Source organism: Chiloscyllium punctatum, chromosome 21 (assembly GCF_047496795.1).
Source record: "Chiloscyllium punctatum isolate Juve2018m chromosome 21, sChiPun1.3, whole genome shotgun sequence".
NCBI lineage: Eukaryota > Metazoa > Chordata > Chondrichthyes > Orectolobiformes > Hemiscylliidae > Chiloscyllium > Chiloscyllium punctatum.
This window is the reverse complement of record NC_092759.1, coordinates 791,600-922,824: the sequence shown is the minus strand read 5'-3', so window position 1 is coordinate 922,824 and position 131,225 is coordinate 791,600. Positions and strand designations below refer to the sequence as shown.

The window sequence follows — 131,225 nt, the reverse complement described above, 5'->3', positions numbered from 1 at the left end:
AGTCAGTACTCCAGATGTACCTAAACACGTGCGCATTTGTATGCATGTGTGTGTGTGTAAATGAGTGCGTCTGTCTTTGCGTGTGTATTTCAAGGTGTTTCAACTTTTGGGGGATTTATATGTGTGATTCTGTATTTGGGTGTTTATGTCTCTGTGTATATCTTACTTGCAATGTTTCTGTGTGTCACTGTATGCGTGTGTGTGTGAAAGAGAGAAAAAAAATGTGTCTGTTTGAGAGAGCGTGTGTATGTGTGCAAGATAGAGTCTATGATTAGGTATGTGCGATTGACATTGTGTGTGAAAGAGAATGCAAATGTGTGTGTAGGAGAGAGAGAGAGAGGCGTGTCTGTGTTGTCAGTGAGTTTGTGTGAACATGACATTGAGTGCATGTAAGCATGAGCTTATGTCATTGTGAACTTGTGAGTGTGTGTCAATGTGAGATTGTTTGTGTTTGTGTATTTGTGGTTGTGTGTGTGTCTGAGAGTGTGTGTGAGAATGTGTTTGTGTATAAGATTGTGTGTGTGCGCATGTGTGCGTGAATGTAAGATTGTGGTTGTGTATGTGCGTGAGTGAGTGTGTAAAATTGTGTGTGAATGTGTTTGTGTATGTGTTAGAGTTGGTAAGTGAGATTGTGTGTATGCATGTGGGTGTGAACGTGAGATTGTCTATGTTTGTGTCTGTGCATGAATGAGTGTGTGTGTGAATGTGTTTGTTTATGTGTTGGAGTGGGTGTGTCAGATTGTGTTCATATATGTGTGAGAGATTGTGTGTGTTTGTGAATGTGTGTGACATTCTGTGTTTGTTTGTATACGTGTGTGTTTGTTTACGTCTGTGTGTGAGAATTCGTGTCTGTGCATGTGTGAGACTTGGTGTGGTAGACTGTGTGAGTGTGTGTGGAAATGTGTGAGAATATGTGAGTGAGTGTTTCTGTCTGCAGTATTGTGGTGATGCAATCTACCAACATGTTCTCAGGGCAATTAGGGTGGGGCAAGAAATCCTGACCCAGCCAGCAACACCCACACCTTGTAAAAAGCAGAACTTGAAATTCTTCCTGTTAAATTCAAACAAATCTCAGACGAGATGTGCATACACCCAGACTTTCAGTTTGCCTGCAGCATTGGGTTGTCACAGATTCCGGCCTCGGGCGCCTGTCTGTGTGGAGTTTGCACGTTCTCCCCGTGTCTGTGTGGGTTTCCTCCGGGTGCTCCGGGTTCCTCCCACAGTCCAAAGATGTGTGGGTCAGGTGAATTGGCCATGCTAAATTACCCATCGTGTTAGGTGCATTAGTCAGAGGGAAATGGGTCTGGGTGGGTTACTCTTCAGAGGGTTGGTGTGGACTGGTTGGGCCGAAGGGCCTGTTTCCACACTGTAGGGAATCTAATATCAGTTTGACCCAGCAATGGGAATGGTCACCTATAAAGTCACATTCCAGACTGGGATAATGGAGTATGCGGGAACAAACAGCCCTGTTTAATGTATGCTGGTCGGAGAGTGTGGGGAGAGCCAGAAAACCCTCATGGACAATTGGCTGCAAGAAGACTTGGAGTGAGGAGCTGTAAGTAGGTTGTGCAGCTCAAAACCTGCACTCAAAATAACCATTCAGTCCTGGGGGCAGTGGAGCTGATTTCTTGGAAGAGGAAAGAATTTCATAATCCTGGAATTAATCCAGAAACTCCTACAAATAGGCAGAGAGTCTGATGAGCACCAGAAAAGACAGCGGACAGCTAGACCTTCAACCATGCAGAAGCACACTAAGAACAGCCTTCCATAACTTGTGATCAGCTGATCTTTTCCAGGGATTATCCTTTCTTAGAAAGTCTCTTCTCTGTGTGCTTTCTGTACCCATCTCTTACCTTGTCTTGCAGAAAAATGACTGGGAAGCAGAGCAGTGCCACAAGACCATTGGGTTACAATGTTCTCACTTCCCCCTTCAGGTTTTTACACAGTTAAACTTTGTCTTTATTCAGCAACATCCATCAAAATCCTTTACATGCTGATTCCATTCAATCGGTTTTGGTTAGTGCCTCTCCTCTCCTTTGGCCAATTCATATACAGTTCAGGGCCTCTCAATCTGAGAGACTCGTCGCTTACTATACAATCTGTGCTCATGCCACCCAGATCTGCAGGAGGCAGAAGATAGACAAGAGGTGGAGGTTCTGGCATGTTAAGAATACATTCCCGGCAGCAGTAACTGGCAGTGGTCAGTTAGCTCAGTTGGCTGGATGACTGATTAACAGTACAGAGTGAAACAAGCAGCACAGATTCGATTCCTATCCCAGCCAAGGTCAACTGTGGTTCTGTGGAAGAGAGACAAAACAAGAGTTAACGTTTCGAAGCTGAGATGACACCACGTCAGAGCTCAATAAACAATGTTTCTTGTTGCTTTACTGTAACATGGATGTTTCTGGGCCTCCATTGGACCTGCCATGGTCTGTGTGCATCTTCTCATAGTAGGTGCAGTGCTGAACATTGGGCATCCCAGTGCCCATCCTGTCTCATGCTATTACAGTCCGAGAAAGGGAGGGACTGATGGCAGCTCTGTCATCTCTGGTGTGGGCAGGAGAAAGAGTCACAGAGATGTACAGGATAGAGACAGATGCCTCAGTCCACTTCGCCCATGCCAACTAAATATCCTAAATTAATCTTGTTCCATTTGCCAGCACTTGGCCCAAATCCCTCTTAACCTTTCTTATTTATATACCCATACAGATGCCTTTTAAATGTTGTAGTTGTAGCAACCTCCACCACTTTCTATGACCGCTCATTCCACACACGCACTACTCTCTGTGTGAGAAAGTTGCTTTTAAGGTCCCTTTTAATCTTTTCTCTCTCACCTAAACCCTGTGCCTTCTAATTTTGGTCTCCCCTACCCTATGAAAAAGACCTTGGATATTCACCTTGTCATGCCCCTCATGATCGTATAAGGTCACCCCTCAACATCCAATGCTCCAGGGAAAATAAAGCCAGCCAATTCAGCCTCTCCTTCTGACTCAAACCCTGCAAACCCGACAACATCCTTGTAAATGTTTTCTGCACCCTCTCAAGTTGAACAACGTGTGCAATGTAAGAGCTGGGAACAGGAGGAGGCCATTCAGCCTGTTCCACCATCGAAATATGGTCGTGGCTGATCTGATTCCAGCCCCACATTTATTACAATCATGGCTGATTTCATTCCAGCCTCAACTCCACTTTCCTGCTCACGCCTTTTAACCCATTTGTCTTCTCCTTAAGTTTACTCCGTGTCCCAATAGCCACCACACTCTGGGGGAGTGAATTCCACAGGTTCATGACCCTTTGAGAGGAGTAATTCCTCCTAATCTCTGGATTAAATCTGCCGCCCGCTATCCTAAAACTGTGACCTCTCGTTCCCCACATGGAGAAACATCTTCTCTGCATCTCCCTTGTCAATTCCCTTTAGTGTTTTCTAGACAATTAGATCATCTCTCATTCTTCTGGAGAGTATAGGTCTAAGCTGCTCAATCTCACTGCGTAAGACAAACCCCTCAATCTCTGGAATCAATCGGGTTAACCTGCTCTGAACTGCCTCCAATGCAACTTCATCTCTCCTCAAGTCAGAGGATCAGAATTTTTATGAAATACTCCAGATGTACCTGTACATGTGTGTATTTTCATGCACGTGTGTGTGTGTGTGCAAATGAGTGTGTCTGTCTTTGCGTGTGTATTTCAATGTGTTTCAACTTTTGGGGGATTTATATGTGTGATTCTGTATTTGGGTGTTTATGTCTCTGTGTATATCTTACTTGCAATGTTTCTGTGTGTGACTGTATGCGTGTGTGTGTGAGAGAGAGAGAGAGAGAAAAAAATGTGTCTGTTTGAGAGAGCGTGTGTATGTGTGCAAGAGAGAGTCTATGATTGGGTATGTGCGATTGACATTGTGTGTGAAAGAGAATGCAAATGTGTGTGTAGGAGAGAGAGAGAGGCGTGTCTGTGTTGTCAGTGAGTTTGTGTGAACATGACATTGAGTGTATGTAAGCATGAGATTATGTCATTGTGAGCTTGTAAGTGTGTGTCAATGTGAGATTGTGAGTGTGTGTGTGTGTGAGAATGTGTTTGTTTATGTGTTGGAGTGGGTGTGTCAGATTGTGTTCATATATGTGAGAGAGATTGGCTGTGTTTGTGAATGTGTGTGACATTGTGTGTTTGTTTGTATATGTGTGTGTTTGTTTATGTATGTGTGTGAGAATTCGTGTCTGCGCATGTGTGAGACTTGGTGTGTGAGACTGTGTGAGTGTGTGTGTGGAAATGTGTGAGAATGTGTGAGTGAGTGTTTCTGTCTGCAGTATTGTGGTGATGCAATCTACCAACATGTTCTCAGGGCAATTAGGGTGGGGCAAGAAATCCTGACCCAGCCAGCAACACCCACACCTTGTAAAAAGCAGAACTTGAAATTCTTCCTGTTAAATTCAAACAAATCTCAGACGAGATGTGCATACACCCAGACTTTCAGTTTGCCTGCAGCATTGGGTTGTCACCGATTCCGGCCTCGGGCGCCTGTCTGTGTGGAGTTTGCACATTCTCGCCGTGTCTGTGTGGGTTTCCTCCGGGTGCTCCGGGTTCCTCCCACAGTCCAAAGATGTGTGGGTCAGGTGAATTGGCCATGCTAAATTACCCATCGTGTTAGGTGCATTAGTCAGAGGGAAATGGGTCTGGGTGGGTTACTCTTCGGAGGGTCGGTGTGGACTGGTTGGGCCGAAGGGCCTGTTTCCACACTGTAGGGAATCTAATATCAGTTTGACTCAGCAATGGGAATGGTCACCTATAAAGTCACATTCCAGACTGGGATAATGGAGTACGCGGGAACAAACAGCCCTGTTTACTGTATGCTGGTCGGAGAGTGTAGGGAGAGCCAGAAAACCCTCATGGACAATTGGCTGCAAGCAGACTTGGAGTGAGGAGCTGTAAGTAGGTTGTGCAGCTCAAAACCTGCACTCAAAATAACCATTCAGCCCTGGGGGCAGTGGAGCTGATTTCTTGGAAGAGGGAAGAATTTCATAATCCTGGAATTAATCCAGAAACTCCTACAAATAGGCAGAGAGTCTGATGAGCACCAGAAAAGACAGCGGACAGCTAGACCTTCCACCTCAGCAGGAGGCTGAGTGGCCGACCTCTATGGAACTGGTTCCAAACAAAGCAAGCAGAGAGCTGGGGGAGGGCAGATCATCCAGGATGCCCAAGCCTCGTTGGGGAAAGGGCTGCTTCACTTGTAATTTCGCATGGCAGGGTTCAAATCCCTCCTTGCTCTCAACATCACCCTCCTCCCTCGCCTCCCTACCTCCTGTTCTCTCCTCTAGTCCGACAATCTCTGCACTCTGATTCCGGCCACCTCCCCATGCCCGATTCTTCTTTGAGCAGCCTGGGGCCCTAATCTCTGGAGCGGCCTTCCTGAAAAGCTTCATGCCAATCTCTTTCTCCCTCTCTCTCTCTCTCTCTTTCTCTTTCTCTCTCTTTCTCTCTTTCTCTTTGTTTCTCTCTTTCTCTCTCTCTCTCTCTCCCTCCCCCTGAGTCTTTGAACGTTTTCTGGGTCAGCCAGCCCCAGTAACCTCTGACACTGCGTTGGTGTCACTGTCGAACATGTCCCTATGAAGCACCTTGTGGTACCTTTCACCACCTGAAGGTGCCAGACCATTGCAGGTTGCTTTTGTTGCTGGACTATTTGACTTTGGACAGCAGTGCAGCCCAGTCTTGCTCAACACGGTGTCCACGGAGTGCCAATTCAAGGCAGGAAGCCTAATAATACATTTCTTTATAAGTCAACCCCTTCATTCCAGGAATCAGCCCAGTGAACCTCTTTTGAACTGCCTCCATTGCCAATGTGTCCCCTCTTAAAGGCAGGGACCAAGTGGGGAGGTCTATGGCCAATTGGTATTATTGCTGGACTCTTAATCTCATGCCCTGGTAATGTCCTGGGGACCAAGGTTCAAATCTTGCCACAGCAGGTGGTGGCATTTGAATTCAGTAAAAATCTGGAATTGTCAGTAAATCCCATTGAGTTCACTCATGTCCATTAAGGAGGGAAGCTGACATCCTTACCTGGTCTGACCCACATGTGACTCCAGACCCACAGCAATGGGGTTGTGTTTGAACTGCCCTCTGGGAATTAGGGATGAACAATAGATTTTGGGCCCAGCCAGTGATGTATTTATCCCATGAATGAATTGTTAAAAACTGTACACAACACCCTAGATGCACACCTGGTTGTATCCCAAGACACACAGCATAGGATCCGTACAAGTGTGCACGATCATTTGGCCCATCGAGAGTGCACCAACCCTCCGAAGATCATTCCACCCAGACCCAGCCACCCACCCTTTCCCTGTAACCCCGCATTTACCATGGCTAATCCACCCAAACTGCACAAAACACGGAAAATACTGAAACTCCATTTATATCAGCTGTCTTACATTAATCTGTTACACTAATACACAGACTGAACTAAGTTTTAGTTTGATCAAGAAGGTTTCTAGCAATTTAGGTTACATTTGTAACAAGACTTTCCTATTTTTAAACTCCAACCCACTGCCACAGTTTTTTGAGTGTTGTTGGAGGTGCACCCATCCAGGCAAGTGGGGAGTATTCCATCACACTCCTGACTTGTGCCTTGTAGATGGTGGACAGGCTCTGGGGAGTCAGGAGGTGAGTTACTTGCTGTAGTGTAGCCTCTGACCTGCTCTTGTGACCACTGTGTTTATGTGGCTAGTCCAGTTGAGTTTCTGGTCAATTATGACCCCCAGGATATTGATAGTGGGGGATTCAGTGATGGTAACACCATTGAATATCAAGGGGCAGTAGTTAGATTGTCTCTTCTTGGAGATGGTCATAGCCTAGCATTTGTGTGTCACAAAAATGTTACTTTCCATTTGAAGTCTGGATACTGTCCAGATCTTTTGTTGCTTTTGTATTCAAAATACTGCTTCAGTATTCCGTGGAGTTATGAATGACACTGAAACATCAAGTAATCATTAATGAGCATGCCCACTTCTGACAATATGGTGTAAGGATGGTCAGTGATGAAGCAGCTGACGATAGAGTCATAGACTCATAGACCTTGTGGTCCAAACTGTCCGTGCCGATCAGTTTTTCCAAACTAAACCTGTCCCATTTGCCTGCATTTGGTACATATCCCTCTAAACCTTTCCCATTCTTGTACCTGTCCAAATGTCTTTTAAATGTTGTAACTGTACCCGCATCTACCACTTTACCTGGCAATTCATTCCACATATGAAACACCCTCTGTGTGATATAGCTTTCCCTTATGTCCCTTTTAAATCTTTTCCTCTCACCTTAAAATTATGTGTTTACTTTTGAATTTCCCCTAACCTTGGGAAAAGATCTTTGCTATTCAGCTTAATTATGCCCCTCGTGATTTTATAAACCTCTAAAAGTCATCCCTTGACCTCGGATATTTGGGCATAGGACACTACCCTGTGGAACTCTTACAGAGATTTCTTGGAGCTGAAATGACTGACCTCCAATAAAGATCTTAATTTGTGCAGGCTATTACTCCAACCAGTGGAAAGTTTTCCCATTGATTCCAGTTTTGTTCGGGCTCCTTGATGCCACACTCAGTCAAGTGCAGACTTAATGTCAAAGGGATAAACCAGAAAAAAACATGGAGTTGATGGAACTAGACCCGAACCTGACTTCCTGAAAATGGAGCTCAGAGCAGCAATGTCACTTCCACTGGAATTTTATCATGGTTGCTCCTTCTACTTCTCCCCAATCCTGGGGTGGGGGCACAAAAGGTGCTGGGAAAGTGGGACTTGGTATGAGGTAGAATTTGGAGCGAGAGTGTAATCCCACATCCTCCCTAAGTGGAAGGACTGGATCTCTGCACCAACAGGAGATCCAAATTGATGTCTGGTATGGAACAGCTTGGATATGAAGAGAAGCTGCAAAAAAATCATAGATTCCCTACAGTGCAGAAAGAGGCCATTTGTCCCATTGAGTCACAACTCAAGCATCCCACTCAGGCCCCACATTTTCCATGGGTAACCCACCTACCTTACACAGCCCTGGACACTACAGGTAATTTAGAATGGCCCTTCCACCTAACCTGCACATTTTCGGACTATTGTAGGAAACCCACGCAGACACGGGGAGAAGGCGCAAACTCCACACAGACAATCGCCCAAGGGTGGAATTGAACCCGGGTCCCTGGCACTGTGAGGCAGTAGTGCTAACCACTGAGTCGCTGTGCCACCCACAGCGCTTGAGTTGTTTTCTTTAGAACTGAGAGGATTGACAGCGTGGCGGAACCTGACTGAGGTATACAAGATAATGAAGCATTGGACAGATGTTTAGGAAACAACCATTGTCCTTAGTTGAAGCGACATTCATGAGGGGAAAAATGTTAAGGTGAGGGGATTTGAGGAAAGTTGGTTGGTGAGAATCTAAGATGCATTGCCTGGGAGGGTAGTAGAGGCAGGAAAGCTCACAGCCCTGATCTGGGAGTACTTGATTCCCCACAGTGTGGAAGCAGGCCACTTGGCCCATCAAGTCCTCACCAACCCTCCGAATAGCATTCCATACTATCCCTATATTTCCCGTGGCTACTCCACCTAGCCTGTACACTGTGGGAAATTTGGCACAGCCAACCCACCGAACTTGCACGCTTTTGGACCTTGGGAGGAAACTGGAGCACCCAGAGGGGGACCCATGCAGACACGGGGGAGAACGTACAAACTCCACACAGACAGTCACCTGAGGGTGAAATAGAACCCAGGTCCCTGGCACTATGAGGCAGCAGTGCTAACCACTGAGCCACCATGCCACTCTCATACCAACATAACATGGGCCAAGTGCTGGAAAGTGTAGGTTTTGAGTAGTTTTGACTCAATGGGCTGAAGGGCCTCTTCTGTATGATTCTAAGACACTGTAGTTGGATGACCCCGTGATTGTTCAGCACTTGTCTTGGTGTCTTTCCATGTCCGCTGCAGGATGGAAAAGTCTTCATCGTGAATTATGGGATGCTGGACCGAGGTCCAGCCAATGTCATCAATGGCATTCAGCAGGACCTCACAGCAGCCCTGTGCCTGCTTCACCTTGACCAACAGAACTGAATGGTGCCAATCGCTATCCAGGTGAGTAACAGCAGACCCAGGCCATGGGCTAGCCCGCCGATATCACTGTCACCATCCCACACCCCTCCCATGGCCTTGCAGCAGCCCCTTCCAAAACCTGGGCAAAGCACCCATCCCACCAAACCTCTTGGAGCATTCCCAATTTTAATTCCTGTCCAATGATCCATCTAAATTGCCTGCTTGTGAAACCGCTCCGATGTCTCTTGCTGATCGCAGCATTGACTTTCCGGGTGGACAAGGGCCTCTAACTCCTGCAGAACCAGAAAGAATGTAAGAGAGAATGCTGCGGTCTGTCTCAGAGGGATTCCAATAAATCGGAATGCTGCGGAGGCTGGAAACTTCAAACCCAGAGACAACTTGCCTTCATTGGTCAAAACATTGAGTACAGGAGTTGGGAAGTCATGCTGTGGTTGTACAGGACATTGGTGAGGCCACTTTTAGAGTACTGCATTCAATTCTGGTCTCCCTGCTATCGGAAGGACGTTGTGAAACCTGAAAGGGATCAGAAAAGATTTACAAGGATGTTGCCAGGGTTGGAGCGTTTGAGCTATGGGGAGAGGCTGAATAGGCTGGGGCTGTTTTCCCTGGAGTCAGAGGCTGAGGGGTGACCTTACAGAGGTTTATAAAATCATGAGGGGCACAGATAGGGTAAGTAGGCAAGGTCATTTTCCCCAGGGTAGGGGCATCCAAAACTAGAGGGCCCAGGTTTGAGGTGAGAAGGGAAAGATTTAAAAGGGACCTGAGGGGGCAACTTTTTCACGCAGAGGATGGTGTGTGTATGGAATGAGCTGCCAGAGGAAGTGATGGAATGTTTAAATGACAGTTGGACAGGCACATGGAAAGGTTTTGGGGGATAAGGGCCAAATGCAGGCAAATGGGATTAGTTCAGTTTTGGAAACCTGGTCAGCAAGGACAGGTTGGGCCGAAGGGTCTCATTCTGTGCTCTATGACTTTATAAGATCTGGCAGCCATCTGCGGGAGAGAGAGAAGCAAGAGTTTTGTTTTTAATTTAACCTATCCTTCTAACCAACCTGTTGAGTAAGATTATTACATACCCCTGGAGCGGGGACACCTGAACACAGGCCTCTTGGTCCAGGGTAAGGACACTACCACCATGCCACAAGTGATGTAGAGTTAACGTTTCAAATCCAGTATGACTCTTCCTCAAACTTTCTTCTTCAGAGTTAGGCAGAAATCGAAACGTTAACTCCATCTCTCTCTCTCTCACGGATGCTGCTGGACCTGCTGAATTTCTCAGGCGTTCCCCGTGTTCGGTCCACGTGGATTTTCAGCTGGTTCAAGTTGCCGTGGCAACTTGCAGCGGATTTTCCCTCTGCTGACCCGGGGGGAAGAAACCCCGCTCAAGTAAAACACTGGGCAGTGAAGGTGTAGAGTGTTGGTAGGTCTCCGGTGCACAAGCCCAGTCAGCAATGGGTGCCATGTTCACGAGAGGTGGACGTTGATGCCTTGGTGGCTGTGCGCACACCCTCACAGGGTCGGACAGAATGTTGCACACAACTGCTCAGGAGTGCTGGGACTTCCACGTCCGCGAGCACCCATCCCCCCACCAAATGCACCTCTCCAATGTTAATAGCCCCAGTGCTGGGATGGAAGCCAGGAATCTTCTCCCTGAAACGTTTCAGCTTTCTCTCTTCTGGTCCAGTTCCAGACCCCTCCCCACTCCACTCCCAGAAGCCTTCAATCAGCCACTGCACCCCCCCCCCCCACCTCCCCCCACCACATGTGACATGGCGTCAGATTTTGATCAGGGAGGGGGTGGGCGCAGGTTGTTGTTGCTGCGCGGGTCTGGTGATGCCCCACCTTGACGTCTCTCGCAGCTGAAGCAGATGCCAGGAAGAGCCAACCCCACGTTCCTGCCTTCGGACACAGAGCTCGATTGGCTGTTGGCCAAGATCTGGGTGCGGGACGGCGACAGCCAACACTTCGAGCTGGTCTCCCACCTTCTGTAGACTCACCTGCTCACCGAGACCTTCTGCCTTGCCACCGTCCGGCAGCTGCCATCCGTGCACCCCATCTACAAGGTACACTGCGGGCCCAAGGAGGCATCCCCTGGGAAGCGTTGCTTGTTTAAAGAGGAGTGCAGGATCTCAAGGGTTTTAATACTGCCCTCTTGACCTGTGTATCTTCCTTCCCACATAACTGCTCCACCTTCCCCTTCGACCTGCTCCACCTTCACACCCAATCGACTTCCCAGCTACCTTCCCCCCAAGCCCCATTCAGCCATCTCTCAGCACCCTATGCCCACAAACCTCATTCCTGATGAAGGGCTTTTACCCGAAACATTGATTCCACTGCTCCTCGGATGCTGCCTGACCAGCTGTGCTTTTCCAGCACCACACTCTGATCTCCAACATCTGCAGTCCTCACTTTCTCCATAGAATCCCTAGAGTGTGGAAGCAGGTCATTTGGCCCAACACGTCCACACTGACCCTCCAAAGCGTATCGCACCCTGAACCATGCCCCCCTCTACATTTACCCCTGACTAATGCACCTAATCTACACATTCCTGAACACTATGGGCAATTTAGCATGGCCAATCCACCCTAACCTCCACGTCTTTGTGATAGTGGGAGGAAACCCACGCAGACATGGGGGAAAACATGCAAACTCCACACGAGGCTGGAATCAAACCCTGGCCTGTGAGGCAGCAGTGCTAACCACTGAGCCACCTCTGAGGGACAAAGGTTCCACCATCTGCCGTGACGGGATTTGAAGCCAGCTTCCCAGCGCCTGCAGGAATTTGTTCCTTCCCAGAACATTACATAATTCTGAGAATATTAATCTCCAGATTAATAGCCCAGCGATAAGCCATCACCTCCCCCAGTCAGCCTCGTACAACTCACCTTATGATGTGAAGGTCTTTGTGTCCTTTCAAATCAGTTTAACTGTTTGTTGTCACTATTTGGTGGTGACTCACTTCCCCCTGCCTCCAGCTCATTGAGTCTGCTCCACCATTCAATGTGATCGTTGGCTCATCTGGTAAACCTCAACTCTACTTTCCTCTGAATTCTGTGTTCACGTTTCAGCTCCTGGCTCCTCAAGTGAGAGACACGATGCACATCAACGTCAAAAGCCGAACGGACTTGTTGGGTCCAGATGGACGTATTAACAAGGTGGGTTGAGTTTCGTGTAACTCCTTCAGTGTTGTACCAAAGCATTTTGATCAATTTGTTAAGATGGGGAAAATTCATAGAATCCCTGCAGTGCAGAAGGAGGCCATTCAGCCCAACAGAATCTGCACCGACCTTCCAAGGAGCACCCCAACTTTCCTGTATCTGGTACATGTGACAATAATAATGTTGTTTTTATGTCTCCATAGTCTTACCAGACCATAGGGCTGCTCTCTCATCAAGGACAGGCGACTGAGAAGTGGTGACTTAACCTGAGGACCACCAAACCTCAGTAAAGGGTGAGGTTGAAAAGGAGAGCCCTTCACTGTAACCTCAGCCAGTGACGGGAATTGAGCCACTGCTGTTGATATCACACCGCTTTATAAACTAACCATCCAGCCAACTGAGCTACATCAACTTTCGCAATAATAAGGATCAAATATCTCTCACCTCACATTTAGTATAGTTAGCCCACCTAGCCTGCACATCGTGAACACTACAGGATAACTTCCCATGGCCAATCCACCCTAATCCGCACATCTTTGGACTGTGGGAGTAAACCAGAGCACCTGGAGCAAACCCACGCAGACACAGGGAGAATGTGCAAACTCCACACAGACATTCGCCTGAGGGTGGAATCGAACTGGGTCTCTGGTGCTGTGAGGCAGCAGTGCTAACTCGGGTAACTGTCTGTGTGGAGTTTGCATATTCTCCCCATGTCTGCATGGGTTTCCTCCCACAGTCCAAAGATGTGTAGGTTAGGGTGGATTGGCCGTGTTAAATTGTCTCATAGCATCTCGTGATGTGCAGATTAGGGTGGATTGGCTGTGCCAAATTGTTTCATAGTGTCCAGGGAGGTGCAGGTTAGGAAGGATTGGCCATACTAAATTGTCTTATAGTGTCCAGGGATGTGCAGGTTAGATAGATTAGCCATGGGGAAATACAGGGTTACAGGGATAGGGTAAAGGATGGTTCTGGGTGGGATGCTCTTCAGAGGGTCGGTGTGGACTCGATAGGTTGAATGGCCAGCTTCCACGCTGTAACGACTCAATGATGAATTGATTCTACGTTGTGAAGATGCCTCTGATTTAAAACAGCAAAAGCCCAGAGGTATTCGAAGTGCCTTGTGAAGTAACAGGAAGAGTACTGGGCCTGTCTACACCCTTCCCTTACCCTGCCCATCTTCTCCCAATAGCTCCATGTCACAGATAGCAATGCATTCTGGGTTAAGGAAATCTGCTCACTGCAAGACCAACAGTTCACTGCTCTGGCCCTCTCACTTTATAAACAGAAGCATAGACAATATGAGCAGGAGTAGGCCATTCATCCCTTCAATGCTGCTCCACTGTGGGGGGGGGGGGCACAGTGGCTCAGTGGTTAGCACTGTTGCCTCACAGCACCAGGGTCCCAGGTTCAATTCCAGCCTCAGGTGACTGTCTGTGTGGAGTTTGCACATTCTCCCTGTGTCTGGTCTCCTCCCACAGTTCAAAGATGTGCAGGTTAGGATGAATTGGCCATATTAAATTACCCATAGCATTAGGTGCATTAGTCAGAGGGAAATGGGTCTTGGTGGGTCACTCTTTGGAGGGTTAGAGTGGATTTGTTGGGCCAAAGGGCCTGTTTCCACACTGTAGGGAATCTCATCCAACTCTATTCCCATTTTCTCCCTTTGGCCCTATGGACTATAACTAACTCCTTCTTGGAAAAAGTCAATGTTTTGACCTTGATCCTTCTCTGTAGCAGAGAATTCCTCAGGCTCCCACTCTCTGGGCAAAGATATTATTCTTCAACTCCATCCTAAAGAGCCTACACTCGTTTCCTTAAATTGTGATTCCCTGGTTCTGGATTCCCCTCAGTCATCCCTCCTGCCTGTCAGAATTTTATGGGTTTCTGTGAGATGCCCCTCTCATTCTTCTAGACTTCAGTGAATATAGTTCCTCATCTCAACTCATATATCACTCCTACCATCCCTGGAATCAGTCTGGGACGCCTTTATGGCAAGTATATATACCTTCACTTCCAGCTTCCTTACCAAACCTTTGCCTGGCCAATCTCTCCACACACAACTTTAGGACACTCATATTTTTAATATTCAAGCCAGCCGGGCCCGATTTGCCTCACCCACGTCCAACCCGTGTAGCAGTAGTGTGTGCCGTCAACAAATCGCACTACAGAAATTTCACCAAGGCTCCACCCTGAAGGTTTCTCTCCAATGTGTGAATGAGTTGGCATGGAACTTGCAGGGGGCAGTGTTCCCATGTATCTGCCGCCCTTGTCCTTCTAGATGGAAGTGGCCATGGCTTTGGAAGGTGCTGTCTGAGGATTTTTGGTGAGTTCCTGCAGTGCATCTTGGAGATGGGCATGCACTGATGCTACTGAGCGTTGGTGGTGCCAGTCAAGTGTGCTGCTTTGTCCTGGACTGTATTGAGTTTCTTGCATATTTTTGGAGCTGTACCCGTCCAGGCAAATGGTGGACTATTCCATCTGACCCCTCGAGTCTGCTCCGCCATTCAATAAGATCATGGCTGATCTTTTCATGGCCTTAGCTCCACTTACCCACCCGCTCACCCTAACCCTTAATTCCTTTGCTGTTCGAAAATCTGTCTAACTCTGCCTTAAAAACATTCAACGAGGTGGCCTCAACGGCTTCCCTGGTCAGGGAATTCCACAGATCCACAACCCTTTGGTTGAAGGTATTCCTCCTCAGCTCAGTCCCCCCTCGTTTTCAGGCTATGCCCCTTCGTTCTAGTTTCATCCGCCAGTGGAAACAACCTCCCTGCTTCTAGCTTCTCTATCACACTTCTGACTTGTGGATAGTGGACAGGTTTCAGTAGTCAGGAAGTGAGTTACTCGCTGCAGGATTCCTAGCCTCTGACCTGCACTTGTGGCCTTTGTATCTATACGGCTGATCCATTTCAGTCTTTGGTCAACGGTCTATTCTGCCAGGATGTTGATAGTGAGGTATTCAGCAAGGGTAACACCATTCAAAGTCAAGGGGTGATGGTTGGAGTGGGGGGGTCCCATATTAGAGATGATCCCTACGGTGTATCCAGTTAGTAAGCATCTAGGTTGGGCCCAGGGGCTCTTGTGGTGCAGTGTTAGTGTCCTACCTCTGAGCCAGGAGGTTTGGATTCAGGTCCCACCTGTTCCAGAGGGGTGTGATACCATTTCTGAACAGGTTGATCAAAAAGCATCGATATTTTGGGCTCACAACAGAACGGCAGTAGAGTGAGAGAGTTAGAGAGAGCGTCGTGCCTGTTACTCTCCTACATCGCCTTGGATTGTACCATTCAGGGAGATAGCCCCAGTCGATATTTCACTTCTTTTGAGTGACATAGAACATAGAACATAGAAGAATATAGCGCAGTACAGGCCCTTTGGCCCTCGATGTTGTGCCGATCCAAGCCCACCTAACCTATACTAGCCCACTATCCTCCATATGCCTATCTAATGCCCGTTTAAATGCCCATAAAGAGGGAGAGTCCACCACTGCTACTGACAGGGCATTCCATGAACTCACAACTCGCTGAGTAAAGAATCTACCCCTAACATCTGTCCTATACCTACCACCCCTTAACTTAAAGCTATGCCCCCTTGTAATAGCTGACTCCATACGTGGAAAAAGGTTCTCACGGTCAACCCTACCTAAACCCCGAATCATCTTGTACACCTCTATCAAATCTCCCCTAAACCTTCTTTTCTCCAATGAGAACAGCCCCAAGTGCCTCAGCCTTTCCTCATACGATCTTCCTACCATACCAGGCAACATCCTGGTAAACCTCCTCTGTACCCGTTCCAGTGCCTCCACATCCTTCCTATAGTATGGCGACCAAAACTGCACAAAATACTCCAGATGCGGCCGCACCAGAGTCTTATACAACTGCAACATGACCTCAGGACTCCGGAACTCAATCGCTCGCTCTTTCTGCCAGTTTCTGAGTAGCTTAGAGAGGATGTTGCTTGCAGTCCCGTGTTGCATCTTTGACCCCAATCTCTTGTGTTCACTCCACAGGCGTTTGGCATCAGAACTGAGAGTTGCTTTGCACTCGCTTGGAAAGAGCTCGATCCCTTGACCTACCAGTCGCTGTGTCTGCCAGACCGCTTGCAGCAGTATGGAGTCGCAGAACTCAACGGCTACTAATACAAGGATGATGGCCTGTTGATATGGTCTGCGATTCACAAGTAGAGTACAAGTCGCCACAGTCTCACCAGGCCACAGGGCTGCTCTCTCGTGAGGGAGGCGATTGATGACCACACCTCAGGCAAGGGGAGAGGTTGAGCAGGAGAATCCTTCATAGTGACCACAGCCAATGTGGGAATCAAACCCACGTTGTATGTTTTTTAATTCATTTGTGGGACTTGGGCATCGCTGGCTGGCCAGCATTGATCGCCCATCCCTATTTGCCCTTGAGAAGGTGGTGGTGAGCTGCCATCTTGAATCGCTGCAGTCCACTTGCTGTGGGTTGACCCACAATGCTGGTAGGGAGGGAATCCCAGGATTTTGACCCAATGACTGTGAGGGAACAGTGGTATGTTTCCAAGTCAGGGTGGTGAGTGGCTTGGAGGGGAACTTGCAGGGGGCTGGGGTTCCCAAGTAGCTGCTGCCCTTGTCCTTGTAGATGGAAGTGGTCGTGGGTTTGGAAGGTGCTGTCTGAGGATCTTTAGTGAATTTCTGCAGTGCATCTTGTAGATAGAAGACACTGCTGCTATTGGGCGCTGGTGGTGGAGGGAGTGGATGTTTGTGGATGTGGTGCCAATCAAGCGGGTTGCTTTGTCCCTGGATGGTGTCAAGCTTTCTTGGGCGTTGTTGAAGCTGCCCCCATCCAGGCAAGTGGCGGGGGCATTCCATCACACTCCTGACTTGTGTCTTGTAGCTGATGGATAGACTTTGGGGGGGGTCAGGAGGTGAGTTACTCACCGCAGTATTCCCAAGTCTCTGACCTGCTCCTGTGTTTATGCGGTGTTACTCTGCATAGCAAGCCAGCCAACTGAGTTAAGTAACCCCCTCGTTCATAAGTGAAAAATAGGGGGTCTCACAGTGAGGCAAGGAAATTGGAAGCTCCCTGTGTGTGAGCAAACCTCACTAATATAACTGAGAGATTAATGCAACGTGTGCACGTGTCACAAAAGGGACAGGCACGCAAAAGGAATGGAGGCTGATTCCCCCATTGGGGTAAGGTTCAAGTCAGACGGTATTCAGAAATAACTGCATGCAGCTCCGAGCACCTCTGGTGGAATGGTTCCAGGAGTGAGACACTTGTGACAAGAGATGCTGGGGCTGCCATCCTTGGAAAGGGGAAGGCTAAGAGGAGATTTGATGGAAGTTTTCAAGATCACGAGTCGATAGGGGGCTACTATGGCCCCACGGGAAAAGGATCGACAACCAGAGGGAGCTTCAAAAGAAGCAATTGTGGGGTGAGAAAAGCATTCAAGGCTGAGATACAGAGAGAGATTTTGAATCAGTCAGGGGATCATAGGGTGTGTGCAAAGGCTGGCAGGTGGGGATGAGGATATTAACAACCACATCACTCAATGAAGAAGGAGAAAGGGCACAGCATTTTGTGTTTTTGCAATCCGCGCTGATTGTTAACCTGTTTTAACATGGCCTTTAGGTTTGTAACTAATGTGGTAACATTCTACTACCTAAAGGATTGGCAAGTCCTGGATGACCATGAGCTTCAGGCCTGAAGTTGGATTTCAAGACATTAAGATCTCTGGTAATTAGATGTAAACTAGCTCTTGACCTGTGAAACCGTAGTAGCTCACTGAATCACAGAAGGCCATTCAGCCTCTCCTGGCTTTTGGAAAGGACTTTCCAAAATTAATTAATTAGGTTAGATTCCCTACAGTGTGGAAACAAGCCCTTTGGCCCAACAAGTCCATACTAACCTAAGGTTTAGATACATAATTCTTTGAACGGTGGCTCAGAGGTTAGCACTGTTACCTCACAGAGCTAGGGACCCAGGTTCGTTTCCAGCCTCGGGTGACTGTCTGTGTGGACTTTGCCCATTCTCCCCGTGTCTGCATGGGTTTCCTCCGGGTGCTCCAATTTTCTCCCACAATCCAAGGATGTACAGGTTGGGTGATTTGACCATGCTAAGTTGTCCCACAGTGCCCAGGGATGTGTAGGTTAGGTGCATTAGTCAGGGGTAAATATACAGTAATACGGTAGGGAAATGGGTTTGGGTGGGATACTCTTCGGAGGGTCGGTGTGGACTTGTTGGGCCAAAGGGCCTGTTCCCACACTGTAGGGAATCTATGATTCTGTTGTACAAGATGTTGGTTAGGCCTCTTCTGGAGTATTGCATCCTGTTCTGGTTGCCCTGTTATAGGAAGGATCCTATTAAACTGGACAGGGTTCAGAAGAGATTTGCCAGGCTGTTGGAGGGTTTGAGTTAGAAGGACAGGCTTGATAGACTTGGACTTTTTCCACTGGAGCATATGAGGTCGAGGGGTGACCTTACAGCCATTTACTAAATCACGTGGGGTATATATAAGATGAACGGCAGGTGCCTTTTCCCTAGAGTGGGGGTTTTCAAGACTAGGGGACACATTTTTAAGGTGAGAGAAGAAAGAATTTAAAAAGACATGAAGGGCAATTGTTTTTCCACCGAGTGTGGTATGAACTTGGAGAGAAAATGGTGCATGTGGGTCCAGTTACAGTGAATTGGTTGGAGGGATGACAAATAAGGAAACACTGGAGAGGCACATATAGACCTTGCCCCCACTCAAAAATAAATAGCAGATATGGTGTTGGGAAGAATGGAATTCAGGATACAGTACACGGTTCTGGAAATACATCTTATAGGAAGGATGTGATGACGGTGGAGGGTGCAGAGAAGATTCACCAGGGTGTTGCCCTGGGCTAGACAGATTTACGAGAATGTTTGCCTGGGCTGGAGAGTTTCAGCGATGAACAGTTTAGGGCTGTTTTCTCTGGAGTGGAGGAGATTGAGAGGAGACATGATTGAGATGTGGAAAGCTGTGAGGACCATGGACGGGGCAGACAGGAAGAACCTTTTCCACCTTGATGGAGGGAATCATTGATCAGGGGCTTGACTGCAAGGGGCAGGAGGTTTACAGGGGATGGAATGTTTACCCAGGAGTCTGGAACTCAGTGCGTGTAAGGGTGGTCTGGGAAGAAACTGCAGAACATTGAAGAATTCAGGGTGCATTCACAATGCCAAGACATTGACCAAGTGCTGGAAAATGGGATTAGAGTAGTGAGGTAGTTCCTTTTGATTGGCACAGACTCAATGGGCTGAAGGACCTTTTTCTGTGCGGTAGACCCCGACAGCTCTGTGAAGCTGAGGTGCTTGTCATTACTTCAAAGCATGGGAAACCTCAAACTTCTTTCGAACTGCCCAGATCCATATTCGCAATGAGCTGATGGAGGATTGACTCATGGGATATTACTGAAGCTCATTTTTCCCAGATCGGTCTATCACCGGAGTGACTAGCGAAGGAGGAGACTGGAATCGAGGACTGCGCTGTTAATGCGTCAATGTTTAACAGTTCCTTGATTCACTCCTGCACTTGAACGTGTAGGCTGTAGGTGCAGGATGTAAATTTGAACCCATTTCAGTGGGATTCTGGAGCACAATCACCTGATGAAGGAGCGGCGCTCCGAAAGTTAGTGCTTCCAGTTAAACCTGTTGGATTATAACCTGGTGTTGTGTGATTTTTAACCTCTGCTGTAAGCAGCAATGACCTGGGATATTGGAATCCAGTTCTGGGAGAATCCTTGATGGATCTGTTTCAGGGCAGGGAGAGCTCCCACTGTTGAAGGAAAGCCCTTCCTGTCTTTCTGCTTGACTGAGTCTGGTTTCCTTTCCTTTTTCGAACAGGAGGATTGGGGCGCCCATCTCCATGAGGAAGCCCCCTCCGTCCGAAAAGGGGACCGTGTCGATGGAACACATCGTGGAATCTCTGCCAAACATCAGCCAGTCCTGCATCCAGATGGGCTGTTTCCTTGACCCTCAACCGCCCCCAGCCTGGAATGGTGAGGAGCTACCCAGTCAACTTGGAACCAAACAATCTGCATTTAAATAGCGCCTTCTATAGTGTAAACAACCCAGGAGAGTCTAGCAAACAACGTCCGGCCTCGAGGCACATAAGGAGCCATTGGATCAGGGCCATTTAGTCAAAGAGGTCAGCTTGAAAAGGACAGGGAGAGGGTTTTGGGAAGAAATTCCAGAGCGTAGGGCCCAGGAATACATGAGAATATAACTGTATTTGAACAGAATCCCAGTCCACACTTAGAACCAACAGCTTTGTTAATCACATTCCATAAAACTCACAGCCCAATATGTACTAGCCCCTGGTATTTATACAAAGAATTCACACATAATTATCCCAAAACAGATATCGCCATCAGCTGAGGGCTCTTCAGCTGCAGCGATATGTCATCTCTTTCCCCTTATTGCTTCTTTTAGTTGTCCTCTGCTGGTTTTTAAAGACTTCCACCACATTAGGCAGGTTTTGTTTCGGTTTTATGCTGTTCCTGACTTCCCTTGTCAGCCACGCTCCCCTTGTCCTCCCCTTAACACGTTTTTTCTTCCTTGGGATGAATTACCCCAGAAGCCATTGCTGCTCCACCATCTTCCCTGCCAGGCTCCCCTTCCAATCAACTCTGGCCAGCTCCTCCCTCATGTCTTTAGAGTCACCTTTTACCCAGTTGTCATACCATCTGATTCCAGTTTCTACCTCACAAACTGCAGCGTGAATTCTATCAGGATTATCGTCACTGTCTTTGGGGCATTAATGTGGATTTCACCAGTTTCCTCATTTCCCCTCCCCCCAGTCTCCACCCTCCAACTTGGCACCGCCCTCTTGACCTGTCCGTCACCTTTCCCATCTATCCGCTCCACTCTCCTCTCCGAATTATCACCTTCTCCCCTACCTACATCTACCTGTTGCATTCTCAGCTCCCTTCCCCCCCAGCCCCACCCCCCTCCCATTTATCTCTCAGCCCCGGCTCACAAGCCTCATTCCCAATGAAGAGCTTTTGCCTGAAGTGTCGACTCTCCTGCTCCTCGGACGCTGCCTGACCTGCTGTGCTTTTCCAGCACCACACTCTCGACTCTGATCTCCAGCGTCTGCAGTCCCTTCTCCTAATAGCATCACTGCCCCCTAGAGGTTCCTTCACCACAAGCTCCCTAATCAAGTCTGCCTCATTACACATCATCATATACAGAACTGTGGCTTCTATCACAAGCTGCTCCAAAAAAAGACCATCCCATAGCCATTCCACAAATTCCTTTTCTTGGGTTGCACTGATTATCTCAGCCCACCTGCATATTGAGGTCCCTCAAGATTATTGTAATCATGCTTTTCTCACAAGACTGGCCTTTCTCCCTAATTTATTTTCTTCCCCACATCCTGACTCCTGCCAGGAAGCCAATATGTAACTCCCATCAGGGTTTTTTAATCCTCTGCGATTCCTCAACTCTGCCCAGATAGATTATACTCCTTCCAATCGTGTATTGCTATCAATTTAACTTCATTTCTTACAAACATGGCAAACCCTCTGCCATCTGTCTGTCCTTTGAAAGGACACGTATCTTTGGATATTTAGTTCCCGGACCTGATCCCATTACAACCACGTCTCCATGATAACCACAACATCATACGTGCCAAATTCAATCTATGCTACAAGCTCATTTACCTTGCTTCATAGACAATATGCATGTGGCTTGTTGGACTAGGGGTATGACTCTTGCTTTGGGTCTTCGACTACGCAAGCTTGCGATAGATCAAATCCCGGTTGAGCCTGTGTTTCCGAACTTGACTTGTGCAAAAATGCCTGATTAATTTTGGTTCCATCGTGGTGGGTCAGTGGTTAGCACTACTGCCTTACAGCACCAGGGTCCCAGGTTCGATTCCAGCCTCAGGCGACTGTCTGTGTGGAGTTTGCACGTTCTCCCGGTGTCTGTGTGGGTTTCCTCCCACAGTCCAAAGATATGCAGGTCAGGTGAATTGCCCCTGCTAAATAATGTTAGTCAGAGGGAAATGGGTCTGGTTGGGTTACTCTTCGGAGGGTGGACTTGTTGGGCTGAAGAGCTTGTTTCCACATTGTAGGGAATCTAATCTAATCACTTGTGGACAACACTTTCAGTCCTGCGTAGACTGCCTCCCTTTCCTTATCTGCTGTGCCTGAAGTTAGATTCCTGACCCTTTTTGTACTCTCTGTCCTATTACTTGTTATGGAAACATTAATAACCTCTCCTGAGCCTTGCCCCACCTAAATCACATTAAAGTGGTGATTGCCTTGTTTGGCCTTTCTGCTAGGATCCTGATACACTGGGACTGTCACCCCATATCCCGTTGTGAACACCCAGCGCCTCCCACACCTCCCAGAGCTGCACCCAACTGAACAGAAACCATTCGATTGTCACCCAGAGGAAACCTGGCGGCTACGGGGAATATTTCACCGAGGAGGCCACGAAGACCGTCATCGAGAAATCTCAGGTGGAGCTGAGGGCGATCGATCGCACGATCCAAGAGCGTAACGAGACCCTGGTTCTGGAATACCAATACCTCCCGCCCTCGAACATCAAGAATAGTGTCACCATCTAATGGGCAGAGTGGCCTAAATCCAGGACGAGTGTGTGGTCTTGATGACCATCTTGTGGGGGGGGGGGGGTTCCATCATTTGGGGACAGGAGAGGAGTGGGGAGTGACTCCGGTTTATTTTTGGTGCGGCCAAACGTGGTGTCCACTGGAGGATTTAAAATCCGAAATGATTAGGATTATTACATTGCAATCAGTGGCTTGGTGTCTTCCAAAGCTTCAGGACAATGTCTCAATATCCTACACATTTCCAGGAGGTAACAGACAGAGTCTTACTTCGCACTTCCAGCACAGGAAGAGGCCTTCAGGCCTATTGTTTATGGTCTGTCAGACCCTCCTTACAGCCCACTCTTCATCTGAACTCAGCAGCATAAATCCCAATTCCTTTTCCTACTTCCCTTTAGAAGCACTGATGCTATTTGCTCTGTGGTTGTGGCAACATGTAGACTTTGGTTACGTAAAGTACACCTATTGGTGAGTTTAACCTGAGGGTCACCATACCTCAGACAAGGGGAGAGGTTGAGAAGGAGCATAGTGTTTGATACAGAGTAAAGCTCTGTCTGCACTGTCCCCATCAAACACTCCCAGGACAGGGACAGCACGGGGTTAGATACAGAGTAAAGCTACCTCTACACTGTCCCCCCATCAAACACTCCCAGGACAGGGACAGCATTAGGTTAGCTTCAGAGTAAAGCTCCCTCTACACTGTCTGCCATTAAACATTCCCAGGACATGGACAGCACAGCGTTAGATGCAGAGTAATGCTCTGTGTACACTGTCCCCATCAAACATTCCCAGGACAGGGACAGCACGGGGTTAGATACTGAGTAAAGCTCTCTCTACACTGTCCCCCCATTAAACACTCCTGGGGCAGGGAGTTAGATACAGAGTAAAGCTCTCTCTGTACAATTACAATATTTAAAAGACATTTAGGTAAGTACTGTACATGAATAAGAAATGTTCGGAAAAGTATGGGCCAGGAGCAGGACCAGGACAGGGACAGCACACAGTGTAAAGCTTCTCTACACTGTTCCCCATTTTACACTCCCACGACAGGGACAGCATGGGGTTAGATACAGAGTAAATCTCCATTTGCACTATTCTCATCAACATTATGTTTGTAAAAGAGCTGTGTTTTCCTTTTCTCAGCTTTTTACATTTTGCCATATTTTCACAAATCATAGAACATTCAGATAAACATATTCAGAGGGTTTTTTTTGGAAATAGTTTTGATCTTTATTGACGTGACTCCAAGTTTTCCAAAGAGTTCTGTTAAAGACTTACTCACCTTTCTCTGTCCAGGCAGATCCTGTGGCCCTGCTGATGCCTCCTGCAGTGTTGAATTAATTCAGCCTCTTGCTGAATGCCTTGGTCGTGTCCGCTCTACTTATGCAGTTGCAACCCCCGATCAGCAGAGGGTAGCATTGTATCACTTTCATCGCAAGACAGTTTCGAGGAAGGGAAATTTACATATTTTTAAAAGTTCAGTTCCACTCGAAACCCCAGAGAAAAGATGCCCAAATGCAGCAGACAACTGCTTCTGAATCACTATAGGCCTTTACAATCCAAAAGATTGTAAATCCACAAGTCCACACCGACCCGCCGAAGCGCAGCCCACCCATACCCCTAACCTAACACTACGGGCAATTTAGCATGGCCAATTCACCTGACCTACACATCTTTGGACTGTGGGAGGAAACCGGAGCACCCGGAGGAAACCCACGCAGACATGGGGAGAATGTGCAAACTCCACACAGTCAGTCGCCTGAGGTGGGAATTGAACCCGGGTCTCTGGCGCTGTGAGGCAGCAGTGCTAACCACTGTGCCACCGTGCCGCCCAAAACGTACCTGTACAGGTGAGTGCAGGGAAGTACAGGATAATGTACCTGTCCAGGTGAGTGAGGCGGACTACAGGATAATGTACCTGTACAGGTGAGTGCAGGGAAGTACAGGATAATGTATATGTACAGGTGAGTGAGTGGGTTTGTAGGATAATGTACCTGTACAGATAACTGAAGGGGATTCTAGAATAATGTACCTGTACAGTTAAGTGTAGGGAGGTACAGGATGATGTACCTGAACAGGTGAGTGCAGGGAATTACAGGATAATTTACCTGGGTACTGAGGTACGCCCACATCCCTCAGGTTCACCTGCCTAGCTTCTACTCGGCTGATATCCCCAGGGTTGTCAGAGACAGTGTTTCCTGAGAGGATGAGACACTGACACATTCCTGCAGCTTCCTTTTTGCCAGCCAATGCAGCCTGAGGTAAACTTTCTCCCATTCCATCCGGATGTAACTGAGGAGTCAGAAGTTGCAACCACGGCCGGGGGCTGAGTGCTGCTTGAAGGGGAGGGTGAGAGTCTGAGGTTTCTGCACACCCGTTCCACTGATTGCCCTTGTCCTCACAGATGGTCCAAATGGATGTTTCTACCTTTGTGAATGGTTCTTCTCCAGCTTGGACCAATCTTGGGCAAGGGATTCCCTGGACGTTTGCTTTGCCCTCCTGATGGAGCTCGGAGTACAGAGTCTGTTTTCCAGGCCTTGTGTCAGGCACATGGACAATGTGGACTGCTCAGTGCAGCTCATCAACCCTGACCAGTGCCTCGATGCTGGGGATGTAGGCCAGAGAGAGGATCACACACAGAAACACACACAGGCATGCACAGAGTCAGGCAGAAACAAGATGAGGCACATCCACAATGACACATATGCATATACTCACGTGCGCGCGCACACACACAAATGCAACACAGACACACATGTACATAAACTCTGATTCCTACTCTTACACACAAATATACAGACACTGACACATACATTCTTTACATGGAATAGAATCATAGAGATGTACAGCATGGAAACAGACCCTTCGGTCCAACCCGTCCATGCCGACCAGTTATCCCAACCCAATCTAGACCCACCTGCCAGCACCTGGCCCATATCCCTCCAAACCCTTCCTATTCATATACCCATCCAGATGCCTCTTAAATGTTGTAATTGTACCAGCCTCCACCACTTCCTCTGGCAGATCATTCCATACCCGCACCACCCTCTGTGTGAAAATGTTGCCCCTTAGGTCTCTTTTATATCTTTCCCCTCTCACCCTAAACCTATGCCCTCTAGTTCTGGACTCCCCGACCTCAGTGAAAAGACTTTGCCTATTTACCCTATCCATGCCCCTCATAATTTTATAAACCTCTATAAGGTCACCCCTCAGCCTCCAAGGCTCCAGGGACAACAGCCCCAACCTGTTCAGCCTCTCCCTGTAGCTCAAATCCTCCAACCCTGGCAACATCCTTGTAAATCTTTTCTGAACCCTTTCAAGTTTCACAACATCTTTCCGATAGGAAGGAGACCAGAATTGCACGCAATATTCCAACATTGGCCTAACCAATGTCCTGTTCAGCTGCAATATGACCTCCCATCTTGTGTACTCAATACTCTGACCAATAAAGGAGAGCATACCAAACGCCTTCTTCACTATCCTATCTACCTGTGACTCCACTTTCAAGGAGCTATGAACCTGCACTCCAAAGTCTCTTTGTTCAGCAACACCCTCTAGGGCTTTACCATTAAGTGTATAAGTCCTGCTAAGATTTGCTTTCCCAAAATGCAGCACCTCGTATTTATCTGAATTAAACTCCATCTCCCACTTCTCAGCCCATTGGCCCATCTGGTCCAGATCCTGTTGTAATCTGAGGTAACCCTCTTCGCTGTCCACTATACCTCCAATTTTGGTGTCATCTGCAAACTTACTAACTGTATCTCTCATGCTCACGTCCAAATCATTTATGTAAGTGACAAAAAGTAAGGAACTCAGCACCGATCCTTGTGGCACTTCACTGGTCACAGGCCTCCAGTCTGAAAAACAGCCCTCCACCACCACCCTCTGTCTTCTACCTTTGAGCCAGTTCTATATCCAAATGGCTATTTCTCCCTGTATTCCATGAGATCTAACCTTGCTAATCAGTCTCCCATGGGGAACCTTGTCGAATGCCTTACTGAAGTCCATTAGATCACATCTACTGCTCTGCCCTCATCAATCCTCTTTGATACTCCTTCAAAAAACTCAAACAAGTTTGTGAGACATGATTTCCCATGCACATAGCCATGTTGACTATCCCTAATCAGTCCTTGCCTTTATAAATACATGTACATCCTGTCCCTCAGGATTGCCTCCAACAACTTGCCCAGCACCGACGTCAGGCTTACTGGTCTATAGTTTCCTAGCTTGTCCTTACCACCCTTCTTAAACAATGGCACCACGTTTGCCAACCACCAGTCTTCCGGCATCTCACCTGTGACTATCGATGATACAAGTATCTCAGCGAGAGGTCCAGCAATCACTTCTCTAGCTTCCCACAGAGTTCAAGGGTACACCTGATCAGGTCCTGGAGATTTATCCACCTTTATACATTTCAAGACATCCGGCACTTCCTCCTCTGTAATCTGGACATTTTGCAAGGTGCCACCATCTATTTCTCTACAGTCTATATCTTCCATATCCTTTTCCACAGTAAATACTGGTGCTTGTTTAGTATCTCTCCCATTTTTTGTGGCTCCACAAAAAGACCACCTTGCTGATCTTTGAGGGGCCCTATTCTGTCCCTTGTTATCCTTTTGTCCTTAATGTATTTGTAAAACCCCTTTGAATTCTCCTTAATTCTATTTGCCAAAGCTATCTCATGTCCCCTTTTTGCCCTCCTGGTTTCCCTCTTAAGTAAACTCCTACTTCCTTTTTACTCTACTAAAGATTCACTCGATCTATCCTGTCTATATCTTACATATGCTTCCTTCTTTTTCTTAACCAAATCCTCAATTTCTTTAGTCATCCAGCATCCCCTATACCTACCAGCCTTCCCTTTCACCCTGACAGGAATATACTTTCTCTGGATTCTTGTTTTCTCATTTCTGAAGGCTTCCCATTTTCCAGCTGTCCCTTTACCTGCGAACATCTGATCCCAATCAGCTTTCAAAAGTTCTTGCCTTATACCGTCAAAATTGGCCTTTCCCCAATTTAGAACTTCAACTTTTAGATCTAGTCTATCCTTTTCCATCACTATTTTAAAACAAATAGAATTATAGTCGCTGGCCCCAAAGTGCTCCCCCACTGACACCTCAGTCACCTGCCCTGCCTTATTTCCCAAGAGTAGGTCAAGTTTTGCACCTTCTCTAGTAGGTACAACCACATACTGAATCAGAAAATTGTTTTGTACGCACTTAATAAATTCCTCTCCATCTAAACCTTTAATACTATGGCAGTCCCAGTCTATCTTTGGAAAGTTAAAATCCCCTACCATAACCACCCTATTATTCTTACAGATAGCTGAGATCTCCTGACAAGTTTGTTTCTCAATTTCTCTCTGACTATTGGGGGGTCTATAATACAATCCCAATAAAATGATCATCCCTTTCTTATTTCTCTGTTCCACCCAAATAACTTCCCTGGATGTATTTCCGGGAATATCCTCCCTCAGCACAGCTGTAATGCTATCCCTTATCAAAAATGCCACTCCCCCTCCTCTCTTGCCTCCCTTTCTATCCTTCCTGTAGCATTTATATCCTGGAATATTAAGCTGGACGTGAATTCCTACTATTTCACACAGCAACTCTCACACACACACACGCACACACACACACACACACACACACAGGCATGCACAAAGTCAGATAGAAACACCATGAGGCACACCCACAATAACACATATGCATATGTGCACATGCACACACGCACAAACATGCATACACACATAGTGCGATTCCAACACACGCACAGACTAATATACAGAGATTGACATATAGAGTCAAATTCTTGCAGGCTCAGGAGCTCACATACATGCATCCCAAATCATATCTAAGAGACTGACACCCGCACATAGGCAGGATTTCCCATCAGCGTTAGCTTACTCATGTAGTCCAACACTCTGCTTTCTGCCTGTTAACCAATCCATGCGGGTAAATTACCCCTAATAACTTACACTTTTATTTTGCTCAGTAACACCCTGTGTGGGATTTTAACAAAAGCCTTCTGAAAATCCAAATACGCCACATCCACTGGTAACCCCTTTTTGATTCTGGTGATAAAGTCCTCAAAAATCTTTACTAGTTTTGTCAAACATGATTTCCCCTTCAAAAATCCATGTTAACTCTGTTATGATTTAAAACGGTGGTATTTATATGTGTAATTTTGAATAGTATTTGTTGTGAGCTTGGGTTTAGTCCTTGAGTTAGTAACCTGTGGGCTTTCTGTGCAATTGGAGTTGATATCACTTTGTAGGTATTTCTGTGACCTGGTGATTTCTATTAAAAACTGTTTTTGAGGCCTGGTTTTAAAGTAAGTGCACCATCATTAGACTTTTGTTTATTTTTGAATCCAAAAAGGTATGCTTCAAGATATGGAGAAAGCAAGGACTGCAGATGCTGGAGATCAGAGTCAAGAGCGTGGTGCTGGAAAAACACAGCAGGTCAGGCAGCATTCGAGGGGCAGGAGAGTCAGGAAGGGCTGATGAAGGGCTTATGCCCGAAATGTTGATGCTCCTGCTCCTCGGCTGCTGCCTGACCAGCTGTGCTTTTCCAGCACCACATGCCTCAAGGTATGTTAAACTTTATCAAGCTTTTTTTTAAGATAAAGGGAAACACCCATGTAGTTAACAGGAGAAAACTTCCAGACGTTTTAAAAATTTGAGTAGAAAAGTCCTTCGAACAGGATGGTAATGTAGAAACATGCTCCTGTGAAGGGAAGGTTGCACAGTGAACTCGATTACCTTAGACTAAAGAATTGCATTAGTCCCCAAGCTGAGGTGCTGGAGTAATACCCTGAAGAGGTTTCTTAAAACAGCATACATTGAAGCTGAGATGTACAATAGTTCCAGGAAGAATCTATCTGCAGTTCCAGTTGAAGTCACAGTTGATTTAAACCTATCCAGGTTTTATATACAGGGACTCTGTGTGAGAACTCAGTGAATGCTATTTTCATTGCTATACAAAGGCTAGTTTGTTTCATTTCAATTTACAAAGTGGTTTGGAGATTGTACTTCTGTGAATTTTTAAATTGCTGAATTTGTGTTTTAAGCAGGTAGTTTGGATTATTCTATTTTATATTAATATTTTTTGTAACAATCTTATATTTTATTGTTCTGCAACATGATGTGTTTAGGTTTCAATGAGAGATCAATTTGTGAAAACCAGAATACATAAACATATGAACTATCAAGCCAGCTTCCTTTCAGGGATCTGCCTTGTCTGTTAATAGCTTCATAATGGATTAATTGTGCTGGAAGAGCACAGCAGTTCAGGCAGCATCTAACGAGCAGCGCAATCGACGTTTCAGGCAAAAGCCCTTTATCCCTTCCTGATGAAGGTCTTTTGCCTGAAACGTCGATTTCGCTGCTCGTTGGAAGCTGCCTGAACTGCTGTGCTCTTCCAGCACAATTAATCCAGTATTTGCTTTCCAGCATCTGCAGTCATTGTTTTTACCCTGTTAATAGCATCAGCTGGGATTGTAACACTATCCAATCAGACAATTATTTTCTCCTAATATTCCTAATATTCACATTGTTTAGAATAGATTCCAATATTTTCCCTACTGTTCATGTCAGGCTAACAGTTCTGAGGTTCCCACTTCCTTTCTCCCATCATCCTTAAACACATTGACAATCTTCCAATCTGTCGGCACCAACGCCGAATAAGTAGAATTTTGCAAAATGATTATGATTTCGTTCACTTGCTCTCTATCCATTACTTTCAACACACTAGGATGAAGGTCATCAGGTACCAAGGATTTATTTACTACTGGTCCCATTAATCTCTCCAATCCTATTTTCTTTATGTATATTAATTTCTTCCAGCTCCAGGCCCTCAGTAAACCTGAGGGTCTTGATTATTTCTGGGAGACGTCTTGCGTCATACAGACACACAATACATACATAGCTTCCTCCAATTTCTATTTCCTTTTATATATTTTCCTGTCTCTCCCTGTAAGAATCATACATTTGTCTTTTCACATATTTTCCTTTTTTGCATGCACACAGAGGCTTTTATAATCTACTTTTATGCTTCTTGATATTTTACATTCATCTTCAACTCTCTGTTTATCATTTTAGTAGTCCTCCGTTGTTGTATTCTAAACTTGTCCTAATTCTCTGACTTTTATTATTTTTTGGAAACTTTATAAGCGTCTTTCTTTCATCCAATACTATCAGTGACTTCTCTCACTCAACGTGGCTCTCTCATTTTTTTCCTGTTGGATGCATTTGCCTAAAAGAAATGCACGTTGTTTTGTTTTGAAAATCAAACATTATTTGAAGAAATATTTAGTAATTTTCAATCCACAGTCAATCTTTTTCCTTTATTTCTCTAATCCACTGCAGTCTACTTCCTCCTCATCCCTTCATAATTGTCCTTGTTTAGACTGAAGGCCCCAGTTTCAGATTGGATTGCATAATTTTCAAACTTAATGGAAAAGCCCAACATGTTAGGAGCACTATTTCCTGAAGGTTGTTTTGTGATAGTAAGGTTATTAATTAGCCTCTGCTAATTGCATAGCACTGCATCTAAAATAGCCTTGTCCATTGTTGAATTCTCAACACCTTGCCCTCGAAACCTATTTTGAACACACTCCAGGAATTCTTCCACCACAGTCGTGGTTGATCAAGTCTACATGTAGATTGCTATCACCCATGATTATTCTATTCTCCTTGCTGTATCCACTTCTATTTTCCCGATTCATAGCATGCCCATAACTGTTTGATAACTTAAAATCCACTGGTACCAATGTTTGTTCCTTCTTGCTCTTTCTGGGCTCCACACATCCAGATTTTACATCCTGATTGGAGACCAGAGAATCACAGAATGATTACAGAACAGAAGGAGGCCATTTGGTCCATAGTATCACAGAATCATAGAATCCCTACAGTGTGGAAGCAGGTCAATTGGCCCATCAAATCCACCGCCCTTCTGAAGAGCATCCCAACCAGACCCAGCCGCCCCCCCCCCCCCCCACCTTCTCTATCCCTGGAACCCTGCATTTCCCATGGCTAATGTACCTAACCTATGCATCCCTGATCACTTGTGGGCAATTTAACATATCCAATCGATCTAACCTGCACATCTTTGGTCTGTGGGAGGAAACCCACACAGACATGGGGAGAATGTGCAAACTCCACGCAGACAGTTGCCCGAGTCTGGAATCAAACCCAGGTCCCTGGAGCTGTGCGGCAGTTGTGCTAACCACTAAGCCACCTGAGGTGCAAAATGACTTAGTTCTATGTCCTCATCCCAAAACACATGCTCATTCTTTCTATTTGGAAGAAGGATAAAAATCACATTTCTCTGCAGAGATTGGCTATCTGTGAAAAAAGACTGTTTTGGCCAATGGGATATTCTTGAAAGCAAAAACACAAAGGCAGGATGTTCTGAATTGTGATGCCACGTTGTTCTGGAACATGTGGTTAAGTCACTCACAATGCAGGAGAAAGTGAGGACTGCAGATGCTGGAGATCAGAGTCAAGAGTGTGAAAGTAGGAAAATTGACATTTCAGGCATAAGCCTTTCATCAGTCCTTCACCATTCCTGATGAAGGGTTTATGCCCAAAATGTCAATTCTCCTGCTCCTCAAATACTGCCTGACCTGATGTGCTTTTCCTGCTCTACACTGTGGACTCATCATGCAGGTTTGTCTCTGAAGTCTTACAAACATAGCTAGCTCAGGAAGTACAATCTTGACTTATTCTTGCAATCGTTCTTTCAAAAGGAATTTTCACCCTGTGCTGATGTCTAGGGGTTTCCTTTCCAAAAAAAGGGAGTGGTCAGCTAGGCAGCTTGTTCTTGGCAGGTTTTCCCTCAATTCTGCCTGTTATTAGCAAATTTTCCTCCAATGCTGCCTTTGTAAAACAAGGATCTCTCCCACTCACTTTTCAAGGAACAGCCTCAAGTAACGCCTACAGCAAAGCAAGAAGTCATGTAATTTTTAGGAAGCCTTTTTTTAAAAAGTACTCAAGTCCACAGTTACCTTTCAACAACCACTTTTAAAGAAAAACACTCCAGGTATGTCCACAAGTGTCTTTGTCACAGGATGAAAAAATGTTGTGATTTGTAGCAAAAAGCTGGAAACTTGAAAAAGAAAACCACATAAAGCTCCAGAAATACTCAGCAGGCCTGGCAAAATCTATGGAGGGGGAACATGAGTTGGATACAAACCAGGCTGCAGAGTATCTTCAAAACTTTGTATTTTCGCGGTGACAGGTTATGACAGAGCAATAATTGTTAGGATTCATTCTAACTTACTACAGTACATCACAGTCACTTTATGATGGCACAGTGATTAGTACTGCTGCCTCAGCGTTAGGCACCCGGGTTCGATTCCACCCTCCGGGGACTCTCTACGCAGGATAGTGCCCAGTGATGTGCAGGTTAGGGTGGATTGGCCGTGCTAAATTGTTCCATAGTGCCCAGGGATGTGCAGGTTAGGGTGGATTGGCCGCGCTAAATTGTCCCATAGTGCCCAGGGATGTGCAGGTTAGGGTGGATTGGCCGTGCTCAATTGTCCCATAGTGCCCAGGGATGTGCAGGTTAGGGTGGATTGGCCGTGCTCAATTGTCCCATAGTGCCCAGGGATGAGCAGGTTAGGGTGGATTGGCCATGCTCAATTGTCCCATAGTGCCCAGAGATGTGCAGGTTAGGGTGGATTGGCCGTGCTCAATTGTCCCATAGTGTCCAGGGATGTGCAGGTTAGGGTGGATTGGCCATGGAAAACGCAGGGTTTACAGGGGTGTGGTGGGATGCTCTTTGGAGGGTTGGTGTGGACCTGATGGGTCGAATGGTCTGCTTCCACACTATAAGAATTTTACAAAGTACGACTTCACAACAACCAATTCTTCCAACGGTCAGAACTTGAGTATTCCTGTGTGTAAGATTTGTGGCGGGGTCTGAATGTTTTGGGCGGAGTCTGGGTGTTTTGGGGCGGGGTCTGAGTGTTTTGGGCGGAGTCTTGGTGTTTTGGGGCGGGGTCTGTGTGTTTTGGGGGCAGGGCCTGAGTGTTTTAGGGCGGGGTCTGAGTAGCTGGGGGCGGGGTCTAAGTGTTTTGGGCGTGGTCTGAGTGTCTTAGGGCGGGATCTGAGTGTTTTGAGCGGGGTCTGAGCGTTTTGGGGGCGGTGTTGTGGGTTTTGGGCGGGGTCTGAATGGCTGGGGGCGGGGTCTGAGTAGGTGGGGGCGGTGCCTGAGGGTATTGGGGTGTGCTCTGAGTGTTTTGAGATGGGGGGGGGTCTGTGTGTTTTTGGGGCGGGGTCTGAGTGGTTGTGGGCGGAGTCTGTGTTTCCTCGCGGGGCGTGCCTGAGAATGTGTGGGGGCGGAGTCTACGTATTTGTTGATGGGTGGTCCGAGTGTTTGTGAGGGCGGGCTTTGGATGCGCGTTGGAGGCGGGGTCTCCGTGTTTTAGGGCGTGGTCTTAAGGTCTGGGGCGGGGTTTGAACGGTTAAGGGGGCGGGGCTCTGTTTGTTTTTCTCTGAGTGATTTTGGGGCAGAGTCAGCGTGAATTAGGGGCGGGGTTTGAGTGTTTTTGGGGAGCCTGAACGTTTGTGGGCGGGGTCAGTGTGAGGGGAGAGGCCTGAGCCTCGGGGCGCGGTACGTTTCTGAGGGAGGGGCCTGACGCCCGTTGAGGGTGAGGACAGGTACCTGTTTTGGGGGAGGGGAGCGGAGCAAGCCACTGTTTTGTTTCCCGCGCGGCACGTGGTTCCCCCTCCGGGGCGGGGGTGGGGTGGGTGGAGAAAGAGAGCAGGCCCCGCCCGTCGACATCCGGGCAACGCCGGGGCCCGCTGAGCGTCGGGGAAGGGGGTGGTCACGTGACGCACTGCGCGGCGGCCATCTTAGAATCGGCGGAGAATCCGCAGCGACGGCGGCGAGTGAGAGGCGGAGACGGACTTTCCTGATTCACCGGAGGTAACGGCGAGGCGAGGGCTCTCGCGACCGTTGCAGCTTCCAGCCCACGGCATGTGAGACCGGCTTCCCAGCCCCGCGCTCGTTTGGAGCGTTCCCCCCCCCCACTCTATCTTCAAACCCCCGGGGGGGGGGAGGCCTTCGAGTGACCGAGGCTGGCTCCTAGGGCAAGGCCCCGGCTCTGAGGCCTACCTAGAGTGGGGCCGGTGAGAGAAATAGGAGGCTGGGATGCAGGCAGGCAAGGCCCCGTGCATCACGGTGGTTGGGATAGAAGGAAAACCCGTTCCTGGAAACTCTTTAAGTCCAAAGGGGGGGGGAAATCTTCAAACCCTACCTGTACTGACCAAAATCGTGTTTCTTCTTTGCAAAGTAAAACATAAATAACCTCAAGTCGTGTTAAAACCCTCCCAGTTCAGCCCTGAAAAGGGGGAGGAGGTGATATAACAACAGACGTGGCATTAAGGGAATTTGTTTGGGAGTGACAGGCCTTATGACTTTTTTTTTGACTTAAGTTAACTGCCGGATTTTCATTTATTTTTTTTCTCTCAATAATTTCACCTCTTCCTCCCTCCCCCAAAAAGCTGCTTCCCACGCCCCCTCCAATCATAATGACGGTTTTAGTTATTTGGCCTCCATGTGGGATGCACCGAAATAAACAAGACGTTGAGTGTTCCATAAAAATAAGTCGAGTTTTTTTTTAAAAAAAATAAAATACTAGATCTGAAAATTTGAGGTTAGCTTCCCAACAAGCCATGACCTTAGATTCCACCACCCCCATAAAGAAGCAGTGCCTGTATGTATGGCTGTTTCTCTTAATGCTCAGGTTAGATCTAACTGAGTTGTGGTTTGTTTTTTTTGGAAAAAGGTTGGTTTGTGTTTATAAGTTGCACACTTGTGTGACTTAATCTCCTGTTCCCTCTTCCCCCTCCCAAAAAAGTGGAAAGGTTGAGTGCAATGATCTTTTCTTGTAAGAGGTAAACATTTGTGCATTGAGAACTTGAAACAGTTGAAAAGGATTGAACCTGGCTTGAGTGGGCCCTGTTGCACGCTTTGCTACTGATAAAGGAATAAAGATGTCTACTCCCCTTGCAGTTGTTTGTTATGGTCAGGTTTTAAAATCTTATTTTATCTTTGAATCTTACATTTGAATGCTGCATATGGTGATTGTTTACAACTGAGTTCTGTTCTGCTGTCTTAATTTTTTTGGCACTCTATTAAAGAATATGTTGTACATTTTAAGTTTTGCTTCAGTATTTGTAATATGAATTTATGAAAATTTCTAAGTTCCTAAATTGTTGGCTGAATAGATTTTACATATGCAACTGCAGTAATTTCTTGTGGTTCTGAATGATTGTGAAAAAATCATTTTGCCTGTTATTCATTTGTTTGTTTTTGTTTTAGATATGTAGCATTGACTTGTACCTATGTTTAACCAGTAGTGATGTGAACATGGTCCACTTGTCAAGGTTGGATTGTCGTCTGGTGCTTGTATTTATTGCTTTAGGTGTATCACCAGCACTGATGCACTTTCATGTGCATGACACCCAAAATTTTGGTTCCATGTATGTTGGAGATCTGATATGAAAATAATATTTTACTGTAATGTGTGCAGCAGTTATATGTATTGCATATGTGTACATAAGAGTTTATTTGAGGAGTTCACTTTAATTCTTTGTCAACAAAAAAACTAGAAGCACATGTTGAGGGCTGAGGTTCTTGCCTTCATAATTGCAGTACTGATAATTTCTCTACTGCTCATTCAATTATCTACGAACACAGGGATCTGTGCTGTATATTTCTGTGTAACTAACAGGACCATGGTATGATAAATAGTGCTGGAGAGATCCAGCAGCTCTGTCTGCAACTATGGTAGGAGCAATACATTTAATGTTTTCAGTCCAAAACAGTCCCCTTTAGATGCTGCTGAGCATGCTGAGTTTCTCTGGCAATATGTTTTTATTTCAGATAGGCAACAGCTGCAGTACTTTGCTTTTATTACTGTGGTGAGGTAGCATTTGTTGTTCCTGTGAACTTAACAGGCTGTCATGTTCACATTGTATCCTACTGTTGATGTATGCATTTCCCAGTGTAGACTATCTTGTGGTGAAGGGCCTGGTTTTTCTCTCCCTTGTTCAACACAGAGCCACCAGAGTCGATCATTGATGTTCTGGCTGAAGTTATAAATTTCACCTGATTAGGGCGAAATTTTGTACCATTCACATAGTTGTGTATCATCCTTCATGCATTTACTCTGTTTTGTTATGAGTGTCTCCTTTTTTAAATATCCCTACACATCAGCTAGTTAGAATGACTGAAGTAACCAGTTGCCCTTTGTTTGAAACCAATTTCTGCGTAATGCAGCATGCTTTACGGTTGTGTTGTATTCCAAAATTGAAGCTACAGCTGTAATAAATATGAATATGCCCCTTGGTTGGATCAGTGATAGTAACAATATCTGAGAAGTAACATATACTCCATATCCCACTTTTTTTTTAATTCTTGCAAATGTCATTGCTTCCCTGAATAGGTAACATATTTCTGCTGCTAGTCCAGCTCACCAAGCTGCTTGGAGGCATGTGACAGTTGTATACTGAGTACTGTTGCCATATTTCCCATCTCCTTTGCCTTATTTCCCATCTCCTTTGCCTTCAAGTGCTTGGCAGTCATTTGGGTTGTCATCTTGACGTAGCTGTGATTAAACACTTACTGATGGGTGGTTGAAAATTAGTGTGATTGACTGACACACTATCATCAAATTTTATTTTCTCCATTTTAAACCTGATTTTCTTTTCGTGTCAGCCGGGTGCACTAATTCTCGACTGCTGGTGCGGTTGCAAGAGTACAGGCAGCCTTGTCGTGGCTGGCTTAAGTTTAGAACTTCATGTGAGCACAGCCTGATTAACGTGCTGCTCCACTGTGTAAGTTCTCACTAGTGCCCTGATCCATCCAAATCGTGAATGCCTCTGTCTGGTACCTTGATTGTTTTGAGAGCTGATTGCAGAAGTAGATCTGCATTTATTTCTTCCAAGAAGGGCATATTAGCCAAATTTTCTGCTTCTGATTATATCTAGAGTAGACTATGGTTAAGAGGAGCCTCAATGGGGTTAATGTTGGGAAGACTATTCAACTTGCTGAGGCGTCATGGCTGGGAGCCGTAGATGGTCACTAATGAAAGGAGATAGTTCACTGAATGGAATGTGGAACTCTCTTTCAAAGGGAAAGCTTAAGCTGAATATTATCAATACATTGAAGAGGAAACTCCTAAACACAGGACGGAGAAAGTAATAGGAGGTTTTGTATAGTATGCGATGAAGAAGTAGCTGGAAGGAGCTGTTAGACTGAAATGCCAATTGGACTGTTGCTGTGCTATAAGTAAATCTTTGCAATTATAATTCAGTGACCCGGGTAGAATAGAATTAAGTTTGGCAGTAATAGTCCTTCATGGTTGAATGACTAAGGTTTGATGTCCCTCTATTCTGTCTGGTAATTGCCATGCGTTTAAGTTACAAGAATCCTTTGTGTATTTGTACCTTCCATGATTTGGCACTTTTAGAAGGCAAATGTGTTCAAGATTTTAATAAGAGATCCTAACGATGAGACTGGTGGTTGCACTGTTATTCTAGAAAAGGTTTCTAACACTTCCTTTCCTCCTCTCTTTACAGATCTATTTCTCTTAGGTGGTGGTGAGACATCAGGTCATCAGAATAATTCTCTACAAAGATATATTTTTAGCTGTATTGCAGTAAGTAAAGCTTCTTCCTAAATTCGTACTGTGAAACCTAAATTATTTCTTCAGTGTTGTGGCGGGGGCAAGTGTGTGAAATGTTTGTATTTTGTCCACTTGAATTTGGGAGGCTTGTCTTTCTGAGCCTGGGGTCTGTGTTTGGCGTGAGTGCTTTTAAGAGCCTGAAGTAATGATGGAACTCCTCCAACAATCTATCACCTTTTGATCTCTCTCCTTCTCCTCAGAACATAAGCTTTTCAGTAAGGAAATCTGTGGCTCAGTGGTTAGCATTTTCTATTTGTGTCAAAAGTTTGTGGGTTCACGGACTTGAGTGCAAAAATGTAGGCTGCCAGTTCTGTGCAGTACTCTGTGCTGCACTGTTAGGTGCTGTCTTCGTCAAGATGTTAAAACTGTCTACTCCATCTTGAAATGAAGATCCCATAAGACCATGGGAGCAGAAATTAGGCCATTCGACCCATCGAGACTGGTATTTTAAAGATGATTGTGGAAGTACTCCCTAATGTCCTGGCCAACATTTAACCCTTTAACAACATGACAAAAAAACAATTACTGGCCACAGTTGTGTTGTTGTTGGCAGCCATGTTTCCAACAGGTGCTGCTACTCAAGTAATTCATCACCTTAAGAGTGTCCTGAGGTTGTTACGTCTACTCTTGAAATGCAAACACTGTTTGTGTACGCACAGCATTTTGCATATTAATATATTTTAACCTCCACTGTTCTGCATGACTGATTTTCACATTCCCTTAAAGGTTTGATTCACGTCTAGGATACTGTCCTGACAGAAACGAGAAAGGACACGGAGTTGATACCCACAGCTTTCTGATGCCCTAGTCTCTATGGCTGCCAGCGCTCGACTTCGAGTCAGACGCTGTCCCCACCAATATCTGAACTAAAGCATTAACTTCAGACACGTAAGTAGAAGCAATAGAGCCATTTGCTGATTTCCACGCTGTCAAATCTGGCAAAGGAATAAGTCTTTATTTGCAGTGCTCTAATCATTCCACTGCCTGTAAACCACTATCTTGCATTTCCAATTTATTAAGCCAGTTCTACAAGTTTTAAGATTGCCCCTGTGTGGCGTGAGAACCTTGAAGCCCACCATCTCCCATTCTGTAATGTTCCAGTCTGCCATTGAGCTGTGTATTGCAGGAAGATCCCACGGTAATTTTTATGGGTTGGAGTAAGGAATGGTGCCCTGAAGCTGTCATCTATGTTTGAGTAGAAAGTTGTCACCTGAAGAATGACTTGTTCTAACTACAAGTGCATGATTGGGCACCCATTACTCCTGGCAGATTCACAGACATAATTTCCATAGTCTTTTTTGTTGATTAAAATGGTCCCTCTTTCCAAAGTCATTGCTTTCTCTCTGTTCCAACTAAGCATGATGTAAGTATATTACTTTGGTTAACGATGCAGCCTAAGTACCCTGTGACTAAGCAAATGTACAGGACGCATGACTGAAGTTTGAGTTGGCTCGAGATGGGTTAGGAGTTGTGTGAGGGGATGGCAACTTGCCTACCACTCCAATCCTATTTCATGTGCCTATCCGGCACCTGTCTTTGTTGCTAGACACTTATCTTCAGTCAAAAAGCATTTATTGTCCGTCCTAATTGCCCACAGGGTAGTTTAAATGCCAACTACATTGCTGTGGTTCTGGAGTCGCATATAGACCAGACCAGGTAAACTTGGCAGTTTCTTTCCCTAAAGGAAATTAGTGAATCAGATGGGTTTTTCCATTAAACAACAATGGATTCGTGGTCATCATTAGACTGTTAGTTCCAGATTATCTTTTGATTTTTTTTTCTCTCTGCGTTCTTTTCATTCAAGTAGACATTGATTTGGAGCAGGAGCCAGTACAGTTAGAAAAAAGATGAAATGATGGTAGCGAATGAGAAGACAGCAACTAACTTCCCTGCTAGGGCAGGGAAAGCTGAGAATAAATTGCAGTTTCTTATTGCAAAATAAATACATTTTTAACTATGAAGTTACTTCATAAATCTAATCTTGTGTCTTCAGAAACATTATGGTTGACCCTCATTTAGAATGTACCCCAGGCTTATAAAAGTATGAAATGCTGGGAGTTGAGCAACCTCACTTATTCAACAGATTAGATGGTTACCGAGCTGCAACTCTTGGCTCATGTGGTTTTTAAATTGTTTGGCCTTCCAATTTAAAACACGTTATTACTCTTTTATACAGCCTCATTTGGTATTTTGATTGTTAAAGGATTCGTAATTGAGTTAATTTCTGTTTCAAAATCAAGCTAATTCAAAACAAGGTTAAAATGAAAGATAATACATGGCTTGGAAAGGGTGGATGCTAGGAAATTGTTTCCGTTAGGCGAGGAGACTAGGACCCGTGGACACAGCCTTAGAATTAGAGGGGGTAAATTCAGAACAGAAATGCGGAGACATTTCTTCAGCCAGAGTGTGGTGGGCCTTTGGAATTCATTGCCGCAGAGTGCAGTGGAGGCCGGGACGCTAAATGTCTTCAAGGCAGAGATTGATAAATTCTTGATGTCACAAGGAATTAAGGGCTACGGGGAGAATGCGGGAAAGTGGAGTTGAAATGCCCATCAGCCATGATTGAATGGCGGAGTGGGCTAGATGGGCCGAATGGCCTTACTTCCACTCCTATGTCTTATGGCCTTATGGAAAGGTTGCAGGCGTTGGAAAATGTTGTTCAAGCCAGTTTGGGGATGTGACAACTTAGTGTTTTTTCATGCTGATCTGTTTCCATGATAGTATAGAAGGCTGTTTGGCCCACATCTGTTTAGGCTGTCTGCAAGAGCTACTCAACTAATTTCATTGCTCCCTCCTTTACCATGTTGCCATGTTACTTTGTTTTCTCTTTATTTAATTGGCCATGTCTCTTCTGAAAGCCCTCCATTCTCAGGTAATATTTTCCACTGCCTTATCCCTTCTCCATTTGACAGGGCAACGGGAATGCCAATGAGGCATGGATTGAGGGTGGTTTTTTTTTAAAAAAGCCCGGGGAGCTGCTTGGTAATGTTGATGGCCTCATTAATGCAGGGGGATAATGAATGGACAACCTGACTTTGATACTGCTTGGTCTGATTTGGAAAGTATTGGTGAAGCACAGAAGAGGACAGTGTATGGTTAGATGTTTGAGTGGTCCAATTGATAACGCATGTGGTTTGCATACCTCAGTTAAGGTACTGAGCGGTGGGTGCACCCTCAGATCTATACACACAGACACAAATACATCTCAGATGTATTTATGAAAATGAATGCAGATACATTTAGATGAAAGCCTTACAAATGCTTGTTGTTAACAGACAAAGCAGTTCCTGTATAATGTAGACAGCTGACTCCCCATCTTTTGAATCATAGAGGCTTGCTAATTTTTTTTTCATGTCATCCCTTTACCTGAGAGAATGTACCTCTCGTGCCTTGTCTTCAGCTGAAATTGCAACCATCGTGAAACTTGAGAAACTGGGAGGTTTAATAGTCTTTTAAATTTTTTTTCATTTGGTGAATCATTGGCAAAGATTCACCCAGTTGCCCTGGTAGACATGGAAGAGGGCCACAGTCTGAAACCTCTGTGACCTGTGTGGTATAGGTACACCCCATAGTGCTGTTGGGAAAAGAGGTCCAAGATTTTGGCCCAGTGGTGGTGAAAGAACTCAAATGGGAGCTTGCAGGTAGTGGTTTCCCTGGCTATAGCTGCTACAAAGCTTTGACTTGTTTTTGAAATTCTTTTGTTTTAAACAGAAGCTGTCAATGTTAGTGCTTAATCATTAATTTTTTCTATTCATAAGGTTTAAAGTATAGTACTTGTATTTTATCTAGATCCTTTCAAACTTCAGGGTGTCCTAAAGTGAGCCAGTGAAACTCTTTAGAAGTATTGTCATTGTTGTAATGTGGTAAATGCAGCAATTAGTATATGCACAGCAAGCCTCCATAAACAGCAGTGTGCATATGACCAAGTAAACTTTCCTTAGTGGTATTTTTTATATAGACCAGACTCTGTAGGTGGTATGTCTTCCATGAAGGATATTGGCAAACCTGCAACATCCTGAGCAAATCTTGGCAGCATGTGGAGCTGTTTTGTTTTGTGCAGCTAGTCGAGGGAATGAAGCACATGAGCATAAACCAGCAATGTGGATTAATGCAGGACTACCATTGCCACACCACTCTGCAACTCTTGAATGAAGTTGAATCAAACCAGCAGTTGCCTGATGAGGCATTTGTCAGTCTATAATCTGTGTCTTTTTTGAGCACTCATCTGCTCGTACACCCATTCCTTGTTACCAAAGGGAGATCCAACGGTACTTGTCGGCTGACAGCAATGTTCCCTGTTTCTGCGTGTTTCTTTCTCCCATGTTTTCAAATTCAACCATAAGAATGCCCAGATATCCTAAAGAAACCTGGGTGGAACAGTGACAGGAGAGCAACATAAGTGCTTCAATTGAGGTATGGTTCTGATTGACTTTGACAGTCCAGTTCTTTAAGAACACTCTTACCCTGGTCAGCAGTCACCCAGGTGCAAAAGCAGAAAATGCCAGAAAAGTTCAGTAGGTCCAGCAAAATCTGTGAAGGGAAATCAGAGATAATGTTTCGGGTTCATTAACTGATTTCTTTTCACATACTGTCACAATTAAATATGGATCCAGGTTTTATACCTTTCTCACTTGGTCATGTTTCTGTCAGTTGTTTTGGCATCTTGAGTTAAATTGTGCCTAGGTTTCTGTCTGTGAAGCCTCTCTTCTTCGACATTAAAATCAGACCTACCTACTACTTTGGCCAGTTGCCTGTGTTTTGGCCCAGAAAGGGATGCACTAATCAGGATCTTTTACGTTGGCATTCCAAAAGCAGTAGAAATGCCTTTAGGTTGCTTTCCTTGTTGGTTTCTCTTTGGCTGTTCTACTAATTGCTGCTAATATTGCCTCAAAGTCAATGTCAGTGCACAAAGTAGGCAAGTGCACCACTGGGTTGTCTTCAGCTCATCTGTCTTGTTTCAGAGGTCAATTTTTATGCCAAAAGTTCTTTTGCCAGCCATGTTATTGTAAACTGTAACTTGACAGAGTGACTACAGATTAAGTAGCTACGGTAACTTCGCCTGCTGATTGAGCAGTTGGGTCTGTCTAAAACAGTCAGTGTTTAACATGGTTTAATGATCACCTTTGCTATTGGTGGGAATAGAAATGCAACATCCTTGTATGGTACAAAACCACTGCTTGAATTAAGCATTTTGAAGGCCATTTAACCCTTTGCCAAATCAATGTAAAATTTGGAGATTGGTCTTCCAATAGTTTCAAAGCACTTTACTGTGGCAGATTGATTTTTGCTTCATCAGTATTATCCTTTGATATTTTAATATGTAAAAATCTATGGATCTCTGTATTGAACATACCCAATGACTGAACCTTCACACTCCATTGGGCTGGGGAATTTCAAAGATTCACGAGTGTCTAACTGAAGAAATTCTTACTCAATCTAAGTTATACAGCACAAAACAGGTCCTTTGCCCATCAAGTCTTCACTGACCTATCTACACTAATCCCACTTTCCAGGACATGGCCTATAGTTATGAATGTTATGACATTTCAAGTGCTCATACACATCCCAGTCCCTTATGGCCTGCCCATGATTGACTCCTGTCCCAGTCAGCAGAAATATTCCTCCTGTATCTACAACATTGAGCCCTGCAATAATTTCTCATTCCCTCCATGCTGAGGTTGAATCAGGTATGGCTTCTTTAGGGCTGACAGTAACCCTATTTAGCAGTAGTCTTCCATTGAGCAGAATTATGCCACATTTTCAAGGCCTGCAGCCATTTTGTCAAGGCTAAAATTAATCCTGTTTATGTGCAAATGAATATTATATTGTAGTAGCAGAGAGACAGGTGACAATTACACTGCAAAATAGTGATTTTTTTGAAGCCCAGAATTTTAGGCTGCTTCTGGAAACATCCCATCGAACGTTTTTCAGAGTTCAGAATCCTGTGGGGTTGATCTTGGGAGGAAGTATCTTACTGAACTCGGTGCATGCGGATCTTCAGGCCAGAGGTGTTGTATAACATTCCAAGAATGAGCAAGGCATTTGTATTTGGAATGGCCTCCATTCTCGTGCCAGAAGTCGTCATCGCTGAAAGATTGTGCTTTAGTTGCCTGTGCGTTTGGTCATCCTCTCCTCAGCAGACGTTCCCCCAAAAAACAAATGTGCGTTTGCGTTAACTGCTTTTCAAAATCTAAGCAGTCGTGGCAGGCAAGGTGTGATTGGCCTTGTCATAGTAGTTTATAGCTCAGAAAAAAGTCCCTTCAGCTCATCAGCTCTGTGCCAATCAAAAGCAGCTACTTAACTATTCTAATCTCATTTTCTTGTACTTGGTCCATAGCCTAGTATCATAAACTGCAGCAAGATCAGTTAAGCCCATCTGTGTTATTGGTCTAATGGTAACTGTTGGCTAGGACATGAGTGTTTCTTCACTCGTTTCAGACCTTTTACATTCGTGTGAACAAGGAGCATGGGCCCTCAGTCTAATCACCTTTCCGAAGGTGGCAGATTTATTCTCAGATATGTAGACTCAAGTTATTTGTGATGGGAAAGGATTTTTAAAAAAAATATAAAATGGAACAGCTTGGCTGTTGCACTGTTGCTTTTTGTTTGACGTTTAAGCTGATGAATGACTCACAAGCAATAGCTAGGTGTGAGTAGCTAGACTGTACATGCAGTATGTTCGTTATCCCCCTCTGGATATAATTCCTGGCTGAGGATTCCAGCTCTCTGCAGCATCGCCCAACTGTGCACTAACAGTGCCTTCCATAATTGAGTATTCTGATCCCTTGCAGACGTCACTAAGCTCTTGGAATGAGCTTCAAGTTCTTCTGTGCCTAGTGGCTTCTATCTGTTAACTGTCAGCTTTGCAGGAGAGAAGCATTTTTAAAAGATTTCCCCTGAACTGCAGAAAACCTCAGTGCTGGAGAAGAGTCAGAAATCTTAAAGTTTGATCAGTAAAATACATGCTGTTCATCCCGAAACATTGTTGACTTTATTTTAGAGAGAAGGAAATGGGCTCATTACCAGAGAGCTAACTTTCAGCTACGTGGCTGAATGCCACACTAAAACATGCACTGTGGATATCATACTGTCTGGCCTTTTATTCTGTCAAGTTCAATCTTTTTCTTATTGCATATCCTAGAATAACTTCGAATCTTTTGCACTTTTTACTGACCAGCCAAAACCCGATCTCATTTAAAGTTCCACTAACTTTGGCTAATTGGTACCAGATCCTGTTTAGCCATCTTCCTCGGCCACTGTCTCTGTCCACAGCCTCTCCTTTCTTGGGCACCCCCCCCCCCCCCCCCCCCCCAAAAAGCTCACATTCAATCTGTTCTGGCAGTACCTCACTTCATGCTGTTATATAAATTAGGCTTATTTTCTCTTGAATTTAGAAGATTTTTAAGGGGTCAATTGATCAAAGTCTACAAGGTATTAAAAGGCAAAGACACTTAGATAAAAATACTGTTTCCACAAGTTGGGGTTTCTAGAACTAGGGGGCATAGTTTTAGGTTCAAGAGTCAGACTGTTCGAGAGATGTTAGGAGGCACAACACACAAATGGTGGTAGAGGTTTGGAACTCTTCCAAACAGCAGTTGTTGCTAAGTGGGTTAGCTTTAAATCTGAAGTGTTGGTTAGGCAAAGGTATTAAGGGATATGGGCCAAAGGAAGATGTATGGCGTTAGGTCATAGATCAGCCATGATCTCATTGAATGGCGGAATCGGTTTCAGGAACTGAATAACCTATTTCTATTCCTCGTTATTTTTTACTACTTGCCCTTCTTTTCACCATGGCTCCCTGCATACAAAACCTGGTACTCTGGAATCTGCCAGGTTTGCTATGTTCCTCCAACTCTGGCCCCTCACTCCTCCATTGCTGCCGTGCCTTCAGTTTACCAAGGCCCTTCACTCTGAAACTCTGTCCTTAAATCTTACTGGCTATCTCCTTCCTTTAAGTTGCTCCTTGCGAACCTGCCTTTTTGATTAAGCGTTTAACTGTCTTTGTGACTCAGTGTCAAACTTTAGCAGGAAGCACTCTTGTGAAGAATCTTGGAACCATTATATTACCTTAAGGTATAACTGCAAGTTCTATCAATTTCTTGTTTGATTTTGTTTTGATACCTTGCTCAAATGGCAAAACTTCTTTTGTGATTTGGAGCAATTGATGTTACAGGTTGCTTAACCATATTAGCTAGGTGGCACCAAATACTGTCCTCACCTAGTAACTCTTTGACAGAAGGCTGTGGAACCCTGCTTAACCTTTGTACTTGCCCTCCCAAGATTTTATACCAAAATCTTGGTATAAAAGTAGCATTCCAATTGCATGTTGTTGCACTGATCTGGAGAAGTCAGAATGGATCAGTGATTATGTAGGAAGCCAATTCCTTTCCCAGACAGCCATTACAACATGAACCATCTCTACTGCGGGCAGAGGGTGGGGTGATGACGAGATTTTCTTTTTGCTTCATTGTTCCCATGCTGCCAACAGCTCGGCTCCATAAAAATCAGCAACCCTTACCATGTATCATGGTCAGTGGCTATGCCTTGGGAGTGAATGCGACAGCAAGTCTCACCAGGTTATTCCTCACTGGAGAGGTAACAGTTAAGCATAATTCTAGACACCTGCTGAAATTCTGATCAGCGGGTATGACCGGATAGGGATGAAACAGTGGGATATCTTGATGTATAAAACTCAAGAAACCAGAAACTTGGATCAAATTTCCAAGCTAATTGGGAAACCATTCTGTTCTATTAAAAGGTTCTGTGGCCGCATAGGTGACAAACACATTGTCGAGGCAGGTCGAAACATACAACTGCTAAGCACACGTCGGTTGCAAATTCCGAAGTGTCAGTTGTTTTAGGTATGTGCTGAGAAGTTCGGAAATGGCAGTTGTGACAGCAGTGCTTTGCCATGGACAGACCTTAAGATGTAGCTTCAAGATTCATATAAAGTAATGCATGATCTCATTATTCAACAGTCACTCAGGAAGCGACATGGCTCGTATATATTTTTAACTTTGGAATGGCTGTCATGTTTGGTGTTTGGCCAACATGAAATGGGATGATCTCCAGTAGGGTATGTTCCAGACAGCTGACAGCAAACTAGTTTTCCTCGTTCCCTCTCCTGATCTGCAGTTCCTTGCTGGGTTACAGTTGTGCAAGCACCAGTTGCATTCCAGCACAGCTGTCCAGATTTAAGTGCCAGTCAGCTATTTGGCTGTTGAAGCTTCACACTCTGTTGTAGCTTAAGTGCATGCGGCTTAATCAGCCATGCAGTTAGTTATCAGCCATGGACTCAAATCAGTAAGACGTGTGTTTGACCTGTTTTGTTCATACTGTTTTTCGGAAAGTGATCTATTCACTTGATTTATTTTTCTTTCAGAATCTTTCCTTTAAAGCATGTTTTTCATTCTACTTCTCCCACTTTCAGTTGGGCCATACAATCTGTTGCATATTTTACAAATGTAATTCCAGCATAGATTTATGCCTTCCTATTACCAAATCATTCACCGCGAGTAGATCTTTTATCCCTGTTAACTTTTTCCTAACTTCTAATCATTTTGAGCATCCTTTTGATTTTGTTTTTCCTGTCACCTCAAGGGACCACCTGTTTCTCTGGTCATCATGGTCACTAAAGCCTTGCATCTCCAGTATTATATTGATTATAGTCCTCTTTAATCCTCTTTAAGGCAACCAAACTGTGTCGTGATATTCAGTAATAAGGTGTACAGGGTCTGTATTACCTGTTAGAATCACTGAATACAAAACCTGTTTATGAAACAGGCTCTATTCACTTGTCCCACTTTGGAAGACATAACTTCTAAAAGCTTTTCTAATCTTAAACATTTGCAAATCAGTGAAACTGTCTAACATTTTGTAATCACTGGACTTTAGCAAATAGTGATTTGATTGAAACATTTAAGATCCCAATTTTCCTTGGAGCGTCTGCACATACCAGTTGGTGTGTGACAGCATTAACCTCTGGTTCCATAAGTCACTGCCGTGCATGGAACTCTGGTCTGCTCAGTTGCAGGAAAAATGAGAGGGAATGTAGGGTGCATGTCACTAGGGGGTTTCTGTTTATATAAAAAAGATCTTGTCCTTTTAAGATTGACCAGGAGGTATATTTTTCAGAGGTCATGAGTCTTTGGGGCACTTCTTGTTTCAAAGGCTTATGGGGGCAAAATATTTTTTATGGCAGTGGTAGGTGAGTAAGGGTTGAAAGGTTATTGTGGGTAGATGAAAATGCCTACTACTTAGATCCTTTATAATGTTACAGAATGACTGAAAGGGCTGAATGGTGAACTCTTACTCCTAATTTGAATGTTTGTATGTCTTCTCTATCCATATCCCATAATTTGTCTTATCACTGTTTATCATTGCATTCATCACTAATCTTTCTTAACTGTCCCTTTCTTCACTTTTTTTCCCCATTGTTAGTGTTTTCATCATTGGGTTGTACAAGTCCCACTCCAGGACTTGTACACCACAATATCGGCTGACACTTCACCGCATTACAGAGGGAGTTCTGCATTGTCTGAGGTGCTCTCTCTTGAATTAGATGGTAAACTGAGGCTTTGTTTATGTTTTTCGTTTCAAAAAAAATTCCCTGCGTTATTTTGAAGATGTAGGGGATTTAACCTTGAGGACCTGCCTAATATCTAATCCTCAACCAACTGTTAGGAAAAACAGATTTTCTGGTTGTTATCTCATTAATGAGTTTGCTGTGTGCAAAGTGGTTGCACGTTTACAACTTGAAATAGTGACGTTACTTATTGGCTATCAGCTACTTTGAGAAATCTGCTCACAAATGCTAAAATTTCTTTTCTTTCAATATGATAATGTAGCAGTTTCTTACTGTCCTATTATCTCTGTTCTTTTTCACATTGCTCCCATCTAGAGGTGCTGAGACCAATTGTAGTATCCCCTTCCATCATCCTTGGAGACAGTGTGTAACCAGCTGAACTCCTAGGGAAACTGTGAGTACAACCTTTGAATAGGTTTGTTGGGAAGGGCAGTTTTAATGGATCCATTCTTATTTCATACTTTGCTGAATGATCTCTTCAACTTTAGAGAATAAAGCATTTTAAAAGTTAGTCTAAACATTTGGAACATGGGCCCCCTTTCCTTCTGCAGTTCTCCAGATATCAGTGGCTCTACAGTTGGAATCTCCTCTACTCAGTACTTATAATTTAACTAAAATGTATGAACTGACTGACCAAATGGTGAGGATGCCAGTGGTTAAGCTTGGTGAAAGTTGCTTTGGTGGTGCCACTCTGAATTGGCAAGTTTCCCACTGAAGTTTTGTGAAACAGGTTTGACTTGAGGTGGCGGCAAGGCTACTCCTATTTAGGGGAGGGGTGGAGCAGCTGGATTCTTCACAGTAACTGCGTATTAGAAAGTATCACTCAGTGATAGAGAGCCTTAGAGGCGATTTTATTTTGGCATGGGTGGGTGCTGAGATTCCGAGTGGCACCATCAGCCTTTTCTTTGAGGGAGGATTTACAGGATAGTTCGGAAAAACATCAGCAAGTGGATGTGGGGTCTAATTTAAACTGGTTAACTGGGAATGTGGGGAAATGGTGTCATGTAGCACATCATGAGGAATTTGGTTGGGTGGAATCAAACCCCAGTCTCTGGCACTGAGGCAGCAGTGCTCACCACTGGATCACTCCATGTAATTCATTCAGTTGTGCATCAGTGTGTGGTCTGCAGGAGAGAGTGCAGTCTGCTGATGGGAAAACTGCAAGAGTTTAATTGTAGCTAGTGTTTTGCTCTTTCCTATGAGGTGTCTTGAGTGAGTGCATTCTACCCTCCTCTGTCAGGCCAAGTAGCTGCTTAAATGTAAAACATAAAACTGGTATTTTTGAACAAGTCTTGGGCCCCCAGCGCAGACCCAAAAGCTGGTATCATTCTTGAGCTTGACTTTGCTGGCATTGAGCATGTTGTGGATTTAGAGTTTTCTCAGCTACTGGCTCGTTCAATTTTAGACATGAGTGGCTAGAAGGGGCTAGGTTCTCTATTTTTAACTTCCCCTCTGGATGGTACGTTTAGTGAACAGGATTGCTGACAGTGGGAAGTCATGGTGTGGGTGAATTGTGGGTCTGTTTCAATGGCCAAACTTCAATCCTTTGTGGTTTGTAAAAAAAAAGTTGCTGACTTCTTTGGCTGCTTTCCAATATAGTCAGTAATCTGACTGCAATAGAAAGTTGTATACACTACTAAGTTAGTTAGCCAGTTCTGCGTTTTGATTATGCTCTTATTAAATGAGGCAAACAAAAGTCTATGGCAGTGTGCCAGGCTCAGAATTTTACACAGCGAACAGATTGCAGAGTATTTGCTGATGTCACCTCAAACTCTAGTTCTTGCTATTTTAAAAAGGGATTCCAGGGCTCTCCCCAAACTTTGTCTCTGAAAATTCAAATGCATGCCTGCTCTCTGTAATCCTCTAGGGTTGCATTTAATTTCACTTTAGCTGGGGAGCTGAAAATAATTTTTTTTGTTGGTAATATTGGGTTGTACTTTACTGATAATCCCTCTTTTTCTGCTTACCCTCTTTGCCCCATTCCCAAGAAACCTGGTAGTGTGTATTTTGTATCCAATGTGAGAGAGGCTGGCTAGATGAGACTCAACCACATTGATATGGTCTGGAGTCACTTTCAGGCCAGTTCAGTTAATAGTGGCAGATTCCTTCCATGAAAGACACTAGCCAGTCAGATTTTCTTTACGGATCATAACTTTTTTTATTTCAGATTTACTTAAGTAACTGAAGTGAAATTTCCTAGCTGAGTCAGTAAATGAACTTGCGTTTCCAGATGGCTGGTCCAGGATTCTAGATTACTAATTCAGTGGTTATTAGATCATGGCTCTTAGACTATCGTGTTGCTTGGCACTTCATAGCAGCTCTTGTAACTTGCTTGTAATCTTGTAGATGCCATAGCTGAAAATATGGTTCCTGGCGAAATAGCAGACTGACGATTGGTTCCCTCTATCTTCAGGCTTGTTGTGTTTCTGCACCAGCTATGCTTCTATTTTAAGATGCTGTTTTGCACTTCGGCAGCATTTAGTGTAGGTTGGTCTTGATTCCTGCGTGTTTCCTTCTCTGGGCGACTATCCGTTACTGACTTATCATCATTGGCAGCCTTTGACTGGCAGAGATTCTTCACTGCAAGTAACGTATAAAAACATCTTTCAGTTTTTCCTCTTCAAACTTTTTAGTCTTGCCTTCATGTTGATTGATAGTAAATTTGTGATTTTGATATTTATTTGGAGGCCTCAAATGTTTGCTGTTCTGCAGGTTTTGATAGAATGGGTTCAAATAGAGTCATAGAGATGTACAGCATGAAAACAGACCCTTCAGTCCAACCCGTCCATGCCGACCAGATATCCCAATCTAGTCCCACCAGCCAGTACCCGGTCCATATCCCTCCAAACCCTTCCTATTCATATACCCATCCAAATGCCTCTTAAATGTTGCAATTATACCAGCCTCCACCACATCCTCTGGCAGCTCATCCCATACACATACCACCCTCTGTGTGAAAAAGTTGCCCCTTAGCTCTCTTTTATATCTTTCCCCCCTCACCCTAAACCTATGCCGTCTAGTTCTGGACCAAGAGCCATCGATGTAAGGTGGTTATCAAGAAACATGAAGTTGAGTTGGATTGTCTTTACCCAGAGAATGGTCAGAATTTGGAGCTCGTCTCCACATCAAGTGGTTGAGGTCATTGTATTGGTGCATTTAAAAGGAGGAAGCTAGACAAACATAGGACATGGAAGGAAATAGTGCGCTATAGTGATGTAGAAAAATGGAAGAAGGCTTCGGTGGAATATGACCACTCGGTGATTGAATGTTAAGTTTCTGAGCTGTATACCTGATGTATATGCAATAATATAATGATTAATTAGTCAAGGGATTATTGTTAGGAGTATTGATAACTTTATCAACCGGATTCCCTGTTCCCACATCCCAAAAGTAAATGTCTAGTATGGTCTGATTTTTAATTGTGAACTTTGTCCTTTCTTTCAGTGAAGTAAACCAGTGTTTTGTGAATGATAAAGGGAATTACTATCAGACCAATTCATCTGTTGTATTAGCTACTCAGAACAACGTATCTTGGGGAGTCTCCAACACCGATTGTAGGTTGGGAACCTGACCTGTGGTCAAGGTAGGTAACATTCTTCTGTTTGTGTTGTGCTTTGAACATTGCAGTGGTGCCCTGCTTGCCCTTCGGGCACTGTTTTAATTAAATCCAATGCCTATTATTTAAAATCCCGTAGCACCTTGATAATAAATCAGTCTTCCCACTACATCCACATTTGGTTACAGTCTGTCTTGAACTGTTTAATTTGGATAGGAATAAATGGTTTCAGTTGATAGGATATCCTGAATGGTGTGTCACGGGTCGATGCTGAGGCCTCAACTCTTTGATATATAGTAATGATTTGGATGAAGGAATCAAAGGTATGGTAGCTAAATTTTCTGATGACACCAGTGTAGATAGGAAAGTGAGTTAGCAAAATGAGATACTAAACCAGCAAAGGAATATAGGTGAAGTGAAAGAGCAAAGAACTAGCGAATGAAGAATAATGTAGGAAAATGTGAAATTGTTGCAGAGCTGAGATGCAAAGAAGTGTGCCTGAATCACAAGGTTAGTAAACAGGATTATTGTGGATGGAAGTTTCCTCTTGTGGGAAAGTCTAGAACTAGGGGATCAGAGCTTAAGATATGAGGCCACCCATTTCATAAACAAAGAAGCATTTTCCCTCTGAAGGTTGTGGTCTTGAGTGTTTTAATTCTCTTCCTCATGTGGCAGTGGATGTAAAATCTTTGAGTATTTTTAAGGCAGCTGTAGCTAGGTTCTTGATTAACAGGAGGATGAAATATTGTCAGGAGTGTGCAGGAAAGTAAAATTGAAGTTCAAACCAAATCTACCATGATCTGTTTGAATGGTGGCGCAGACTTGAAGGGCCAGTTGGACTGTTGTTGTCCTTGACTCTGTTTTTCTTTCCTGTTAGTGCCTTTGGTACTCTTCATTCCCTTGAACTTGTTCACTGCTGTTGGTCTCATTTGAGTAAGATCTCTCTTTTAGTTTTAAATTTTCCTCATAACAATTGTTGGAGTATGCTCAATTTCTGTCAATAATTTTTTTTGGGGTGGTATCATTTTCTGAGCTCCAGTTCTGCTTGCTGCATACCTGCTTTGGTTTGCATCCTTTCTTATTTTGAATTTTTATTTTATCTGTTTAATATCACATTCAGCTAAGTCACCTCTTATGGTATAAAATTGGACAGGAAAGCTCTCCTGTTTCTCTTAGGATAGGGTATTTAATGCCCACATGAATAGGCAGAAGATCAGGGCTGCTTGAAATTGGGTTTCACACCTCAAATGGGTTTGCAGTATCTGAGGCAGTAATGGCTGCCATTGTGTTTTGACGATGTAATGACAACTATGCCTTTGCTCTAACAAGTCTCCAGCTCTCAGATCTCAGTGCTTGTAACAAGTTTCAAGCCTTTAATTGGGGTCACAGTGGGGGAAAAACTTGAAGTCCTAGATAATTCAGAATTTTGTCTCAAATGTAGTGCTTATGGTGCTTAGCAGTTCCCTGACGCTGTACTACATACACTGCAAGGTGATGAAAAATAGATCAGTTAGTTGACATTCTCATGAAAATACGGGGAAACGAAGCAAATTTTTTTTTCCACCAGCTTGGGAGGCTGGGACTAGGAAGAAAATTTAAAAATTAGAGCTCTCGAGCATAAAATTGAGAAGTTTGGATCTCTTAATTGTAAACGACATCAGATGCCAAACCAATTAATTTTGAATCTGAAGTTGATAGAATTTTTATAAAAAGCATTTGGGTCAATGGAGCTGAGTCATGGATCAGACATGGCGTGGCAGAACATACGTGAGGCAATGGAGGGTTTCTGTATTACTTTTTAACTTGAGTGAGAGGTTAAAAGAAATCTTCTTTCTCCCCCTCCACTGATAGCCCAAACATTCATGTTACTGTTATAATTGAGTCATAGAGTATTGCAGCATGCAAATAGATCATTAAGCACCCATCCACTAATTCCATTTCCCAACACTGACCGACAGCCTTGTATGCTTTGGTGTTTCAAGTCTTCAATTAAATATGAAATTATTCCTGCTTCTGCCCCCTTTCAGGCAGAACACTCCAGATACCTACCACTCTCTATGTGGCAAAAGTTCTCCTTAAATCCTCTCTAACCTCTAAGATACTGTCATAATGCAGGAAATCTTGCAACTGATTTATGCAAAGCAAGCTCTCTCAAAACAGCAGTGTGATAATAGGTCAGAATTCTCTGTTCATTCGAAGGTTAAATTGACAGGTGGAAAGCCTCCCTAATGATCTTGGGGTATTAAGGAGCCCACCATGAGGACCTGCGGCAACCTCCAGCTTAAGAGGTCCTCTCCAAAACAGCACCTCTGACACCATGGCACCCCCTCAGCTGCGTGTTAAATTGCGAACCACGATTGTGTGCAAACATGGGTTGAACTCATCAATTTCAAATGAGGTGTGACTGCTATCAACCGACAAAGACATCTGAAAAGCTATTTCAGATGCCTGTACCACCTCTGCACTTGTCAAAGCCAGGAGGTCAAAGCTTCAGACCGCATGCTCATAATCTAGACTGTGAAAATGCAATATTGAAGGAGGTGCTGCCTTGTCGTAGTTTCCATGTTTAAAATGAAATGGTCAACCTTTCACGTTAACTTGAGTGATTCCAATGCATTACCAGAAGTGCAGATTGCCTAGCATCTTAATCAACTGTACTGAGTTAGATGACCCAGCCATTAACTAAATTGATAATTGTGCAATGTTGATGCTGCAAAATGGGTTGTAACATTTGTTGTATACATAATTGCATTCTAAGACAATTTGTTGTGTGTGAACAAATTTGTGTCCTCAGATCATCATTGAAACTTGCTGTCTGTTTAAAACATGACTGGGCCTGCAGTCAATTGCTTTGATTTGTGTGTTTTTTTTCAACATAATCCTTTTCTAATTAACCATTTTCTGGCCTTGTGTACTTTTTTTTGGAAGCGAATTTACATTTTGCGTATTTAAGGCTCCATTATTATTCATTCCAATCTCTCTACTAGAAATCTAACATTCGTAGTGGTATTTAAAACATGTTGCTCTGAATTCTGTTGTTTAGTTGTGTGTCAAGGATGTCCTCTAAGAGTCAGAGTCAGAGATGTACAGACCCTTCGGTCCAACCCATCCATGCTGACCAGAGATCCCAACCCAATCTAGTCCCACCTGCCAGCACCTGGCCTATATCCCTCCAAACCCTTCCTATTCATATACCCATCCAAATGCTTCTTAAATGTTGCAATTGTACCAGCCTCCACCACTACCTCTGGCAGCTCATTCCATACACATACCACCCTCTGTGTGAAAAAGTTGCGCCTTAGGTCCCTTTTATATCTTTCCCCTCTCACCCTAAACGTATGCTCTCTAGTTCTGGACTCCCCCACCCCAGGGAAAAGACTTTGTCTATTTATCCTATCCATGCCCCTCATGATTTTGTAAGGTCACCCTTCAACCTCTAACGCTCCAGGGAAAACAGCCCCAGCCTGTTCAGCCCCTCCCTAGAGCTCAAATTCTCCTACCCTGGCAACATCCTTGTAAATTTTTTCAGAATCCTTTCAAGTTTCACAACATCTTTCCGATAGGAAGGAGACCAGGATTGCACGCAATATTCCAATAGTGGCCTAACCAATGTCCTGTACAGCCGCAACATGACCTTCCAACTCCTGTACTCGATACTCTGGCCAATAAAGGAAAGCATACCAAATGCCACCTTCACTATCTGCGACTCCACTTTCAAGGAGCTATGAACCTGCACTCCAAGGTCTCTTTGTTCAGCAACACTCCTGAGGACCTTGACGTTAAGTGTATAAGTCCTGCTAAGATTTGCTTTCCTAAAATGCAGCACCTTGCATTTATCTGAATTAAACTCCGTCTGCCACTTCTCAGCCCATTGGCCCATCTGATCCAGATCCTGTTGTAATCTGAGGTAACCTTTGCTGTCCACTACACCTCCAATTTTGGTGTCGTCTGCAAACTTATTAACTGTACCTCTTATGCACACATCCAAATCATTTATGTACATGTCAAAACATAGAGGACCCAGCACCAATCCTTGTGGCACTCTACTGTTCACAGGCCTCCAGTCTGGAAAAACAACCCTCCACCACCACCCTCTGTCTTCTACCTTTGAGCCAGTTCTGTATCCAGATGGCTCGTTCTCCCTGTATTCCATGAGATCTAACCTTACTAACCAGTCTCCCATGGGCAACCTTGTCGAACACCTTACTGAAGTCCATATAGATCACATCTACCGCTCTGCCCTCATCAATCTTTGTTACTTCTTCAAAAAACTCAATCAAGTTTGTGAGACATGATTTCCCACGCACAAAGCTATGTTGACTATCCCTAATCAGTCCTTGCCTTTCCAAATACATGTACGTCCTGTCCTTCAGGATTCTCTCCAACAACTTGCCCACCAGCGACGTCAGGCTCACTGGTCTATAGTTCCCTTGCTTGTCCTTACCACCCTTCTTAAACAGTGGCATCATGTTAGTCAACCTCCAACATCTTCCAGCACCTCACCTGTGACTATCGATGATACAAGTATCTCAGCAAGGGTCCCAGCAATCACTAGCTTCCCACAGAGTTCAAGGGTACACCTGATCAGGTCCTGGGGACTTTTCCACCTTTATGCGTTCCAAGACATCCGGCACTTCCTCCTCTGTAATCTGGACATTTGATAAGGTGTCACCATCTATTTCCCTACAGTCTATATCTTCCATATCCTTTTCCACAGTAAATACTGTTGCAAAATACTTGTTTAGTATTTCCTCCATTTTCTGCGGCTCCACACAAAAGCTGCCTTGCTGATCTTTGAGGGGCCCTATTCTCTCTCCAGTTATCTTTTTGTCCTTAATGTATTTGTAAAACCCCTTTGGATTATCCTTAATTCTATTTGCCAAAGCTATTTCATGTCCCCTTTTTGCCCTCCTGGCTTCCCTCTTAAGTATACTCCCACTGCCTTTATACACTTCTAAGGATTCACTCGATTCATCTGTCTATATCGTACATATGCTTCCTCCTTTTTCTTAACTAAACCCTCAATTTCTTTAGTCACCCAGCATTTCCTATACCTACCAGCCTTTCCTTTCACCCTGACAGGAATATACTTTCTTTGGATTCTCGTTATCACATTTCTGAAGGCTTCTCATTTTCCAACCGTCCTTTTACCTGCAAACATCTGACCCCAATCAGCTTTCAAAAGTTCTTGCCTAATACTGTAAAAGTTAGCCTTTCTCCAAATTAGAACTTCAACTTTTAGATCTGGTCTATCCTCTTCCATCACTATTTTAAATCTCATGGAATTATGGTCGCTGGCCCCAAAGTGCTCCCCCACTGACACCTCAGTCACCTACCCTGCCTTATTTCCCAAGGCTAGGTCCAAATTTGCACCTTCTCTAGTAGGTACATCCACATACTGAATGAGAAAATTTTCTTGTACACACTTCACAAACGCCTCGCCGTCTGAACCCTCAACACTCTGGCAGTCCCAGTCTATGTTTGGAAAATTAAAATCCTCTACCATAACCACCTTATTATTCTTACAGCTAGCTGAGATCTCCTTACAAGTTTGTTTCTTAATTTCCCTCTGACTATTAGGGGGTCTATAATTCAATCCCAATAAGGTGATCGTCCCTTTCTTATTTCCCTGGATGTATTTCCAGCAACATCCTCCCTCAGCACAGCTGTAATATTATCCGTTATCAAAAATGCCACTCCCCCTCCTCTCTCGCCTCCTTTTCTATCCTTCCTGTAGCATTTGTATCCTGGAACATTAAGCTGCCAGTCCAACCCATTCCCTGAGCCATGTTTCTGTAATTGCTATGATATCCCAGTTCCATGTTCCTAACCATGCCCTGAGTTCACCTGCTTTCCCTGTTTGGCCCCTTGGATTGAAATAAATGCAGTTTAATTTATTAGTCCCTGCCTGCCCTGACTATTTGACTCTCTTTTGTTCTCAACTGTACCAGATTGATCTCTTCCCTCACAATCTCCCTGCCAGTATATTCGTCCCCTTCCAATTTAGATGCAATCTGTCCTTTTACAGGTCACTTCTACCCCAAAAGAGATTCCAATGATCCAAAAATGTGAATCCTTCTCCCATACACCAACTCCTCAGCCATGCATTCATCTGCTCTTTTCTCCCAATCCTGCCCGCACTAGCTCGCCAGAACTCTCCGCTTCATTTTAATCTGGTGTGCCACTGGTAGATTTCTAGGTTTTTTTTTGTGACTGATAATCAGGTTTTCAAAGAGGAAAACATTCTTTCTGCTGAAGTAAATTAGAAACCAAGAAACCTTTCCTTTTCTGGAGATATTTTTTGCATATGAGATTGGTGCACAAAGTTAATCGTGGTCATTTCATGTGTATGTTTCTGGCATTCTCCTGGAAGCAGAAAAGGTTGAAATGATTTACCACAAATTTTTAAAATTATAAAGGTTTTAAATTGAGTAAATCAGGAAAAACATTCTGGTGGCCTGCTGGTTTGCATTCAAAGACAAAACATGTTTGCAGAGTGGCTGGACAGAGTTCAGAGTGCACTGTCTGTTATGGAGCAGCGAAATAGATAGAAAAGTACAGCACAGAACAGGCCCTTTGGCCCACGATGTTGTGCTGAGGTTAATCCTAATGTAAAATATAGTAACTAACCTACGTGCCCCCTCAACTCACTGCCATCCATGTGCATGTCCACAGTCGCTTAAGTGTCCCCAGTGACTCTGCTTCCACCACTCCTGCTGGCAATGCATTCCATGCATTCACAACTCTGTGCATAAAGAACCTACCTCTGATGTACCTTTATACCTTCCTCCTAATATCTTCAAACAATGACTCCTCATACCAGTCAGTCCTGCCCTGGGGAAAAGTCTCTGGCTATTGACTCTGTGTTCCGCTCATTATCTTGTATACCTCAATCAGGTCTCCTCTCTTCTTCCTCCTCTCCAGAGAGAAAAGTCTGAGTTTATTCAACCTTTCTTCATAAGACAAGCCCTCAAGTCCAGGCAGCATCCTGGTAAACCTTCTTTGCACCCTCTCCAAAACCTCTGTACCTTTCCTATAGTAGGGCGACCAGAACTGGACACAGTATTCCAAGTGTGCAAAACCTCGCAGCTCTTAAACTTGACCCCCATCTTAATGAAAGCCAAAACACCATATGTTGCCTATCCTTTTGTTTTGAATTCCTTCCGCAAGTTCCAAACCCATGATGACTACCACTGAGAAGGACAGCCACCACCAGCAATATCTCCTCCAATCTGCATCCTAATTTGAAACTGTGTTACTGCTCCTTTGTTATTGCTGGATCAAAATAGAGGATCTCCTTCCCTAACAATGCTGCATGTACCCACAGAGTATAAACTGCAGTAATTCAAGGGAGCTCACTACAGCATTCTCAAGGCTAGTTGGGGGTATGCAGTGATCCCCACATCCCATGAATGAAATTTAGGAAGATTGCTTATCAGAACAATTGGATTAATGCAAAATTTGTATACTGCTGGAGAAAAGTATTGTATTGTATGATTGTTTGAAATTTGTCACTTCTGTATTCATCCTGATGAGTGCAAGGCACAAATTTGCAACATGTTCCCCTCTCTTCACCAATGCCCATGTAAAACAGAACAATTTCTTTTCAATGAAGAACTTGGAAGGTGAAAGGATGGGTGGCACAGTGGTTAGCACTGCTGCCTCACAGCGCCAGAGACCCGGGTTCAATTCCCACCTTAGGCGACCAACTGTGTAGAGTTTGCACATTTTCCCCGTGTCTGTGTATGTGGGTTTCCCCCGGGTGGTCTGATTTCCTCCTACAGTCCAAAAATGTGCAGGTTAGGTGAATTGGTCATGCTAAATTGCCCATAGTGTTAGGTGAAGGTAAATGTAGGAGAATGGGTCTGGGTGGGTTGCGCTTCGGCAGGTCGGTGTGGACTTGTTGGGCCGAAGGGCCTGTTTTCACACTGTAAGTAATCTAATCTAAGATGGCTGGGATGGCTAGCACAAGAGCTGGCAAGTGAAAGACCTGATGCAGAGCCAATAGACTGGCTTCCTTCTATTTTGATATGATCCCTGGACTGGATTTGCAGCAAGATGAGAAATTAAGGCTATTGCAGCAGTGGTGTTTTTTTTTGTATTTTCAGTGGCACAGGGTGTCTTCTGAATTGCCTCTGTGAAGGATGCATGCCTTATTGTACACCAAAGCTGGACTTTAACACTGCTTTAGCATTGGAGCCTGGACAGTGGTGCATTGGTGCAATAAACACATTGACATTCTCTTTGAAGGCTCAGGTTATCAATCATAGGCTGATTCAGGTCATGTACCATATCATTTTCTTAACAAAAGAAGCTAGCTTGTTTTTCTATGCACCATTTCAGTGCCACAACAACTTGAGGCTAGTTTTTTTTTCAATAATGAAAATAATAGAAGGATGAGAATCTGCCATTGAACCCCATTGTTGTGTCATGAATAATGGTAGGTCATCTCGGCTTGAATGCATGTGTTCTTAAGAAACAACTAGCAACTGTGGAAAGTAGGGGGAATTCAAGTGAGTAGCCCTTTAAAAGCAAAATCAAATAGTACATTTTGTTTTCAAACTTTTATTTAAAAAAAAAGAGAACCTACCTGAATACATTTCCCTTCCATGACCTCCATTTTCACACTGACTCAGTAACTGCACATACATTAACGTGCTACTGTGTTGTCATTTTGGGTGCCAATGATGCTGTATTTAGTGACAACAGTGCCATAACATTGTTCTGTGGAAGATGGCGCATTTTTTATTCATTCAACGTTTTATTCATCATTCTTTAAAAATTGAGCATCTACTGCAGAAGTGCTTTGTATACAAAGTGTTCAGTTAATACGTCAAAGCAGGCTATTAATGAAAAACCTCCATATCAGAAGCATGCCATACCTCTACTGCATGTTTTCTCACAAAAGTGATTTTCGTTTAACGTGCTTTTTTTCCAGATCACATTAAGAGTGTGAAACAAGGGATAGCTCTACGTCATGTCTTACTGACTTGCACGCAAGTCTTTAAACACTAATGGAATATTAGCTTGAAGTAGTTTGGACAACACAAAGGATGTATGTTCAAAGCCTCCTTGTATTATGTTTAGAGTACCTCTGAAAGCTTGTGTTGAGTTTAGATAACACTAAAGATAAATTGCAAAAAATCCTGCATTTTTAATTTAGCGGTTTTCTTTGAAATCTTGTCAATCTTGAGCCTGCTTAGCCATTCAGTCAGGTTGCAGCCAATCTGAATACTTCATATTCTGACCTACCTCCTTTCAGCTCTTGCTTATTAAGAATCAATCCACCTGTACCTTAAAAATATTCAAGGACTCTGCTTCAACCACCTTTTGAGAAAGAGAGTTTCAAAGACTTATAACCCTCAGGAAAAAAATGTTTTTATCACCTTTCTTAAATGGGTAACTCCTTACATTTAAACAGTGACCCCAAATTCTAGATTCTCCCATATGAGGAAGCATGCTTTCCACATCATGATCCACATCAAGGCCCCTCATGATCTTCTGTTTTCATCATGTTGCCTTTTACTCTTCTAAAGTCCAGTGGAAGCAAGTCTAATCTGTTCAACGTTTATTTGTAAGACAGCCATCCATTCCCGATATTCATTTAACATACATTTGCATTCGTCATTATCTCGGAGACCAGTGCAGTACACTGTACTCCAAATGTCTTATCAGCATGACACACGCAGCTTCTTTTCCTTGACTTGGTTTGGTATTGCCATAATACAATCAGCTCTCAGGCCTGATTGCTGCTTCCAACAGAGCCAGAGAACTGGTCAAGGGGAAATAAGCAACACTTCCTGCTCCTCAACCCCCTAGCCCCCTCATCTCCCCATATCAGGCGCTCTTTAAACGACTCTTCTCCTCATGAATTCTCTCCGTCTGAAGCACTGAGGACTTGTGTTCAAGAACCACCCCAACAACTAGTGAAAGTTAGTTCATAAAATTGAAATGTAAAGCTTGCCTTCAGATCTGGTCATCAAGATTTGTCAAGGCGTTCCTCATTGTCAGAAGCAATATCACCTAACACATAAAGGTGGAAATATGCTTTTCTTACCCACAACAATATAGCCGAATCTTAACTGATTCTGAAATGGCCTCAGAAGCCACAAGGACTGACAACACATGCTGGCCTTGTCAACATTGGCAACATACCATTAAAGAATTAAAAACCAAGAGTTGTTGGTAATGTAATGCAGGAAAATAACAGTAAATTTAAGTCCTTCTCTTAGGGAAAGGAGTTCTAGCTTAAAGAAGAAATCCTGCAATGTCACAAACATCATGGATTTCCCTCCTATCATTAAAGCTCTCCTTGTTAAAAAGGCCCCTTTTAAAAGTCTCTCTTAGATGCAAGGCAAAGCAAGTTGAGTGAATTCCCAAGTGATACTGATTCAGCTGCTATTTTAAAAAAATGGACCTCTAAATCACATTTGTTTTGGAATGTAATTCCTTATTCCTGAGAGCAAGGTGTTATTTCTTGTCTCTAACCTTGTTTGAAGCTTGTAAATTTTGTCGTCCTGCAATCTCCATCCAAGTTAAATAGCTTGTTTATTGTAACCACCTCCATTTGGCTGTTAGTTTAATGCTGGCAATGGTGCAGCTGTGTGCTGGGGCCCCACTTGTCTTGTTACTGAAGTTCATGTGGCATTAAATTCCAGTGTAGTATGAATCACTGCACAGTCATGTAGACTGTGACATGTTATAAAGGAAGTTTAAATGAAGACTGTTGAAAAACGGAATTAGCCAGATTGTGTTGGCAATGATATTTGTAGAATTGTGCAAGCTTTCCAATAGTTTGTGATTCCTGACAAATGTCAAAATTTGAGCTACATTAAGCATGTCAACTCACTATTTCTGTTCCCAATAAGACTATTGCCCCCTTCTAAGGAAGTAATTTTACCACTAAACCTTTTTTTTATCCGTAGATGGTAAATCTCAGATTAAAATAAACTCCTGAGGGCAGCATTGCTGCTTAGCTGTCTTGAAGTGAATTATGAAACAGTACACAGTGTGTCCCAGGGCCATACTTAAATTGGAAAAATGACGAGAGGTCTGGGGGATGGACAAAAGGTTTTTTTCCTCCTGTCTGAAAATGGGAGTCTGCTTTTTTATATTTTATGCAGATTTGGGATTGGATTAGCCAATACGCCCTGCCCTTTTCTCTTCCCTTTTTTGATTCCCAGAATACAACTATTCTGGTTAAAACAATGTGCATGGTTTGAATTGGTGCAGTAAGCCAAAGTTGCAACGTATCACAAAACTGTTTGTTGGGCAGTGCACACAGCGTGAATGGGGAGTGTCTTGGCAGGTTCGGACTTGGAAAAGGCCAAGGACATCCTGTTCAGTAATGTAGTTAACTGTTAGAGAAGCTTTGTATTGCAGCTGGCAGCCTCTGCTTCTGCCAGGTGGTACTTGTCTTTTTTCTGAAGCTTTCTCTTCCCCCGCAGATGGGGTCAAATGCAGCAACAGATGCTGTTGCACAATTTTCCTTGCCTGCCTGGCAAACTTAATTTGGCGAGACTCCCTTCAAGTTTCCTAATAAGACAACAGCCGGAAATCATCAAACACTTGTTTACAGTTCCAATTCCCCCCAGTGAGTTTGTTTAGAATTTTTTTTATCTGAAAGGGAAACCAGATAGATCCAGAGAGCCTCCAATCATATCTGCAGTCAGTGCTGAGTTCACAGACCTCAGCTGGTGGTACTTTTGTGTGGTGTTTGGCACTGGCCTGGCTGGCATAGGGTAAAAGTGATTTTGGCCAGGGCCCATCCTATTGGCTGTAACCCACTGACCCACACAAATGTGCAGCTCTTGGGTGCCCCTGAACAGACCATCACAAAGCATGATTGCTGTAGAAAAGCACCAAAATCCAGTGCCTCTGTCCTATAGAACTGACCACAGTCCAGAAATGCCAGGCAAACAGTCAAAAGCAATGGCAACAAAAGTTATTTTCCCTTGTCTGTTTCATTTCAAAATTCTCTTATTGTGCGGTGTTTTTTTGCCACCCTAACATCAGGTCGACAGCAAAGGAAAGGTCTCTGTGATGTCCTGTTTGTATTTGTTGATGCGGAGAGCGATTATTCCTCTGACTCAGTCACGAGCTTAAAAATGTGTTGCTGGAAAAGCGCAGCAGGTCAGGCAGAATCCAAGGAGCAGGAGAATCGACGATTCGGGCATAAGCCCTTCTTCAGGAATCATTCCTGAAGGAGGGCTTATGCCCGAAACATCAATTCTTCTGCTCCTTGGATGCTGCTGCCTGACCACCTGCGCTTTTCCAGTTAACACATTTTTTCAGCTCTGATCTCCAGCATCTGCAGTCCTCACTTTCTCCTCTGACTCCGTCAGCACTAATGAGTACAGAACTAGTCATGGCTACTAGCAACACCGAAAAGTGGTGTCGGGGCTCTCCCACTGCTGCATGCAACTGCAGGATTCCATCAGTTGCATTCTGATCTGGGGACCAGTTTACCTTCAGAGGGTTAGTCTGAACTTGTTGGACTGAAGGGCCTGTTTCCAGACTATAGGGATTCTATGATTCTGTGGTGGAAGTTAAATTTTAGTGGGGCGATTGACTGAATATCTGAGTACACAGCATGGTGATTTTAGAATTGTATGCTTATTCACGTGATCGTGATGCTACCGTGCGCGCACAGTCCCACTATCTGGGTCAAGTCTGTATATCATCTAACATCATCAAAATAGCTTCACAGATCATCTGCCTCCTTGCTATTTGTTAGACCTCGCCAGAGGTAAATTTAGTTTGTTTTTAACGACAGAATACAGTGCAACACTTTACTGGCTGGGCCTTTGCACGTGAGGTCCTAGAAGGCACATATAAAAGCATGCCTTTCTTCCGCACAAAGAGGATGTGAACAAATCTTGACTGTACAGTTGCTAAATTTGCTGATAGCACAAAGGTATGTTGGAAGATACACTGTGAAGTGGCCAAAATTAATTTGCCAAAGGATACGGATGATTTGTGAATGGGCAAAAGTTTGGCAGTTGGAGTATGACATGGAGAAATGTGATTTGGCAGGAAGAATCAAGCCGCATGTCATATAAATGGAGTGTTTGTAAACCACTGAGCTACAGGTGGATCCATGAATTGCAAAGTTAATGCACAGATATAGTGAGTGATTTAATAGGCAAATTGGATCTTGTCATTTATTGCATGATAAATGGGATATACCAGAGGACATTTGCACAAGGCATTGTTGATGCCATATTTGGAGAACTGTACTATTCAAGCCCAAGCTGTTTTGGTCCTTTTTAACAAAGGATATAAATGCTGATATCTAGGGTAGGCAGGATCCTGCCTGAGGAAGAAGTCAGGCAGGCTGGGCCTGTGCCCTTAGGAACTTAGAAGAATGGGAAGTCATAGAGTCATGGATGTACAGCATGGAAACAGACCCTTTGGTCCAACCCGTCCATGCCAACCAGATATCCCAACCCAATCTAGTCCCACCTGCCAGCACCCAGCCGATATCCCTCCCAACCCTTCCTATTCATATACCCTTATTGAACGTATAAGATCCTGAGGGCACTTGACAGAGTCGATGCTGAACGGATGTTTGCTTGCTCTTGTAGGGAGGATAGAAGAAGAAAATGCAATTTAAGAGTAATTTGAAACACAATGAGATTCTTGAGTCTTTGGAACTCACTTATCCAGAAATGGAGCCATTTTTATTGTATTAAAGGCAGAGGCCGATTCTTGAGTAACAGGGGAGTCTAAGGTTATCGGTGCTGGTGCAAAAATGAAGTTGCGACCTGATCTTACTGAATTGTGAATTGAGTCTTGAGCAGCCGGATGGCCTACTCTTGTTCCTAATTCCTGTGTTCATAAGACTGCATGTTGATCGGTATTATGAAGAAAATGTTATTATGACCTTCTTACAGGCATTCTCCTGTTCCACTGGAAAGGCTTGACTTGCTTTGGATTTTGGTGTAGCTGCCACCTTGAAGTTGCCTCCTCTGAGTGTGATGAGCCTTTTGCTGAGTGCATTTGCAACATAGCTGTCCCTGAGTGTGTTCAGCTTGTGCAGGAACTGATGTAGTAAGCTCAGCTTGGGCTTGAATGAGTCCTGGGGTCTTATCATTTCTTATCTTTGTTTTGTTTTTTCTGCTGTTTTTTTAACTGGAAACCTTAACCTGATATTTTGAGGGAGGGGAGAGTGTAATGGAAACAAAAGATTGCTTAATTTGAAATTCCTGGTGAGAACCAAAGTTCACTTCTCTTAGCTTTTATCTAGTTTACTGTGTACAGGAAGCTGATTGTAAACATTTCCTGAAAAGGTGTTTGTTTTCTGATCAAAAACCCTAAAACACTTTGATCCATTCAGCACACCAGATTCAGATACGCAGTGTAGAGCTTTGCGATGTGTATGTGAAGGAATGCAGACAAGTTATTTTCTTTCCTGCACAGTTTCCTGCTTTGTGCTGTGATCTATCCACTGAGAGGATAGCTTTGCTGAAAAGTGTGCTGCCTTTTCTTTGCTGTTAAGAGATGGGAGTTCTTGTCCTTCCGGTGTCAACTTGGCTTCATTAAATGTACTTCTGAACATAAAGGTGACCATTCAGCCCATGGAGGCTGTATTCTTTGAATAATCCAGTTAGTCCCATTCTTCTTTTTTTCCTTCTTTCTCTGTAGGTCTGCAAATGTCTTTTCTCCCAGTGTTTATCCAATACACTTATCGAACGTAACTTTTCATTCAACTCACCATCATTCAGAAAGTATATTCCAGATAACAGAAACTTTTATTTGGATTTTATCCTCTCATAGAATTCCTACAGTATAGAATCAGGCCATTTGGCTCATCAAGTCCATACTGACCCTCTGAGGAGCATCCTGCTCAGGCCATTCCCATGGCCACTCCGCCTAACCTGCACATCTTTGACTGTGAGAGGAAACTGGAGAATGTGGAGGAAACCCACACAGACAGGGTGAATGTGCAAACTCCACATTGTTGCCCAAGGCTGGAATTGAACCTGTCGTCCTGGTGGTATGAGGTAGCAGCGCTAACCACTGAGCCATTGTGCTGCCTTTTTATCACCCTTTATATTTTAACTAATCACCTTGAACCTATACTCTGGTTAACATCTCGTCTGTCTGATGTAACAGTGTCTTCCATCAGAGCTATTCAAGATTTTGAATGTCTCCATTGTCTCCTCTGTTTTTCTGCTCTGACATATTTAGTAGTATCATGGACAGGCTATCCAGCCCATAGACCCTGCTCCACCATTCAGTATGTTTGCCCGCTCCCCCCTCTATCACTGTATCCCTTATTCCTTTAATACCCAAAACTCCATTAAACCCAATGTTGAATATACTTGGCCACCAAACATGTACAGCTCTCCAAAGTAGAAAGTTCTTCCAAAGATTCATATGAACATGTGAAACAGAAATATTCAGCCCCTCAGGCCTGCTCTCATTCAATACGATCATGGCTGACATGTTGCTTATAAGCCCTTGACTGAAAAGAAATTTCTCATCTCTGTCCGGAGTGACTGACCACCTGATGTGTGACCCTTTGTTTTAGGTTCCTCAATTTTTCGAGGCTAGTCTCTCCCTAGTACCATTCCACTACATCTCTCCGCCACCGCCAAGTTTTTGATGTCTTCCCTCAATTATAGTGACTAAATTAAAACACAGTGCTGAGACCTAGGACAGAAGCTAAGCCGAATGCCATGTTGAGAGAGACAGGAGCCAGAGGTCCTTGCAAGCCCTACTAATGGAATTTAAAATGAAGAGTCGGGCCTGGTTAACATTCCCGTCAACCATCACTGTGGTAAACATGTAAATTAACCAGCCATTAATCTTCTCTGGACCTTGGAGTGTGAAATTTACTGCTGTGTTTACCTAATTAACAGTGGCTGCATTCTAACTAGCAGCTCATTGCAGATGAGTTGACTTGGCTTATCTTAAGGTTAAGTGTGGCATAGTTGGTCTTTCACCCTTCAAAATCCAGGGGAGTTTTGTTGGCATTATGCCTGAAATGTAGCTTTCAGTGAGTGGTGATTTGTAAATAAGCTGGATTTAATATTGATTTCAAACTTTATCAGCAACCACTCTGACTGTTTAGACTAATCTCGTTAGATCAGTTGATAAGTATTCTGCTTGGGAGTGCGTTAGGAGTTTTTGTTGGTGGGAATAGAGGAGAGCAGTACTTTGGAATTCTAAGTTAAAAATCACACAATACCAGGTTATAGTCCAACAGGTTTAATTGGAAACATACTAGCTTTCGGAGCGCCGCTCCTTCTTCAGGTGATAGTGGAGGACATAATTCTAAGGCACAGAATATATAGCAAAAATTTAGTGTGATGTAACTGAAATTATACACTGAAAAATACCTTGATTGTCTGTTGAGTCTTTCATCTTTCGAATACCATGATAGTTTAACTTCTTTCATGTGTAAATCACCAAATTTTTTTTTAAAAGTTGCATTCTCAGGTTAGCTGTAACAATGGGTGTTAGCTAGACAATATGTTGAAGGTGTTAGCCCCCTGTATTCTGTCTATGCAATGATGTTTAGAATGATTCTGATCTAAAAAGTGAGAAAACTAGAGTTTTCCATGAATTCATGCAGTTTTTGAGCAAAGTACAATGTAACTCTGCAAGTACTAATTCTAGACTTTGATCAGAGATCATGTTTTATCAACTTTAAAAGAGCATTAAAATAGCATCCTTTTAGAACTACAGCCTCCAACTGCCGTGGTTACTTGGACAACTGCTGCCCTCTGCCACCTTGCCCAACTGCCCATTACTCTCATCTCAACTCAGCACTTAACCCTTGACCGACAATGTGACTGCAAGTTATTCCTTGCTCCACCAACACCTATCTTTGTCTGAAGCCTCCAAAAATATCCTTTCTGGCTAGGATGATTTGAAGTCAGTTCTAGGACACCCAAAATATCACTCAAAGCTAATGGAATGGACTTGAGGTGATAATGATAGCAAACAATGCTACTGTGAATATTGTGCTTGAAATAGGCATCCTGGTGTTACTGATCTGTACAGGAGACAAGCTTCCACATTTCTGCACTGAAAATTATTTCTGTATTTCAATGTTGCCGCTAACTTAATCTGTTATCCATTATGTGTCAGCCTCAGCTCTGTGGTACCACACTCACCTCTGAGTCAGTCCAATCCCAGAGACTTAGAACCTTCAATCCCTCAGACTCGAATGAGGGATGCAGTGCCATCTTTTGGGTGAGCTACCAGGCTCTCAGCCAAAGATTTAAAAAGATCCGATTAGACTTCAAACGACCAAGTTCTGCTCCATAACCTCACCAATATTTGTGTTTCAGCCAGTGCTGTTAAAATCTGGTGACATCATTACTGTTTGAGATTTTACCATGTGAACATTAGCTCCACTCTCCAATAACTGAGATTGTTAATTAAAAGTGATTCTTTGTAAAACCCTTTTGGACATTCTGAAAGTAGCTGTACAAGTCCAACTTCATAGGACAGCATTAAAACAATTTAAAGCCTTAAACTGTTTGCAGGGGCACCTTTTAAAGTAGTTAGGACTTGCAGCTAATGTTTGACCAGCATTATGACCTGCTCTTTGTTACTATGTGGTTAAACAAGGAATGTAGATTAAAAGGAGGCACAAAAGAGAGCTTTCCATGTTATAGTGTTTGCTAAGACTCCAGTGCAGTTCAAATGCATTTCTTAAGTTTCTTCCCACGATACAAACCTGCAAGTGAAACTTAGTGCCATATTGGAGTGTAGTACATGAATTAACTATTCCTTGTATCCATTTTACAGCGGCATAAAATTTATCTTAACTTTCTGGCTATGTGACCTTGATATTAAAATGGAGGATTAGTTGGAGGGTAGGTACATGTGGTGGAGCTGTGAAATTTCACTGGATTTAATAGCTTTGCAACTTTGAGCATAATTACTTGTCAGTTTAAGTTGATTTTTGTTTATTACTGCTGTTTGAGTCTTTATTGGAAAGTGGTAAATATTGAGGAGTGCTTTTTTGTTCCACCACCACAGACCTCTGTGGAAAAACTCGTGCACTGAGACCATTTTCTGGTCAGTATTTAATGGGTGAATATAGTAATATTTGGTAATAAGCATTGTTGCAGTATACATTGGGCTTCTTGGTACAATTCCATTTATTTTGGTGTTTGGGAGAAAGTTCTCTTATTTTGGTGGTGTGTGGGAGGAGAGAATGGTTCACATCTGTGAAACTGAACATGGGAAGAATCTGTGCTGAAATGGGCGGTAACTTCTGTAAGTTGACAGTGTTGATTGCAATTTAAACAGCCTTGTGGTTTGAAGGCAGTGGTTTTGAAACTGGCTTTGAGTCAGGCTGCACTTGAAAGAATTTGATTTTTTTTTCAGTTCGGTGGTGAACGCAACATCGCAGGTGATATCTAAACAGACTGGGTGATATATTTGAAGTTGCATCTAAACCATTTTGTTGCCTTGTCGCTCCATTACAAGCTGACCTGACTCTGCTTACAATGGGAAGACACTTATATCCATGGGTTTTTATGGCCCTCCTGTACTCTGAACTGAAATTTGCTGCTCTACTTTGTTCATTACCATGAATCATTTAAGAGGCATATCAAACTGACTGCATGTTTCCTTCTGCCAGCTACATTGTGTGATGAATGGGGAACCATTTCCTTTTTTTGGTAAATATTTTCCTTTTGCCAGCTACATTGTTGTTAAAGCAGCCACTCGCCCGTGGACCAGAAGTAGTGGTGACCATTTCATCTAGGCAGCCCTCTACATCCTACCTGGAAGTTTGCTTGAAGAGTGGCATTCACAGGTGCAACAGTTAAATTGTTCATCTGTTCCCTCAGGGCTTTATGCACAATTGCCAGTGCTGGTAAAGTGGGTTATTTCACTCTGCTGCCTTTAACTCCTCCTTTTAAGGAAGTGCCCAAAGGTGGTGGTTGAGAATGTTTTCCTTCGTTTTCCCGTTTCATTCAGAACAACTTGATTCCATGTTGATGTGTGGTTCTTTGGCTGCTTGCTTTTTTTTTTTGGCACTTAATTGAAGTGGCTTTAGAACTGAACCTTCTGACGGAACTGAGAGTGTGTTGCCGTTGAGCCAAGATAACAGTGATAGCTTTTGGATTTGTAGATTCAGTTCTTTGCATATCCTGCCAATCAGTGGCTTGATCCCATGAGGAGAGAAAGCTAATGCCAGTTACTTGTAGCTCAGTTCATATACTTCCTACTATCTCCTCCCAGTGAAGATTTGAAGCAGGCATTTTGGCAGTGTGTGGTTTTAAGTGGGTGATAGAAGAGAAGATGCCAATGATAAGTAGCTCTCGAGGGGGAATAATTACCATGCTTAACTTTGTTATCATAACTTTAGTGATGTGATTTTATTTTTAATCTTGTAGAGCTGTTTGTCGGAAGACAAGGAAATGGCAGCAGAGACTCAGACGCTCAACTTTGGACCTGAATGGTAATGTATAACCAAAGCGCTTTCTGAGAAAAGACATGTTTTGGAGATTTTCATCATGCCCTCATCAGGACAGAAATTAAGAAATACCCAAGTAAAAGGATGATTTGGAGGTGCCGGTGTTGGACTGGGGTGGACAAGGTTAAAAATCTCAACACCTGGTTATAGTCGAATAGGTTTATTTGGAAGCACTAGCTTTTGGAGCTCTGCTCCTTTATCAGGTGGACAGCTAGTGCTTCCAAATAAACCTGTTCGACTGTAACCTGGTAGTACACTTAAACTGTGAGAATAAAATGCTGATTGTTTAAATTCTAGCTTTAAACAAAGCTTGGCAATTAACTGTCATCATAATTACTGGTGCATTCTCCATGATGACACCTCTACCAACCGGAGTCCACTTGCCAGTCAATCTGTAGTTCTCTTGTAAAATATAAGTGTAAAATATAACTACCTAATTACTTTGTGTGATAATTGAGTGTTCATGAAGTTTGTAGGATACTGGGGACTTGGCTTTTTGCATTTATTTGAGATGCTGACTTCTATTGTACCTTGGACCTCTTGCACTTTGTTTCAGTGGAGTTCAGCTTCAGTGAAAATTAATAGCAATCTCTTAAACAGACCACGCTGTAGTTGTACAAACTAATGCAGTACCAAAAATTAAAGTGCTCTTCCACATCATTGGATTGTCTTGCTTGAGTTAATCAGTACACCTTCCATTAACCATTTTGCAGTCTAACATATTGCAGATGCTGATATACCTTTTGTGTTGTTTCTCTCAAGCTTTATGTAGAATCACCTAATTTAACTCCTTCAAAAACAGTTCACTTGAGCCATTAAAATTTAGCTGATGGAATCTTTCAGCAAAGGGGAGGCCATTCAACCCATTGTGCCTGTGCTGGCTCAGTCCTATTTAATTCCATTCCCAGCTATGAGCTGTTCTTCATGATCAGTGCTTATCAGTTCAGGAAGGAGAAATCTGGGTGTCATTAAAATGTTGCTGTGGGAGAATGGAGCTAGCCCTTGAGCAGAACTCTGGCCTGTATTCGTTTGTAAAAAAAATGTGGTATGGATAAGTGCAGAGTACTATATACATGTTAAATTCACTACGCTATCATTCAGTTTTTTTTATTAGCTGTGTGTATGGGCTGCTGATATATTCCAGCGCATTTATTGCATCACACACCCTGTTCCAGGAAGGACTTTGGTTTAATCCCTGTTTATAGCTTTGTATATTAATTTTAAACTACTTATTTTATTGAAGTGAATTGACTATCGAACAAATTGTATTCTCTCGTTACAGGCTTCGTGCATTGTCCAGTGGTGGAAGCATCGCATCCCCACCTCCTTCACCTGCATTGCCAAAATACAAATTAGCAGATTATCGATATGGGAGAGAGGAAATGCTAGCACTTTATATGAAAGATAACAAGGTACTTTTAACAAGCCTAACCAGTTGAGTTTTCCTTTGCATTCTGCCTGTACTTTTCTGTAACTTGGTGACACTTATCAGTTCAGGAATGTTTCTGAATTGGAGAATACAAGCTGAATTGTGTTCGGCTGTGATGTGCTGATTTTTTTTTTGACAGTCTATTGTGTGCTCATTATTTTGCATGACAATTCTTTGATATTTGTCGTGACCGCTCACAGCCAGGAAGGGTAAGAACGATAGAGTTAGGTGAGGAAAGAAGATTTCTGAGCGTGAAAAGAAGCATGAAATTGTGGGGGAGCTGTCTGGAGTCAGTCATGAAGAGTGATTGTACTACTATCTGAGGATCAGTGCCTCCCTATTTACTTTTGGGTGTGATATTTGCTTTCTGTTAGATTTTTTTTAATTGAAAACTTTAGGTTCCTAGTGAACAAAAAAAACTGTTGTTTGACCTTTTGAGTTTGAGTAGTTGCCCAACAGCACTTGAGTTTGGGTGTTAGGTATTTCAGTAGCAGGAGTGGGCACGTTTGGATGTGAATGTACTCTCTGTTTGCAGCTCGGTGCGAGAACACAATGGTGTAAATTAGTTAAACTGAAGTGGGACTTGCTGAACTTTTGTTAGTGAACAACAGTGAAAGATACCTTGACTTAGTTCGGCATGGAGGCATTCCATTTGTGCAACTGGGATATGGTGAGGAAACTAAAGTTAGATTAAAATCCAGGGTACTTAGGTTATTGGAGTTGGCAACATGACTGTGTCCAAGGATGAGTAAGTTACCCTTTGATACTGACAGATGTTTGGCAAAATGGGTTTAAGTGGTGCTAGATGTAAAACTGTTCAGCCAGCTGGTTGAAGTAGTTAAGCTGACTACGATGGAAACAGAACCTGAAGGAGGGTGCGGACTCTGGTGATAGTGGCACTCTCCATAATATGGGTCTGTGGTTGCTAACGGAAAGTAAGATTTAATTATGTCTATGGAGTGAGAATTCCTGAGTGGAAACTATCCATTGCATTAGTCAGATATCCTTGAAATATTCAGTTCAGTACTTGGAGCCCCAGAGAAAGAAATGGAAATGTTTTGTTGGGATAATTATTTGTGGTCTGGTAAGCTTTGGTATATGTAGGCTTCTGAATGTATCATTTTAGTTCCTAAACTTAGTAATGCAAAATAGGCATCATTAATTGTTTCCCATCTCTCTCTCCAGTTCTGTTTCCTCCTTTGTCCCAAGCCACACAAAAGTTAGCAACTCACTGTTACCAGACTTCATTTGCTGCCTTGCTTAGAACTTAAGAAATAGGAGCAGAGTAGGCAAGTTGGTCCTTCAAGGCTGCATTCATTAGGATCACAGTTAATCTAAAATCGATTTTCCTGATTGCCCTATTAACCCACTCCCATTCCATAACAGCTGACTCCCTTGGAGATTGACGCTCAGTTTGACTGGTCTTTGAATATATTCTGCAACCCAGCCTCCAGATTTCCAAATGCTAGCCACCCTGAGCTCCACCCGAAACAGGAGACCTATTATTTGAAGCGGTGTCCAGGTTCTCGACTTCTCCAGAGAATAAATATGCACACTCTCTTTATCTCGTCAAGCCCCCTCAGAATCTTGAAAGATTGATCTTCGGTAAATAGTTGAGAATATTGACAGATCAACGGTACATGGGACATTACAAAACCTTCGAGCAGTGGACCCATAACCAATAGCTCTGAGTTCAGTGACTAGAGAAATCCACTGCACGTGCTGAGACCTGTTCTTGGTTTTATTTTGTCAGGTTCCTGAAGAGCTGTCGGACAAAGAATTTCTGGCTGTCTTACAAGATGAGCCGCTTCTGCCCTTAGCACTTGTACCTCTTACAGAGGAAGAGCAGGTGGGTTGAGTTCATGTGTTTTGTTTAAAACCTGCCAATACTGCTGGATGCAGTGTGTAAACATGTAGTTTTTCTTTGATGTACTGTCAGCTGGATTCGTTCAAGGTCTCATGCTCTTGTGGACTCAAAGTGGGCCACTGCTGATAAGCTTCAACTAAAAATACAACAGTGGCCGTGAGAGTAAATATTTTACAGTTGCTTCCCCTGTCTCCGCATAGTCTGCAGGGAAGATTAATCAGCTTTACATAGATACCATTCGTTTGTTCCCACAATAATACCGGAATATCTGCTGCATTACACTTTATTTCCTTTCCTGTTGGACCTGCTTGCCTAGATTCAGGACTTTTCCTGGCTTAGTTATGCATTTAAAAATTGAAATTTCTAGACTAGTAGTTGCTATCTGGGTCTTTGCAAGAAATCACTAAGTAGTTGCAGTGCTGCTCTGGAAGGAGGGAGTTGCGTTATCCGGCCTCAAGTTGACTTTTTATGTTGCTATCAGAAATCCAATCTGACTGTGGCTGCAAGGAGGCAGTACACTCATTAGATGCAGCAGTTAGGATAGTGTGGCCGAAGGGAATTGACGCTCCTTCTGGCCATTTGGGTCACTGCATACTTCTTCAATTCAATACCTTATTTACTGCAGGAGATATAGCTGTCAAAATGTGGAGTGAATTTGGGTGCTATCTTAAAATGCACTTGTTTACTATGACAACAGCAGCAATCTGTATTTGTGTAGCCACTCCAGTATAGAGTATCCCAAAGTGCTTCGTAGGGACAAGATTTTTCTGTGTCATAAAGTGTGATATTATAGATGAAGAGAGGGAGGCTTTAAGGAGCATCTTGAAGATGAAGACCAGCCAGAGTATTTTAGAGTAGGAATTATAGATCTTATGACTAAGGGGCTGGGTCTCTCATTGGAATGATTAAAATCAGGACATTATAGAAGGCTAGAATTGGAGCTGGGCAAAGATCTTGAGGTTGTGAAGTTCAAGGGGGTTAGAGATCGGGTGGCATTAGGGAGGAATTTGAGCACACAATTACTTTGGCTAGATCAAAAGCTTTAATTCTAATGTTTCAGTCGCAGGTGATGGGTTAAATGGGACTTTCAAGTGAGGGCCAGTCTGAAGGTTGGTCACTTTATGGAGGGTGGAGGTCATCCTGTATGCATAAATATTTGCCATTTTTGTTTGTTCCTCATTGACCACAGCAGCTGTTCCCATGGGCTTTAAATACAGCTACTAATTTAAAGCAATTGCTGAATTATAGTTCATCATAGCGTGAAACATTCAGAATAAAAAATATTGTCTGAGCAGCTTCACCTCCGCTTAGGAAAAAAAAATGGATGGATCTTGGGATCCAGCAGAGAAAATCTTTACACAATTCACTTGTTGAGGCAGTTGGCAAGAAAATGGGACTTCTGGACAGACATAAATGTGACATTTGTACCAAATGGGCATCAGTCACTTATGGTCTTATATGAAAATGTCTGTCGTAACAGCCTTGACATTTTGCAAGGAAGAGCTGTCTTTTTTTTAATTTACCTTAAACTGAAAATCCTGTCTTTTTGTTTCTGCATAGAGAAATTTTTCTATGTCTGTGAACAGCTCTGCAGTGATGAGGTTGATGGGGCGGGGAGGAGGAGCCCCATCGGCAGGGGTTGTCAGAGGCCGAGGCAGTGCAAGAGGCCGAGGTAAGAAACCAGAACTGCAGCATGTACAAGCTGTGATCTCACAGAGAAGCAGAAGGAATGCAAGAGTAGGCCATGTAGCCTCTTGAACCTGCTCAACCCTACAACAAATCATGGTAGAGACACTCCACATCCAGTTCACTGCCCATCTTCCATAGATCCCTTTGTTCCCAAATAGCAGTGCTGTTTGTTATTGGATGCTGCCTGGCTGTCTCTTGTATTGTTGTTACTCTCCTACTCAAGCCACAGGAGGACATGGGTGTGCAGATTAACTGTGTTATCTTGGAGAAAAAGTCTGACTGGCTAAACTGAATTCTGTATAATCCACCGCCTGGCGGTCATCCACCCCCTGTCCAATTTTGTCCAACTTCTGTACCATACATGTCAAAAAATAAACCGAACAGCTTTATGCTGAATACACATTCATTGTTTGCATTTATTTGTTTTTACAATCGACACAAGTCTTCCACCTGATAAAATGTCCCTCACAGTACTGGCTTGAGGTGTCCTCTTCATCCCATTGTAATCCTTTTTGTAAAATCTTGTTTCACATACATAAGTGTGTGTATCCTCTCCACATGGTCCTGACACTTCATTTGGTGGCCAAATTATCAAATTCACTGCTTTTCTAAAACAAAAAGCTTCATGAATAAGGACGTGTAATCTCAAGAGAAAGTTGTCAATAACCAGTTCCATCTACACTTTCACATGGTATATTCCAATACACTATACCTAACTGTGTTATCCCTATTCGATTTGTCACTTTCCTGTCATTCACTTTTTATTCTAAGTGACCCTTCCCATTAATTACCGTTCTGTCTAATTCAGGAGTTCTAGGCGAACCTTGCGTGTTTTCATAATATCTTTAAAACAAAAATCAGTGATTACTTTATGGCTGTAGACATTACCAAACTTATTGGTTCTTTGTTACCAAAAGTGTATGCAATTTTTTTCAAAAGTAATCTGTTAGATCACACTTGGCATTTTTTCCCTTTTAATATTATCCAAAATACAGACATGGCAGCCGCACACTCTTCCCCTTATTTCTAAGTTGTGCCCCCTAGATTTAGACTCCCAAACCAGGCTAAATTTCTTACCTGCATCAATCCTGCGTATCTCTATTTTGTAAGTTTCAAAGAATTCACCTCTGTTTGAAACTCTGGAGAGTAATGGCCCAGTTAGGCCAAACTCTCTTAATAGGTCAGTTCTACCATCTTTAGAACAAGACTGATGAACCTTCCTTGCACAGCCTCTGTGGCAATAATATCATTCCTGAGTTAATGAGACCAAAACTACACACTACTCCAGGTGTGATCTAACCAAGCTCCTGTGCAACTGAAGCAATACATCACTAATCTTGTATTCTGATTTGCCAACTCTCCCCTAAACTGAGCAATTTCTTTTACTCTACTTCATCCAGATCCCTTGAGTTGTGATCAGATTCAGGAAATTGTTTTGCAGCATGTGTTATTTCTCACTTTTTTTTCCCCCTTGTCTCTTTACCCTGCAGGTCGAGGAAGGGGTGAAAGTGGTTACTACCAAAGAAGTTTCGAAGACGGTGAAGGGGGTTTTGGCCGTGGGGCACGTGAAATGCTGCGAAGTCAAAGTTGGGAAGAAAGGTAATTGCAACAGGTGTTACGTGCAATTGGACAGAGGCCAGGGAAGGTTGACTATGGCTAAGAGGTTTTTATGAGGTGGTTGATGGTCCTCCATCCTTGTGTTCTTTAACTGTTCAAGTTGAAATGTTGTTGTGAATGCTATTGAAAATTATGCTTTAAAGCTATATTTACCCTGGTATTGAATTAAAATCATTCCTGCAGGGCCAGGTACTGCAATAATGATAGGCCTTTCTCAAATCCATGTATGAATGCATGGAAACCGATGGCTGGGTTTGCATCAATATTTTGAAGCCGTGCTGCAGAGTTGAGTTCTTAAATCAGCTGCGATACAAGATTGTTTGCATGGCAGCAGCTGTACAGGCTCCATATCAGGAGATATGACTGATACCAGGAGAGAGAATCTGACACTGTGACTTTTCTGACTCTTGTGTTCTAAGTCTACCTTGTCCTCAAGAGAATTTACCTTTAAGGGCTCCACATGCTCTGTGTTGCAATTCTGCCTGCCAGATAGTCTGCTAAGAATTTGTAACTTGCACATGCTGTTATGGCTACTTATGTGCTTTTCTGTGTTACAATAACTAACACAGAGTTAATCAATCCCTGAGGAATATTTTAATTATTAGATCATTATCAGGAACATGGCAGCTTAGATTCAGGGGCACTGGCTGCCATATTGAAACTCCGAATGGTGAAATGGGAATTGGTTCAGGTGCAAAATGAAGGAATTGCACAAAACAGAAATGCATTAATCTTACTGTTACCTCAGTGGTTTCCAGAAAAGCATATGTTGCTTGCATTTTCTGATTGCCTTCCCTTAAAGGCCTAACTTTAGCCTTAGTATGGTTTCCTCGTCCCAGCAGACCTCCAGCACTCAATTCCATCGACAGCTCTTAAAGCAAGAGTCCACTTAAGGCTTTGACCAGCTATAGATTCTCGTTGGCTATCAGCTGACACCTTTCCAGTAGATGGATGCTCAAAAGCAGCAGAGGTTTTAATGGGTGATTCTTCCCTGTCCAACTCCCAGGCAACAGGGGCACCAATAGTGATTGCCTCACTTGTTGCAGTGATTGGGATCAGCTAATCAGTCATGATCGATCAGGAATATTGGAGGAGCCTCAAAAAATAAGTCGATTGATGATAAAAGAACCCAGTACATATTTAAAAAGCTGAAGCATTTGTAGCCATCCTCAGCTTAAGTGCTAATTGGATAATCCATTTTGACTGAGATCCCTACCATCAGTTGTCAGCTGATTTGATTCACCACTTGATATCAAGAAATCTGACACAGCACATTGGGTGATGAAATGCAGACTGGGTGAACACTTAGGGCCATTTTTTTTTTGGGATGGAACCTGAGTTTCCAGTTGCCTGCCACTTCTTCACACCATATTCTCATGCCAGTATTCCCGTTGTAGGCCAATTGCAGTATTCCATCAAGCCTCATCACCAGTTCGACGAACACCATTTCATTTTCTGTCTGGGGACCCTGCAATCTCTAGGACTCAACATCAACTTCAACAATTTCAGCGTCTGATTCCACCTTTCCACATTTTTTTTTAAAACAACCCCACACCCTGTCATATTATGTCATGGGTTGTTTTTAGCACAATCATCCATTCCTGCATACTCTAAGGCGCATTATCACATTCCACAGGTTGTATTTAGCACAACTAACGCATTTTCCTTGCTCTTAGCTATTCTTATCACTTAAGTTTCTGACCAGACTTCTGTCCTGGTTTACTATCCCATAATCTTTGTCCTCCCTCTCTTCAGTGTAAATATCACTTTTAACTCTGAAAATGTTAGCTCTTTTTTTTCCACACATGCTGCCAGACCTGCTGAGTTTCTCGAGCAGTTTTCTTTTCAGACCTCCACAGTTCTTTATTTTATACTTTAACAAATCTTGAGGCTCCATTATTTACCTTGCAGGATTGCAACACAATCTAAACTAACCAGAAGTCCATTAATGCTGCACAAGAAACAATTACCATAAAGCCAGTATTCAAAAGCTGCTTTTAAAAGAAGTTGCCCTAGCTGCAGAAATGCTTAAAAGTTAATTATTACTTTCAGACACAGAAAAATCCACCAATTATTTATATTTTAAAAAAGCAGAACCTAAACTCAACAAATAACATTCACAATTATGCACGTAATCCCACAGCTCTCACCATGATATGTGGTTGCTCCATACTTTTGTATGGCCAGCTGGGAGTGCAAGTATGGTGAGCAATACTAAATGGTCATATGGCAGTTTTTTCATTCTTGATGTTTCTCTACTTTTGGGTGTTTGTTTTCCAACTGCCAATTCTTTGTTTCCCACAGGGGTGACAGAAGATTTGAGAAGCCTGGGCGTCGAGATGGAGGTATGGTTTGAGCTTTAGTGGAAATAAGATTCATTTTGCGTTCTCTCTGGACGCCAGAGTGATTAAGACTACGTTTTTACAAGTTGCTAAGAAACTTTATGCACTCATCAGTTATTAGGGAAACTCATTTTCAGAATAATCCGGATGGATCAACATAGTCATATAGATGTACAGCATGGAAACAAACCCTTCGGTCCAACCCATCCATGCTGACCAGATATCCCAATCCAATCTAGTCCCACTTACCAGCACCCTGCCCATATCCCTCCAAACCCTTCCTATTCATATACCCATCCAAATGCCTCTTAAATGTTGCAATTGTACCAGCCTCCACCACTTCCTCTGGCAGCTCATTCCATACACGTACCACCCTCTGTGTGAAAAAGTTGCCCCTGAGGTCTCTTTTATATCTTTCCCCTCTCACCCTAAAGCTATGCTGTCTGGTTCTGAACTTTCCCACCTCAAGGAAAAGACTTTGCCTATTTATCCTATCCATGCCCCTCATAATTTTGTAAACCTCTATAAGGTGAAATTTCGGTGCTAAAGTTAAATGCAGACCCTTTTGGCTGAGCAAGTTAAGTCTGGCTGGGCAGGTTGAAAGTCTGACTTTATCATCTTTCTTTCTCCTCCCTCCCAACATTTTTTCTCCTCTTGCTCGTCCTCCTTCCTTTTTTCTCCTCCTCTTTCCTTTAAGTACGGGTAGGGTTTGAGGAAGTAGCTCCCACGTCGCGCAAACAGGATTTTGCACGTTCTGACAGCGAGAACTGGCGAGCCATTCGAGAAGAACAAAATGGTGAAGAGGAAGACGGAGGCTGGAGGACAGCCGGAGCAAGAAGAGAAGGCGAGAGGTGGCGGCCCCCAAGTCCAGGTACCACAAGGCCCATTTCCAACTTGTGCCAGATAGTTTTAGAGTACCTTTTGCAGTGTTTGATGTAGCAGGGGGGCATTTATAGCAGGATTTTCTGTCAAATTTAAGGACAAGGATGGGCAGAGGGCTTAAATTATAGGTCATAAGTTCAGGGTAAGGAACAAGTAAAAACATCTGGCCATTATATTTCCTAAAGGCAGTCATTAGGAAGATGTACAAACCAGGTGCTTAACTGGCATAGCTGAAACATTGTTTGAAATAATAATTGGGGGAGGCATTGAAGTGTGTAACCAGACATTTTAAGAATTGTGATTGACAAAGGCTTCATTGGAGGATTTGAAAGTGATTAAAACTAGTAAAGTGAAGACATTTAAAATGCCTTTATTTGAAGCACAATGCTAAGAATTATGAAGACAAACTTGAATGGAAAAGAGCTGGTTAAACTGCTTTGAATTTAAAATTACCTGGAGAGTAAAGACAATAGAGAATTTGAAGTGCAGTAGCAACAAAGGAAAAGCTGCAAAGGTTTGAAGTCAGACTTTTCTCTGCAGGGAATCGTGGTGGCAAAGATGTGGAATTGGCTATTATTTGTTAACTGTATCAGTTAGTTATACAGAATTTCCCCCGTATCTGCGGGTTATACGTTCCAAACCGTGGTTAGTAGTGAATCCTATCATTTACCTCCCTGGCAGCCCCATGGTCCCTGGTTATGGAATGTTCCATGTTACTATTTTCAGGCTGCAGTAAATGGCACATAACTGAAACCATAGAAGCCAATTCTGCGGATATGGGGGCTCCACTGTGTGTTGGAGCAGTTACATCTTCAAGATAGGACAGCATAATAAAGTCATCAGTCTGTGCAGTAGGTTTAAATAACCTTGGAATGAATTAAAGTACGTGAATAAAGAATAGGCACCTATGTTCTCGGCACAGTTGATAAGTACACCGCATCTGTAACAAAAGTGGATCGTACTGGAGCCTGACACAGGATTTTTGAAATTGTTGGACCTGTAGAGAGTCAGTTTTCCAGAACTGATTTGCACAGCATTAAATGTTTGTGGCTTTATGATGGGAAGCCATACCTGAATAAAGAGCATATTTGATTATATAGCTAATGCTGTGTCTGGGGTAAGAACACAAGCATGTCTAACTTGCAAGTCTTCTGATTAGGTGCCTCATGGAACTCTTTCCTCACGGGAAGTTGCCCGATGATGTATTGGCACAAAGAAGGATTGAATCATGACTGGATAATCGGAAAGATAAAGGTCCCTGTAAACTTAAAGGTTTTAGGTTTTTTTGTTAAATGGAGAATATGACCAACATTGGGAAGTAAAAGAAAACCTTTTATTGCTCCTGAGAATGTGACTGAGCTTCAGTCCTGTGCTGTTGCAGTCCATGGTGCTGTTGGGAGGGAGTTCCAGAGTTCTAAGCTGCTTAATGACCCAGCAACAGTAAAGGAACCAATGGATTTAATTCCAAATCAGGGTAGTGTCAAACTTTCAAGATGGAGTTACAAGTTGGAAGATCCCAAAGAAAGTTGATGTGATGAGTTCATTTGGTTGGATGCCCAGAAGAAATTAGCTCTTCTCCATCCAGCACTATCGCTAGTTATCATACGGTTTGAAATCTGACTTTGAAGTTACTTCAAAGGGGAGGTGTTTTGTAGGTGCATCAGATCCTTCTATCTTGGGTAATGTGCAGAAGAAGGGCAAGCTTTTCAACTCTGTAAAGCATTCTATATGTAAAAGTTTATAAACCCACTCTGGGATTTGACGAGACAAACTCTCAAAGATTTTTCTGTCTTGAATTCTACTGTGCCAACTGTAATGCTAGAGACTGGCACTAAATGCCATGAGATCTTGCAGTGCTTTTCAATTGAGGCTGACATACGTCCTTACCGTTGTGTGTGTGTGTGTGTGTGTGTGTGTGTGTGTGTTCATTCTCAACCTTATCCACTTATTGCAGATGGTCCTCGCTCGGCAGGCTGGAGGGACCATGCTGATCGGCGGCGAAGGTTTGACTTTGACTTCCGGGAGCGAGATGAGGAGCGTACCTACAGAAGGGGAAGGACTGGTAGTGGAAACTACGAGGATGAGAAGGATAATTTACCTGAGTGGTGCCTAGAAGATGCAGAAGAGGAAATGGGGACGTTTGATTCATCTGGGGCTTTCATGTCATTAAAGGTACAGATGGTTTGGCTGTTGAAGTGGGATGGCAGAGGAATGAGTGACTGTGGCAGATGTTTCTCTGTACATGTGCTGTAGGCAATATTTTCTCAACCCTCCAGGGTTTGAATAGATAAATGCGATTAATTCTATTGAATAACACCTCCGCACCCCTCCCTCGAAATCTGGTGGCCCTGACTTTTGCTGGTGTGTTTTCCTACGGGTGCTCCAAGTTTTTTGATTTATTCGGAGTGCGGGCTTTGGATTTATTGCCCATCCCTTTGAGTCAACCATATTGCTGTGGCCTTAAGTAAAATTAGGTAAGGGTGGCAGATTTTTTTCCTCACGTCACAGCTGAATCTTTACGCCAATTCACCAATCATCATTAGACTCTTAATTCTCAATTTCTATTGAATTTAATTCCACTATGGCAGATATTAGGATTTTGAGCCCAGGACCCAGAGCATTACTTAGGTCATTTTTCAATTCCAAATTTATTAATTGAATTTAATTTCTGTCACTGGTCTTTGCACTAGTGCATTAAGCAGCTTGGACTTTCGATTTGCTTGTATAGTGATATTATTGCCACTATGCTGTTATCTCCTAGTGGCTTGTCCAAGCAGTTCCGGGTGGATAGAATTTAATAGACTGCTCACTGTTTTGCCATCACCCGGGGCCATTTTTGTACGTGTGCACAGGAGCCCTAGTTAATTCACACACCTTTAACCTTCTCTTGTACAGTGCTAACTGTCAGTGTCTTGAGCTGAGATGAGCTAACTCCAATGCAGTTTGAATGTCAAAGGGGACATTTGGTTTTTTGGTGAGAGGGCAGAAAGTTCACCATGTTGCTAGTGGGGCTAATAGGATTTAATTATAAGGATAGGTTGCATCTGATCAGATGCCCAAGGATCTCTTAGTCCTAATTCATAAGCCTATGGACTGTTTTTATTCCTTTAGATTGAGAAAAATGAGATGTTTCTAATTGGAATTGATTGTGTTTATGGGGAGGAAGCTATTTTCTTCGTTGGGAGGAGTCCAGAGGAAGGGAGGACAGAATCATCAGAATAGAGCATTCGGAGTGATGGCTTGTTTCCCTTGTTTGAAAGGGAAATATGAAAGTTTTCCCAAAAGGTTGTCTCGGAGTCATATGAAAATCTCAGGACTTAAGGAATTACATTCAGCAAGGATATTCGGTATTGCAGAACCCGTCCGTTTGGATAGAGTTAAAATGCAGATCAGAGGAGCTGAGTGGCCTCCTATTTGTCAGGCTCTGTGATGCTCTGAGTAAAGCATTAATAAAGCCCTCATTATTTTGCAGACTAGTTGAGGTGAGTAGTATTAATGCATTTAAACAGAAGAAAGGAAACGTGAGATGTGTTAAGGTAGAAGAGGCCCATGTTCAGCGCAGACACCAGCTCAGACTCACTGGGCCTACTGACCTGTTTCTGTCATGTAATTGCTATTTAATGTAGTTTTTGCAGCTTTCTGCAAAGCACCCATCCGGTTTCTTGTGCTGTTTTCCTAGCTAATTCTTCATTGCTGTGTTAAACAGAAAGGTTCCAAAGAACCAATTCCTGAAGAGCAGGAGCTTGAATTTCGAGGAGTAGATGAATTGGATGAACGACCAGAAAATGAATATGATATGGAATTCTATAAAGAACCTGATAGAACAGAAAATGAGGATGCAGGTAACCAGACTAATACATGCTCATCAGTTCAAGGCATCCAGCATCATTGTTGTAGATAACCGTGATTCAATTCGTGCTTAGGATTCTCTCGTGCTTCAAGATTTTCTGCAAGCAGCCCCTTACAACAGTATTTATTTCCCCATTTTCCCTTTGCCCTGCTCCTCACTTGTGAATCAAATGCAGCCACTTAACAGCAGAGTTGAGAGGGGGGGTTGGGAGAAGCGTGGAGACATTGGAGATAAATGTCTGTCTCTCTCACCCGCTGAGGATGGTGTTGATGCAGATAGGACAGCACTGGAACAGCCCTGGTAACCAAATGAGCAGTAAATATATTGGTTTATAGCAAGGTGCCTGCACTGCCGGGGCAATCTTTGTCCAGCAAACAGAAAGAATGAACTCGTGCTCCAAATTAGTATTGAAAGTGTGCTGAGGGCACCAAGTGGCAGCACAGGGAATAGATTTCCTGTGCCCTGAACCTTAAGTAGTCCAGTCTTTTGATGAAATCGCCATCATGAGGATTTTGTCCTTTTTTTTTTAACATCCTCTTTGCCAGCCCCCGTGTCCACCATCCTCCTAGCAATCTCTCCATGATCTAGTTTCCTGTACACGTGCATTGTTTTTGGAAGGGAGGAATTTTTGACCAAAAGATCAAGTGGGTGAGATGAGATGGTAATGGCAGGCCAATTGATTGCAGAGGGTGTAACGGTTGACTTGTCTTAACCCTGGTGTGCATCTTTCAGCAGAAGTCACACTGCAGCTCATTCATGACTTGGAGTCATAGCGTCAAACAACACGGAAGTAGAACCTTTGCTAAGTCATCCATGCCATCCCAGGTTTCCCAAATTGGATTGGTTCCAATTGCCTGCATTTGGCCCATATCCCTCTAAACATTTCCTATCCGTGTACCTGTCCAAATATCTTTTAAATGTTGTAATTGTACCCACCTCGCCCACTTCCTCTGGTAGCTCATTCAATAAATGCACCACCCCTCTATGTGAAGAAGTTGTCCCTTCGGTCCCTTTTTAAATCTTTTCCCTCTACCTTAAACCTATGCATTCTAGTTTTGGACTCCCCTACCCTGGAGGGGGGGGGATACCTTATCTATACCCCTCATGGTTTTATAACTCTCTATAAGATCACCCCTCAACATCCTGCAGGGAGGAAAGTCCCAGTCTATTCAGCCTCTCCTTATTTCCAGTCTCGAAAACATCTTTGAAAGTATTTTATGCATCCTTTCCAGTTCAGTAACATCCTTCCTGTAGCTGGGCAACCAGAATTGTACACGTTATTCCAGATGTGGATAGCTAGTCTGGGTAAGAGAAAGTGAGGACTGCAGATGCTGGAGATCAGAGCCGAAAAATGTGTTCTGGAAAAGCACAGCAGGTCAGGCAGCATCCAAGCAGCAAGAGAATCGACATTTTGGGCATAAGCCCTTCAGGAATGAGGAAGGTGTGCCAAGCAGGCTAAGATAAAAGATAGGGGGGAGGGACTTGGAGGGGCGTTGGGAATGCGATAGTTGGAAGGAGGTTAAGGTAAGGGTGATAGGCCGGAGAGAGGGTGGGGGCGGAGAGGTCGGGAAGAAGATTGCAGGTCAAGAAGGCGGTGCTGAGTCCGAGGGTTGGGACTGAGATAAGGTGGAGAGAGGGGAAAGGAGGAAGTTGGAGAAATCTGCATTCATCCGTTGTGCTTGGAAGGCAGAAGATGAGGCGCTCTTCCTCCAGGCGTCGTGTTGCCATGGTCTGGCGATGGAGGAGGCCAAGGACCTGCATGTCCTTGGTGGAGTGGGAGCGGGAGTTGGTGTTCAGCCATGGGACGGTTTGGTTGGTTGGTGCGGGTGTCTCAGAGGTGTTCTCTGAAACGTTCCGCAGAGAGCTAATAGGGGTAGCTAAACTGGAATGAGTGCAGAAGAAATTTACACGGATGTTGCCTGGACTCAGTGGTCTGAGTTATAGGGAGAGGTTGGACAAGCTGGGACTTTTTTCTTTAGACCATAGGAGACTGAGGGGGGACCTTTTATAGAGGTGTATAAGATCATGAGAGGTATGGATGGGGTGAATATACTGTCTTTTTCTCAACATTGGGGAATCAAGAGTGAGAGAGGAAATAATAAAAGGGAACCTGAGGGGCAACATATTTTACACAGAGTGGTATGCATATGGAATAATTTGCCAGAGAAAGTGGTTGAGATGTATACATCATCAACGTTTTAAAAAGGCATTTGGACAAATACATGGATAGGAGGTTTAGAAGGGTTTGGGCCAAGTGCAGGGAAGTGGGGTTGGTGTGGGTGGACATTTTGGTTAGCAAGGACCAGGCTGTAGGACTCCATGATTCTAGTCCAGTTATAATATTGCTTTTGCTGTCTGCCTCATACATTTATCCCTGTCTGAAATTGACTAATGTTCAAGGACTGGCCAAGGTAGTGTTTTTTTTTTCTCCTTCTCCTCTTCAAGTTTAATCTATGTGCCCCCTGTTCTTCAAGGGTTTTGCTCCTGAATAACCTCTTCCTTCACAGCAGACAAGACAGATCTACCAGCTGAGATTTACAATGGCAAAGTCTCGCCATCGTGCTCATCATCCTCTCCCTCAGAGTCACAGGCCCAGGAAGTGTTTCTCGCAGTACCAGAAGAGTGTGAACCCACTGTGCACAGGGCAGAACCTGATATGTCAGACTCTGCATCAGATGCTCAGGGACAGAGCAAACCTGCCGATGGTATGAAATTCTAATAATAACTAATTTGTTATTGAAGTCAGTGTAAGGGTAACCTGAGGTGCATGACACTTGCGTAATCAGTGTGGAAATGTGTAGTCCTGTAACAATGTCAAACTGTGTGCTTTTACCATCGAACATTTCTTCCTTCAGATTTTAATAATATAATTTCAGCTTCTGCTTTTATTAACTAAATCTGGTTGATGCAACAAAAGAATACAAAAATTAATGAGTCTCTTTTTCCCCACACCCACACCCACACCCACACGTGTGCATTAATTGCTGTTGAAAATCCGTATTAGAATACATATTGTTTATAATGTTATTTCTCTAAGCTGCATGGTTGAATGGCTCCACAGCAGTCAGCAACAGACTGGCCATGCGCAGTTCTGTTTTAAAATGCATGCAGCAGCCATCTTGAGGGGACCACACAGTGCAGCACAGAGTCAGCAGAAGGATTGGAGGGAATTTTGTACTTTGTGCCTGATTTTGGATGTTTAATACATTTAAAAACCTATCCAGTCACTTCACCAAGGACCACCATTCCTTTTTCCTTTTGGCTGCTCCCAGTTTCCCCTGCTGGCACTCATTTTCCCAGTCACATTGACAAACCGTGAAATGCTTGGCAGCTTTTCAGTTTATCAATTTGTCAAAATATTAAACTGGGCACGACACTGGCATCTTGAGTATGCGGGAGGTCCCAGCCAAGCACAACATGCATGCGCACCCCACACACATTTCCTAATGTTGAGTATTTTGTCACAATAGCAAGAGCTGTGAAACTTCCACAGGCCCCTTCCCCATTTCCTGAGGAAGAGCTGATAATATAGTGTCCTAACAAGAGACCAGTCAAATGTTAAAAGATTAGTCATCTGTTTAATATAATGTAAACATTCTGTATTGCTGCATAGAGAGCCAGCACAGACTAGATGGCTTCCTTTGCTCCTCTGGTTCAGTGCTGTGACTTAATGTTTTTTTTAATGTTTTGGGCTTACCTACCCACGGATGTGGACCTTGGAGCAAATCAGCATGGTCTTCTAAATGCTTAGATGGTATTGGCACATTTCAAACAGTCCCTGGTGTGATGGTTACCTAGAGAGGAAGACTTGCACTTATCGACATGCACAGCCACAGTTGTTTAAAGCATTTCAAAACCAATGAAATATTTTGTCTAAAGTAGTCAGTGGTGTAATGGGAAACATCCCTGCAGCGATGAAATGGCAAGTTGGTTGTTTTGATGGTGTTTAAGTAAGGAAGGTTGGTCGGTCAGGGTGCACACAGAACCTCTATCTCCTGTTCAGAATGGAGCTTTGGAACATTTAACATCCACTACTTCTGAGATACATTATATACGTATAGATGTTGACCTCAGCTTTCAGCTAAGAATTCCTTGGTTTTAATGTACAGCATGCAAGAGTTGTTTCCTGACTTTTTTTTGCCCCAGTTATCCTGAATTTTCCATGTTCCTTGTGCCTGTTTTGAGAGTGGAGTTGGTAGGAACAATCTGCTGATTTATTTTTAATGTATTATAATATCTCAAGAATATTCTCATTTAAACTGTCAAGAAATAGCACAGGACAGCTGTTCTCTGCTGCATTCCGAACTATGGCACTATCAGTATTGGTAGTTGTCCAGGGCTGGCTTTAATTTCTCAGCCCTCTCGAAAATATTCATGTATGTAATTATTGCCTAAAATATCGGTCACAAAGACTCGATCCTTTGGCACTCACTGCAGTGCAACACTCCCTCAGTACAACAGTGCAATGTCAGCTTAGCTGTGCGGGCTAATTAAAAAGGAAACCGACTGCATTTATATCGCAACTTCTGTGATCACTTGATGGCATTTTCAGCCAATAGCTGCTATAACCAGCCCAGTCCTGGAATGCAGCACAGCCCCTAGGGTTATAAACCCTAGTTTATACTCTGGTATAGTTTCTCCCTGCAAACCTGTTGTCCATCCTCTGTTCTGAAGAAACTTTTTCTCCTTTTTAAGTTTCCAGTTTGTAAAATATTTTAATTGATAATTTTAGTAAATTGCTGTACTCGTTGAAGAGGATGATTGCTGGACTGCATGGAAGTTGTTAGTTTTCATGAAAGCATAAAATATAGTGCAGAAAGGGGACTGTTAAGCCATTAAATGGGTGGCATGGTGGTTCAGTGGTTAGAACTGCTGCCTCACAGCTCCAAGGTCCTGGTTCGATTCCAGCCTCAGGTGACTGTCTGTGTGGAGTTTGTACATTCTCCCCGTATTGCATGGGTTTCGTCCGGGTGCTCCAGTTTTCTCCCACAGTCCAAAGATGTGCAGGTCAAGTGAATTGGCGATACTAAACTGCCCACAGTGTTGGGTGCATTAGTCAGAGGGGAAATGAGTCTGGGTGGGTTACTCTTTGGAGGGTCAGTGTGGACTGGTTGGGCCAAAGGGCCTGTTTCCACACTGTCGGGAATCTAATCTAAATATAATCTAAATATGCACACGCTATTTGGATGTAATCTAGTTAACATTACTCGCCTACTCTTTCCCTACATCTGAACAACTTCTAAAATGTTTTAATTTAAATGTGGCTCTGCCAGCACAATCTTGAACCAGCTATAGGAAGTGAATAAGAATGGCTGTGCTGACTGGCCCTCCTTTATTGAGGTGCAGAAAAATTCCCTGGAATTTAGAAATGACAGGAAATACATAAGACTGGTAGCAGCTAGAAAGGGCATTTCAGTTGTGAACTGTTTGTTACAAGTGGAACAAACTAAGACAGTACCCAGACCATTTATTTATTGTCTTTCAGGTGCATTTTTAGACCTATAACTGCTATTTCTCTTCCTTTTGCTTTGGGGGAATAAATTGTCCTGTGTCCTGACTTTTTGTTTTCTCTCTCGGTCATGTTTTGCTTCCCATGCAGAAGCTGTGAATCTGGGCCAACCTGCTCAGCTAAGCCCTGCAACAGTGTCCACATTATCCTCGTCCTCGCCTTCTTCCTCTCCTCCCTATCCCAGCACCGTTGCCGAATTCGCACCAGTGGACAACGATGACGACGATGGGATGAAACGTTTTGAACAGGTGAGGAGGGGGTTGAACATGTTGCCACATGACTGCCTTGTTCTTTCCTAGTAGAAAATCCAGGAACCTGCAAACGAAGGCTCAATTGCAGGCTGCCTTTTACCTGCTCCAGTAGATGGCTTATTAAAATTTTCTCAAAATCTTGCTGATACTTCTGTTCAAAGAATTGCCACTGAATGTGGATTCCCTGAAGTTTAACTTGGAATAAAGGGAAGACTTGCATTTATATAGTGCCTTTCTCAACCTCAGGACATCCCAATGTGCTTTACAGCTGCTGATGTAATTTTGAAAGTAGTCCCTGTAGTGATGCTGATAACACAGCAGCCAGTTTCCACATAGCAATATGAAACATTTAATTCCCCAAAACTTTCCAATGTGGGTCAATGTTCCCAAGCGAAAGGGTGCCAGCCCTTTTCCTCGATCCTCAGAAGTTGAGCCCGATTTTCTTTTAAGTGCAAAGCTGGTCCTCAGATATGTAGTGCCAGCCTTTTGCGGCCACCTGGATGTAACTTTGCTGCGACCCTTCCCATGTTGTGGTTTCTGTGTGGCAGGAGGCTGAGAAAATGGTGGCATCACTACATGACAATTCGCTGGATGATGAACGATTTGTGGAGATGATGCAAGATCAGAGGAACCGAGCTGCTGCTGCCTTACCCCTCTCTCATGAGGCAGCCATGAAATGGTTCTACAAGGATCCACAGGGAGAGATCCAAGGTAAGAAATTGGGCGGAAGTGGGCCGTTCTGAAAATCAAACGGAAATGTCTTGGTGCGTTTCTGGGTGTGGTAACTGAGGGAGCCTTCAAGTCACTTTTTAAACCACCAACTGCACAGGCTACAACGTCACGTGCCGGATTTCCAACTTGTCCTGATTTTGTTACCTTCATCCAGGGAGCATGTGTTCGTGCTGTGCTTGGCGTCAAAGCTTCTGCAGCAACGTAAAAATTGGCAAGGTCACTGTTTTTGATGATCATTCTGGTACTAAATGAAATAGGAGAAAGTGAGGACTGCAGATGCTGGAGATCAGAGTTGGATCCTCTATCAAAAAAGACATTGACTTGAACCCCATTTACCACCCCCTGAGAAAAAGAACAGGAAATGACATTGCCATAGGAAATAACATCATCACAGGAAATGGCATCACCAACCCAAGGAAACCCAAACCTATAAATAGAAAGCAGGAAACACCAGCAGTGCTTCATCTGGAGGCTCACTGAAGATGTTACCCAGTATGGTGAAAAAACATCTGAAAATGAACCTTCCAGCTCAGCGAGCAAAACTACACCCAAACTACACTCAGAGTTTTGAGTGTGGCCTGGGAAAAGCACAGCCGGTCAGGCAGCATCCAAGGTGCAGGAGAATAGATGTTTCTGGCATAAACCCTTCATCAGGAATGACGCTTGTGGGCCAAGGGGGTTGAGAGATAACTGGCACTCATACCAACTTCATCTCGTTCCTCACCCACCTGCCTACAGAATCAACTGATCCCACAGGGATTCCAGACCGCATTCAGACCATACCTATCGCACTCCCAGCTTCCTCCCCCCAACCCCAGCCCCAGCCCCACCCCCCTCCCATTTATCTCTCAGCAGCCCCCCCCCCCCCCCCCCCGGCCCATAGGACTCTTTCTGATGAAGGGCTTCTGCCTTAAACATCGATTCTCTTGCTCCTTGGATGCTGCATGATATGCTGTGCTTTTCCAGCACCACACTCGTCAGCACTGGTGCCAAATGTAAGTCTTGCAATGTGTGTGATATGCCTTTGAAAGACTCTGCCTGCCTGACTGACATTGCAAATCTGGAATGCTTTGTCTCCTTTACACAACACAGTTGCAGTTTAATCGTGTGGTTTAACAGTGGGGCAGGGGAGCTTAATTGCTTGTTTTCTCTCCAATTCAGGGAAGCCTAAAACTAAATGTTGTTCTTTTTGTCAGGTCCGTTTACGACGCAGGAAATGGCTGACTGGTTCCAAGCTGGATATTTTCCCATGTCCCTCTTGGTTAAACGGGGTTGTGATGAGGGCTTCCAGCCGCTGGGGGATGTGATTAAAATGTGGGGAAGAGTGCCTTTTGCTCCTGGTCCCTCTCCTCCTCCGTTGCTGGTAAGTAAGCATTCCTTGCTGGGATTTGAAAGGGGATGTTGACTTTAGTGGCTTATTTAAAAGTCCACATTCCTTACTTTATATACTGTTTTGTCATGATACACGCACGCACACACACCATGCAAATACCCATCTTGTGCAAGATTACCTTGTAATGGGGTCAGTGGAAGGGAGAAAATGAGAGGTAACGCCTCGCCACGTCCTGTCTTTTAGCTTTGTCTCCTCCTGGTGCACAGACCCTAGCTAGGTTCTCCACATGCATAACTTGAGACAGTGAACCCTTTGAGCCACAACCTCTTGATAATGCCAAAATGTGTCCCCCAGTGAGTGCTATTGAGCTTAACTCTCAACTCTCCCCTCTGCTGTTGTGACGAGTGGCTAATCTGCAGGCACTTGAGCAATGATAATTTGGTGGCAGCCCTACCAGTTCCCAAATCATGCTGTAGTCTCTTCAGAGAACAGATTACCCCCCCAACCCAGAAAAATATAGGGTGCAGGATTGAATCTTCCAAGTTCTGATTCAGTACCATTGGGAGCCATGGTCTGAGATCACTGCGCGGCCTCCAAGCTATCATGTATTTTTTTTTTGTAGAATACTTTTAAATGTGGGGAGCAGACCTGTGGCGTGAAATGATTTCTAGGGTTGATTGGTACCGGTGCTGAACTCAGAAATGTAAGCTGACCTGTTCATTTTCTCATTATTTAACAAATGGATGGTTTATTTCTGATTGGAGGTGGCGGCAAAGCAAGCTAGGCATCAACGTGACTGCATCTTTGTGTCCCTTAAGTGGGAGATGAAATTCTGTGGAAAGACAGCTAGGAATTTCATTATGGCTAATTTTTGATGTGGGTGGCTGAGGCTTCTCTCTTGTCAGCATATTTCACTGACATGATTCAAAGTGAGGACATAATAGTGATTTCCTGCTGATACACTGTTAACTTGTGGATCTGCTCTGTGGTTTAAGCTTGGGAGACTAGTGAGATAGAGCTTGTACACACACTGAAATAGTAGAACAAATCATGATCGTCTAATTGTTGCAATGGTTTGGTTTGTTGGTCACACAAAGGAGGTATCAGATTTCAGAACCATTTGTTTTCTGCCTTGTTGACAAAGCATGTTGGGTTAGAGTGTAGCATGGTAAAAATCTACATTGTTTGTGAGCCGGTTGACATTCTTGCTTCCTTGCCTTTTGATTTTCTGCCCATATCGCAACGTGCTCCCTATCCCACCTTTAAATCTTGGCCCCCTCAAACAACCGGCTCCCTTACAGTGAAAGGATTTGCATCTTTATCGCATTTTTCATAGCCACCAGACTACTTGGTGCTTAACAGCCAATTATGTACCTTTTGTTAAATGTAGTGCCCATTGTTCATCAGCACTCTTGAGCGGAGAGTGACACTGTGATGTTGTCTAATTGTATTTCTCTTTGATACCCCCTTGCCTCAGTGAGTGCATGCCCAATGGTAACTACCTCTCCTTGGAGGGATGGGCTATCCTCGACCCAAGTCAGCGGTCTGATGTTTTAACACTCCTGTGGTCTGCAGCAGCGTCATTATCATTCTAATCTCTTGACCTTTCTGCTAGTTAACTGTTTTTAAGGTTGCCACTTAGTCATTGCATCCTTCTCATTAGGTGTAAAGTTGACACTAATTTATTTTTGGTGGGGGGGGGGGGGGTCAGTCCTTATCCCCCCCCTTTCTTAACAGCTTTTCCCTTACTCTGTAAGCCATAAACCAAGAGACAAGAGAACAGTCAAGTGGAATTGTGGTCTCCTCAGCCCTGCAGAAAATGCTGTTTTATGTCAGCCAGTAGGAGGCATACATTGTCTGTAAAAATTAGACATCAGTATGTGATAGGAAGTGCTACCCAAGAGTCGGAAGCTAAAATCACAGGCATATCTTTTTAAAATAAAAATCGAACCAACGCCATTGTCACTTGTTCCAGTGTGGACCATGCCTGGACATCAGTGCAGATTAAAACCAACCAAACTCCAGTCCCATGATCTCTTCCTGTCCCTTAAAGGAGCTTACTTGATTATCTTCCATCCATCAAATCTCCCTGTTGGCCAGTAACTTAGCAAATTTATAGCTTCAAATAAAAAAGACCTTTTAGTTTGAATTTTATTTGTAAAGTTTGTGTTTAATATTATTTACCACTTTTTTTTCATTTTATTTTTCTCCCTATCTACATTTCACAGGTGTCTCACAAGACTAACCAGTACAAATATTTGCGTGTGGTAAAACCTAAGTGTAAAGGTGACCGAGCAATCTATTTGCAGAATTGGGTTTTTCAGAGCACGTGTTGGTTCGAGAGGCGGAGAAGTTGGAGTTTATTTTTTTTTCAAATGGAGTTTGTTTGGTCTTGGTAGGGCGATATGGACCAGGGGAGACTGAAAAAGCAGCGGGAGTTGGCAGCTGCCTTGTACCATCAGCTTCAATACCAGCAATTTCTGCAACTCATAAACAGGTAAGAAGTGCAGATCTCTTGTACTCTGTGGACTACAGGGCACCCCATGACCTGCAATATCTTTCATTTTGCCATTTACTTACCCACCGCAGTGTCACACAAGGGATGTCATGCAATGGTTTGACAATGTTACTTTAAATTCAGGGTGTCTGTTTGAGACGTGTGGGTGATTCTTGATTAGTCCATACAGAGCTAATCTGGCCCAAAATGCCTTTTTGGGCCCCACAGATGGTTTGCAACCCTGTGTCTCTTAAGTTGCATCTCGTTTTTTTACTTGTTTTCAGCTATAGTGGATTGATTGTTGGCCCCCAAGTTAAAACACTCTATCTTTGCTGCATAATGTCATCAAGTCATTTGCTACCATGGTCTCTGCCCTCTTCAGTCCAAACTTTTATGAATGCTATGTGTTGGCTGGGATGATTAGCGTCAACATTGCACAGTGGAACACCTGTTTGCATTATTAGCTTCCATTAGCATGCCCAAGTTGAGGCAAATCATAAGCTAACAGAGATGGACTTCAGCCTTCTTCTGTACTAATGTCATCTGATTATTTCCATCATGACGCACTTATTGGTCTCTGATGATTTCATGTGTAGGGAATAGTGGTGTGAGCATGGAGGGCCCACTATGACTCGGATCTGGATTCACTTAACACCCTGTATTGGTGGAAAAGAGGGGAAACTTTGTCCTTGGCTGCGTGACCTGGTTCTGAACTACGGGGTTTCCAGGTTTATTACAGCATTTGTGCTTTACATCGAGTAACACTCATGTGCGTGTTCCCATTGAAAATCTGTTTGCTTGAAATAAAACAGATTGCTCCAGCCGCACCTGCAAAGAGAAAAGGTGGGCCAGTGTTTCAGGGTGAAGGCCTTGTCCATCAGTTATTGCATTATTCTTAAATTTTATTAATTGGATTTAAATTTTTGCCTGGCTGTACTGAATCAGGTATATGATCAGTCATTTATTTGCATATCTCTGGGATGTCAGCAAAACACTTAGCATTATTTGTAAATTTCCTAGCTGCCTCACCTTCAACCTTAGAGTGGGTGTGAATAGTGACAGTATCTTGCCTTGAATGGAACTGGATGTAGGCAATGAAATATTTTGCACCTTAGGTGGTAAACACATCATATGCTTTTGGCACAAAAGTAGAAAGGTTTGATCTCTTTCCACCCTCTCCCCCCCCCCCCCCCAAAACACCAAACACCAAATTTTTCAGTGGCCATCTGCTGATCTGCACCCTGTGATCTAATCTCATTTTGGTATTGAGATTGGTCAGTGTCCCCTGAACTCACCACCTATTTGTGGGATTGGAGTCGCATGTCGGCAAGTCTGGATAGAGGTGATAGGATCCCTCCCCTGAAGGAAGCACTTGGGACCTTCGAACACCTCAGTGGCTCTCGTTGCTGATTGATATTCTGTAGATAGCCCGTGCTTTATCAGGTTTATTGGTTCTGAAATTCTATTCAATGTTGTAACCCACTTTTGCCATTCCCAAAACTATTCTAACCACTTATCTCCACGCATGTTTCTAACGTGGGTTTGTTTTCAGATTATGTACTTAAAGACAGTCTGAGATGTCTTGGGTGGATTCTGTTCCTTGCCGAATGTCTATAGCTTCTAACTCCACGTTATTTTGTAATATATGATGCATGAGAAATGGTCACCTGATAAATTACAGAGTGCTGGTAGCAGCGGCAGCACTGCACACCAGAGTGAGAATTTGGTCTAGACAAAGGAAGCTCTACTCCTCCTGTAACTGTGGCGTGTGCCTGGCCTCGCTGTATCTGTCTTTGTCTTGGTGGGTGTGTTTCCAGGGAGCAAAGCAACCAACCCCATTCACCGGTAGAGAAACTAACATGTTCCAAAGCTGAATACAAAATTCATAATGGCGCCCTCCTTGTTTTTGTAGCCGGCAGCAGCTTGTACAGTGTGCGCTACAGCAGAAGGCAAACATGACGCCCCAGCAACAACAGCAGCTTGTGGTGTTCCTGCAGCAGATCCAGGCCCTCAAATCAAGGTAGTGATGTGGAATAGTTGCACTAACTGTTCTGTTTTACCTTCAAATAATTGTAGATTAAAGTTAGAAAACTCTGGTTTTGCTGCACTTGACAGCAACAATGTAATATAACAGGGATTTGCACTTCATGTATAAACTGCATGTGTAATATTCTTAACCATCGACATAAACTAAAGAGTTATGACAGTTAATTTGGCACCTGAGTTTATTCTGTCTCCAGCAAGATGAGAATCATCAATGATTGTTATGTCTTGTAACATAAACTAGGAACATGGGTAATGTGGCATTGAAGGATACAACAGCTATTCAGTTGCCATAAGGAGAATGCTTCAAACCAAGATGGAATCTGGGACTTATCTATTCTCTTATCTATTGGTCGCCTGCCAAGGAAGTGATATCTTGAGCCTGTCTCTTAAAGGTGTACTGCTGTTAGACAACACTATTGTGTCCATTGTAGACTCGCAGTGCTAGTTGACTCGAGTATTCCATTCTCTTCTATCAGCAGACTGTTGTGAAGAAAATAGGAGAAAGTGAGGACTGCAGATGCTGGAGATCAGAGCAGAGAGTGTGGTGCTGGAAAAGAGCAGCAGGTCAGGCAGCATCCGAGGAGCAGGAAAATCGACATTTCGGGCAAAAGCCCTTAATCAGGAATGAGGCTCGTGGGTCGGGAGGCTGAGAGATAAATGGGAGGAGGGGTTGGGCTGTGGAGAAGGTAGCTGAGAATGCGACAGGTAGACGTAGGTAGGGGAGAAGGTGATAGGTCGGAGAGGAGGGTGGAATGGATAGATGGGTAAGACAGTGGACGGGTCAAGAGGGTGATGCCGAGTTGAAGGCTTGGGTTGGGGGATGGGGAAATAAAACTGGTGAAATCCACACTAATCCTGTGTGGTTGCAGGGTCCCAAGGTGGAAGATGAAGTATTCTTCCTCCAGATGTTGGATGGTTAGGGTTTGGCAATGGAGGAGGCCCAGGACCTGCATGTCCTTGGTGGAGTGGGAGGGGGAGTTGAATTAATTCAGCCACAGGGTGGTCAGGATCGGTTGGTGCAGGTGTCCCAGAGATGTTCTCGAAATGATCTGCAAGTTAGCGTCCTGTCTCCCCGATATAGAGAGACCACATCGGGTGCAATGGATACAGTAGGTGACATTGGTGAAAGTAGATGTAAATTTCTGTCGGATGTGGAAGGGTCCTTTGGGGCCTTGGATGGTGGTGAGGGGAGATGTGAGGGTGCAGGTTTTGCAATTCTTGCGGTGGCAGGGGAAGCGCTGGGTGTGTGTTGTGGGCTGGTGGGAGTGTGTGGATCTGACAAGGGAGTCATGTAGGGAATGGTCTCTGAAACGCTGATGGGGTGGTGAGTGAAATATATCCCTGGTGGTGGAGTCTACTTGTAGGTGGCGGAAGTGGGAGAGGATGATGCGGATGTATAGAGAGGTTTGTGGGGTAGGAAGGTGAGGACCGGGGTCCTGTCCTTGTTGCATTGGGAGGCGTGGTGGTTCAAGGGCGGAGATGCAAGAAATGGAGGAGATTTGCTGGAGGGCATCAACCATGTGGGAGGGGACATTGCAGTCTTTGAAGGACGCGGCAATCTGGTGTGATCTGTGGTGGAATTGGTCATCCTGGGCACAGATGCGGGGGGAGGAGATGGGAATAAAGGATGGTGTTGTGAAGAATATGTTAGACTGACTTGGCTTCATGGTTCTGCTTGATTTTCCACAGAGCGCATGCAGGCATTTGTGTTCTGGGTGAGGTGAAAATAAAAGGAGGCAAATATAAAAGTTGTGTTATACTGTGTTCTTTCAGGCTTGTTGAAATTTTTAAATAGCAAATTTTTAATTCCCTGATATTTGGAGATAAAGGGTGCATTTGATCAAAGTTCAAGATATTGAGGGGAACTGAGGAAAGACTGAGAATTAGCTTCCACCTGTTGACTGATCTGGGACTCGGTGACATAGGGCTGGTTCTAATTTATAGACTTTAAGAAAGAAATTAGGAAGCAATTTGCCCACACCAAATGTATTTTCAGTCTAGAACTCTCTTCTGCAAGGTGTAGTTGATGCTTGATCAGTTAATTATGATTCTGAAATTGGGTACTACCATGCTTGCCTTCATTGGCCAGAGCATTGAGTACAGCAGTTGGGACATCACGTAATAATTGTACAAGGCATGGGTAAGGTGGTGCTTGAAGTACTGCATACAATTCTGGTCGCCCTGCTACAGGAAGGATGTAATTTAAACTGGAAGGCGTGGAAGAAAGATATACAATGTTGTTACCAAGACATGAAGCGTTTGAGTTTATAAGGAGAGGCTGAGAACTACCACTTAGAGCTTTATAGATTCATGAGGGACATAGATAGGGTGAATAGCCATGGTCTTTGCCCTGCAGGTAGGAGAGTCGTAATCTAGAGGGTTTAGATATAAGATGAGACTGGAAAGGTTTAAAAGGGACCTACTGCCTTTTGAGAAGGGCATTGCTTGTTACTGGCCTTTCGGGTGTTTCCTTTCTTCCTGGTGGTGGAATACAAATAGATTTACACACCTGTTGTTTTTCATTGTGTCCTACACATGTGTGCACACAGCATGAGTGCTGGGGAAAAATAAGCACGACTGCAGTTGGTCGGTAGTGCGGGGTTAAGGAAGAGAGAGAAACCAAGGGAATCTCCTCAGTTTAGGGAACTGACTCTGACAAGAAAAGAAAAAATAAAAGGGACCTGCTCCTTGCTGCTCCTCATAACCTCACTGCTGCCACTCCTGAGTCCCACATAAGTCCAATGCCGGTCTGTCTACTTGTGCTTCTGGAATCTCTGCTCAAGTTGCTCCTTATCACCATGCAATTGTTCCTGAGACCCCCACTGTTCTACCATCAGTCTTCCTATTTCTGGTTTTCACCTTGCCAGCTCTTCTCATTTATCCATTTCCTGGCTCTTTATTTAATGAACACAAAGCTTTGATATTTTTTTTAAAATGACAATGTGCAGAATGTATGGATGAATTTATAAGTTGTTACAAACCCAGTAAATGAAAGGTGGGAATAGATTTTTTTTTAAATTAAGACCCAGACAGAAATATCCTTTTTTAAGCCTTGCTCAAAAATGGTATTATCCCAGCCTGTTAGCATCCTTCTCTTTGTGGAAGTAGAATCAGCAGAGTTTGGTGGAAATTGGCATGAATTGTGACAAAGGAGGGTAGTATATTGATGTGGAATAGATGATCTAAGAATTGTTAATTGCATTCTCTGACGTGAAAATAATTCTTTGATTTGGATAATGTTTCACCAGAGCGCGAGTGTGTGTGGCTGCTTTGCTTTCCCTTTGGGCTTTTGAGCAGGTTTCCCGATCGCTGGGTGGAATTATGAAACACTGTCTCAGATTTGAGTGCTGACAATCGCAGTTTGACTTGTTCAGTCATCTTTAAGCAGTGACTGTGATTGTATAGTATTCTGTTCATTCTGAAGGCAAGAATGAACAATGGTTTGGACTATTTCCCCAGTGCAGCATGTTTTATTTATCTAATAATGACCACCTGCCCACCTGAAAATTCTCCTCCATTTTGTGTCCCCCACCTCACAGGTGTGCAGAGCAAAATTTGATTCCTGCTATCAACAGATCCATGTCTGTGCCCGAAACTGGGTCTCTTTGGGACCTTCCGACCTCTGCTTCACAGCCCTCAGGTGAGGATCCGGATTCATTTCATGGGGTTTTGAACAGCATTTGCTGCTCCATAGGATATTGCTAAGCAGCCAAGGTTATGGAGTGGACTGGTTCATTGGATGATGTGTGCACTAATTATGTGTAAAATTTTACAAATCAAATTACATCACATTCATTCTGCTGTGTAAAATGAGCCCCATCTCTCCCTTCCCAAATTTTCTCCTCTGCTTCCCTGTAGGCTTGAATTCCTGCTTGGTTCCCAGTCCTTGTGGCAAGCAGGCTAGAGCAGGACCAGTGATAGTGCTTTTGGTAATTGGTGATGGGTTTTTTGTTGTTGCTACATTACTAAGTTTTCATGCTCACCAGTTTTGTTTTCATATTTTCTGTAAACGTTGCCAAAATTCATCACTATAGGCCATTAGTGCTATGTGCTGTGATTCAGGCTTTTTGCAACCGATTTAAAGGAAGAACATGCAGGTGAATGTGTACATTAGGAGAGAAGTAGTTCATTCATCCCCTCAAGCCTGCACTGTTCAGTATGACCATGTTTGCATTTCAAATTCTATGTTCCTATCTCCCCCAATGACCTTTAGCTCCTTTGCCTAATCAGAACCTATCGACCTTAGCCATAATCTTCAATGCAATGCGTGAAAAAGATTCATGCTCATGATGATGCTGAAGGAGTCATTTGTTCATAGGCAAAGAACCTGCTAATTTTTGCAGTGCCTGCATGGATTTCTGTGGAGTCTGAGTGGTATACTTAAACGGATTGGAAGTTGTGCAATGTAGTATGTTGGTATGTGTTTTTTGTGAGCTGCTGCGTATGTGTGCAGCTTACAAGGAACATAGATCACTGGCCATTCAGCCCATAGAGTCCATGCCAATTGTCTCATGACTGGCTGTTCCACACCAATGATGAAACATTGTGAACCGTTGGCCAATATACTGGTCACCCATTCAAGTCAGGTGTGCGCGTGATGGCAGAGCTGGTGGGGGAGGGAGAGAGGCATTTAGACAGTCGTCCTAAAACCTGCTTTTGATGTCCTGTTAATTAATGTTGCGTTTCAGAGACTCTGGGGTTTTGTTTTTAAAAACGTGTACACTTTCTGTTCCAGGTTGTGATACAGGAAGCTTGTGGGATTCAGCATCTCAGGGTCCACTGCTGGAACAAATTCAAAAACTAGAGCGAGAGAAAGCTACAAAAGTAAGACCTTGGTGGTGTTTTCTTTGGTTCCATCGAAAAGATGCATCCCCCTTTAATGCAAGAAGATATTTCAGCATGCTCACGGAGTCCACTTGCAATGTTGTCATGTAGGCTTTCAAACTAGGATCCCCAGAGGTCTGAGCTTGAGCTGAATCTCCAGCACTGCAACCATTTTGTGATTTGTTTTTAACCCACAGATCTTCAAGGTTATTAAATTCTGTTTTGTTGAGTATAACTTGTATCATGGTTCTCTTTGTATGATGACTTTCTGAAAGACTCAGTTGTGCCAAGTCCTATGTCCGTCTTATTGTCATCTGTCCAACAATCTCTTACAACTTTTAGATTAGATTCCCGACAGTGTGGAAACGGGCCCTTCGGCCCAACCAGTCCACACCGACCTTCCAAAGAGTAACCCACCCAGGCCATTTCCCTCTGACTAATGCACCTAACAGTATAGGTAATTTAGCATGGCCAATTCAGTTGACCTGCACACCTTTGGGAGGAAACCGGAGCACCCGGGGGAAACCCACACAGACATGGGGAGAATGTGCAAACTCCACACTGACAGTCGCCCGAGGCTGGAATCTAACCTGGGACCCTGGTACTGTAAGGCAGCAGTGCTAACCACTGAGCCTGAGCCACCATGCTGCCCTTTAAATGAGCTTCCTTTAACTTGAAGCCTTCCAAATCTTGACAACTGAAAGAATCTGATTCTCATGTCTCCTCTTCACCTTTTACCTGAAGTTTTAGTTCTATAACCTCTGGTCATTACCTACTAGTCAGAGGGATCAGATTTTCTCTTTCTACACTGTCCAGACCTCACCAACTTAGAACCTTCTAAAAGGCCATCTTTTTCCTGTTCCAAGGAAAAAGGTTTGGAATGTTTCCACCTCTCCTTCTATCCGACCTCTTATCTCTAGTAACATTTGTCAACTTGCTAATAAAATTTGAGTTTCTGATAAGGTAAACGTTTTAGGAAACAATATGTTGCCAGTCACTCATATGGGAACTTGTGCAAGATCTCAGTGCAAGTGTCTGTGGGAGTTTGCCAAGAGTGTTAATCTTAGATTACCTACAGTATGGAAACAGGCCCTTCGGCTCAACAAGTCCGCATCGACCCTCCGAAGAGCAACCCACCCAGACTACATTTACCCCTAACTAATGTACCGAGTACTACAGGTAATTTAACATGGCCAGTTCACCTATCCTGCACATCTTTGGACTGTGGGAGGAAACCGGAGCACCGGGGGAAACCCACACAGACACTGGGCGAGTGTGCAAACTCCACACAGGCAGTTGCCCGAGGCAGGAATTGAACCTGGGTCCCTGGCGCTGTGAGGCAGCAGTGCTAACCACTGAGCCACCATGCTGCCCACAGTCTGTATTAATCTGTTGAGAGTTTGCATAAGCCTGTCAGTATCTGTAGATGGAAATAAGTTCAGATGTTGTGGAGCAAATTTGTATCTGAAATCTGTGAGGTGCTAATTGCAGGAAGTGAGCAGTTCATCTGAGCATGTTGAACCTATGTGCTAGTGTTACACTGATTTGCTTCTATAACTGTCTGGCCAGGACAGAGGTTATTGAGAAGTATTCTATAAAAGCCACCCTTGTGCCTAATGTAAGCATCGTGATGCACGTTATCTTTGCAAACGAGTGTAACAGCCAATATTTCCCTTCATTGAGAGAGAGGCTGCTTCCTCTTCCTACACCCATGCTCTGTGCCAGTTCATGCACCGGTATGAATCTGGGGCATCTGCACCTTGTGTGATTTGTGCCCATTCCTCACATGTCCCAAACTGTTTGATTTGACAGTGTATATATCATGGGAAGCATCACAGATGAATCAGGTTACAATTGCATATTTTTTTCTCCCAGTCTTTTGCTGGCTGGTGATCAGGTACCGGAGCTTGGCTTTTCACAATTACTGGGTATGTTGAGTATTTTGCACCCAGTAAAGTGCTCCTGAAGTCTAACTGCTGTTGTAATGTAAAAAATGCCAATTTGCAAGCTGAAGACTTTCCCAAACCGCAGTGTCATCAGGGTCAGATCTGTTCTTGTATTGTCAGTTGAGGGTTAAGTATTGGCCTAGGACACTGTGGGCAGTTTTTCTGTTACTCTTCAGAGTGGAATCTATTGCATCCCACACAAGCAGGCAGATGGGAGCTAGGGTTAACATTTCATCTGAAAGATGTCACCTCCAACAGGGCAGCACTCCCTCAAAATTGCACGAGAGCAAGACATGAACGCAGAACCTTCTGATTCTGAGGCAGAAGTCCTACCACTGAACCACATCCTGATGCACAACCAAATGTCACTGCAGCCAACTGTGTGGTATCCCTGTGACTACTCCTGAGATTGTGTGTGAAGACTTATACACATTCCCTTCTGGTCTGTTGCTGTTAAGTTGACAGAGGTCGATAAAATCATGAGGCATGTATACGATAGGCAGCCAACAGCTTTTCCTTAGGGAGGAGGAGTCTAAAACCAGGTGGTATAGGTTTAAGATGAGAGGGGAGGGATACAAAAAGAGTCTAGACGGGCAACTTTTTCACACGGGGTGGTGAGTATGTTGAATGGACTGTCAGAGATAGTGGTGAAAGCAAGTGCAATTTTGACATTTAAGAAACATTTGGTCAGGTGCACAGATGGGATAGATGTGAATGGGTATGGGCCAAACACGAGCAAATGGGACTAGTTTAAATAGTGAAAACTGCACAGCATGGGCAAGTTTGAGCTGAAGGGTCTGTTGCCATGCTGTAGACTGTATGTGGAGTTAGTTGCTATGTTTAAAAACTTTCTGATGGAAGTGACCTTGGAATTAACTGCAGCATGTAGCAATTGTTTTCCAAAAAAAAATGCTAGTAAAATGAAGTGTGCGCTTTATTCCATTTCAGAGTAATAAGATCAGTGTTGCAATGTGTGTTGTGTGCACACGCACACAGATTTATTATTTTTGAGGTCAGGGCAGGGTACTAACTAAAGGAATTATCCAGTTTTTAAGAAGTAGCTCAGAGGGACACTGACCCACTAAAACAAGTGCAACCATGCTTGTTTTGAACTGCTTGACAAGAACCCTTTTATTCTTCAGCTCCCATCCCCTACTCTCCCTGTGCAATGTTCAATAACCTGTAACAGGTTAGGAGGCTGCTGCTACTTTACCACTTTGGAGCAGTTTCACTTGGCACGTGGGTCAAAGTTGTATAAATCTGGCGTCAAAGTCCAACCTGTCAGGTTGGAACAGAACACAATAAGATCATGGAGCTCAACACCCCATCCCCTGTCCCCTGCTCACATGGGCAGAGAGAAACTTCCAAATGTATGTTCGGGTGAAGCAGGTGGGTGAAGTGTACAATGTGGATCCACATTTTGTCATCCTTTCAGGACAAAGGTGCTTCCAGGCTCTAGGAATTGTATTGGTGAAGGAAACTGCTTCCTAAATTGTCTTGGGTAACTTGTGTTGCTTGTTTAGCTAAAGCAGGAGCGAAGAGACGTTGAACTCAGGAATAAAAGAGAAGAGGATGACAGAAAACGACAGGATGAAATCCGGTGGCAAGAGGAAGAACGCAAACGTCGGGATGAGGATGAGTTAACTAGGAGGAAGCAGGTAATTGTCCACTGTATGGTTGTTATTACTGTAACCCACTCCTGAGTCCCATGGGTTTTATGATTTCTTCTGTAGGTTTCTGATCTTGATGAAGTAGTGATTTCTTTCTAACTTTTTCAGCCAGAAACTGGTTAATGAGTGGGCATCAAGACAGGCTGTAATGTGGAGAAGTGTTGGATTGTTCACTTTGGTCATAAGAATGGAAAGCCAGCAGAGGTTTTAACAAGCATCAAACTTGTTTGTTATGTTCAGAGAGACTTGGGTGTGCTAATCTGGGAACCAATGAACACTAACTTCAGAAATAGCAAGCAATTAAGAAGGAAAGTGGCACGTTGACCTTTTGTCGCGAGAGTTGGAATGCCGGAATAACTAAGTCATTCTGCAGTTGCACAGGGTTTTGTTGAAGCCACACTTGGAATACTCAGTACCATTTTGGTCTCCATATTTAAGGAAGGAAGAGTAAAGTGGAGATTCACTGGATTGGCTCCAGGATGCCCTTCAGGGCTGAGAACTGGGCCAAAACTGTTTGGAATTATGAAAAATAGGATGTGATCACTTTTGAAATGTCAAACCCTTTCAGAACCTTCTATAGGATAGACAGTGAGAGGTCGTTTCTGCTTGCTGGACAATCTAGAACACACATTGGTCTCTGGAGCCCTAAATGATTGACCCCTTTTCCAACAAGAAGTGTCTTGTCTCAGTTTGGAATTCCCTAGCCCCAAAGTTGAATGCTCCATCATTGAGTGTAATTTAGCCTGCGATAGATGGTTTTGAATTGTGGGATATGGGTTTGGGTGGGAAACTGGAGGTGGAGCTAAAGATGAGTAACAATTACATTGAACGGCAAAGCAAGCTCAAGAACCTTTCCGGTCTATTTCTGTTCCTATTTCTTGTGTTTGCATTGACCTAGGTATTTGCAATGATTCCAGACTCAATGTATTGTGCAGTGAATATGGAGATGTCTAGACTAGAATGTCCCAAGTTTTTATGCGCAGGGAGTTCTGAGTTGTATTGTCACCATATGGTGAGAAAGTGGATGACTTTTGTCTCCTGGTTGTTGGTCATTGATGCTGCTGGGCGAGTGCATGTTTCCAATGAGCCAGGGCAGGATTGGAGTGTTGCTGCAGCTTATCTGTGGTCAGAACACTCATTTGTGGGCAATAGCCACGGAGTGTGAAATAGCCAGAGACTTGGCTGCCAGTCTGGGAACTGTATTCTGCATGAGTTGGCAGGGGTAAATCTGGGCTCAAGGAGAGAGAAGTGAGGTGGGTTATAAAGGAAACTTAAAAGGAAAACTATTCATTCTCAAGCCAAGCAGTCCTCTTGCTGTTGGTGCTGCAGGTGTGGCATTTGAGGAGGGACGTTGAGAGTGATATTCCAAATCAGGCTGTGTGGCTTAGAAGCAATGTTTAGGTGGTGTTATTGAAAAATCAAAGCACATGCCCTTCTCAGGGTGCCGAGGCAGTGCTTCTTTCTTGTGGCTAATGTTGAACAGACCAGATTGTCACCCAAAAGTCTCCTTTTGGATGTCTCCATTTGCAATCTCCCAACTGTTTGGCAGCAAGCCAGCAGGGTAGGAGATTTCATCAGCTCTGTTGTATTCGTCTGTCATCACTTGCACTCCCCTTTGTGTCCAGTGTGTTTCAGTCCTCCTGTGAGGAGGGAAGTTGGGGCTCATCTGTGTCCAGGTTCTGCTGCTCAACGTGCTAGATCACAATGGAACTGCCCTAGATTGTTGCTGTTTGTCCGCATTTTGGCACGTGCAATTGAGGGATCTGAGGAGGCAGGCTTCTCGATTCACAGCCTACAGTCGGCTGAGCTGACCACATCCCAGAGTAACTGACCTGTTTCCTTCCAGGAAGAAGTAGTTCGATTTCAGAGAGAGCAGCAGGAAGAGGCTGCCCGGCGCCAAAGAGAGGAGGAGGATCGCCGACAGGAGGAGGCCCTGAGACGACGCGATGAGGAGGAAAGGCGGCAGATGGAGGACATCCTCCGTAAGCAGGTGATTTGCTGTGCCTTTCATGTTGGGGGACAGTGGGATGTGTGTCTCACGTGACCCTCCTCCACACTGCAACAAGTAGATGAATCACTGGCCCCTCAAACCACCTCACTCAGTTCATTGAGAAATTAAGAGGGCACATTATGGAGCCCTGTAACTGAGTGCCTACAAAATCTCTGCACACCCACATTGCACAGAATTCTCAAGGATTTTCACAGGTCAAAGTCTAATTCGGACTGGAATGAATTTTGCCTTCAGTTTTTTAATAAAAATATGCATTTTGCCTTCTTCAGATGACAGGAACCTACAGCAGAGGAGGCTGCCATTTACTCTGTGTGCCAGTGCTGGCTTTCTGAAAGAGCAATTCCACCTTGTTCCTTGCCTCAGCATTTTGTCTGTAACTGCGCAGGTTCTTCTTCCCCAAGTAGCTGAGCAAATCCTTTTTAAAATTATTCATGGTTTCCATCTGCACCACCTTATTCAGGTCAAGATTGGATCCTGTGAATGGAGTTGGAGAGGAAAGCACGTCTCCTTTTACCTCTTCACAAATGATTTCAAATCTTCAATCACTGGTTCTAGAATCCTAGTTATTCATGGCACTGAAGGAGGCTATTTGGCCCATCAGGTCCATGCTGGTTACCTCTAAGGCAGTCCAGTCATAAAGTCATAGAGATGTACAGCACAGAAACGAACCCATCGGTCCAACTCGTCCACGCCAACCAGATATTCCAGTCTAATTTAGCCCCACTTGCCAGCTCCTAGCCCATTCCCCTTCAAACCCTTCCTATTCATATACCCATCCAGATGTCTTTTTAAATGTTGCAAGTGCCCCAGCCTCCTCCACTTCCTCTGGCAGCTCATTCCATTACACGTACCACCCTCTGTGAAAAAGTTGCCTCTTGGTCTCTTTTATATCTTTCCCCCCTCGCCCTAAACCTATGCCCTCTAGTTCTGGACTGCCAAACCCCAGGGAAAAGACTTTGTCTATTTATCCTATCCATGCCCCTCATAATTTTGTAAACCTCCTATAAGGTCACCCCTCAGCCTCCGACGCTCCAGGGGAAACAGCCCCAACCTGTTCAACCTCTCCCTGTAGCTCAGATCCTCCAACCCTGGCAACATCCTTGTAAATCTTTTCTGAACCCTTTCAAGTTTGACAACATCTTTCCGATAGGAAGGAGACCAGAATTGCACGCAATATTCCAACAATGGCCTAATTAATGTCCTGTACAGCTGCAACATGACCTCCCAACTGCTGTACTCAATACTCTGACCAATAAAGGAAAGCATACCAAACGCCGCCTTCACTATCCTATCTATCTGCGACTTTACTTTCAAGGAGCTATGAACCTGCACTCCAAGGTCTCTTTGTTCAGCAACACTCCCTAGGACCTTACCATTAAGTGTATAAGTCCTGCTAAGATTTGTTTTCCCAAAATGCAGCACTTCGCATTTATCTGAATTAAACTCCATCTGCCACTTCTCAGCCCATTGGCCCATCTGATCCAGATCCTGTTGTAATCTGAGGTAACCCTCTTCGCTGTCAACTACACCTCCAATTTTGGTGTCATCTGCAAACTTACTAACTGTACCTCTTATACTCGCATCCAAATCATTTATGTAAATGACCAAAAGTAGAGGGCCCAGCGTCGATCATTGTGGCACTCCACTGGTCACAGGCCTCCAGGGTTGAAAAACAACCCTCCACCACCACCACCACCCTCTGTCTTCTAACCTTGAGCCAGTTCTGTATCCAAATGGCTAGTTCTCCCTGTATTCCATGAGATCTAACCTTGCTAATCAGTCTCCCATGGGGAACCTTGTCGAACGCCTTACTGAAGTCCATATAGATCACATGTACTCTGCCCTCATCAGTCGTCTTTATTAGATCTTCAAAAAACTCAATCAAATTTGTGAGACATGATTTCCCGCGCACAAAGCCATGTTGTCTATCCCTAATCAGTCCTTGCCTTTCCAAATACATGTACATCCTGTCCCTCAGGAATCCCTGCAACACCTTGTCCACCACCGAGGTCAGGCTCACTGGTCTATAGTTCCCTGGCTTATCTTTACCGCCCTTCTTAAACAGTGGCACCACTTTTGCCAACCTCCAGTCTTCCGGCACCTCACCTGTGACTACAAATATCTCAGCAAGAGGTCCAGCAATCACTTCCCACAGAGTTCTCGGGTACACCTGATTAGGTCCTGGGGATTTATCCACCTTTTAACCTTTTCAAGACATCCAGCACTTGCTCCTCTGTAATCTGGACATTTTTCAAGATGTCACCATCTATTTCCCTACAGTCTATATCTTCCATATCCTTTTCCACAGTAAATACTGATGCAAAATATTCATTTAGTATCTCCCCCATTTTCTGTGGCTCCACACACAGGCCGCCTTGCTGATCTTTGAGGGGCCCTATTCTCTCCCTAGTTACCCTTTTATCCTTAATATATTTGTAAAAACCCTTTTGGATTCTCCTTAATTCTGTTTGCAAAAGCTATCTCATGTCCCAGTTTTGACCTCCTGATTTCCCTCTTAAGTATATTCCTACTGCCTTTATACTGTAAGGATTCTTTATACTCGATCTATCCTGTCTATACCTGACATATGCTTTCTTCTTTTTCTTAATCAAACCCTCAATTTCTTTAGTCATCCAGCATTCCCTTTCACCCTGACAGGAATATACTTTCTCTGGATTCTTGTTAACTCATTTCTGAAGGCTTCCCATTTTCCAGCCATCCCTTTACTTGCGAACATCTGCCTCCAATCAGCTTTCGAAAGTTCTTGCCTAATACCGTCAAAATTGGCCTTTCTCCAATTTAGAACTTCAGCTTTTAGATCTGGTCTATCCTTTTCCATCGCTATTTTAAAACGAATAGAATTATGGTCGCTGGCCCCAAAGTGCTCCCCCACTGACACCTCAGTCACCTACCCTGCCTTATTTCCCAAGAGTAAGTCAAGTTTTGCACCTTCTCTAGTAGGTACATCCACATACTGAGTCAGAAAATTTTCTTGTACACACTTAATAAATTCCTCTCCATCTAAACCTTTAACACTATGACAGTCCCAGTCTATGTTTGGAAAGTTAAAATCCCCTACCATAACCACCCTATTATTCTTACAGATAGCTGAGATCTCCTGACAAGTTTGTTTCTCAATTTCCCTCTGACTATTGGGGGGTCTATAATACAATCCCAATAAAATGATCATCCCTTTCTTATTTCTCTGTTCCACCCAAATAACTTCCCTGGATGTATTTCCAGGAATATCCTCCCTCAGCACAGCTATAATGCTATCCCTTATCAAAAACGCCACTCCCCCTCCTCTCTTGCCTCCCTTTCTGTCCTTCCTGTAGCATTTGTATCCTGGAACGTTAAGCTGCCAGTCCTGCCCATCCCTGAGCCATGTTTCCGTAATTGCTATGATATCTCAGTCCCATGTTCCTAACCATGCCCTGAGTTCATCTGCCTTTCCTGTTTGGCCCCTGGCATTGAAATAAATGCAGTTTAATTTATTAGTCCTACCTTATCCCTGCCTGCCCTGACAGTTTGACTCACTTCTGTTCTCAGCTGTTCCCGTCTCAGATCGATCTCTTTCCTCACTATCTCCCTGGGTGTTTCCATCCCCCCCCCCCCCCCCCCCCCCAACCAAACAGTTCTAGCAAATTTCCCTGCCAGTATATTAGTCCCCTTCCAATTTAGATGCAATCTGTCCTTTTACAGGTCACCTCTACCCTAAAAGAGATTCCAATGATCCAAAAATGTGAATCCTTCTCCCATATACCAGCTCCTCCACCATGCATTCATCTACTCTATCCCCCTATTCCTGCCCTCACTAGCTCGTAGCACTGGGAGTAATCCAGATATTACTACCCTTGAGGACCTCCTTTTTAAATTTCTGCCTAACTCTCTGTAATCTCCTTTCAGAATCTCAACCTTTTCCCTTCCAATGTCGTTGGTTCCAATGTGGGCAATGACCTCTTGCTGGCCCCTCTCCCCCGTGAGAACATTCTGCACCCTCTCTGAGACATCCTTGACCCTGGCACCAGGGAAACAGCACACCATTCTGCTTTTTCTCTGCTGGCCACAGAAACGCCTGTCTGTACCTCAGACTACAGAATCCCCTAACACAATTGACCTCTTGGAAGCAGATGTACCCCTCGTTGCATTAGAGCCAGTCTCAATACCAGAAACTTGGCTGTTCGTGCTACGTTCCCCTGAGAATCCATCACCCCCTACATTTTCCAAAACAGCATACCTGTTTGAAATGGGTATATCCACAAAAGACTCCTGCACTAGCTGCCTACCCCTCTCACCCTTCCTGGAGTTAACCCATCTATGTGACTGTACCTGAGAATTTCCCCCCTTCCTATAACTGCCAACATACTGTTGCTGTTGCAAATTCCTCATTGCTTCTATCTGTCTCTCCAACTGATCCCCTCAAGCTAATAAGGCTCGCATCCAACAGCATTTATGGCAGATATAATCCGCAGTAACTCTTAAACTCTCTTTAAATTCCCACATCCGACAAGAAGTACATATCACTGCAAAGGACATTTTTGCTCCTTCACAATCTAAGTCAAATGTACTTTCGCTGGAAAGTGCTTTGAGATGTTCCCTCTGGTGGAAGTCACTATACAAATGCAGGTCTTCCTGTTCTTGCTTTTGCCCCCGTGTTCAGCCTTCCCTGAAGTGCATCAGTACATCTCTTCTCATCTGCTCCATGTGGTCACATGTTGTTCCAGGAGAAAGACAGGCGGCAGCAGGATGAAACCCGCCGGTGGCTGGAGGAAGAGGAGAGCAGGCGCCAGCTGGAGGAGGAAGCCAGGCGCAGGCTTGCCGAGGAGGAGGAACGGAAACGCAAGGAGATGGATCTGCAGCTTCAGCGGCAGCAAGAGATGCTGCGACACAGGCAGCAGCAAGAGGCACTGAGGCGCTTACAGCAGCAGCAGCAGTTAGCACATATAAAGGTACGACTCACCTGCTAGTTCCTCTGGAACTGGGTGGAGATTTACATAACTGGATCTCCATGCTTATCAAACGTCCTGCATTTGATTCCCATCAGACTGCTGAGATCAAAGTCCCCCTGCCAGTTTGTGAAATGAGATGAGCCTGGCTTGTGTTAACCGAGTGTTAGTTGGCACTTGCAGTCCATCTCTCCCTTACCATTGGTCTTTTTACAGACTGGCTGGTCCATGTATCCTGGGCCTCTGACCTCATTCTGAGTAAACTGAGGTTAACTGCCTGTCTCTGTCTCCAGAAGACATGACAGTGTCAACAGAGATAGCATTATCACAGTTTCCCTGCAGCAAGTGAAAAGACTGTTAAAAAGACATGGGTTTTTATCCTCCGCCCACCATGCGACAATGCATGTCTTCCTAGGAGGTGTCTTGAGAGAAGGGATTCCATGATATTTGCTAATCTTATCATGTCAAGAGTTGGGGTCAACATTTGATGCCCATCCCTAATTGTCCTTAAAGCGCGGCAAACTCAGCTGTTTTCAAAGAGCAGTTCAGAATCAACCAAATTGCTGTGGGTCTAGTCACATACAGGTCAGAGTAGGTAAGTACAGCACATTTCCTTCTCTGAAATGCAACTAGATGTTTAATACCAACAGTAATGGCTTCTGTGGTCACCAGCTCCGGTTCCAGATTTATTACTTAGCTGTTTGTTAACTGATAAAACTTCTTGAGTTGCTACGGTGGCATTTGAAACCATGCCCCCACAGTATGATTCTGTGCTACTGGTTTATTGGTTCACTGACATAACCAATTGGCCACTATTTTTCATGTGGGCTGAATGATTAGTTCCTGTGCTGTTCTGTTACTGTAAACTTTGCAATGTCTGAAATGAGCTGTTGTTCTTCAGATCCCCTCTTCCACTTCATGGGGACAGCAGTCCAATTCGGTACCACCACTTCAGAAGCTGGAGGAGGAAAGGGAGCGACACCGCAGGGAGGAGGTAAGAATGCACGTCCTTGAAGCAAAGGATATATCTGTGTGCTACCATGATGCACTTGCCTTTCGCAGACTGGAAGCCTGTACAAGAACATCACCATTTCCGTGGTGAGCTTTTGCTTGTTGACATATTGGTAATATGTGATCTTTGTGAACCTGTTCTTCTTGCTCAACATTCTTGGGCATTGGTTTCTTCTCCAGTGGTTACACCAATTTTGTATCCAGCCCTGTCCCTGGAATTGAGAAATTCTGCTTCCTGCATGCTGATCCTAATGGGGACAAACTAAAGAAGTTGGCAGGAGATTGAGAGTGCCCAATTGTGGCCAGTCGTTCTTTTGTCCTAAGCAGTGTGTATGTAAGGCCACTGTGCCATCAGTGAAACTGCTATTTCTGATCTGAAGGATCACTGAGGCTGGTGTGGATTGCTTTACATTACCGAGAATTACTATCGTCTGAAGTGCAGCCTTTCAACACATATGTGTTTGCATTTTGTAGTAATCCAATGCAGGGTTGAAAGTGATCCTACTCTAGGGACGCCACATAATGCCTTCAGGCTCTGCTGTAAAGTCTTGCACAGTAAATCAGTTCTACTGCTGTCTCAGTGCAGTATGACAAGGGCTTTCTGCACCTTGTCAAAGTGAGCACTAATCTTGAGGGACTATCAGATTTGTGCGTATACAGTGTGTTTGACTTGCAGTCAGGCTTGACCCTGTCTTACACATCTGAGCTCATTGAGTGGAGAACTCTGAGCATGAATCCCCTCCTCCTACCCTATTCTGATAATTAAGACTATTTGTAACCTTTTGTTCTCCTGAGGTCAGCAAACCAGTGCGGGATGTGAACTGAACCCACTACTCTATGTCCTGTGCTGTTTAGTTTGCTGTATGCAGGTGAACAGCTTTGGCTTCTATTTGTTGTAGTCAACAAAAAAAAACTTGCATTTCTGTCAACAAAAAAAGTTTGCATTTCCCTGGTGCCCTCGACTGTCTAAAGCGCTCGAAAGCATTTCATGAGTGCAATTGGCCAAAATTTGGTTCCAAGCCTCCTAATGAGGTATTAAGAAGGGTTCCAAAGCTTGCTCAGTCAGAAGTGAGGAAGAGAGAGGCAAGTTTCAGAGCTTGGAATCCCTAGAAAACTAAAGTGATGCAGCAATTAAAACCAGGAGTGCTCACAGGTCTAACATTTGAGGAGCAGGAGGCATTTTGGACACTTATCGGGCCAGAAATGGTCATAGATGAGGAAGGGCAAGATCTCATTGGAATTTGAAAACTCGGGTGAGTGTTTTACACAGGCCATTGCCAGGTTGATCTAGTCCATTAATACTCTGGATTCTCTTCCTTGACTGTTAAAGTCAGGTTCACATCAACTGGTGCAGCCACAGATTGAATGGTATTGAAGAATCAATTACTGGATTTGTGCATGTAGAATGTAATCGGTGGTTATTCCGTAGGCGCAGTGATGGCTCGGTGTGCTATTGCTGACTGGCAGAAAGCAGGACCAGCTCAGGTTGCTCGTGTCTAGACCTGTCAACCATCTCTGTGGCTTGATAATGTGTGCGTTCTAACCTTTTTGTAAATGTAAATATTCTCTGCTGCAGCAATGTCGTCAGCAACAGGAGATAATGAAGGCTCTTCAACAGCACCAGCAGCAGAAGTCACCTGGCTGGAACAATCTTCCCAAGCAGTCGATGTCTGTCAAGTCATTACTGGAGATGCAGCAAGAGTTGCAGAAACAGCAACAGCAGAGAGCGCAGGCACGAGCAGTGAGTATCCTTTAGTTCACCCACATGCAAATCTTTCCTCAGACAATGCCTTCCCCTGCCAAGCTGTTCCTTTATGGGGCTGCCTCTCTTTCTGTCAGTGTGACATACACGTCAGTAAGAGCATTCAGCTGTGTCTCACACTTTAACCCAGTCCTGTCCTGGGCAGAGGGCATGAACACCTTCGCTGACAACTTGTGGTAATGTCACAGATCCTCCCAGTGTTTGTTCACATTCAGAAACTGTAATCAGGAAGGAGCTGTCACTGAGATGAAGACCCATCTCAGCTTTACCTCACTGGCACAGTTTCATTGCAGCATTGCTTGGCTGCCAACTTCTACATCAAGCGGTGCATGCACTTCAATCTCTAGTGAATATTAAGGGGCTATTGCAGAGATATGGTTGGGGATGAATAGGACTAGCAGCTGAATGTTCCAGGTTATAGATGCCACAGGAACGATAGAAAGGCAGGCGAAAGAGGAGGGGGAGTGGCATTTTGATTAGGGATAGCATTACAGGTGTACTTAGGGTATTCCTGTAGGATCGTCCAGTGAAGTTATATGGATGGAACTGAGAAACCAGAAAGAGATGATCACCTTATTGGGATTGTATTCTCATTCCTCACCCCCACCCCCCCAATTAGTCAGCAGAAAATTGAGAAGCAAATATAAGGAGATCTCTGACACCTGTAATAAAAGTAAGGTTATAATGTGGAGGGTTTTTAACTTTCTGTACATAACTTAGGACTGTCAGAATGTTCAGGGCTTGGAAAGGAAGGAGTTTGTGTGCAGGAAAACTTTCTTGTTCACAATGTCACTGAACCTATTAGAGAATGAGCAATCCTTATTTCCCCAAAGGAGGACAAGGCATAGCAAGTGACTGAGGTGTCAATGGGAGAGCACTTTGGGGCAAGTGATCACAATTCTATTAGTTACTAAAATAGTGGTGGAAAAAGGATAGAATTGATCAAAAAGTTCAAGTTCTAAATTAGAGTAAGACCAGTTGACTGGGGATGCGATTTGCAGGTGAAGGGGTGATCGGTAAGTGGGAAGCCTTTAAAAATGAGATGATAATGAGTTCAGAGATGGTATGTTCCTGCTCGTGTAAAGGGCAAGGCTGATAGTTGTAGGGAATGCTGGATGACTAGAGAAATTGCGGGTATGGTCAAGAAAAATGAGGAAGCATATTTCAGGTATGGACAGCAGGGATTGAATGAATTTCTCAAGAGAGAAATCAAGAGGGGCTTAAAAGGGACATGAGATAGCTTTGACAAATAGAGTTAAGGAGAATCCAAAGAGATTCTCTCAGTACATTAAAAGTGAAAGAGTAATGAGTAAAGATCAGTGTGTGGTCATCTATGTGTGAAACCACAGGCGATGGGTTAGGTACTAAATGAATACTTCATTTCAGTATTTAATGTGGAAATGGACATGGAAGCGAGGAAACTGAGGGAAATGAACAGGGGCATCTTGAAAGGAGTTTGTATTTCGGGTGCTGGCTGTCTTAAAGAGCGCAACGGTAGATAAATCCCTGGGGCCTAATTGGGCATTTCCCCAACTTTTTGAGAAGCTGAGTAAGAGATTCTTGGGACCCCTGTTGAGATATTTGTATTATTGATAGCCATGGGTGAGGTGCCAGAAGACTGGAGGTTGGCTAATGTGCCATTATTTAAGAAAGGTGCCAAGGAAAAGCCAGGAAACTGGTGAGCCTTACGTCAGTGGTGAGCAAGTTGTTGAAAGGAATTTACGTGCATCCTGAAAGCTAAGTAGGTGCTGCATTTTGGGAAAGCAAATCTTAGCAGGACTTGTACACTTAATGGTAAGGTCCGAGGGAGTGTTGCTGAACAAAGAGACCTTGGAGTGCAGGTTCATAGCTCCTTGAAAGTGGAGTCACAGGTAGACAGGATAGTGAAGAAGGCGTTTGGTATGCTTTCCTTTATTGGTCAGAGTATTGAGTAAAGCAGTTGGGAGGTCATGTTGCAGCTGTACAGGACATTGGTTAGGCCATTGTTGGAATATTGCGTGCAATTCTGGTCTCCTTCCTATCAAAAGTAGGTTGTGAAACTTGAAAAGGTTCAGAAAAGATTTACAAGGATGTTGCCAGGGTTGGAGGGTTTGAGCTACTGGGAGAGGCTAAACAGGCTGGTGCTGTTTTTCCTAGGAGCGTCTGAGGCTGAGGGGTGACCTCATAGAGGTTTACAAAATTGAGGGGCATGGATAGGGTAATTAGGCGAAGTCTTTTCCCTGGGGTCAGAGAGTCCAGGTTTGGGGTGAGGGGGGGGAAGATATAAAAGAGACCTACGGGGCAACGTTTTCACACACACGGTGTTACGTGTATTGGATGAGCTGCCAGAGGAAGTGGTGGAGGCTGGTACAATTGCAGCATTTGGATGGGTATATGAATAGGAAGGGTTTGGAGGGATGTGGGCAGGGTGCTGGCAGGTGGGACTAGATTGGGTTGGGATATCTGGTCGGCAGGTTGGACTGAAGGCTCTGTTTCCATGCTGTACGTCTCTATGACTCTCTGACTCTAAGTCTGATTTGAGATAATCAACATGGCTTTGTGCATGAGAAATTGTGTATCTCTAACTTAATTAAGGTTGTGAAGAGGTGGCAAAGAAGATTGATGAAGTCAGCAGTAGACAATTTCTAAATGGACTTCAGCAAAGTGTTCAGCAAGGTTCCATATGGTAGACTGGTTAGTAAGGTTAGATCTCGCAGGATCTGGAGGAGCTAGCCAATTGGATGCAAAGCTGGCTTGAAGGTAGGAGGCAGACTGGTAGTAGAGGGTTACTTATTGGACTGGAGGCCTGTGACAAGCAGTGTGCCACAGGTACTGGTGCTGGGTCCTTCTTGGATGTGAATATAGGAGGCATGGTTAGTTTGCAGATGACACCAAAGTAGGTGGTGTAGTGAATAGTGAAGATGATTATCTCAGTACACTGAGACCTTGACCAAATGGGCCAATGGGCTGAGGAGTTTAATTTAGATAAATTTGAGGTATTGCATTTTGATAAGGCAAACCAGGGTAGGACTCCTACCTTAATGGTTGGGCCGTGGGGAGTGTTGCCATGCAAAATGACAGGGGTGTCGGTGCATAGTTCTTTGAAAGTGGGGCTGCAGGTAGGGTGATGAAGGCGGCATTTGGCATGCTTGTCTTCATTAGTCAGAACACTGAGTATTGGAGTCAGTGTCATATGACTGTACAGGACATTGGTGAGCTCACCTTTTGAATACTGCATACAATTCTGGTCTGTTTCCTTGCTGTCTGACTCCAGAGGGGACTGGTTTAGGTGAGAGAGATTTAAAAAGGAAAGGTAACTTATTCCACAGAGGTTGTTAAGTGTATAGAATGAGCTGCCAGAGGAAGTGGTGGAGGCTGGTGCAATTACAGCATTTAAAAGGCATGTGGATGTTTTATGAATAGGAAGGGGTGAGAGATATGGGACTAGGTCAAATTGGGATATCTGGTTGGCATGGATGAGTTAGACCAAAGGGTCTGTTTCCATGCTGTATAAATCTATGACTTTATGGATGAGAAAATTGAAATATAAGTATTTTTTTAAAACTCTTTAAAATTCTGCAGCTTGTATTGACATAATATTTTGCATTCCTCTTCTCCTCCTCTATTTCTTTATCCCTTCTACCACATCCTGTTCCTCTTCTTCTTCATTCATATTTTTGCCTTTTCCTTACCATCAGCCTCCTCCCTTCATCCTTTCCCTTTCTTGGCAGATCTCCCATTCCCTCTGTCTGTCTATCTGTCTGTCTCCCCCTCCACCCCGCAGTGTCTCTACTGTTCCTATCACATACCGTTTTGTCTCCTTAACTTGGCTGTTGTGTCCGTGCCCTCCACTCTTTCCTTGCTCCTTGTGGGGTACTTGTTTGACCTTTGTTCTTCACCCGATTCCTACTCAATTTGTCTGAAATGGACGGGCAGCTGCAAAGTAATTTCCTGTTTATTTCCCTTTGGGTTGGTCTGTTAGTTTGGTTTTGCAACCTAATGGACAGTGGCTTGGATATGTCGCAGTGTTGTTTTACCTTAACTTTGCTGATTAGTTTCTCCGTCTTTTTTTTTGTCTGCCTGCCATTAGCATTCCAGTATGCCTATGAACAACTCGTCGGTGTGGGGATTGCCTGGCCAGTGGGGGTCTGATATGAACAGCATGTGGAGCATGCATGAAAATAAGAACTCTAACATGAGCCTTTGGGGTGATGAAGCTGTGAAGAGCACAGGCCCTGTGATTAGAAGTGCTGGACTGAAGAACAGCAGGAGTAGCCCCTCTCTCAGGTTTGTCTCTGTTCTCCAAACCATTTGGAGTGCTCACTTTTTTTCATGCTTAAATAAATGGTGATGTTGGGCAGATGTTTGTGTTAAAAGAAAAATTTTAAAAAGAACCGTGTGAGTGGTGTTTTAGCATTTGGTTCATGAGAAACAGTACATAGAGCACTTTGCCCATTTCAAAAATCCTGGCTTTGACCATACTTCATCCAGGAGTCATCCAATATTTCGCCATCAAAAGTTTCTTTCATGTCTTTGGGGTCGTGCGTGATGAGCAGCCTTCTTGAATAAGTCCTATGGTGCTGGGAGACCCCCAGCGCCAATAATGGGGAGGGGGAGTCCAAGATTCCAAATTCCCAATATGTATCCAAGGTACTGTCAGAATTCAACCCCCTGGCATGTTCGGGGGTACCAGGGCAGTGCTGTGTAAACTGTCTTCGGTTTATTGAGTAACGCCTGTCTGGCTTGTTAAATTGAGCGGAACCAGTGATCAGTCTAATCCAACACCCCACCTTCTAGCTTCAGCAGTGAGGCTGTTTTCCTGCATCCAAATGGAGAAGGGTGGATATTTTCAAGATGAGAAGTTTCAATGGTGTAGGTCAAAAACCATTATTCCTCAGTTTCCACAGGACCTGGATTTAAATCCATTGAATGGAAAAGAAAAAGACTTGGAGACTTTGTATTGGTGGGGGGGGGGGAGCGGGTGCTGTGCTGTATTTTTTTTCACCATGTGAGGAATGGGAATGCTCTGCCTGAAACTCAATGATGGAAACTCCATTGCAGATGAGATTGTAAAAAGGAGTTGAGCAGATACCCAAAAATTAGGAACTCGACAGAGTCATGGACTAAGGGTAGAGATTTGAAATATAACCATACTACTGCAATAGGTGAAATAGCCTGCATTTGTGCCGTATTCAATATTTCGCTTTTGTTAGCGAAGAAGCCTGGTGTGTGTTTGATGTTTTACCTCAGTTGATTAATTCCACAAACATAAGTACTTGAAGGTGCCAAACCTTTTTTCTTCAAATCCCTTCTGCAGTGACTCGTATGGAATTCCTACCAGACCAAGCAAAAAGAAAACTGAGGACGAGGAGAAGTTACTGAAGCTGTTCCAGGGAATGAACAAAACTCAGGATGGTTTCACTCAGTGGTGTGAGCAAATGCTGCATGTCCTTAATACAGCCAATAATCTTGATGGTATGTATAAATAGTGCCCGTTTCTCTTCAGTCTTACTCCCTTTGATGTAGTCCAGTAGGGCCTGGGATCATGTGCTCTGAAATCCTGCTGCAAAGATTAGTCGCTTATTTTTGTTTTTGTCAGTCTGATTGTATTGGAAGGTAATATTCCCTGCTGTTGGTATCGAGAGCATGAGGCAGCTTGTTCGGAGTAGTGTGACTACGGAAGAGGGGTTGTGCCTCTGCATTGCACTAGTAATGGAACCGTATTTCGAAGTTTTCATCAAGTGTTTAATAAGGGTTATAATGGGGACGCTAATGGATAACCTGCCCCCAAATTGTTCCGTGTGCTGCCACCTATTGTAAACTCCTTGTCCTTCAACCTCTCCCCACCCCCAGAGCATATACACTGCTTACAATTCACTGATTTAGTGTACTGGCAGCACTGGATGTGAATGCATTCACGGCATGGTGTGCCGCTTTCTGTTTTTGTTGCTTGCCACCTTTGAGTCCTTGCTCCCAATTAAATTGGCCACCCTTGCGGCCTGTTTCTGCACTGAGTGATTCCATCCTGTCCTCTGTTTGAGTTTCCACCTTGCTTTGTTCACCTCTGCCATCTGATAGAAATGTAAAATTCTTGATCTGGAATTCCACTTAATTCGTTCATGCTGAGGGATGGTCAGTAAGAGAACATGTCCCCATTCTGATTTATTTTTCTCTGGTTTGGTTGGATTTTTCTTTAGTCATGAAGTTTTGTGTTTTCAAACATCCCAACAACCAGGTGTGTGTTTTAGGCACTTAGCATTTGTATTGAGCAATCCTAGACAACGTGTGATAAAGTTCATGTTGCTTTATCTCATCTTCAGAAGAACAGCCTTCACTCAGGCCAGTGTTAAATTTTTCACTTTACCACACAGAACTGGGGCAGTTGTATGGTTTTCAGCCCACCTTCACTCAGGTCAGAATTACAACTGCCAAGATTTAACTTGTAAGTTGGACCTGAGAGAAAGTAAACTTGGTTTGTGTGGATCTTTGGTTTGGGGACACAGAATTTCTCATTTGGAAAGCAGTCTGACCTCATCAGGGTTTTCATGGGCTTCCTTGTCATTGCAGTCCCCACGTTTGTATCCTTCCTTAAAGAAGTGGACTCGCCGTATGAGGTGCATGATTACATCCGTGCTTACCTGGGTGACACCCCGGAGGCCAAAGAGTTTGCCAAGCAGTTCCTGGAGCGTCGTGCCAAACAAAAGGCTAACCAGCAAAGGCAACAACAGCAACAGGTAGAGTATGAATGATACAAATGCAGGACAGGCTCTGCTTTCCCATTCAACAGAGTACATCTTCCATAAGTCTGCAATATCTTTTTTATTTTTGCATATGTACCTAATGAATTGGCATTACATGGAGTTATGTTCCTTTTTTCAAACAGAATTGAAACCACTTCAGAAACTGGCAATCTTTTAATTTTATTTTTCATTTCATGTTTTCTCCATTCAACCTTTACTTTTGGCTAGGGTTAAATTCTCCAGCTCGCTCACTAGTAATTTATTCTGTAGCTGTTTTTCTTTGTGCAGAGGATGTTGAACCATTGTGGGAGAATAGCCCAGCTTCAAAGAATCTTAATTATTACAGCACGGAGGAAGACCGTTCTCCATTATACCTGCACGTCAACTAACGTGATTGGAAAAGCCAGTAACAATATTATCAAGCCTCAAGCCTGCACTTAGCTTTTTATATATTGAGCTTAGGTTGCCAAAATTTGGGGCCAGGTTTTTTGTACTCCGCAATGTAAAGTTGGGTAGAGCATTGAATCTATCATCCATCCAACAGCTCTTTAGTTTCTTTTTGTTGTTTGTTTACAAAGCTAGGAGAGGTTGATTAATGTTAGGCAAAATATCAAACAAAGCTGACAGCATTGAACAGGCAGGCAATTAATTGCACAATAAAACTATTGAGTAGGTCCTTGGCCTTGGAAACTGTCTTGCATCATAGACTATTCCCAAAGTAGCACCAATTTAGAAAGGAGAGCCCCCACCCCCATGTGATGCATGTGGGTACTGTATGGTGAGGTGCCTAACTCGTCCCCAAAGTAGAAGTCTTGTGGCACCCTGCCTCTAAGCCAGAAAGTCCAGGCTTGTCTCCAACTCCAGGACCTGATGGCCACAGAAGGTGCATTTGTAACATGGCCAAGCATTGGTAGTCAGCCTGTTAATCTCGCACTCTGCCAACGGACTGTTGGAAAGAGCAGAAAAGTTTCCTGGTCAACTCTGCAATGGATCCCAGCCCAGGAATAAATGGAAAAGGTTAGCAGCAGGGAGGACCAAACTGGCTATAAAACCTGCTTCCAAAATGAGCATTGTGGCAACCCTGCATAACATGGATAAAAGCAGAAAGGAAACCAGCACCACCCCACCCCGGCCAAGCGAGTGGTGACTGCCCTCAATCAAACGCCAGAAATTTTTTTTTGGAAGGGTTACGTTTTTGGGTTCTTGTACTTGCTGAAACAAAAATTCATTCTTAAAGTTATGGGCAATGCTAACTACTGACATTCATTCCACCCATCCACATACACGCGCATGCTTTGAATCACTGCAGTTCCTGCTATCATGGCAGGTAGGTCAGGGCGTCCAGCATTTTGGCCCTGTAGTATTGAAAGGAGCAGCAAGAAGTTTTATTTTATATTCTTTGATCAGATATAGACATCGCTGGCAAGACCAATATTTGTTGTCTGTCCCTAATTGCCTTTGAACTGAATGGCTTGTTCTGCCATGTCAGAGGCTGGAAACACATAAGCCATAACTGGTAAGGGCAGCAGATTTCCTTCCCTGAAGTACAACAATGAAACAAATCGTTTTTTACGTCAGCCACCAGTAGTCTAAGGAATGGTGTCAGTGACACCAGATTTCAGATTCAGGTTTATTAATTGAATTTAAATTCTGCCAGCTACTGTGCTGGGATTTGAGCCTGTGTCTGTGAAGCATTAGTTTGGGTCTTTGAATAGTTCATTGACATTACTATTACCACACTACTCTACTTACTCTACTATCTTCCCTCTAATTTGGAGAAGGTTTTATACCCAGACACTCGCTATCTTTGTTTTTCTCAGTGGTTGAGACCCCAGCTTTTGAAGGAGTGTTGAGTTATTGCAGTGTATCAATGTAGATGGGCTGCTTATCTTTAAAGATAACAGTCTTCTCCTAATCTCTAAGTTTATAGCTCTCTGCTTTATTTAATTAAAGCAAACTGGTGTGAGCACTGGGGGCAGGCTGTGTGAGGTAGGAGGCCAAGTCTGGCATCAATGTGATGCAATGTCTAGAGGATGTATACTATTTGGAGAATGAAGTCTGTACAAGGTGTGACAAGATCTGTGACCTTATCTCTCACATCCACTGTGTCATCGTACTCTCTTTTGGCAGTTGCTAGTGTTCGATTTTTATCTGCCTCATTAGTTGTGGGACTGTTTATGGAATAGAGGGGAAACTCATGGTGGTGATTGGGGAACTGAGTAAGTTTGAATTGTCTTCAGTGAAGTAACATTCTTCAAACCTATGACTAAACTTAATGTGGGGGTTCCATGCAGTCGGGTCAATATTTACTGATTAAGGTCTCCATGTTGGTTATGTATAGTTGTATATGGAAAGCGGTTGTATATTAGCAAACATCAGTTAGTAACGAGCCTCATCCTGAATAAGCACTTTATCTTCTAAGCACTTGGATTGTGAGGGCAAATTCTGGGAAAATATCTCCCTCCCTCCCTGCCTTTTTATCCTTGCCTCATGGGTTTCCTGATCTTTGTGGGGGATATATCCTATTGCTGAATCATGTGCCACAGTAATGTGCAGCGGACATTGTGTTTGGATCGAATTCCCTGAGGATTTATGGTGTTTTCCCTTTCTTTCCTAGTTAACAAAGGAACTTTTAAGCCTCACTGGGAACCTCGCTCTGCAGCCTGACAGGTTACAGGTTAGCATGGAACTTTTTTTTTCCAGCCTATCTCGTTGCTGCCATAGACAGCAGACCAAGTGCAGGATTGTTTTGGTGATGTTTAATGGCTCTTGAGTCTGGTGAAAGCTGTTCCTTGTTCAAAGGATGGTATATCAGGCCACCCAACCCAAGGAGGAATGCTAAATACTTAGTCACAAGTAATGTTTTGCATGACCATTCTAACTTGGTATACTTAATTTATTCATGTGTATTTTGGATTATAGAACAGTTCAGTTTAAAGCATGTATTTTGGAAATTGACTATAGAAAAGAACTGTCTTTTTTTTAAAAAATTAAATAAATTGCCATAATCAGATGAAGCAAACACAGCATGAATCTCACCGTATCACCTTGAGGAAGAGTAGATGTGAAGAGGGCAGACCTTAGAAAGATTGTAAGGTTGGAGGAAAGGGATGTAGGTGACGGTGTTATTTTGGGAAGTGTAGTCTGACAGAATGGGACTCTGACATTGGCATGAAGAAAAGGAGGTGGGCAGGAATCAGCCTGTGACCTGTGGCTCAAGAAGGTTGCCCAGATGAATTGGATTAAGAACTGGCGGGATGCAGAAGTTGAAGTTTGAAGCATTGTGCTGCAAGGAGTTAGTGAAAGCCAGCAAAGACTGGGGAAGGTTGGTGTGTGGAAATGGATGTGATAAAGGAGGAAAAATAATTGAACTCTATAAAGTTCAGCATTAGCTGGGATTGTCTTGGCTGGCAAGAAGAGCTGCTGTCAATTTCAGTAGGTGATTTTTGTTGCCTCATAGGGTTTTACTATTAAATTGATGTTGAATGAGGGCAAATGACCCATTGAACAGCTTAAATGATGCATTGTTGAGATACAGCTAATAGTCTGAGCCTAGAGTTTGGTGCCAAACATCCTAAACTTGGCCCGCCATATCAGATTTTCCAGTTGCCACGGCCTGTAGCAGTTTCTCAGGCTGTGATGGGCAGCCAACAGCAGTGTCGCTAATGTGACTTTTCATGCTTCGAGTAAGTCATGAGTAGGCTAAACTTTGAAGGCTGTCACTCCCTCTCATCATCCATTATTGTGCCATATAATCAAACTGGCTCCAAACCTGCTATCTGTCTTAGCGATAAGAGCTTGTGTGGAATAGTTCCCACATAAGCAGCATCCACTGCTCCCAGTTGAGTACTGCACACACCGGCCACCTGACCACGGCAATATTTGCCTCATGACTTACCGAACGGAAATAATTCTGTAACTTTCCAAAGTTGGATTGGGATGAGTTGGGGAGAGGGATATGAAAAGGGAGCCAGGTGTGACTTAGTGTTGCTTTGTGTGGAGCGATATTGGCGGGTCCTGTCTTTGCGATTTGGTCACTGGTTCTGCCCTGTTTTTCCCTTAGCTTGCTCTTTGCTGAAGATGCCAGCTCATGAAGGGTTCTATTTCCATGCATGCTGGTGGCCTTATGGCCTTATCCAAGTAATAGGGACACTCGTGCCCAGCCTCAGTTGCCTGTGGAGGCAACATGTAGACTTCCACGAGGGCTCGGGAGTTGAAGCAGAGACACTGTGTGCTTCCTGTCCTCATTAGCAACTCTTGCCCCCACAAGTCAAGGGGCACTGAATGCAACCCCACTGCCCACACAACTGATTACAGTTGCTCCTTAAAAGGATTGTGACAAACTAATTGTGTGATGGCTTCTCTTGTGCCAGGACTCCATCTGGGGAATCGGTTCAAACAGCCTACAGTCACTCTTCCAGGGTAATCACAACAGTGCACAGCAGTCGTCTTACGAGAGCTCTCAAGCTGGGAAAAAGAAAAAGAAGCAAAAGATGGTGCGGGCTGATCCTAGTATCCTGGGTAAGAGTCACTGTCCATTCTGATTGCATTGCCACTATTTGCAAGAGGGAAATGGTGGTCTCTTAATCCAGGACCCCAGGCTAAGGTTTGGCAGATGGAAGCTTGAATCCTGTCGTAGCAGATGGTGGAAGGTGAATTCGGTAAAATAGCTGGAATTAAAAGCGTTCAAAACCCATCAGGTTCCCCAATGTCCTTCTGGGGAAGGAAAATTCTTGCCTGTTGTGGCCCAGATGTGAATACAGACCCACAGTAATGTGGTTGACCCTTAACTGCTCTCTGGAAATTGCTGAGTGAGTCACTGAGTTCAAGGGCAATGGGGGATGGAAGATTAAAACTAGTGACCACATTACATGAAAAGATTTTTTTATTTAAAGTCTAGAAGGGATGTAGATCTGGGGACTGAATTCTTCTTGCTTCCTGCTCTAAAATTGTTGATCTCGACATTTCCAGTCCTGTTCATTTAGGACTGACTTCTAACAGGAGACTTCATTCTAACTCTTGTTTCCCACCCCCACCCATAGAAATGTCTCGATGCAAGTAGATGTGCTATGTTTTCTGGGTGCTTTTGCTTATTTTGCAAAATCCAGCCTGTCTCATTCTGCCCACACCCCTAATTGATTGTTTTGAGAGTAATTGTAGAGCTGGGTTTTGAGCGTGCTTCTTGCATGAAGAAATCTTCGCTCACAGTAGAACAGACTGCCTCAGATTCAATTCCTTGCCTCTGCTGAGCTGTCTCCTGTCAGCAAGGGGAGCAATCAAGAGGGCAGCAAAGACTAGGAATAATCGGTTGCAATCCCTGCTGACTACAAGCAGTGACCACTCCTGGAAAGTGATGACAGTATGGAGCTCAACGATGATGCTGCCTTCCTCAGCAGTTGAATAATTCCCTATTGCTCCACTTTATTTCCCCATATTCACGTCTTGATGGAGTTACCAGACAACACCAAATGGAGCAGCTCATGAATGAGAAGGGAATAAGCATTTCCCGCAATTTCCATTCTGTACGGAAAACCTAGCTTCTGTTTACATTCTGTCTGCAGTGTTAAAAACTGGTTCCTGTCAATGGTGCCGCCACAGTTTGAATATGACATGCTGAATCCAATATGGAGAGCTCCTGCAATCCCTGGAATAAAGTATCACATGACTTCTGAGCTAAAGTAAGAAGTCTTGCTCTGATCCAGTGTGTTCCTTCACTCTTCAATTGTACCTTCAGTCCACAAACCAAATAAGGAGGTCTTTTGGCTACTTAGCTTATCTGTTGGATGAAATGGCATCATGGAATGCAGAAAAGACAGCACTCCATGAAGAAAGTCAGGTGAAAGCAATGGATTTTGAGGAACCATAATACTTGAGTCTCTTCTGTGCATGGAATTGATTGGCTTTTTGCCCTGCTCTCTTTGACTATTAAAATACTTAATATTATTACAAAGTACCACACTTTCGGAAGAAGGCAAGGTCCCTGGGAAAGGTGCAAAGGAGATTTTCTAGGAATGAGAGTTGTTAGTTACAAGGTTGGTCTGAAAAATCAGAGCTGTTTCCCTAGAAGCAAAAAAAAATTGACTAGAGATTTGATTGCATACATAATTATGACATCTTTTGGATAAGGCAGTAAAGAGAAAGCTGTTTCCATTCCGAATGATGTAAGGACTGGAAGCCCACATTTAAGATTTTGCTAAGGGATACAAGGAAGAATACGGCATTGAATGCTGGTGACTTGGAACCCTCTACGCACAGGGGTGTTGGAAGTGGAGATGATGATTTCAGAAGGAAATTAGATCGACACTTGAAATAAATAAACGCAGGGATGTGGGGTAGAGTAGGGGAATGGAACTGACTGGATTATTCCGTGGAGATGCAGGATAAATTTGATGGGCCAAATGGATGACTTCACTTCTTGTTGATGCATTTGACTAGTTATATCTCTTGGATTCATACAATGTGAAGCTAACTGAGCTCATCCGAGTGGTAGTTATACTGACACTGGCATACATTGGACAAGGGAGGGGGAAGTTTGAATGAATCACTGGAGAACTGAACCTGCCTTGGCCCTGATGTTTCCTTGTAGTCCTATTGAGAAATCTTACATTCTTGCAATGTGAGCATTTGTTGGCCTGAGACAATAATGCTCCTTCTTGAGCCACTGTAGTGTACAAGGTGAAGGTGCTGTCGCTTTTCTGTATGGAAATTTATTGAGTGCTGAATATTTTGGCATGGGTGCTGCAGGCAAGGCTAAGTCTTACTAAGCAATCTTAAAGGACCTGGCAAATCTGTATTTTTGACAGTGTTGATAGCTTCACAGTGACTTCCACTGCCAGCTTTGTTTCTGTTTTCCAGAGATTTTAAATTCACTCCTTGCACTTTCACATTGAAAGTTGAACTCCCATCATCCTTGTATTATCAATCCAGGCCTTTGGATTCCATGAGCATAACCATTGCATTAGCATACTCTTCTGTGCTTTATTAATTAAATACATGATTAAGCATAAACCTAGCACTGAAATTGTGTCCATTAAAATAGAGCAGGGGAGATGAGTTGAGTTTAAATTAATTCCCATGCTATCTTTCTTTACACAGGCTTTTCTGTGAACGCATCGTCGGAGCGACTGAACATGGGAGAAATAGAGACATTGGATGACTTTTAAACAAGGTTTAAAAACAAAATATTCCTAAAAGCTGCCTTTGACTCCTACTCGACCGTACCTGGAACATGCTTCATGGCAGGTGGTCACAGTGATGGATCCAGGATCTCCGCTCCCTCTGCTGGCAAGAAGTGTGAAATTCACTTAACTTTTTTGGTGAATCCTCTGGGTACTTCTGTTCTTCATTGGATGAAGCACCTTAATAACCATGCACTTTATTAGACGTTGTACATAGACTGAAACTGGAGGTTTTCTTGAATTTAAAAAGTTCCTTTTTTTGGAAATATATCTGCAAAACACTGTTACTGTTTTTTTTTAAAAATGTTTTTTTGAATGGATGTGGAGCCTGAAGAAATGCACTTAAGAGACTGAATCCAGAACTGGAACTTTTGGCGTGCTATAATTTGGACAATGTGATTGCGAGTTTGGGTCCCTACCTAAAATAAAAGGAGGGGCAGAGAGAGGGAGATAGGGAAACCCAAGCGTCAGGAGGCCACTTTCTGAGTTTTACTTTGGTTGCACACACAGCACCAAGCTACATTGGACTTAACTAGACAGCACTGCGCGAGTGTGGACTTTCAGCGTTTTCGTGGTGCTCTATACAAGGAATGTAAAAAAAATAATAAATAAGTACTTGGACAGGGTGGTTCAAGTGGACTGCTGCGTTGACAGCTTTTTTGGTTGGTTTTGTTTCTTAAAACAAGCAGCTATTGCAGCCCCCACCCAAACATGGCATGCCTCGACTCACTGCCCCAGCCATGCTTCTGTTAATTTAGGAATCCTACCCCCTGCAGCAAGATGAAAGCAGCCATTGATGACCAATCCTGCCAAGGCAGACCCAGAAGCGGGTGCTAGAATGAATGGACAAGAGGAAAGGGTTGGAAATGGCAACAGCATACGCTCTGCTCAGCGTTCTTTGGGAGGTGACAAGACAGCAGCAAACCTAGGATCCGCCTTGCCGCTACCATCCCCCACTCCAAAGAAGAATTGACCTGACAGCACTGCAACAGCAGTATGTTCATCGCCAGTGTTGATATG

At 43.8% G+C, this 131,225-nt stretch overlaps 1 protein-coding gene and 1 pseudogene across 7 annotated transcripts; both read left to right on the top strand.

Moving 5' to 3' along the window:
- The first annotated feature begins 8,810 nt into the window (after positions 1-8,810).
- Positions 8,811-22,810, top strand: LOC140492418 (hydroperoxide isomerase ALOXE3-like; annotated as a pseudogene).
- An 11,800-nt stretch (positions 22,811-34,610) lies between these two features.
- Positions 34,611-130,856, top strand: LOC140492505 (GRB10-interacting GYF protein 2-like). 7 transcript variants are annotated; one of them, XM_072591416.1, is made up of 33 exons: positions 34,611-34,740; positions 38,400-38,479; positions 39,233-39,394; positions 49,407-49,485; positions 52,536-52,674; positions 72,015-72,079; positions 73,377-73,506; positions 75,277-75,372; positions 76,951-77,062; positions 78,570-78,678; positions 81,001-81,041; positions 81,745-81,909; positions 83,875-84,092; positions 85,627-85,762; positions 88,278-88,475; positions 91,370-91,527; positions 92,079-92,241; positions 93,459-93,625; positions 95,995-96,092; positions 98,005-98,112; positions 101,678-101,778; positions 102,874-102,962; positions 106,432-106,566; positions 108,425-108,568; positions 113,314-113,538; positions 114,437-114,529; positions 116,123-116,287; positions 120,378-120,574; positions 121,605-121,762; positions 122,855-123,021; positions 125,645-125,704; positions 127,401-127,548; positions 130,123-130,856. In XM_072591416.1, the coding sequence occupies exons 6-33, from the start codon at positions 72,039-72,041 to the stop codon at positions 130,188-130,190; spliced, it is 3,690 nt and encodes a 1,229-aa protein (XP_072447517.1). In that variant the 5' UTR covers positions 34,611-34,740; positions 38,400-38,479; positions 39,233-39,394; positions 49,407-49,485; positions 52,536-52,674; positions 72,015-72,038; the 3' UTR covers positions 130,191-130,856. The 7 variants fall into 7 exon arrangements, with proteins under 7 accessions (XP_072447517.1, XP_072447515.1, XP_072447512.1 ...); XM_072591414.1 differs by having other exon boundaries at positions 81,736-81,909; positions 88,281-88,475; XM_072591411.1 differs by having other exon boundaries at positions 81,736-81,909.
- Positions 130,857-131,225: the final 369 nt, after the last annotated feature.

Coding starts and splice junctions, on each gene's coding strand:
- LOC140492505 (XM_072591413.1), top strand. CDS start 72,039: ATGGCAGCAGAGACTCAGACGCTCAACTTTGGACCTGAATG. Junction 73,507..75,276: donor TTTATATGAAAGATAACAAG/GTACTTTTAACA, acceptor TTATTTTGTCAG/GTTCCTGAAGAGCTGTCGGA. Junction 101,779..102,873: donor CTCTGCTTCACAGCCCTCAG/GTGAGGATCCGG, acceptor TTTCTGTTCCAG/GTTGTGATACAGGAAGCTTG.